At 42.4% G+C, this 121,896-nt stretch overlaps 3 protein-coding genes across 13 annotated transcripts; 2 read left to right on the top strand and 1 right to left on the bottom strand.

The window, feature by feature from the left end:
- The first annotated feature begins 564 nt into the window (after positions 1-564).
- On the top strand, positions 565-53,742 carry LOC121582719 (alpha-adducin). 10 transcript variants are annotated; one of them, XM_045225217.1, is made up of 19 exons: positions 565-817; positions 22,393-22,488; positions 29,076-29,288; positions 32,039-32,201; positions 35,833-35,984; positions 36,386-36,466; positions 38,939-39,088; positions 39,518-39,661; positions 39,858-39,956; positions 40,247-40,414; positions 40,754-41,101; positions 43,709-43,804; positions 44,084-44,176; positions 48,554-48,710; positions 49,053-49,442; positions 50,392-50,475; positions 52,580-52,613; positions 52,915-52,979; positions 53,482-53,742. In XM_045225217.1, the coding sequence occupies exons 3-19, from the start codon at positions 29,094-29,096 to the stop codon at positions 53,640-53,642; spliced, it is 2,580 nt and encodes an 859-aa protein (XP_045081152.1). In that variant the 5' UTR covers positions 565-817; positions 22,393-22,488; positions 29,076-29,093; the 3' UTR covers positions 53,643-53,742. The 10 variants fall into 10 exon arrangements, with proteins under 10 accessions (XP_045081152.1, XP_045081153.1, XP_045081151.1 ...); XM_045225218.1 differs by lacking the exon at positions 22,393-22,488 and having other exon boundaries at positions 52,583-52,613; XM_045225216.1 differs by lacking the exon at positions 22,393-22,488 and having other exon boundaries at positions 566-817.
- A 7,410-nt stretch (positions 53,743-61,152) lies between these two features.
- nop14 (NOP14 nucleolar protein homolog (yeast)) lies at positions 61,153-101,777 on the top strand. The gene is made up of 19 exons (XM_045225215.1): positions 61,153-61,307; positions 61,496-61,678; positions 66,678-66,812; positions 67,468-67,609; positions 67,826-67,968; positions 68,275-68,409; positions 68,646-68,768; positions 69,016-69,147; positions 70,297-70,582; positions 70,874-71,004; positions 71,124-71,209; positions 71,322-71,457; positions 72,105-72,206; positions 82,935-83,088; positions 85,769-85,928; positions 92,442-92,589; positions 100,660-100,778; positions 101,155-101,310; positions 101,573-101,777. The coding sequence occupies exons 2-19, from the start codon at positions 61,496-61,498 to the stop codon at positions 101,673-101,675; spliced, it is 2,574 nt and encodes an 857-aa protein (XP_045081150.1). The 5' UTR covers positions 61,153-61,307; the 3' UTR covers positions 101,676-101,777.
- A 1,000-nt stretch (positions 101,778-102,777) lies between these two features.
- On the bottom strand, positions 102,778-105,316 carry LOC121582718 (vimentin). Of its 2 annotated transcripts, XM_041898758.2 has the most exons (4): positions 104,683-105,316; positions 103,642-104,313; positions 103,366-103,407; positions 102,778-103,251 (listed from the first exon to the last, which is right to left on the bottom strand). In XM_041898758.2, the coding sequence occupies exons 1-2, from the start codon at positions 105,170-105,172 to the stop codon at positions 103,643-103,645; spliced, it is 1,161 nt and encodes a 386-aa protein (XP_041754692.2). In that variant the 5' UTR covers positions 105,173-105,316; the 3' UTR covers positions 102,778-103,251; positions 103,366-103,407; position 103,642. The 2 variants fall into 2 exon arrangements, with proteins under 2 accessions (XP_041754692.2, XP_041754693.2); XM_041898759.2 differs by lacking the exon at positions 103,366-103,407.
- Between the last annotated feature and the right edge of the window lie 16,580 nt (positions 105,317-121,896).

Genomic DNA, 121,896 nt, shown 5'->3' with positions numbered 1-121,896 from the left:
GAAGGGAAAGACTTGTGTCAGCCTGTATTTCCATACAATGCCACAAGGTGGCGTGAGAGTGTATTCGACTACATGATTTCCATCTATTTTATGCAATGGACACATTAAAGGGGGGAGTTTCTCAACTAAATGTTATTGTCTATCAAAGAAGGCCTACTATTAATTAAATTAATTATCTATATACACAATGACCATTTATGCCTAAAGCACATATGCCCCAACTTAGAGGAATGTGAGGCATTCGGATACCTATAAATATAGGCTAATCTTCTGTGACTTATTATCAGGTTTGGCTTTTTATGCACATTCATGTTAAATAGGCTATACTGTTATATGTCTTTAAGGATAACAATAATAAAAAACATTGTGTGGCTCCGTACATTCCTATAAGTAGAAGGCCTATGCCTTTCAACCTCCAACCAGGTTCGTTGTTGCTTTCATGTGCAGCAATGGATTTTGACCACAACCAATGATACATACGCGCCAGCATTTACCGCACCGAAGTGAGAGGGTCCATGCTATCCGGAATCCTTGGGACGTCATAACTCTGACGTTACCCATTGAAGTTGAAATTTAAAATGTTTAAGGTAAGGGTTATGGTTAAGGTTGGGGTAAGGTTAGGGTTTAGGGTAGTGACGTCCCAAGGATTCCAGCTAGCACTAACCCAAGTGAGAGGGCGGTAGTGGGCGGAGCGTCGCAGTAACTACAAGCAGAAGCAGACCCCTTTGAAAGCGTAGCGGATAAAAATTGTGAAAATAGCAGGCTCGCTTTCAACCAGAAGGTGCTGTCTTTCCAACCATATTTCAAATAAACGAAGGTAAGTTGCATCCGATAATGTTATTTAAATAGTAGTACGATCCAGCCGGTGCGAGATCATGTAAATTATGGAAGCGTTTCTTTCATTTCTCTTTGTATAATATGTAGCGAACTTGCTAGCAGCGTCGCTACAACGTTGGCATAATTGATTAGGGGTCACCAATGGACTTAGCAGAGGGGCGTGTGCGACATTTTTTTTTTTTTTTGTAATCAACTGTAGCAATAGTGAATTATAGACTGAATAGTTGTGTTGGCCTACTAGTAGGTTTAGTAACAACAACGGCACTGTAGGCTACTACTAATCCCATCACCCACCTAGTCTTAATTCAAACGCAGGAGTGGGACAGGAAACTGAGTTTAGGTTAAACTAGTGCATTGGTGTGTTTATTATGATATATTTATCATAACATTATGCAATATCGAGTGCAGTATTATGCAATGTTGTTAGAGAACTGTATGGGGCCTCTAATAGGATAGTATCTTACGGTTTACAGTAGGCCTGAATAATGAATGGCACAGGAAAGGAAGTAGGAGACCTTCAAACCTTTGAGTCAGTCATTGCTAATAGCCAGATGTTATTGTAACGCTTAACTGTGCTGGTGTGTTGTTATTGTAGGCCTAATTCAACCATGCATAACTTTATGCACGTGTTTTTCCCTGTGCCCTGTAACAATTATGAAGTATTTCATGTTTGATTTTGAACATCCCATCTTTTTCATTGTCTATTTGAGCAATCATCCAATAAGCTTCCAATCTCCCAAGAGACTGTTTGATTATTCTTTTTCCTAATGATGACAATCCAGCCTTGCCAGGCTACAACAACCCAAAGGATAAGGAAGCATTATGGATTTCTATGAAAAATGCCTTGAGATGAATTCTTAGTCCTTCTCGGTACAGTGTTATCCCATCATGTGTAATAGTCAGTGAAAGGCTTGGTAAGAGCATTAAGGGTCGTTCAAAGGATGAACAGGGATGTCTGAGGCTCTGTGCTGACCTGGCGAATTAATGTGTGTCATCACACTGTCATTGACATGCCGATATAAGGGTATTATTAATTGGGCACCAAACGTAACCAAACTGACTGAAACATGGAGGGACTACATGAACTTGTCCAATAAGAAACACTTGTTTTCGTTTTCTGTTGCATAGAGTTTTGCTAAACCATGCCATCTCTGGAATGCAGATTGCTCTTGATTTTAGGGCAATACTGGAGATCAGAGCAGATTCCACTAAACTATTGCTTCTTTAGCCTGCTAGCTGTAGATATATATTTTCCAGTCAGTTAGTGAGCTGTAATTCCGCTCCCTCTCCTCCTTTCTCTCCCTGTATGAGGAGTGGTAAAGACAGACTAGGCTAGCAGCCTGTGGAGGGGTATCTCCCTGGATTTCGTTATTTTGTTGAAATGAGAGGAACACCCATTGGATTGGAGCTAGCTGCTACACACGCGCACACTTGTTTTTAAGATCAGTTTGTTTTAGTACACCAACCCACACCCTTGACCCCAGTGTGGATGATGATTAAAATGTGTTCCTCGTTTTAAGTTTGTTTCCCCCTCTCTCGCTCGCTCTCTTTCCTTCCTTTCTCCATGTGCAAACGTTTGGCAGTGTTTCAGTGTGTAGCGTGCAAGATTTGTCAGTGTACTGCAGCAAGGGGGGGTTCTTGTGTTAGACTCAAGAAACAATGTTTTCTGATCTCATGAAAGAGGATGTTTTAAAAACGGATTTGAATAACTAGGTTAATATTTACAATGTTTCAAGGAAAACAGGTTAATCCAGCCCAGTGGCACTCAGTGGTGTAGTGGACGCTATATGCAGATATACGCCGTATACCCACATTTTCTTCAGTGGGCATTGCGTATACTCACTTAATCCCCACTTGATGCTTATCAAAGTGGTGTGGTGGAGGTATACACCCTATCAATTATGAAGTTGTAGTACAATAGAGAAATCATGCAAAAAGTAGCCCACACAAATGCAAAGCATGTGAAATACTGTATGTTAACATGCGCGCCACACACAGCGTAGTTTCAGCGGGCAGCAAGAGATTGCAGCTCTCAACTGGTTGTTGCATGGAGCAACTCACAGAAAAACATTGGTAGCCAGTAAGGGTAGGTAGAAAATAAGTTTCAACTTCTATCTACCAGTATAACCTAAGGCAACAATGGATATGTAAACCATGTATAAAAAAATATTTGGTCCGAAGTCTTGGTTGAATCTTTGCGATACTCAATTCAGTCATCATGCACTTTTAGAATATAAATTTCTAAAGGCTTTCCCCAAAAATCTTCCCAGTTAAATGTTGACTGCTAAGTAGGCCTACCTGGGAGAATGATATCGTGATGGTTTGTATCAATCGGGAGGGCATTTGTTTTGTGAACTCTGCCATCACATGTAGGACATGTACAGAAACACAGCTACCCAAACAGTATCTTGCTAGGTGTGCAATTTAATTAAAGGGCTACTACACCCTCACAAAAATATTGTATTTTGAAAAATATTTTTTCAGAGGGGGTCTTTCCTTCGCTGGGCAGGCCGGGGGGGTGACGACAATGTCCGAGTAGCCATTTGATTAGCTGTTCAGGAGTCTTATGGCTTGGGGGGACGTCATCGATGCACTTATTGACGAAGCCAGTGACTGATGTGGTGTACTCCTCAATGCCATCGGAAAAATCCCGGAACATATTCCAGCAAAACAATCCTGTAGCTTAGCATCTGCGTCATCTGACCACTTCTTTATTGACCGATTCACTGGTGCTTCCTGCTTTAGTTTTTTCTTGTAAGCAGGATTCAGAAGAATAGAGTTATGGTCATACCTTAGTCCCTGGCCCATACATAGACTCAGGATCACACCAATGATGGTGGTGCTATCTATGTATAAGACACAGGGTTTGTCCATGTAATAGAATAATAAAATAGATAATAGAATGAATAGAATGGGCTTGGAACCTCTAACTCTGGCAATTTGACTGGTAAAGTCATTGGTACACTCACAATGGCTGCCTGGTATTGTGATGCAATAATTTCCTGCTTTTGGAATGTTCTATCAACTGATGCTGGATTGTCATGGTAATTTAGAATGTTCTTTCAAATTATGCTAACTGATGTGACTCATGCAATGTAAATTTTTTTGTAATGTAATTTTTGAAGGGCAACGTTACATTTCCTGCTTTTACTTCCTGGCATGCGTCTAGGTTCAAAATATACAACTTAAGACGAGGATTCTAATATCCCATAACTCTTTGTGCCACTATTCAACAAGGGACCAGCTTCTGCATTTGGATTGACTGGGAGTGAATGGTAGCAGCACAAAGTTTGCCATCAAAGTGAAAAATTAACACAATCGTAGTGAACTTCAGCTAACAACTCAGAGAAAACATAGCATAACTGCTTTACTGTCATTCTATTAATTTAGACGTTTTTTAAATAATCTACAGGCACTTTATTACTGGATTCCCCGACCGCTGGTCATGTTTTCAATGCGGATCCTATAGAATCAAGCAACGGCACTGGTAACATGATAAAAAAGAAACAATTACATATATTTTCGAATGCTTCCGCATGGAATTATTACATTGTCTTAACCTTCCCATCTTCAACCCAGGCATGGGTACACTCAAAATTGCTGCCAGTCCACCCATTATGGCATTCATTATATTTCTATGGAATAGATCCTGTATGTAGAAACCCGCTTGGACAGTTATGTGTGCCTGTGTTCTGACATCCTGTTGTTGTGTGGTTATCATGGCACGTTTACCAGTTACTCAGGCTTTCGCGGGGTCCAGCAGGCCAGTCCCCCTGCTGTCTGCCAATCAAAGGAATGTCTGGAATGTTTCGGTGCCAGGCCTAATTGTGGTTGGTAGAACAGCCGGGGGCTGGGCACAGCAGGTTCTGTTATATTTCCATGCTTAATTGTTCTCTCTCTTACGTCCTGGATCAGTGAGATAGCCATCAGAGTTAGTGATTTGGTGTATAACAATTTATTTGGCGTAGTTATACTATTCTAATTGTATAATAAACAGTTTGATACGAGAATGCGATCCACTGTACTGGATGTTATTTTATTCATGATATATCGAGGTCATTACAATACTTTATTGTCCATTTGGTTAAAATGGAAATTCATAGTGTGCCTTTTTCCAAACCAATCTCCCTTCAGACAGCGATCTCCCACCACTCTCTCTTACATGTGACATCTGACGGATAAAGCCTTGAGAGAACCCTCCCCAAGCACCGTCACTGCCCCCTCAACACAACACTCTACACTCTGCAGCATGGAGCAGATAACAGTTCCATGTTAACAGGGTTGGCTTCAGCGTAGATGTTACTAAAAAGAGATTATGATTGTGGGAGTTCAATGCTTACATGTGGGTACTGTGAAATAAGATATTTTCTTAAACTTGAATCAAACCCTAATTTCTCCTTTGAGGCAGAAAACAACATGTCCATGCTAACAGGCTCGACTTTAGACTAGTTTTAAGGAGGACTGGGTAAGGGCAAAATCTCACAAATAGGCTACCACAACTTTAACTAATTATTTCTCAATAATCATTTTCTGTGCAAATGCCAAATATATGCCAAACATCTTTCCACCCCTCAAAGCACCTTTTTATGGATTAGATTTCAGGAATTAAACTTTAGGAAAAATGTGGGGCCAAATTCACCCAGAAAGTCTTCATGCTAATTTAGCCATCCTACACAGCTACACACAGTCACTGTCCCTCCTGCTTTTGCTTTCTTGCATAATAATAACACAGCACCATCTGTTTAACCCAGGCACCACCCTCACATTTGCGTAGCAATCAGCAGCAGGTCCTATTTGAAGACACTAGTAGCCTTTTCACACTACTGGGCCACCCTGAATCAGGCAAAGTTGGAATGGACAAGATTTTTAAGTCTCCTTCTATAGTGAACTTACTGTTTGAATGCTTTTCACTAGAAACTACTTTGTAGTAACAAATCGCATAGTAGCGTCGCCAACAATCCAACTCCTCGCCTCCTATTGAAAATGACTGTTTTCCATTAGTTTGGTTGCTCAAAGTATTATCCAGTGAAAACACAGGGTAATTCATTAGGAGAAATGCTGCTTACTCTTTCAGGTAACAGTCATGTAATCCCTCAGGTCAAGGACAAATTCATCCACCTGATTTACAGTGCATTCGGAAAGTATTCAGACCCCTACACTGCTTCCACATTTTGTTACGTTACAGCCTTATTCTAAAAGTGATAACATTGTTTTTTCCCCTCATCAGTCTACACACACAATAACCCATAATGACAAAGCAAAAACAGGTTTTTATAAATTTTTGCAAATCTATTAAAAATACAATAACTGAAATACAGTGGGGAAAAAAGTATTTAGTCAGCCACCAATTGTGCAAGTTTTCCCACTTAAAAAGATGAGAGGCCTGTAATTTTCATCATAGGTACACGTCAACTATGACAGACAAATTGAGAAATTTTTTCTCCAGAAAATCACATTGTAGGATTTTTAATGAATTTATTTGCAAATTATGGTGGAAAATAAGTATTTGGTCACCTACAAACAAGCAAGATTTCTGGCTCTCACAGACCTGTAACTTCTTCTTTAAGAGGCTCCTCTGTCCTCCACTCGTTACCTGTATTAATGGCACCTGTTTGAACTTGTTATCAGTATAAAAGACACCTGTCCACAACCTCAAACAGTCACACTCCAAACTCCACTATGGCCAAGACCAAAGAGCTGTCAAAGGACACCAGAAACAAAATTGTAGACCTGCACCAGGCTGGGAAGACTGAATCTGCAATAGGTAAGCAGCTAGGTTTGAAGAAATCAACTGTGGGAGCAATTATTAGGAAATGGAAGACATACAAGACCACTGATAATCTCCCTCGATCTGGGGCTCCACGCAAGATCTCACCCCGTGGGGTCAAAATGATCACAAGAACGGTGAGCAAAAATCCCAGAACCACACGGGGGGACCTAGTGAATGACCTGCAGAGAGCTGGGACCAAAGTAACAAAGCCTACCATCAGTAACACACTACGCCGCCAGGGACTCAAATCCTGCAGTGCCAGACGTGTCCCCCTGCTTAAGCCAGTACATGTCCAGGCCCGTCTGAAGTTTGCTAGAGTGCATTTGGATGATCCAGAAGAGGATTGGGAGAATGTCAGATGAAACCAAAATAGAACTTTTTGGTAAAAACTCAACTCGTCGTGTTTGGAGGACAAAGAATGCTGAGTTGCATCCAAAGAACACCATACCTACTGTGAAGCATGGGGGTGGAAACCATCATGCTTTGGGGCTGTTTTTCTGCAAAGGGACCAGGACGACTGATCCGTGTAAAGGAAAGAATGAATGGGGCTGTGTATCGTGAGATTTTGAGTGAAAACCTCCTTCCATCAGCAAGGGCATTGAAGATGAAACGTGGCTGGGTCTTTCAGCATGACAATGATCCCAAACACACCGCCCGGGCAACGAAGGAGTGGCTTCGTAAGAAGCATTTCAAGGTCCTGGAGTGGCCTAGCCAGTCTCCAGATCTCAACCCCATAGAAAATCTTTGGAGGGAGTTGAAAGTCCGTGTTGCCCAGCGACAGCCCCAAAACATCACTGCTCTAGAGGAGATCTGCATGGAGGAATGGGCCAAAATACCAGCAACAGTGTGTGAAAACCTTGTGAAGACATACAGAAAACGTTTGACCTGTGTCATTGCCAACAAAGGGTATATAACAAAGTATTGAGAAACTTTTGTTATTGACCAAATACTTATTTTCCACCATAATTTGCAAATAAATTCATAAAAAATCCTACAATGTGATTTTCTGATTTTTCTCAATTTGTCTGTCATAGTTGACGTGTACCTATGATGAAAATTACAGGCCTCTCTCATCTTTTTAAGTGGGAGAACTTGCACAATTGGTGGATGACTAAATACTTTTTTCCCCCACTGTATCACATTTACATATGTATTCAGACCCTTTACTCAGTACTTTGTTGAAGCACCTTTGGCAGTGATTACAGCCTCGAGTCTTCTTGGGTATGATGCTACAAGCTTGGCACACCTGTATTTGGGGAGTTTCTCCCATTCTTCTCTGCAGATCCTCTCAAGCTCTGTCCGGTTGGATGGGGAGCGTTGCTGCACAGCTATCTTCAGGTCTCTCCAGAGATGTTAAATCGGGTTCAAGTCCGGGCTCTGGCTGAGCCACACAAGGACATTCAGAGACTTGTCCCGAAGCCACTCCTGCGTTGTCTTGGCTGTGTGCTTAGGGTCGTTGTCCTGTTGGAAGGTGAACCGTCGCCCCAGTCTGAGGTCCTGAGCACTCTGGAGCAGGTTTTCATCATGGATATCTGTACTTAGCTCCGTTCATCTTTCTTTCCCTGACTAGTCTCCCAGTCCCTGCTGCTGAAAAACACCCCCACAGCATGATGCTGCCACCACAATGCATCACCGTAGGGATGGTCCCAGGTTATCTCCAGACATGACGCTTGGCATTCAGGCCAAAGAGTTCAATCTTGGTTTCATCAGACCAGAGAATCTTGTTTCTCATGGTCTGAGAGTCCTTTAGGTGCTTTTTTGCAAAAACCAAGCTGTCGTGCCTTTTACTGAGGAGTGGCTTCTGTCTGGCCAATCTACCATAAAGGCCTGATTGGTGGAGTGCTGCAGAGATTGTTGTCCTTCCGGAAGGTTCTCCCATCTCCACATTGGAACTCTGGAGCTCTGTCAGTGACCATCGGGTTCTTTGTCACCACCCTGACCAAGGCCCTTCTCCCCCGATTGCTCAGTTCGGCCAGGCGACCAGCTCTAGGAAGAGTCTTGGTGGTTCCAAACTACTTCCATTTTAAGAATGATGGAGGCCACTGTGTTCTTGGGGATCTTCAATGCTGCGGAAATGTTTTGGTACCCTTCCCCAGATCTGTGCCTCGACGCAATCCTGTCTCGGAGCTCTACAGACAATTCCTTCGACCTCATGGCTTGGTTTTTGCTCTGCCATGCACTGTCAACTGTGGGACGTTATATAGACAGGTGTGTGCCTTTCCAAATCATGTCCAATCAATTGAATTTACCGCCGGTGGACTCCAATCAAGTTGTAGAAACATCTCAAGGATGATCAATGGAAACCGGTTGCACCAGAGCTCAATTTCGAGTCTCATAGCAAAGGGCCTGAATACTTATGTAAATACATTTTAGATTTGCACACAAATTAAACCTCTTTTCGCTTTGTCATTATGGGGAATTGTGTGTAGATTGATGAGAACAAATGTTTATTTAATCAATTTTAGGATAAGGCTGTAACGTAACAAAATGTGGAAAAAGTGATGGCCCTGAATACTTTCCGAATGCACTGTATGAGGATGAAAATCTTGTTATATGATGTATTGAATATGATGCCATTGAACATTGACATTTATGGCAGACTGATGGTGGTCCATCTTAGTATTGTTATCTCTGTTCAAAACAAATCAATGCTGGAATATAGACTTCTAACATGAAATGGCATCTAACTATTTCAAGTGGTTTATCAGGGCACAGAGGATTATAAATATTTGTAATTTTACGTTAGTTTATATAGCGTCACTTGAAGTCGTATTCAATAAAGACATTACGCAGTCGATAACCACTTGTCCGCCAGCTGTAAGAAAGCATTTAGTGAAATCAGAGTAGTATTTTAATAGCCAGAAACACATGGAAATAATTCCATCTTCAATATCCATGACTACAGACCTTGTATCATATATACAAATTGGATGCTTAAGGATGGTTATCAGGGCTTTGCCATATAAACACTGCAACAGACACACATAACACACTGCTCAATGCTCATGGCATCTCATTTAGATGAGTGAAAAGGGCCACAGCTATAATGCATTTTTCTGTTAGGAACACTAGTTATCTGAGGCACAGGCAACAGTTGTCAGGCAGTGGATTCCTACATCCCAAGGAAGGATTATTATGGATTCCAGCTATGACAGGCATTCACTCTGGAGTTAAAGAGACTGCACTCACTGTCTGGAAGCATAGTGGACTTCGCCTTGTATTACTGACCCATCCAGACATGGAGGCACACACACAAACACACACATGAAGTGAAAGAAAAATAGGGTGAGAGAGGGTGAGTTTGAGACCAAAACTTCAGTTTCCTCTCATAGCAAAATCCTTTCACTAAATATGACTTGACTGGCATCTTTTTGGAACTAACTCAAGTGATCTTTTATCCTGACGTGTTTTCTTTTTTTCTATTTCGGATATGAACTAGGATTGATGAAAATACATTTTCAACAGAACTTCCTGCTCTGATTGAAAGCGGTGTGATAAAATGATCTTATTTCTATTTCTCTTGTGTTTTTGTTCTACTTAGTTTTCTAGTGCTACTGATATTGATTACTTCATTTTTAGGAAAGAGCTTGCAAGAAAGGCATTTCACTGTACTTGTGTATGTGACAATAAAACTTTAAACTTAAAATGTATGCACAGTCAGACAAGCCAATAAAATAGGTTTTCCCTCCAACCTCATGACTAAAGGGGTGCAGCGTTGGGGTATATAACATTACACAGCCAAATGCAGTCTCAACTAATGAAATTGAAAAACATTAGAATGATCTATGATGTTGAAATAAAATAAGCTGAGAAGCTAACTGAAATGTTCTTTTTCATTACATTCTCTACTGTTATTGGAGATCTAACGTAGCAGGTGTAAAAAAAACTGGTCTTGACGAGAAGAGAAAAAGAAACGGTCGGGAGGTTCTCTTCTGCACTGTTCGACCTATCCAGTAAATGTGTAGGAGGAGTTAAGATGGAGTGTCGCCTCATTAACGTCCAAAAGCCAACAACCAGATGTTGCAGACTCGGCAGAGGCTATTGGAGATCTAAAGTCAAGAACACACTTGTTTATCTCAATGGACCCATCCCCTGCCCTCCCTACAGTAACTCAGGTCCATCTGCAGAGCAAAGCTGAAACCTAACCTCTATCTTCTCTCTTGCTCGCTAGCTAGCAGGTTTCTGACAGAAGTAGTTGTAGTACTAACAATTAGTCTCTCTCTCTCTCTCTCTCTGCCTCATGTCAGGATGCAGGCTGGGAGAGAACGAAAAAGTTATGGACAGCATCTGGACTGTTGCAGAATTTCTCCAGAGCCGTCTTACTGTATTCAATACTACTCTTTAGGCTAGTTTCCCCCAAGGCATTGTGTTGGAATGTGGCCCAGATTGATTCATTACTTTGATTCCATTGGAAGGTTCTAAATGATTTAGTCATTGCATCAGTGAGAGATTAGAGTGCATTTTGAATAAAATATTTTAGTCAGAAGAACATTAGGCCCATTTTGGGTTCATAGATGACACATATGGTGTAGAAACCTGTGTCCCTACTCTACCTAGTGCAATCAGTCATGAATTAGATTTCTATTCCCAGTTCTCTGTAACAAGTCTGGAACGTGTTAATAACACATTTCATTTGGAGTAGAGTTGGTGTGTACTGTAATTGATAGATTGCTATAGTATTACATAAGTGTAAAAGGCTATTCCCAGTTTCCATGGTAATGTGCTTTGTTTCCATAGTGAACACAGTCAATGCTACACCCCTGCACACTTCAGCTGTGCACCAGTTGTTGAGTAATAGTGGGAAGGGGGCACCTGTGTGATGTGGGGTTAGTACAATATGCAGATGAATCAGCATGATACTATGATTGCAGCTTTTATCAGTAGCTGCACAGTGCTACATCCCGGAAGTGTGACTTTAAATAGAAGATATGTATGTAAAACGGTGAGCTGATATTCCTTGTAGAAATGTACTGATGAATGGATGGATAAGGCCATGATGTTTCCACTGAGCTTGGGGATGGTTGGACACTTCAGTGTGGCAGAATGGGCACAGTAGATCTGTGGTGATGGTACCATGTAGTCCGCAACAACGTCAGCATTGTGCGCTTGAATGGGGAGTGTTTTTGTGTTTGTTCAGCTTCATGATTTTACTGTACTGTACCAAATTACATGGGAAGCACTGAGCAGCATGCAGTCTTTTAACATCCTTAGGATCATTCCATCTCAAAAAGCACAAGAGGATTTCGACACCCACCATTTGAAATTGTGCTGAAATCATTTCTTTAGTTTAGAAACAGATAAAACATAATTTTGTTGAAATATAATTTGATCTCTACTTGATTCCACCCAAATTGGCCCTTTTTTAATTTCTAGGATTCATATAATCTTCAATAAATATAGTACTTAACATCCGATTTGGGCCATAAGTCTTCCTAACAATGAGTAAGACATGAGGAATCTAGGCTCGGACGGTATACCGTATATACCATATACCGGGGTATTTGGAAATAGCCACAGGATGGTTTTTCAATACTGTCAATACCGGTCCAAATCAGATGTTAGGTACTATATTTATTGAAGATTATATGAATTCTATAAATTAAAAAGGGCCAATTTTAGGTAATGGTTTGCTAGGTAGCTACAGATATTCATAGGCTATACTAGTACATTGCCTAATTTTCCTATTATTTGGCAGCTTAGCTGTCGTGTTAGGTTAGATGCCCACGCAGTGGAGCGCATATGATATTGAGTTGCAGTGATATTTGTTTACATAGTCAGCAAACAAGTGGATTGTTTTTTGTCCTGTTTCTACCAATGCAATTCATTTGGAAACTGGCCCAACTTCATAACTAATCACTAATCAGCTAACATTGGCGAACTCTGTAGTTGATCTGTCAGGCAAGAAAACGAGTTGGAGGCAACATTGTGATTTGCTCGCGACGCCGTCACTTACTTGATCGTCTCACTTCCTCTCTACAAAGACAACCAGCTAACCATTGAAATAGATTAAGAATTGGCTAAATTGCACAGTGTCATCTTTGTAATATTTTACTTTCAACATCCTAAATAAATAAATAATAGTTGACGTGTTGAATCTGTAAACCGTTGTGCCATATGCTTTGACTTCTTACCATCTATGAAAAGTCATCTGACGATGGGTCTTGAAGTGTGTGTACCCTATATAGTTTTTATGGATATACTCTGACCCATCTATGAACATATTCACGAACGTCTTTCTGTATACTCTATCCTGTCTGATTATCCAGCAGTCTGACATACATATGCACAACATGAACTGAGAAACAATCTGGCCACTAAGGGCTTCATAAAATAATTTTGATTGATTGAAAGTGCTGTATAGCATCATGATACTGTTTACTGGGGATTATTAGGAAGTGAGTATGTGTATGGTTGAGGAAGGAAGAGCGACTGGGTGGAGATGATGTTCCTGACCACAATTGTATCCTATTTGTTGCTCTGTTCCCCTCTCTCCCTCTGTTAGTCTGTTCCTCTAGGTCAGTGAAAGCGAGGGAAGTGATGTGGAAACTCAGGGCTCAGCAGCAGAAAGCAAGGAAGAAGAGGAGTTAGAGATGATAGGAGGGATAGAGATGTGAAGCGAGGAGGAGAGAGGAGAGTGGAGGGAGAGGAAAAGGGGGGAGGAAGAGGGAGAGCACACCTGAGAGGGGAGCCTACGTTTCCATGGCGTGCGTCTGCCCCAAGTCCCACCATTCACCCTTGTACCACACAGCCTGGGCCTAAAGTAACAGTGGAAGGGGTTTTGGAGTTGTTTTTAAAAGTTGTAGGAGTCTGTTTTATTTTATTTTATTATCTGCTGTTTAACACCAACCTGTCTGCCACCACATCCAATTTACTGAATAGTAGGCTACTATTTCTATATTGTGTCAAGCCTAGTCTGTACAAAATATTTTTGAGAGAGGTTATCTACAGTTTGAAATGGTCTCTGAATAGTTGTTTGCATTTTTACATTGACAATGATTCTAACTTCTGTAACAATCAAATTGCCTACTTGGTGTGGGTGCATTTAGATGTTTTTTCTGGCTTTTTTCTCTGAATCTTTCTCGATCTAAGTACCGTATTTTCCGCACTATAAGGCGCACCGGAGTATAAGCCGCAGCAGCTAAATTGAATGATATTGAATGATGTGTACATATATAAGCCGCACTGGACTATAAGCCGCAGGTGTTTTAATGTTTAATTACCATATGTAAGGGTTCGTGCACAGAGGGGATTGTCGGGAAAGAGACAAACTGTCTCGTTCTCGTAATGTCTGTCTGTCTTGCTCTCGTTCTGTCTCTCGTTCTGTATCTCGTACCACTCTCGGTTCCACTTTTACTTTTGCGCGCTACCTGACTCACTCTTTTCCGGCCTCCAGCTTTTCCTGCTGGAGCCCGCCGCTTAAAGGTGGGGGGCGCGGACCGGTCATAGAGCCCATAGAGTTAAAGTTGGTGGACTGTAACCTGTAAAATCCATAGATTTAGGAGGTCTTCTAGTGGCCGTTAGCTGTAAAAATCCATAGATTAGCCGCACCGTTATATAAGCCGCAGGGTCGAAAAATTGGAAAAAAGGTGCGGCTTATAGTCCGAAAATTACGGTACTATTTGTACATTTTGTGCCACTTTGTAGGATGGGTCCTTGCTTCAAGAAGTTTTATGGCATGTTGTAGGCTGAATGCAAACACTCAAGTGACAGTGTTACATGAATTTGTCCTACGAATCTTATAGGGAATTTGTGTACTTTTTAAAATAGTCTCTGAACAGTTATTGTGTTTTGTATCTTCTCTCTTTATCTGTCTCTATCTAATACTTGTTGTATTCACTGAATTGTTGTTAAAGTAAGCTACTACAGTGGGGGAAAAAAGTATTTAGTCAGCCACCAATTGTGCAAGTTCTCCCACTTAAAAAGATGAGAGAGGCCTGTAATTTTCATCATAGGTACACGTCAACTATGACAAACAAAATGAGAAAAAAAATCCAGAAAATCACATTGTAGGATTTTTAATGAATTTATTTGCAAATTATGGTGGAAAATAAGTATTTGGTCACCTACAAACAAGCAAGATTTCTGGCTCTCACAGACCTGTAACTTCTTCTTTAAGAGGCTCCTCTGTCCTCCACTCGTTACCTGTATTAATGGCACCTGTTTGAACTTGTTATCAGTATAAAAGACACCTGTCCACAACCTCAAACAGTCACACTCCAAACTCCACTATGGCCAAGACCAAAGAGCTGTCAAAGGACACCAGAAACAAAATTGTAGACCTGCACCAGGCTGGGAAGACTGAATCTGCAATAGGTAAGCAGCTTGGTTTGAAGAAATCAACTGTGGGAGCAATTATTAGGAAATGGAAGACATACAAGACCACTGATAATCTCCCTCGATCTGGGGCTCCACGCAAGATCTCACCCTGTGGGGTCAAAATGATCACAAGAACGGTGAGCAAAAATCCCAGAACCACACGGGGGGACCTAGTGAATGACCTGCAGAGAGCTGGGACCAAAGTAACAAAGCCTACCATCAGTAACACACTACGCTGCCAGGGACTCAAATCCTGCAGTACCAGACGTGTCCCCCCTGCTTAAGCCAGTACATGTCCAGGCCCGTCTGAAGTTTGCTAGAGTGCATTTGGATGATCCAGAAGAGGATTGGGAGAATGTCAGATGAAACCAAAATATAACTTTTTGGTAAAAACTCAACTCGTCGTGTTTGGAGGACAAAGAATGCTGAGTTGCATCCAAAGAACACCATACCTACTGTGAAGCATGGGGGTGGAAACATCATGCTTTGGGGCTGTTTTTCTGCAAAGGGACCAGGACGACTGATCCGTGTAAAGGAAAGAATGAATGGGGCCATGTATCATGAGATTTTGAGTGAAAACCTCCTTCCATCAGCAAGGGCATTGAAGATGAAACGTGGCTGGGTCTTTCAGCATGACAATGATCCCAAACACACCGCCCGGGCAACGAAGGAGTGGCTTCGTAAGAAGCATTTCAAGGTCCTGGAGTGGCCTAGCCAGTCTCCAGATCTCAACCCCATAGAAAATCTTTGGAGGGGAGTTGAAAGTCCGTGTTGCCCAGCGACAGCCCCAAAACATCACTGCTCTAGAGGAGATCTGCATGGAGGAATGGGCCAAAATACCAGCAACAGTGTGTGAAAACCTTGTGAAGACTTACAGAAAACGTTTGACCTGTGTCATTGCCAACAAAGGGTATATAACAAAGTATTGAGAAACTTTTGTTATTGACCAAATACTTATTTTCCACCATAATTTGCAAATAAATTCATTAAAAATCCTACAATGTGATTTTCTGGATTTTTTTTCTCTCATTTTCTCTGTCATAGTTGACGTGTACCTATGATGAAAATTACAGGCCTCTCTCATATTTTTAAGTGGGAGAACTTGCACAATTGGTGGCTGACTAAATACTTTTTTTCCCCACTGTATTTCTACATTTTGTCAGGCCTGGTCTGTACTAAATCTTATTGAGAGAGGTTTTCTACATTTTGAAATGGTCTCTGAGTAGCTGTTTGCATTTTTACATTGTTACAGAAGTAAGAATCGTTGTCAATCAAATTGCTTACTTGGTGTGGGTTTTGAAATACTTTCTGAATATTGTCCTCTGGTCACATTTTGTATTTCAAAAAAAATATATATGTAAATAATATTTATAAGTATAATATATTATACTTGGTACATTTTTGGTGAGTAATTTAGTCAAATTTACCATTTTAAATACTGTAGGGTTTTTTGTGTTGTGTTAATCGTTTTTTCAAAGTGCGGGTCTTTACACAATGGAAGACAAAATGAGTGTTATTCCTATGGACACGAATGTGATGTCATATTAAAGAAGAGGTTGTGCTCCTTAAAACTAAGTTAACTTGTAATTGTTATTTGTTTTTGTCTGTTTGTTTGAAATGTGTGAGAAAATGAGCTTTATCTTGACATTTCTCAGTAATCTACAGGAACATTCTAGAATTCTATTGGGGTCTAAAGGGTTAAGTAAATACCTGCAGTCAACTTGTGCAATACCTTAGGAGATAAAGCAGATCGCATTAGAGGTCTTCACGGATCCATCTGTACGGGTCCGGATCCAGAATTCTAAATAATGTCACGGGTCTGGGTCGGCTCTGATACGATTGTCATGAGTCTCCGGTATCTGTAATTTTAACTGACTTGTCGAGAAGGGCCCGTACAGATCCGAACACGACTTCTGCAGTAGAGAGAGAATTTTACAATTTATGCTGCTGCTCTTGCTTTTCATGAGAATGGCCCATGTAGCTTGTTTTTGGCCAAAGCGGCAATAGGCTACAGTCATAGAGCCTCCTTCAGTGTGGCAAAAGTTAGGAGATACAGTGCATTCTGAAAATATTCAGACCCCTTCAATTTTTTTCCATTTTGTTATGTTACAGCCTTCTTCTAAAAATGATTAAATAAATATAAAATCCTCATCAATCCATAATGACAAAGTGAAAACAGGTTTTTAGAAATGTTTTCAGACCCATTGCTATGAGACTCGAAATAGAGCTGGTCGCCTGGCCAAACTGAGCAATCGGGGGAGAAGGGCCTTGGTCAGGGAGGTGACCAAGAATCCGATGGTCACTCTGACAGAGCTCCAGAGTTCCTCTGTGGTGATGGGAGAACCTTCCAGAAGGACAACCATTTCTGCAGCACTCCACCACTCAGGCCTTTATGGTAGATTGGTCAAACAGAAGACACTCCTCAGTAAAATGCACATGACAGCCCACTTGGAGTTTGCCAAAAGGCAGCTAAAGGACTCTCGGACCAGGAGAAACAAGATTCTCTGGTCTGATGAAACCAAGATTAAACTCTTTGGCCTGAATGCCAAGCGTCACGTCTGGAGGAAACCTGGCACCATCCCTACGGTGAAGCATGATGGTGGCAGCATCATGCTGTGGGGATGTTTTTCAGCGGCAGGGACTGGGAGACTAGTCAGGATCGAGGGAAAGGTGAACGGAGCAAAGTACAGAGAGATCCTTGATGAAGCGACCCTAAGCATGCAGCCAAGACAACGCAGGAGTGGCTTCGGGACAAGTCTCTGAATATCCTTGAGTGGCCCAGCCAGAGCCCGGACTTGAACCCGATCGAGCATCTCAGGAGAGACCTGAAAATAGCTGTGCAGCGATGCTCCCCATCCAACCTGACAGAGCTTGAGAGGATCTGCAGAGAAGAATTGGAGAAACTCCCCAAATACAGGTGTGCCACGCTTGTAGCGTCATACCCAAGAAGACTCGAGGCTGTAATCGCTGCCAAAGGTGCTTCAACAAAGTACTGAGTAAAGAGTCTGAATACTTATGTAAATGTTATATTTCAGTTTTTTATTTTTAATACATTTTCTAAAATTAAAAAACATAACTGTTTTTGCTTTGTAGTTATGGGGTATTGTGTGTAGATTGATTGAGAGGGGGGGAAAAAACTATTTAATCCATTTTAGAATAAGGCTGTAATGTAACAAAAAGTGGAAAAAGTCAAGGGGTCTGAATCATATCCGAATGTACTCTATCTAATAAATGGAAGATGGAATTAAAATGACTGATAGGAATGATAGGCTACAACGACCAAGAGCCAACAGGTAGGCAGGCTGCTACTTAATACTAGCTTCTCGTCCTGGTTTGAAGCAGTCCATGACAGGTACTACGTAATCATAGTTTGATGATGAGAAATAACCTAGCTATGGCAGCTATTAGTCTACTATAGCACGAGTCCGCTTGGTTGCTGTCTTTCTTCTCTTCCTCCCTGCTCCCCATGTCAGGGCGGCAGGTAGCTTAGTGGGTAAGAGCGTTGTGCCAGTAACCGAAAGGTCGCTGGTTCTAAACCCCGAGCTGACTAGGTGAAAAATCTGTCTGTGCCCTTAAGCAAGGCACTTAACCCTAATTGCTCATGTAAGTCGCTCTGGATAAGAGCGTCTGCTAAATGACTAAAATGTAAATGTAAATGTCACCCACTGCTAGAGCAGCACCTTTCTCCCTCCTCACGCGCTGTATCAGCTCCTGTTAATAAAGTAGCTCAAAAAAGACTTTTCTGCTGCTTCCCTCACTCAGATCAGACTGGGTCTGGATCCAACCAGGTCTATATACGGAACGGGTCTCTATATAAAACATTTTTATTTATGCATATCGGTTCCGGGTGGGAAAGCCCAAGGTTCATTTCGGAACAGGTCACATTTCTGGACCCGTTAAGACCTCTACATCACGTTCTTCATTTCACCGGTCACATTTATTTTACATTATGAAGCTTACTGTAGTTCCCCAGAACAGTTGAGCCAGTCACGTGTTTGTTAATAGCACAATGGGAGAAAGTGGGAGCAGGTGAGTCCAGCTGTGTATTGACAGAGGTTGAGTTTTATATTAAAAGTTTTAATTTTGTATCTTGTGTGTGTGTGTGTATATATACAGTACCAGTCAAAAGTTTGGACACACCTACTCATTCAAGAGTTTTTCTTTATTTTTACTATTTTTTACATTGTAGAATAATAGTGAAGACATACAGTGCCTTGCAAAAGTATTCATCCCCCTTGGCATTTTACCTATTTTGTTGCATTACAACCTGTAATTTAAATGGATTTTTATTTGGATTTCATGTAATGGTCCAAATTGGTGAAGTGAAATAGAAAAAAATAACTTGTTTCAAAGAATTCTAAAAAATAAATAACGGAAAAGTGGTGCGTGCATATGTATTCACCCCCTTTGCTATGAAGCCCCTAAATAAGATCTGGTGCAACCAATTACCTTCAGAAGTCACATAATTAGTTAAATAAAGTCCACCTGTGTGAAATGTAAGTGTTACATACATACATATATACATACATACATACATACATACATACATACATATATACACCTGTTCTGAAAGGCCCCAGAGTCTGCAACACCACTAAGCAAGGGGCACCACCAAGCAAGCTGCACCATGAAGACCATAGAGCTCTCCAAACAGTTCAGGGACAAAGTTGTGGAGAAGTACAGATCAGGGTTGGGTTATAAAAAAATATCCAAAACTTTGAACATCCCACGGAGCACCATTAAATCCATTATTTAAAAATGGAAAGAATATGGCACCACAACAAACCTGCCAAGAGAGGACCTCCCACCAAAACTCACAGACAAGGGAAGGAGGGCATTAATCAGAGAGGCAACAAAGAGACCAACGATAACCCTGAAGGAGCTGCAAAGCTCCACAGCGGAGATTGGAGTATCTGTCCATAGGACCACTTGATTTAACACTTTTTTTTTTTTGGTTACTACATGATTCAATATGTGTTATTTCATAGTTTTGATGTCTTCACTATTATTCTACGGTGTAATTTTTTTTAATAATTAAGAAAACCCTTGAATGAGTAGGTGTCCAAACTTTTGACTGGTAGTGTATATTTTTTGCTTCAATAGAGTGATCAGGGACTTGCATCTATAGTGTTCCTTCACAGAAAATACATTAGTGCAACACATTCAGGAGAAAATAGCTTAATTTTCATCAGATGACAACAGAAATGCAACGCTATTTGGCTTGCAGCCAACACAAGTAAATTAGCTTATAATGAAAAAGCAAGCTCTTTTTTTTAGCAAAAACGATGCATGGCCATCATATGTATTTATATTCATGCATCATATCATATTTAGATTATTATATATTTATCATGTTTATCATTGAAAGAATGTAGCCAGCTACATTTCCTAATGTTTTGTTTAAAGTTAATCTAGCATTTTACCGGAGAAAGGTAGGTTGGCTACATGGAGAAAAGTACCGGAGAAAAGGTGCTACACATCAGTCAGAACGCTGTCTGCTGCCCATTCCTGAATTTTCATCCGAGTGGAGAAGTGCCACTGAAGCACAAAATTAGTCTGATGCCGAGCAGAAATTACAATAAGAAGCATTTTAGATCTGCATTTACAAAACACAGCAAGATATTTCTTATGCATTTTATATATTTTCCCTGCGTGAAAAATATACAATTCTGCGTTAACCCGACCCGTAAGTTTAACTTTCTAATTATCTAAGTAAGTGGCTGAATTAATAATATGGGACAGCCTATTGTGTTATCTTTCTGCCGTGGTTAGGGAGTCAAAGCCCTTTTTGATTAGGTATTTATACAGCTGCCACTATCTTGATTTCCTAGCATTTTCTTCTCCTCTCAGTTTTCGCCCGTCGTCTTCTGCGAGTGGAGCAGGCAGGCCTGTTGCCCTAGCATCTCCAGACTCGACACAGACACCGCGTGTACTCATGCTGCTCCAGAGCCAGTACTGTTCTTCCTTCAGACAACCGTGTCAAAATGTTGTTCATTTACACAATATTTCTCGTTCACATTCGCTGGTAAATGTCCAAACTCACCAAAAATGAGATTCGGTAGCTCCTACCTGTACATGTATAACTTTATGAGCTGGATTGCCTGTCTTAGCAATTTGTTTATTTTTGTTTGCGCTCGTTAGCATATTTAGCTTGCAGCCTCCATGGAAATTCGCTATTACGTGTTCTAATTTTGTTAGCATTGTGGTAATAGACACCCAATGGACTTTTATGTTTTTTGGCGCCCCCTTGTGTACTAAGCCGGTAATACCGTAAATCCCGGAATGAGAGAAGGATGGTATGACGATATTAAAATCTGGATACCGCCCAACCCTAGAGTAATCCAATAAAATGATCGCAAAGCCACCCATGGACCCCCCACACCCCACGCCAATCCCACCCTAACAACCAGTATACATGTATCAGTTCTCTGTCTGACAAGTAGTATGAAGCTGTGGCTTGGAGTATTGCTTCTTCATCTTATGTATTGTATTCCCTGTGAATCTGGTGATGTTAAAAAAATATATATATATATATATATAGCCACTGAAGTGGCTTACATTATTTACCATAAATCAGTGTGAAAGTACCAGGTTTGCCCACTAGATGCCGCTGTTCCTGCTACTGCCACACCCTTATCAATTTTGCTGGTCTTTAGGGAAATTCCACGGTTACAGATGATGAGGCTGAGACTCATTTTTCAATTTAACATGCATGCCAAACAAAACCAATGATTGCAAAGACGAACCATACAAAAACAAACCATACAACTCTGTGCAGGACAACTTCTAACAATTTCCATTGAACATTTTACAAAAACACATTTACTTGAAGAACTGTGCAGATGCAAAGTTTGATAACAGAATGCACAAACAGCATAAACCGTCATTCTGTTACCAAACTTTGCATCTGCACTGTTCTTCAAGTAAATGTGTATTTGTAACATTTTCAGTGGAAATTGGTAGAAGTAGTGCTTGTGCACAGAGTTGTATGGTTTGTTTAAATATATGAGTCTTAGCATCATTCTGTTACCGTGAATTGCCCTTTTAGTAAATGGATCACAACTTTGGGTAGAAAACCAATAGCGTATGATCATGATGAAAATAAATGGGGTGGTCATCGTCACAATTCAGGCCTCCATGAAAGCAATTATGTTTGTCATTCTCTTAGGCTTCTCTGTGTGTGGTTTATTCCCTTGAAACATTCCTGGGGAACAATCAAACCATTACAGCAGTTCTAACCATGGGTGAATTGTGACAATTTTATTGGATTCCTCATGTCTTACTCAATGGTAGGAAGAAGTTTGGTCCGAATCGGATATTGGGTACAATATTTATTGAATGTTATGTGAATCCTATAAATTAATAGGGCCAATTTGGGTGCAATCAATTAGCTTAATTTCTCAGATCAAATTTAAATTAAATAAAAAAACAATGTTGCTGGAATGCTAATGTTATGTTTCTAACTACAGAAACGATTTCAGAACAATCTGAGATGGTGGGTGTCATGGCTTGCTGAAAGGACATGGAACGACTCCTTAGTCAGACGACTTGGAGAGTTAAATGGCGTAAGTATGTGGCCACTTCACAGTTGCTGGCTTGCTGTCAGAAGAAAGGGTGTAAGAGAAAAACTGATTGACAGTGAATGTTATGAATGTCAGCCATGTCTGCTTGGTTTACTGGCAGTAATATGAGTACTACTGTACCATTCAGAACAGTAAACTGATATGGAGCCCTGCCTGTAACATACATACTGCCTGGATCCGAGTGAGGGAAGCAGCTGAAAATTCTTTTTTTTACCTACTTTATTAATCTGAGCTGATAGGGAGAGAGGTGCCACTCTAGCAGGTGGGGGAGCGAGTACTGTGAGCGAGTGACATGGGGAGGAGGGAGGGAGAGAGAGCAACGAACCAAGCCGACTCGCGCTATAGTAGACTAATAGCTGCCATAGCTAGGTTATTTATCGTCAAATATGATTACGTAGTACCTGTCTTGGACTGCATCAAACGGGAGGAGAAGCTAGCTAATATTAGCTAGCTAGGCTAACTGAGTCTGCAGTGCATAAGCTTTCTCATCCTACAGTTACAAATAACAACCATTCAGACATTTAAGTAGCAGCCTGCCTACCTGTTCGCTCTTGGTCGTTGTAGCCTAATGCACTGCATCGCAGTGCTAGCTGTGCCACTAGAGATCCTGGCTCGAGTCCAGGCTCTGTCGCAGCCGGCCGCGACCGGGAGACCCATGGGCAGCGCACAATTGGTCCAGCGTCGTCCAAGGTAGGGGAGGGTTTGGCCGGAGGGATGTGGGTTCGTTTCCCACTGGAGGCCAGTATGAAAAAGACAAACACGTATGCATTCACTAACTGTAAGTCGCTCTGGATAAGAGCGTCTGCTAAGTGACTAAAATGTACATGTAAATTAGATACAGTTGAAGTTGTCTTCAAAAATTCCCTGTCTTACGTCTGTTAGGATCACCACTTTTATTTTAAGAATGTGAAATGTCAGAATAATAGTAGAGTGATTTATTTCAGCTTTTATTTCTTTCATCACATTCCCAGTGGGTCAGAAGTTTACATACACTCAATTAGTATTTGGTAGCATTGCCTTGAAATTGTTTAACTTGGGTCAAATGTTTCCCACAATAAGTTGGGAGAATTTTGGCCCATTCCTCCTGACAGAGCTGGTGTAACTGAGTCAGGTTTGTAGGCCTCCTTGCTCGCACACGCTTTTTCAGTTCTGCCCACACATTTTCTATAGGATTGAGGTCAGGGCTTTGTGATGGCCACTCCAATACCTTGACTTTGTTGTCCTTAAGCCATTATGCTTGGGATCATTGTCCATTTGGAAGACCCATTTGCGACCAAGCTTTAACTTCCTGACTGATGTCTTGAGATGTTGCTTCAATAGATCCACATCATTTTCCTTCCTCATGATGCCATCTATTTTGTGAAGTGCACCAGTCCCTCCTGCAGCAAAGCACCCCCACAGCATGATGCTGCCACCCCTGTTCTTCACGGTTGGGATGGTGTTCTTGCAAGCCTACCCCTTTTTCCTCCAAACATATCGATGGTCATTATGGCCAAACAGTTCTATTTTTGTTTCATCAGACCAGAGGACATTTCTCCAAAAAGTACAATCTTTGTCCCCATGTGCAAGTTGCAAACCGTAGTCTGGATTTTTTATGGCGGTTTTGGAGCAGTGGCTTCTTCCTTGCTGAGCGGCCTTTCAGGTTATGTCGATATAGGACTTGTTTTACTGTGGATATAGATACTTTTGTACCTGTTTCCTCCAGCATCTTCGCAAGGTCCTTTGCTGTTGTTCTGGGATTGATTTGCACTTTTCGCAGTAATATGGTATGTTAACCTTTTGAAATCAATGGTTTTTGTTTGGCATATATTTTAAAGTGAAAAACTGAGTCAAAGCGTAATTCCGTTACCGTGGAAATTGCCCTCAACCACAGTTGCTTTTAGAGATGTCTTGTTCTGAGTCGTTTCTCTTGTTCTAAATGGTATCAGGGCTGTATTGTACGAGGAGTCAGATTTTGTCTGCAATGTTCCCTTCCCACACTGGCACCACAACATTAACAAAAGATACTAAACAATCAATAGTGCAGTAGTGCAGACTGAGGTTGACTATGACCCAGAGAGGGCTAAGAGGGACCATTTAAGGGAGGATTCCATTCCTGGAAACAGAAGACCATGGTCTGCGTCCCAAATGGCACCCTATTCCCTATATAGTGCACTACTTTTGACGAGAGTCCTATGGTCTGGTCATAAGTACTGCACTAAATAGGGAATAGGGTGCCATTTGGGAGGCATACCCATCTACGTTCTCTCCACCAGACAGAGACAGTGCAGCATTATCCTCTGTTCTGTTGGACAATAAATAGCAATTCGTGATACAATCGGATTAATAACAGGCCAGAGGTTTGATGTCTTTTCTGGGCCTAATGAGTTTGACACAGGAAGACCTATGCCTAATTGCTATTTTTCTACCTGTTCGTGTTATTTGGTAGCCTGGATTTCAAGCTGTAAAACAGAGCATGTCATTTTGGATTCCAAGCTAGTTGTTCTGTATTCTGTGGGTGTAAGTTACTCCAATCACAAGAATCCCTCAGGTCAGAAAAGAGACCCTGGCTTCAAAACTCACACTAAAACAGTGTAGAACCATTGCATATACAATTTGAATTGATAAAGTATGTATCATGGTTTTTCTACTTTCTCAACAACAAAACAATCCTGATTTCCCCTTTTATTTGCCCCCAAACTCTTCCTAGCGTGTATCTGGCACTAAACCGATTGGGCCAATGTCTGCTGTGAGGGCTGGATAGTTTGGGCCTGGCAAGTAGTTGTCATAGCAGCCCTGTGTCCAGTTTTGGCTGCCTGAAAGCTCTAACTGCTGAGAACTGAGAAGGGCTAATGGTTTACAGTGGTGTCTGCCCAGAGAGGCCCACTAGCCTAACTCTAATGCTCTTATGCTGCCTATCTTTGTCCTCTGGGGGGAGGTCTCAGTCTACAGGCTGCTAATGTACTTTATCTGAGAGCACATTATCCCCTCAGACAGCCTTGACAGAAATGAGACAAGATCAATTGCAAATCATTTCTGTCCCTCTAGCCTAGACTCCAGCCGCTCTAGGTTGATTATTGAATGGAAATCGGTGTCATGTCTGGCAGAGTGAGACTACTGTCCCTCCATCTCTAATCCCTCCATCTATTTTCGCTCCATCTCTCCATGAGCAGTTCCACGGTAACGCAATTATGCTGAGACTCACTTTAAAATGTATGGCAAAAAAAACCATTCATTTCAACGTTTAACAAACCATACAACTCTATGCAATGACTACTTTGAACAATTGACACATTAAATAAATAAACACATTTACAGCGTAATTCCATTACCATTGAATTGCCCCCATCTCTCTATCTCTCCTTGATTATCAGTGATGTTCTGTCTAAATAGGAGGGGGCAGTGCAAGCTGTACTGTGGTATTCATGAACAACAACCTCTCATAGCTCTGCTATGCAACAGAATCAGAGTGGAGATGAGAATCGCTTTTACTCTGGACTGAAACTGACATTAGACACTCCCTCCTTCCTGTACTCACTGTGTTGCTAGCAAACAGTGTTTGGCGTGCTAGTGTTGGGTAAAACTGTTAACATTTTATTTTGTCCCATGTTATTGTTATTATTGGGTTTTGTTTTGAATGAGTGAGCCAGGGAAAATGGACAGGAAATCAATAAGCCATGGGGGGTGTGGTCAAATGACCAAACAGGAAGCAGCAGAGGTGATGGCATGAAGCCATGCAATGTGACAATGTTTGGGACAGCAAGCGTGACGTGCACATTTTAAATTCTGCTGCATTCCTCTGAGGCAGTGACATACACCCAGTAATCTAGTGTGACTGTGATATTAAACTGATAACTTCGATGAAACCAGCATTGTGTTCATTGGGGCGGCAGGTAGCTTAGTGGTTAAGAGCGTTGTGCCAGTAACCGAAAGGTCGCTGGTTCTAATCCCCGAGCCGACTAGGTGAAAAATCTGTCTGTGCTCTTGAGCAAGGCACTTAACCCTAATTGCTCCTGTAAGTCGCTCTGGATAAGTGCGTCTGCTAAATGACTAAAATGTACCAAACGTAAGACAACTAACTAACTAACAGGGAGAGACTACTACCTGGACTTGTCCAATAAGAAATGCTAATTTTCATCTTACTTTTTAAAATGTTTTTCTACAGCGTACCCTTATAAACATGACCAGTGGCGATTTTAGCATGTAAATCTTTGTGGGGCTAAAAAATATATATATATATATGTGTTTTAGATGCATGCCAGCAAAGCCACTACACAACACATGTTAGTTTTTCACTCTGTCAGTATCTAATGGACAACTAGTCAAAGCTCAAACCAAGTTTATTCACCCAATGGGTCAAACAGCTGCAAAGACCAAGACATGTTTACACAAGCACATATATTTATACCTTCCTCCTATGCTGAGTCCCCTCCTTGCACCCCTGGACAGCCAATACATCTCTGTTGCTAGGCAGGACTTTAGTGATGCCTGTTCTTTCTCACTTCATCTGACCTGACCCCAGCCCAAATTGCTCTCCTCCCCAACCCAGACCTGTCCTACCTTATCTGTTGAATGAAACCAGACTGTGGCCCTTCTCCTCTCCATAGGATACATGAGATTTTAACAATAAAATGTAAACTCCCTGCACTCCCCTTTCTCACTCAGTATATTTCCATACCATCAGTTCTAATATGGTAACATGAATAAGGATATTTCAAGTTTAAAAGTTAGTACCCAACAAACACAACACTAAACAATACATTAATTGCACTATAACGGTGACAACCAGTGCCCACAAACTGTTAGGGCCTACATAAAGCTGTCCCAACAGCAGAGTCCCAACAGCAGTCCCAATACCTTACCACTGCTACATCTGGCTATCAGCAGAGCCTTGTCTGGCAGCGATACAGTTCATTCAGCCTTTTAAAAAAACATTGCTGATATGGCTGACTTGCTTAAACAAATGTGGTTCCTACTGACAATTGAGATGTACAAACTATGGCATAAGGGGACGACAAGCGGTTAAGAGGCAGTCCGTAACTTCGATTAAGACATTAATGAGCGAGCTAGGATGGACGTAGTCAATATAACTATTTGTTCAGCACTTTTGAAATTGTACAGCAACAGAATTCAGAACATGGGCCGTTCTTACAGTATTTTCCCTGTACACCAAGTCAGAACCGTAGGATAGATAAAGGGCATATAAGCAGACAATGAAAACTCTTACAATATTAAATGATGACATTTCTCTAAAACAGGCTATAGGCTACATGTGCACCACCAAGTCAAAACAGTAGGCTGAATTATGAGGGGAAAGGGGACCAGATTATTAGGGTGAGGCACATGGGCTACTAACAGCTTACTACATAACATACACTTAGTATAACTTTCTTAGCTACAGTATACTTATCTCCCTGGCATATTACATCATTTATGCAGCAGAATACAATACAATTTTGGACTCACCTTGTTGTGCTGTGCTCACTTGAACAGGAAGGTGGCGCGGCGGTCCTTCGTGGGCAAACTTTGTCATCAAAGTCTGGCATTCTCCTGATTTTTATGGTGCTTTCAAGACAACTGGGAACTCTGAAAAAAACAAGGTTGAATCATGATGACGTCAGTGATCTTCAGGTCGGAGCTCTAGAAAGAGGCTCGAGATTCCGAGTTGGATGACCGTTGAAAACGTATTTTCCCAGTCGGAGCTGTTTTTTTTCCCCAGTTGTCTTGAACTCACTGAAGTCTGAGATTTCCCAGTTCCGAGTTTACAGTTATTTTGAGCACGGCAGAGGTCATGCTGGATTGACAGCATGGCCAATGTTGAATGTTTATCCCTAAACCCAGACTTGGACCACGCACCCACCCCACTGAATAGCAGGCTAGTGATTGCTTTGCAATTCCTTCCAAACCACTCATTGTTGAATTTGCGATTTCCAACTTGTTGTGTAATGTGTATGTCCAATGGCCGATGAGCACCGATACGTTTTATCTATAATTTATCTTCATATGACAAGGATTGAAAAGGTTTTGTCAGTAGATTGTCGACTTGATTCATGATGATGACTGCTAGCTTGCTAGCTAATATTTTGTAAGTATGATGTTGACATTATCAGTCCAATCAAAGCTACGGTAGATATGTGATTTGATGTCATTGTATCTGTGGCCAATGACCTTGAGCCTTCTTGGATGGGCACTTCTAATGTAACTCTATGGCAGCACCCAATGGGCTTGAATTTTAGAGCTCTACCCGTACATTTTGCATTGACGTAGTGTCCCCATGAGTGACAGAACACTGAGCCAATCACGGCGCAACTAGAGAACATTACCAACCCCTACGCTCCGTTTTTTTCCACTGGCTTCCCCACCACCACAGAAAGCACCTGCATTTTGGCGCTGCCTCACTCAAGAAAGCAAAAATGAGACCATGTTTGTATGCAGCTTTATTCATTCAAAGATGTATATTTATTTTTTTACATTGTTTGCAAACTGATATGTGACACTTATCACCCCACCTGCACTGAATGACAGGTCACCACTGAACATGACCCATGTTGTAACATCTCACCTCTGACCATTCACCCTGGCATCTACAGGAGCTGACAGACCCGGTGATGAATGGTGACTCAGGTGCTGGGGTGGTGACTGCCCCCCCTCCCACCACTGCCCCCCACAAGGAGCGCTACTTTGACCGTGTGGATGAGAGCAGCCCAGAGTACCAGCGTGAGAGAAACATGGCTCCAGACCTCAGACAGGATTTCAACATGATGGAGCAGAGGAAGAGGGTCTCCATGATCCTGCAGAGCCCGGTAGGACTGGCTATCATACACACACACTGCATGCAAATTCACACAAACACACACTCAATGTGCAGTGCTACTCCTCTTCTATCCTATGTCTTAATGTAATGTCACCAACATAAGAATATAAGAACACCTTTTGTCCAAAAACTTGTCCCACTGTTTTTTTTACTTCCAATTGAATAGCCTCTTTGTGTAGGGCTGTATCACCCTCTCCACTATCACATGCTATAACCACTTAACACTGATCAACAGTTTATCTGTCTCTCTCAAACACACTACTGTTCCCTAAGCACTCAGTTTAAGCCCAGTAATATACGTATAAAAACTAAATATTTATACACCAGCCCTTATAGTTAAGGAAGAAAGACAGTCTTTATTATGCTGTGCAGTGTGGATGGATCAGGGTCTAGGGATAGGCAGAGAGCCATAAGGCCTCAGTACTCTAGTCTGAATGAGTTTATATGGGTCAGAGAGGAGATGAGCTCTTTCCGGGCAGCAATGACACACACACGCACGCACAAAGTGCACACACACACACACACACCGACAGCAGCTGGGAGGGTAACAAAAGGGTAGAGTGCATGATATTCTCCCTTCAGTTCTCTTCATGTCAGGGACAGTATGAAACATACAGGACCAGTGTGAGAAGATTGTTTTTCAGTGATCTCTCATAGCTGCTGTTGGGAATGTTTGGGTTAGGACAGTAACTAATAGTCAGAGCTTCTGTAATATACTAGGCTATTCCTGCAAACATTGTTTATTATTGTGGAGCCTCTCTGTCTCCTCTTTGCAATGCGGCAGTCAACAGGCACTTCAGACTTACTTGTGACATTTTCAAGCAGCGACAGCGAGAGAACACAGGCAGACATAAAATAGAGGCCCTTTTATTTCAGATCACTCTTGATTTAAGAGTAACCATGGATCATGAAATAGAGGAACTAACAATAGCCAGCCAGTGACAGTGTTAGAATGCATTAGCGAAGACGACAGTGTATTGGCGCGTTCTGTCCTGACCTGAGCCTTCACCATCTGACTTTGTGAATGTCCCTGTCTGTCTGTCTGTGACTGTCAACTCTGCGACGGTGGTAGTGTATTGACGCATACAGTATCAGTCAAAAGTTTGGACACACCTACTAATTCCAGGGTTTTTCTTTATTTTTACTATTTTCTGCATTGTAGAATAATAATGAAGACGTCAAAACTATGAAATAACACATAGAATCATGTAGTAACCAAAAAAGTGTTAAACAAATCAAAATATATTTGAGATTCTTCAAATAGCCACCCTTTGCCTTGATGACAGCTTTGCACACTCTTGGCATTCTCTCAACCAGCTTCACCTGGAATGCTTTTCCAACAGTCTTGAAGGAGTTCCTACATACGCTGAGCACTTACTTGTTGGCTGCTTTTCCTTCACTCTGCGGTCCGACTCATCCTAAACCATCTCAATTGGGTTGAGGTCGGGGGACTGTGGAGGCAAGGTCATCTGATGCAGCACTCCATCACTCTCCTTCTTGGTCAAATAGCCCTTACACAGCCTGGAGGTGTGTTTTGGGTCATTGTCCTGTTGAAAAACAAATGATAGTCCCACTAAGCCCAAACTAGATGGGATGGCGTATCACTTCAGAATGCTGTGGTAGCCATGCTGGTTAAGTGTGCCTTGAATTCTAAATAAATCACTGACAGTGTCACCAGCAAAGCACCCCCACACTATAACACCACCTCCTCCATGCTTTACAGTGGGAAATACACATGCGGAGATCATCCGTTCACCCACACCGCGTCTCACAAAGACACAGCGGTTGGGACTCCAATTTGGACTCCAGACCAAAGGACAGATTTCCACCGGTCTAATGTCCATTGCTCGTGTTTCTTGGTCCAAGCAAGTCTCTTCTTCTTATTGATGTCCTTTAGTAGTGGTTTCTTTGCAGCAATTCAACCATGAAGGCCTGATTCACAGTCTCCTCTGAACAGTTGAGATGTGTCTGTTACTTGAACTCTGAAGCATTTATTTGGGCTGCAATTTCTGAGGCTGGTAACTCTAATGAACTTATCCTCTGCAGCAGAGGTAACTCTGGGTCTTCCATTCCTGTGGCGGTCCTCATGAGAGCCAGTTTCATCATAGCGCTTGATGGTTTTTGCGACTGCACTTGAAAAAAACTTTCAAAGTTCTTGAAATGTTCCGTATTGACTGACCTTCATGTCTTAAAGTAATGATGATGGACTGTTGTTTCTCTTTGCTTATTTGAGCTGTTCTTGCCATAATTTGGACTTGGTCTTTTACCAAATAAGGCTATCTTCTGTATACCCCCCCTACCTTGTCACAACACAACTGATTGGCTCAAATGCATTAAGAAGGAAATAAATTCCACAAATTAACTTTTAAGAAGGCACACCTGTTAATTGAAATGCATTCCAGATGACTACCTCTTGAAGCTGGTTGTGAGAATGCCAGGAGTGTGCAAAGCTGTGTGAAGAATCTCAAATATAAAATGTATTTTGATTTGTTTAACACTTTTTTGGTTACTACATGATTCCATGTGTTATTTCATAGTTTTGATGTCTTCACTATTATTCTACAATGTAAAAAAATTGTAAAAATAAAGAAAAACCCTTGAATGAGTAGGTGTGTCCAAACCTTTGACTGGTAGCGTATGTGTGCAGTGACACGTACTGACCCTTCAATGTCTGTCTCTGACTATGTGTCTCTCTGTCTGTCTGTTACTGACTGTGTTACTGTCTACTTTACTCCCCAGGCGTTTTGTGACGAGCTGGATACGATGATCCAGGACCAGATGAAGAGGGGAAAGACCCCCACCAGCCTGTTGGCCCTGCAGCAGATAGCTGACTTCATGACCACGAATATCCCCACCATGTACCCCGCAGCGCCACAGGGAGGCATGGCTGCACTCAACATGAGTGAGTAATATACAGGATAATCCTGTCATGTGTCTTCAGTTCTTACCACTCTGATTCCTTTTTAAATACTTTTTAAGTAAGTGGACTGTCTGTTGGTACTCGAGGAGAGGTTTGGGAAACACTGATGTAATGTATACTTTTAATCTAATGTATATGGCACTATATATGAGCTATATGTGATGTACAGTGGGGGAAAAATGTATTTAGTCAGCCACCAATTGTGCAAGTTCTCCCACTTAAAAAGATGAGAGAGGCCTGTAATTTTCATCATAGGTACACGTCAACTATGACAGACAAAATGAGAGAGAAAAAAATCCAGAAAATCACATTGTAGGATTTTTTATGAATTTATTAGCAAATTATGGTGGAAAATAAGTATTTGGTCAATAACAAAAGTTTCTCAATACTTTGTTATATACCCTTTGTTGGCAATGACACAGGTCAAACGTTTTCTGTAAGTCTTCACAAGGTTTTCACACACTGTTGCTGGTATTTTGGCCCATTCCTCCATGCAGATCTCCTCTAGAGCAGTGATGTTTTGGGGCTGTCGCTGGGCAACACGGACTTTCAACTCCCTCCAAAGACTTTCTATGGGGTTGAGATCTGGAGACTGGCTAGGCCATCCAGGACCTTGAAATGCTTCTTACGAAGCCACTCCTTCGTTGCCCGGGCGGTGTGTTTGGGATCATTGTCATGCTGAAAGACCCAGCCACGTTTCATCTTCAATGCCCTTGCTGATGGAAGGAGGTTTTCACTCAAAATCTCACGATACATGGCCCCATTCATTCTTTCCTTTACACGATCAGTCGTCCTGGTCCCTTTGCAGAAAAACAGCCCCAAAGCATGATGTTTCCACCCCCATGCTTCACAGTAGGTATGGTGTTCTTTGGATGCAACTCAGCATTCTTTGTCCTCAAAACACGACGAGTTGAGTTTTTACCAAAAAGTTATATTTTGGTTTCATCTGACCATATGACATTCTCCCAATCCTCTTCTGGATCATCCAAATGCACTCTAGCAAACTTCAGACGGGCCTGGACATGTACTGGCTTAAGCAGGGGGACACGTCTGGCACTGCAGGATTTGAGTCCCTGGCGGCGTAGTGTGTTACTGATGGTAGGCTTTGTTACTTTGGTCCCAGCTCTCTGCAGGTCATTCACTAGGTCCCCCCGTGTGGTTCTGGGATTTTTGCTCACCGTTCTTGTCATCATTTTGACCCCACGGGGTGAGATCTTGCGTGGAGCCCCAGATCGAGGGAGATTATCAGTGGTCTTGTATGTCTTCTATTTCCTAATAATTGCTCCCACAGTTGATTTCTTCAAACCAAGCTGCTTACCTATTGCAGATTCAGTCTTCCCAGCCTGGTGCAGGTCTACAATTTTGTTTCTGGTGTCCTTTGACAGCTCTTTGGTCTTGGCCATAGTGGAGTTTGGAGTGTGACTGTTTGAGGTTGTGGACAGGTGTCTTTTATACTGATAACAAGTTCAAACAGGTGCCATTTAATACAGGTAACGAGTGGAGGACAGAGGAACCTCTTAAAGAAGAAGTTACAGGTCTGTGAGAGCCAGAAATCTTGCTTGTTTGTAGGTGACCAAATACTTATTTTCCACCATAATTTGCAAATAAATTTATTAAAAATCCTACAATGTGATTTTCTGGAAAAATGTTTCTCAATTTGTCTGTGATAGTTGACGTGTACCTATGATGAAAATTACAGGCCTGTCTCATCTTTTTAAGTGGGAGAACTTGCACAATTGGTGGCTGACTAAATACTTTTTTCCCCCACTGTATGTTACCAGATTAGTAGGTCCCCTCAGTCCAAGATGGCCTCCGCTAAGATCAGAGGTTGTTAGTAGTGTTGTAGTAGAGGGAAACTACAGGCTTTGTAATGATAGACAGATAAATGCTATGTTTAGACCTAAATAAACATATTATTCTTTGTTAACTGAGGTAAAGGAAATTGTTCCTCTGTCTCTCTCTCAATTCAATTTGTTTGATTGGCATGATGTAACAATGTACACTACCGGTCAAAAGGTTTAGAACACCTACTCATTCAAGGGATTTTCTTTATTTGTAGTATTTTCTACATTGTAGAATAATAGTGAAGACATCAAAACTATGAAATAACACATATGGAATCATGTAGTATATTTTGTACAAAAGGACCAGTTGACAAAATATATTCTTCAAAGTAGCCACTCTTTGCCTTGATGACAGCTTTGCACACTCTTGGCATTCTCTCAACCAGCTTCATGAGGTTGTCACCTGGAATGCATTTCAATTAACAGGTGTGCCTTCTTAAAAGTTAATTTGTGGAATTTCTTTCCTTCTTAATGCGTTTCAGCCAATCAGTTTTGTTGTGACAAGGAGGGGGGGGGGGTATACAGAAGATAGCCCTATTTATTAAAAGACCAAGTCCAAGAACAGCTCAAATAAGTAAAGAGAAACGACAGTCCATCATTACTTTAAGACATGAAGGTCAGTCAATACGGAAAATTTCAAGAACTTTGAACGTTTCTTCAAATGCAATCGCAAAAACCATCAAGCGCTATGATGAAACTGGCTCTCATGAGAACTTCCACAGGAATGGAAGACCCAGAGTTACCTCTGCTGCAGAGGATAAGTTCATTAGAGTTACCAGCCTCAGAAATTGCAGCCCAAATAAATGCTTCACAGAGTTCAAGTAACAGACACATTTCAACATCAACTGTTCAGAGGAGACGGTGTGAATCAGGCCTTCATGGTCAAATTGCTGCAAAGAAACCACTACTAAAGGACATCAATAAGAAGAAGAGACTTGCTTGGACCAAGAAACACGAGCAATGGACATTAGACCGGTGGAAATCTGTCCTTTGGTCTGGAGTCCAAATTGGAGATTTTTGGTTCCAACTGCCGTGTCTTTGTGAGACGCGGTGTGGGTGAACGGATGATCTCCGCATGTGTATTTCCCACCGTAAAGCATGGAGGAGGAGGTGTTATGGTGTGGGGGTGCTTTGCTGGTGACACTGTCTGTGATTTATTTAGAATTCAAGGCACACTTAACCAGCATGGCTACCACAGCATTCTGCAGCGATACGCCATCCCATCTGGTTTGGGCTTAGTGGGACTATAACTTTTTTTTCAACAGGACAATGACCCAACACACCTCCAGGCTGTGTAAGGGCTATTTGACCAAGAAGGAGAGTGATGGAGTGCTGCATCAGATGACCTTGCCTCCACAATCCCCCGACCTCAACCAAATTGAGATGGTTTGGGATGAGTCGGACCTCAGAGTGAAGGAAAAGCAGCCAACAAGTGCTCAGCATATCTGGGAACTCCTTCAAGACTGTTGGAAAAGCATTCCAGGTGAAGCTGTTTGAGAGAATGCCAAGAGTGTGCAAAGCTGTCATCAAGGCAAAGGGTGGCTACACTGAAGAATCTCAAATATAAAATATATTTTTATTTGTTTAACATTTCTTTGGTTACTACATGATTCCATATGTGTTATTTCATAGTTTTGATGTCTTCACTATTATTTTACAATGTAGAAAATAGTAAAAAATAAAGATAAACCCTTGAATGAGTAGGTGTTCGAAAACTTTTGACCGGTAGTGTACATATTGCCAAAGCAAATCCCTCTCTCCCTATCTAGGTCTGGGTATGGTAACCCCAGTGAATGACCTGCGTGGATCTGACTCCATCTCCTATGAGAAAGGAGAGAAACTGCTTCGTTGTAAGCTAGCTGCCTTCTACCGCCTGACAGACCTCTTTGGCTGGTCCCAGCTCATCTACAACCACTTAACTGTAAGAAAACCTTATACTGTAGGCATCTTACCCCTCTAGTGATACTGTATATCACTGAAGCTGACTCGTAGTCAGTACGAAACACCTGAAGTGGTATGTAGGACAGGATCTTTTTTCCCCCACTGCAGTATAATGTAGTGCTTGCTTCGCACATTTTACCAGCGGACTATATTTTCAGAAAGCTCAATAAGGAAATGTGGGGTTGGCTAGGTTAGTAAAATTAGTTGAGTAAGCATAATATTCTATACATATGAATCATCAAAATAATGTGAAAATACTAACTACTGCATTATAGTGTATGTATGTCAGCCATTTTGTGTAATTCCTTAGGCTTGTTTGTTTGTTTGTTTGTTTGTTTGGTACTGAGTAACTTGATAAGAACACCATCTGTACTCTTCCAGGTCAGGATGAATTCAGATCAGGAGAGGTTCATTGTTGTCCCTTTTGGGCTTCTGTACAGTGAAGTCTCCGCCTCCAGTCTGGTAAGGTTCTCCCCCAGTGTCTCTCACTCTTAACAGAGCTGCCTGCATAATGTATGATAAAGCTGTGAACTAATTAAAAATGTACATCTTATGTTGTGCTAAATGCATTTAAATGAGTGATTGTCATTTTGCCTGCCTAACTACTGGTATTTTAATATATCTGGCTTTGGGATTCTGAATGCATTAGGTTTATCAACATCCAACCGTACTTGAGACATTAAGGTTGTTCAAGTTCCTTCTCTGTCTAGTGTACAGTCGTGGTCAAAAGTTTTGAGAATGACACAAATATACATTTTCACAAAGTCTGCTGCCTCAGTTTTTATGATGGTAATTTGCATATACTCCAGAATGTTATGAAGAGTGATCAGATGAATTGCAATTAATTGCAAAGTCCCTCTTTGCCATGAAAAATGAACTTAATCCCAAAAAAACTTTTCCACTGCATTTCAGCCCTGCCACAAAAGGACCAGTTGACATCATGTCAGTGATTCCCTTGTTAACACAGGTGAGAGTGTTGACGAGGACAAGGCTGGAGATCACTCTGTCATGCTGATTGAGTTAGAATAACAGACTGGAAGCTTTAAAAGGAGGGTGGTGCTTGAAATCATTGTTCTTCCTCTGGTTACCTGCAAGGAAATACGTGCCATCATCATTGCTTTGCATAAAAAGGGCTTCACAGGCAAGGATATTGCTGCTAGTAAGATTGCACCTAAATCAACCATTTATCGGATCATCAAGAACTTAAAGGAGAGAGGTTCAATTGTTGTGAAGAAGGCTTCAGGGCGCCCAAGAAAGTTCAGCAAGCGCCAGGACCGTTTCCTAAAGTTGATTCAGCTGCGGGATCGGGGCACCACCAGTGCAGAGCTTGCTCAGGAATGGCAGCAGGCAAGTGTGAGTGCATCTGCACGCACAGTGAGGCGAAGACTTTTGGAGGATGGCCTGGTGTCAAGAAGGGCATCGAGGAAGCCACTTCTCTCCAGGAAAAACTTCAGGGACAGACTGATATTCTGCAAAAGGTACAGGGATTGGACTGCTGAGGACTGGGGTAAAGTCATTTTCTCTGATGAATCCCCTTTCCGATTGTTTGGGTTATCCGGAAAAAAGCTTGTCCGGAGAAGACAAGGTGAGCGCTACCATCAGTCCTGTGTCATGCCAACAGTAAAGCATCCTGAGACCATTCATGTGTGGGGTTGCTTCTCAGCCAAGGGAGTGGGCTCACTCACAATTTTACCTAAGAACACATCCATTAATAAAGAATGGTACCAACACATCCTCCGAGAGCAACTTCTCCCAACCATCCAAGAACAGTTTGGTGATGAACAATGCCTTTTCCAGCATGATGGAGCACCTTGCCATAAGGCAAAAGTGATAACTAAGTGGTTCGGGGAACAAAACATCGACATTTTGGGTCCATGGCCAGGAAACTCCCCAGACCTTAATCCCATTGAGAACTTGTGGTCAATCCTCAAGAGGCGGGTGGACAAACAAAAACCCACAAATTCTGCCAAACTCCAAGCATTGATTATGCAAGAATGGGCTGCCATCAGTCAGGATGTGGCCCAGAAGATAATTGACAGCATGCCAGGGCAGATTGCAGAGGTCTTGAAAAAGAAGGGTCAACACTGCAAATATTGACTCTTTGCATAAACTTAATGTAATTGTCAATAAAAGCCTTTGACACTTATGGAATGCTTGTAATTATACTTCAGTATACCATAGTAACATCTGACAAAAATATCTAAAAACACTGAAGCAGCAAACTTTGTAAAGACCAATACTTGTGTCATTCTCAAAACTTTTGACCACGACTGTGTACTGTAATCTGGAGATGTAACACTTGTCTTGTTATATGCTGACTCATAGATCCTTCAAGGCCGAAGCTGCCGTCAATTCCCTCTGCCTGTATCATATTTTTACATTGTTAATTTCACTGACAGGCCTGAGTCCCAGATCTGTTTGTGCTGTCTTGCCAACTCCTATGTCATTTTTACATTTACATTTTACATTTACATTTTAGTCATTTAGCAGACGCTCTTATCCAGAGCGACTTACAGGAGCAATTAGGGTTAAGTGCCTTGCTTAAGGGCACATCGACAGATTTTTCACCTAGTCGGCTCGGGGATTAGAACCAGCGACCTTTCGGTTACTGGCACAACGCTCTTACCCACTAAGCTACCTGCCGCAGCCAAACTTGCAAACTCAAGTTTGGCTAGAGTTTGCAAGACAGAACAAATAGATCTGGGACATAGGCTAGCATGGTAAGATAAGTCACAGGGCATTGACTCACTGTTTAACTGTATGATCCCAGATGTATCACCTTTTTTTTTTTTTTTTTATTGTTAACTTTTAGATAGTTAATTTCACTGTAGTCTTTCAGTCATAAGGCATTGACTCACCGCTGCCTGTCTGGTCCTATCCCATAGAGCTATGTTATAATGTATCCTTTCTATTTAATTCTGTGTCCCATCCTAGGTGAAGATTAATATACAAGGGGAGATCGTGGACCGGGGGAGCACCAATCTAGGGGTCAACCTGGCTGGCTTCACTCTCCACTCAGCAATCTACGCAGCCCGGCCAGACGTCAAGTGCATTGTACACGTCCACACACCGGCCGGAGCTGCAGTAAGAAATAAGCCACCCCACCCCACCAACCACACACACCTGACCCATTCCTAACTTCCTTTCTCTGCCTGGTTGCTACAGATCTATAGAACTTTAACATTTTTATGCTCTTGTAAACTTTGTAATATTAGGCGCATTCATTTTAGCTCACCCAGGGCACCATTCCATTGGTGAAAATTCTGCCCATCAAGGGCACCAAGCGAGCTAGAACGAATGTGAAAAATCGTGAAATACTGCTGCTACCAAAATAAACATTCTAGTCAGCTGTTGTGGTGTAGTTCTACAGCGCCCCATATCTGTAGTGGTAGATAATTACATCTGTCTGTGTGTTGTGTTTCAGGTGTCGGCCTTGAAATGATGCCTGCTGCCCATCTCCAGAGGCCCTGTCCCTATTGGTGGATAACTTGTGTTCTGTGTGTTGTATTTCAGGTGTCGGCCATGAAGTGTGGCCTGTTGCCCATCTCTCCAGAGGCCATGACCCTGGGGGAAGTGGCCTACCATGACTACCACGGCATCCTCGTAGATGAGGAGGAGAGCGTCCTTATACAGAAGAACCTGGGGCCAACCAGCAAGGTAACAGAAGAAGGGTTCAAAATGATGGGGCCAGGCTAGGGAGGGTTTGGGAATAAATTGGGACTGGCTGCAAGTGTGCGTGCGCACATGGCTTAATCTGTGTCTGGGGAAACTGGCCCTAAGTGTCTATATGTGTGAGAGAGTATCTTTTTGTGTGTGGGTACACTGAGTTGTTTTGATGTTATTTGTCCTCTAGGTTCTGATCCTTAGAAACCATGGTCTGGTGTCTGTTGGGGAGACTGTGGAGGAAGCCTTCTACTATATCCACAACCTGGTCACTGCATGTGAGGTCCAGGTAGGACACTTTCCTGACAGTTTTCAGGCCAAATGTTGATTTCAGTGAGAATCTGCTCCAGGGCCGCTGCACTGCGGCTGATCTTATGCTGCACCCAGCCTTCAATCAATGATACATCGTATTGTATACTGTTACTCTCAGACAAGATGCCAACTCTCTGAGCATTTGCCAAGTATAATACAATCGAAACACAACATATACCCAACACAATACTTCATTCTGCATGTGACATGATCGTGTCTGTGACTGAATGACTTTGTGTGGGACTATGTGTTTGTGTGTGTTTCCAGGTGCGCACCCTAGCCAATGCTGGAGGGCCTGATAACCTGGTGATGCTGGACCCTGCTAAGTACAAATCCCGGCCGCGGTGCTCTGAGCATGTCGAGGGCTCCACACACCCAAAGTGGCTGGTCGGGGAGCAGGAGTTTGAGGCTTACATGAGGATGCTGGATAACCTGGTAGGAATTCGCCTATTAGTCTTGAGAGTAATGTTACCTTTTCCTAGACTGGCCCCAGATCTGTTTGTGTTGTTTTGCCAACTCCTATGGTCATGGTCATTGTCATTGCCAAATGTTGTTTGACCATAGGAGTTGGTAAGACAGTACAAACAGATATGAGACTACCAGGATAACCTTTCCTGCCAAGCTGGAAAAATTACATTTCATTACAGTTGACAGATTTTCATGTAAAATTATATTAGTAATACTGTAGGTTACTATCAATAATATTTGATATGCCTTGCTTTAACTCCTTTCTTGATACACCCTCTAACTGACCCTGTCTCTCTCTTTCTCTAGGGTTACAGGACAGGCTACCCCTACAGGTGCCCTGCCCTGCGAGACAAAGCAAAAAAGTTCAGCAGCGACGTAGAGATCGCTCCCTCTGCCACGGGCTATTCCTATGCCGAGGACAGTGACTCGGGCGCTCGCTCCCCTCTCAAGCACAGCTTTCAGAGGCAGCAGCGTGACAAGACCCGCTGGCTCAACTCGGGCCGGCCGGACGATGCCAACGAGGAAGGGCCTGACGGTGGCAGCCCCAAGTCGAAGACTAAGGTGTGGACGAACATTACACACGATCACGTCAAACCCTTGCTGCAGTCTCTCTCGTCCGGTGTCTGCGTGCCAAGCTGTATTACCAACTGCTTGGTCTGTGTCTACCTTATTGTTCATAGTTAGTCGTACAGTTCAGCTAGTTGTTGACAGGGCAGCTGGTTGGCACTCTAAGGTTGGGGTGAAATGGATCCTGTGATCTATTTAGATCGTGTGCTTCTCCAGATAACTCCAGACATCTCCAGTGTTTGGATGTATCTAACCACTCTCTCTGTCCAGTAGTTAACTAATTCCCATTGTGGTAGTTTTGCTCTATTTTCCTCTCTAGCCAGTCCAAAGACCAGACTTTAATAACTGATTAAGACAGATTTTATATATTCTGATTCCCCCTTTTCATTCCCTTGAAAATGCACTTCTTTGTTCCTAAATCTTACTCTGTCTAAAGAAGTTGTTTTCCCTATGAACCACTCTGTTAAGCAGGTGGTCCCTCCCTCTCTTCCTCCTCTTAGTCCCACTCCTCCCCTTTCCATCCCTTGTTCCCTCAGGCTTTAGGGTGCCAGCCCAGCAGCCCAGCGCATGCGGTGTTGCATGAGTAGTCAGATGCATTGCGGGAGGAGGAGCGACAGGGGTGTGGCATGAGCCCAGAGTGGGCGTGGCTCGATGATGTTGCTTACGAACCACTACTGCTGCTTTACAGATTTGTTCTCGTTCCTTTCTGTCTGGTGTTGTGTGTCTGATCTGTAGCTTTTCTAACTGTGCACCCAGGGAAGTTAGTGCAGTGTTAAACTGAAGCATAATGTAGGATGCATTTTACTAAAGCAAACCTCACACCTTTCTAAGGTGAGGTGTGTTGCACACAGTTTTGTACCACAGTTAATGATATGAGAGTATGACAATGTATTACTAATTACTAGCTAATCTAATAGAACAATACACTAAATTATAGATAGACAATGTCCCCCTTTGTAGACGCACTTCAAAGCTAGCATGCCTCTTTTATTTTGAGCATTGTTTGACCTTTGAAACCGAGGAAGTTACCTCTATCTCTTGCAGCTGGTCCTTCGGCCAGACAGCTAATTACATCACAGTTAAAGCCATAGACAGTGAATAAGGCGCAAGACCGCCCTGCTTTTGGTATGGCATTGGAATCGGAATCTCATGAGTCATAGCCTGCTTTTTTATGACTCAGACCCGAACCGCCTCCCAAATGCCCAGAGCTGATATGAAACTTCATTTGTGTTCCCATGCATGAGCAAATATGTTTAATAAAAAAAAAAAGAAGAAAAATACATTTAACCCATTTTAACTTTTGAACCGATTATCTCCTCTGGGAAAGTAGGAGAAAGTGTTGTTGTGAAACTCTGTACATAATCAGTGAGTATATCATGTTTACATGTCCATCCCATGTTTCCTAACTACATCCCAGATGCCCTTTGCCTCTTCCTCATCTAGTTTTTGGTTTGGCACCTAACAGCTTTAACAACCCAGCTGAAACATCTCTTAAACAGAAAAGAACCCATAGCTCATGCTACTCCAAGGCAAATTGCATAATAACATGCTTTCCAGAAAGTGCATTAAAAAAGGTGGAAAAATAAAAAATATTAGCATGAAGGGTAAAAGTACTGTAGATTCAGCGGCTGCTCATTTAATCATATCTGTGTTTAAAAAAAATAAAGCTCAATCATTTTCTTTCTATCCTGGCCTGAGCATTCCCATTGTTTCGGTTTAAACAGCTCTGTCAAGAACTTCCAGAACAGTCCAGTTCATTACCTTCCAAAAAATGACAGCTCCAGAGATTCTTTCTACTGCTGTCGTACAAGAACGGTATTCAGTAGTAGATCAAAATACCATTGCATAGAGACCATGACAGCCCCTTTTAACTAAACATAAACTAAGGACATTTTAACTTGTATAAAATTCAATTCTTGGGGGTAACACTAAGTTGGAGTTTTTTCCCCAATTAGTTATTCTGTCAGTCAGTAAATGGTGGACGAGTGTCTCGTCTGTCGGTGTGTGTTTTTCTCTTTATCCCTGTTGTTCTGTTACTGTACTGTATGTTAGCCTGGGAAATGACTTGGTAATGCCCACTCTCACGCCTCACCCCATTGCCACTAGCTCGCTGGTCCACATACAGTACATAGCTTCTACTGTACTGTAAGCCAGCGTCATCATCGCCTCACCCCCTCCCGTTTTCACCCCCTCCCCGGTCTCTCATCATCTTGTGATGTCTTCAGTTGCTCTTTTTTGTGTTTTATAGTTGTTTACTCCGTTTTTTAAGTCTACCAGTAACAGCCAGAGTATGAATGATGATGATGATGATGATAATTGTGCATCTTTTTGGAGGAAACATTGTACTATTTTGGTATTGTATGTTCAATAACAGATGCCTGTTAGGGGGTTAGATAATGACATAGAATACCAGTAACTTAATACAGTGTGTACTGTCTAGAACTATGAAATACAGAGCCATCCTGCCAAAATATGCATCATCACTGCTTCTACGTGTATTTTATATTTTTTATAATTCCGTTAGTCATACCTTCTCAATTTTTTCAGTTTGAAAAGCATGACCTATTATTATAATTATTGTCCTGTAAAGCCTGCGTAGTCTGTATATTTAAATATTTTGCACCTGTTTTTTCATGTTATTTTGGCGGCGTCATTTTAGGCAGTTTATTTTAATTGTTGCTATGGTGATTACAGTGGATGAATGAGGAAGGGATGCGACAGGCTGCAGTGGCCAATCAGTTTGTCCCGCTCAACACAAACCCCAAAGAGGTGCTGGAGATGAGGAACAAGGTAGGATATCATTTTAACATGGACTCTCTGTCGATTATTTCAACATGGGTTGGTTTGGGTCCCAACTCTTTGCCCTACTCCTGTAGTGTGCACTTGTACACTGTTCATCATGGATTTAAAAGCATTAGGTTTTTTTCAACAACAACAAAAATGAATCCATGAGTGGTAGTGCACACTTCGGAAGAAGGTTAGAGAATCGGGATTTCTGTCTTTGTGTTATTCAATGCATGTCTGTGGCTCCGTATCCAACCCCTCTTTCTGTCTGCTACCACCCTCTAGATCCGAGAGCAGAACCTTAAGGACATCAAGACTGCAGGGCCTGAGTCCCAGGTGCTGTGTGCTGGAAGCATGGTGGACCGCTCCTTTGTCCAGGTGAGTCCATCCTGTGCCCTGCCCCACACCACAGCCAGCCAAACCCTGGAAAAATAGCAATATGTGTGCTGCCCCATATGCTTACCCTCGAGACCTAATTTCAAATTCTTAAGCTTGGCTTGATTGAGCCAATATAATAGTTGCAAAACTGCAAACCCTGCACTCTAAGCAGACTAAAGCAAAGGCTAAAAGTATTTGAATGATTTCTAATAGTATTTGAACCCAGGTCTGACTTGATCGCCCCCACTGACATTTAAGTTAACTTGGTTATTCTTTGACCACAGAGAAGTTCAGTCTGGCAGGTAAGTAACATGAAGGTCAGAGGTAAACTCATGCTGTGTCACAGGCCGGGTTGTGTCCATCTCCTTTGGTTGATTTTAGATTTTCATCCTTTTGATGACTAACCCCAACATGCTGTTAGCCTTCAGCACTGTTAGCCTTCAGCACTGTTAGCCTTCAGCACTGTTAGCCTTCAGCACTGTTAGCCTTCAGCACTGTTCGCTACAGGTCTGTTGGATTGCTTTCATATGACTTCAGAGTTGAGTTTGCATGTTGTTGGTTTGCCCTCCTCCTGAGTTCCTTTCCATTATTTGACCTCTGGTGGATCCCATTCATAATTAGTTATTAAGGTTTTGCTAGTTTAATTTGAATGAGTTTTGGGAGGACTGCTGAGGCCATTGTTGAAGTGTTTGTCTGCTAACCAATATAATGTGCATTATGCGATCAGATTTGACTAATGAAGGTCTTTAGAAGGACTGATTTGAGAAAGAGCAGTTGGTTTTCTCTGAACCTTTCTTCACTGTTAGTTATAACGTTTTGGTTTTGCGTGATTTGATGGCGTTAAATCTAGAGGTAAATGTCTTATGGTTTTGTGTCTCCGTAGTTTGACTTGCACACACTCCTGTGGTGTGTTGCAATGCATGATCCAGAGCCATTTTTATTATCATGATCACGCTTGAGACTGCCCCATTCGCCTCCCTTAAACAAACGCTGCGTGGGTGTGACTATGCGTACTGTATGAATGTGTGTGTGTTCTCGGACTGAGTTCTGCCCCCCTCACTCAGTTTACTATTGCAGGACGCCCCTCTGTCTGACTGTACGGACACTATTGCCAGCCTCGATCTGTCAGAGGCCAATAGTCCTGCTAAGTCTTTTAGAAAGGTACTTCCTGACCTTCCATGACATCTCACATTACCTCTCACCTCTCTTCTGTGTGATATCTGGGGCAGGTTCAGTAGGCAACCATTGTGGAACATTGCAGATAGAAATAGAGTTGATGTGATTCCTTCAAGTCACATGTCAGAAAAGGCCAGTTTGTTCAACATTATATATTTCTATCTCAATGTTCCACAATGTTGTGCCTTGTTGAACGTGACCCTGTTCTTCATCGCCCCATATATCGGACTCCAAGGTGAGGTATAAACATTTAAGACAACTTGAATAGGCCCTATTGTCCAGACTGCTTTGAAATGCTCCATACTAGTAGTGACGTCAAACTTTCAGGCACCGGGGTTAAATTGTGTTGTAGAGCATTTTTTTACTCTCTAAATGGTTAAATGAGTGAGAAATAGATGTCATTGTTGCAATAGTTTGTGAGTGGGCAACATATATCCTGTTAAATTGACATGTTTAATTATTTTGCCATATTAAATGCTTTTCTCTTTCCTGTTTTGGCGACCCCCAAATAAAAATGCATCACTCCAAAATGTAGCTGACTGTCTTCTGCAGGTTGTTCTCTAAACAGTGATGTAAAAAATATCTCCAGTTTCCATGTGTTTTTTTGTGTGTTAATTTCCACAGCGGGTACAACATGATAGTCCCCCCTAATTTATATTAGTGATTTATTGCCAAAACAGGGTTTTTGGTGCGTGTGCAGTTTATATGGTGCTCATATACAAGTACATAATAATAATAATAATAATAATATGCCATTTAGCAGACGCTTTTATCCAAAGCGACTTAGTCATGTGTGCATACATTTTTACGCATGGGTGGTCCCGGGGATTGAACCCACTACCCTGGCGTTACAAGCGCCATGCTCTACCAATTGAGCTACAGAGGACCACGATATGATTACTATTGTTGCATATGTACAGTACCAGTCAAAAGTTTGGACACCCCTATCATTCAAGGGTTTTTCTTTATTTGTACTATTTTCTACATTGTAGAATAATAGTGAAGACATCAAAACTATTAAATAGCACATATGAAATCATGTAGTAACCAAAAAAGTGTTAAACAAATCATAATGTATTTTAGATTCTTCTAAGTAGCCACCCTTTGCCTTGATGACAACTTTGCACACTCTTGGCATTCTCTCAACCAACTTCAAGAGGAATGCTTTTCCAACATTCTTGAAGGAGCTCTGACATATGCTGAGCACTTGTTGGCTGCTTTTCCTTCACGCGGTCCAACTCATCCCAAACCATCTCAATTGGTTGAGGTCGGGAGATTGTGGAGGCCAGGTCATCTGATGCAGCACTTAATCACTCTCCTTCTTGGTCAAATAACCTGAAGGTGTTTTGGGTCATTGTCCTGTTGAAAAACAAATTATCGTCCCACTAAGCGCAAACCAGATGGGGTGGCGTATTGCTGCAGAATGCTGTGGTAGCCATGCTGGTTAAGTGTGCCTTGAATTCTAAATAGATCACAGACACTGTCACCAGCAAAGCACCCCCACACCATAACACCTCCTCCTCCATGCTTCACGGTGGGAACCACACATGCAGAGATCATCCGTTCACCTACTCTGCGCCTCACAAAGACACGGCGGTTGGAACCAAAAATCTCAAATTTGGACTCGTCAGACCAAAGGACAGATTTCCACCGGTCTAATATCCATTGCTCGTGTTTCTTGGCCCAAGCAAGTCTCTTCTTATTATTGGTGTCCTTTAGTAGTGGTTTCTTCGCAGCAATTCGACCATGAAGGCCTGATTTCACGCAGTCTCCTCTGTATAGTTGATGTTGAGATGTGTCTGTTACTTGAACTCTGTGAAGCATTTATTTGGGCTGCAATTTCTGAGGCTGTTAACTCCAATGAACTTATCCTCTGCAGCAGAGGTAACTCTGGGTCTTCCTTTCCTGTGACGGTCCTCATGAGAGCCAGTTTCATCATAGCGCCTTATGGTTTTTGCGACTTTCAAAGTTCTTGAAATGTTCCAGATTAACTGACCTTCATGTCTTAAAGTAATGATGGACTGTCATTTCTTTTTGCTTATTTGAGCTGTTCTTGCCATAATATGGACTTGGTCTTTTACCAAATAGGGCTATTTTCTCTATACCACCCCTACCTTGTCACAACACAACTGATTGGCTCAAACGCATTAAGAAGGAAAGGAATTCCACAAATTAACTTTTAACAAGGCACACCTGTTAATTGAAATGCATTCCAGATGACTACCTCATGAAGCTGGTTGAGAGAATGCCAAGAGTGTGCAAAGCTGTCATCAAGACAAACAGTGGCTACTTTGAAGAATCTCAAATATAAAATATATTTTGATTTGTTTAACACTTTTTTGGTTACTACATGATTCCATATGTGTTATTTAATAGTTTTGATGTCTTCACTATTATTCTACAATGTAGAAAATAGTAACAATAAAGAAAACCCTTGAATGAGTAGGTGTTTCCAAACTTTTGACTGGTACTGTATGTGTCGATAATACATTTAATGTTTAGGTTTTCAATATATCATGAACTGTTTCTGCATATTGGCAGGGCCGGCTCCAGACATACGCGGTCGCTTAGGGCCCCCGGCTGCTAGGAACTCAGTCGGGGTCTCAACTTACTGTTGAGAGTTAGAGTAGTAGAATACACAAGGTGCAAGTTCGAAATTTGTCAGTCATTGACAGTCACTCAATTAGCAGTGTCAGCTAACAATTTTTAGATTAGTAAATTAGTCTGCAAAAGTGTCTCTGCCCCATGGCATAATTAGTAGAATTGAATGACATTTATTATAAAATTGCAAAAATGTCTCTCCGCCCCACGGTAGAATGCGTAGAACTGCAGGAAATGTACTTTAAAATGTATATTTGTCTGTCCGCTGTCAAGAGGGGGGCCACAAAAGAAAAGGGGGAAGCAGAGACAGCATCATTTTCAATTTAAGTTTTAGGAATACAAATTTGAACTTTCAACATTAATTTCCAATGGTATTGTACTTAACCAGTACAAAAACATGCTGCAATTGATTTATTTTGATGATATACCAGAAATCCCCAAAATAGGTTTGACCTGCCTAATACTAGTATTAACATATTTAGAAATTCTCAGTGTTGGCATTGATTTAAAAAATTGTCTAACAATATACATTTTGTGACGCACAACAGGCCTGTTTTTAGCAACAATGTGTCCTGTGTCCCTTCCTGTCTGAATCACTAGGGAGAGCTGGTGACAGCGTCTAAGGCCATCATAGAGAAGGAGTACCAGCCCAGAGTCATCATCAACCAGAAAGGCCCCAACCCCTTCAACAAGCAGTTCGACCAGGAGCTGGAGGAATACCGCAAGGAGGTGGAACTCAAACAGAAAGGACCCGATGGTAAGACCTGTCAACTGTCTCCTAGATCACCTCTTGGGTTACGTTTGACCAACTCTGAGAAACTGCACTGTTTGTTCACCATTAAACCCTCTTTTCTCCATTATCTTCTAGTAGCAGTAGCAGTAGTAGTTGTAGTAGCAGTAGTAGTAGTAGCAGTAGCAGTAGCTTTATTGTTCCAGATGGGAAATTGGTTTGCAGTATACAGTTTTAAGAAAGAAATGACAACCGCACAAAGATACAGAATCACAATATATGTGAGGTATGAGGTAGTTCTTCACAAAGCTCCTGGAGCCAACGACCCGTCACAGAGATCCAAATTGTTGTGTTGCATCATTCATCCAGTACAGGGTGAAGAGTCCTCCACAGCCAGCACACAGCTCCCTTCACCTGGGCCTGGGGAGGGAGGCCTGTCCCCCTCTACCTCCCCACAGAAGCCTGCACTGAAACCAAAGCCCCTCTGTGTCCCAGAGAAGTGTCTAGAGGTCTCTGAGTCCCACCCCACAGCCTCCACGGCCACCCCTACCACCACCTCCTCTCTCCCCAGCCGAGACACCCTGACCGAGTCGGGGGAAGGTCAGGAGAGCCCTGGGACGTCTGCAGGGTCGGGGCCCAGGGGCTACGGGGGAGATTCCCACCCAGAGTCTCCTCACAAGGAGTTTCACTGTGCCGTGCTGAAGGCCCTCAGCACCACCAACACAGAGCTGGCAGCCCTCACCCTCCCTGAGGCTCCAGGTACTGACTGACTGCCCTCACCCTCCCTGAGGCTCCAGGTACTGACTGACTGCAGAGTGATTCTGTCCTGCCCTCCTGCTCTCCGTCCTGCATTCTTACATTTGACTGGAGTCCCTTTTCTGTCTCTCCGGGGTTGATCCTGCTCCCGTCCTACTCACTACTTAGCCCTCTCCAATCCTCAAACCTTGTCTGTCCTCTGCCTATGCCACCCTCCTCATGGTTAAGGTTACAAAATATCCAGGTGTTCCAGAAATCCCGGTTGGAGGATTCCAGGAATCAGCAGGGAGGAAATCCTTGAAATGTGAAACATCCCACCAGGATTTCTGGAAAACCTGGGAATTTGGGTAAAGTTTCCAGAATTTTGCAACCCTCCCCCTACCATCTGATCTGACTCATCTCTGTTTAACCAATGGAATCCTATTGCTCATTGTTGCTCTCCGAGGAAGCCTTCCCCAAATGAACATGAATGATCTCTCTCGTCAATAATCAGTCCTGGGCAAGAGACTCTTCCTCATCCTCCTGCTCCTCCTCCTAACATGGACCTGTTTTCCTTTTGGGGTGTGTAAAAGTTTACTACTAATCATCTGATTGGCGTCTCCAAGGGAAGAGGTTCCTTATCTGGGGTGAAGGTGGACTTACATGGGTCTTGTTACCATTGTGGGCTATATTACTTATGCAGTGTCGTGTGCAATATCCTCTAATAATAATCAATACCTGTGTTCTTCTCTTCTGTGTGCTATTGTTATATACTGTATGTGGTTGTGTAAGAGTAGTATGTATTACACAACTTTCTCTGGGTTGATGATGTGTTGTTTTGTATGAACCCTGTAACTGGCAATCCTCAATCAAAATCAATGAATGCATTGCTCTAATCTGACCAGTTGACAACCTTCGTCTTTTCGTTTGTGAAATGGACTTTAAATAAAGTTTGATTTGATTTCCTCCCCAGACGCGTTACCGGAGCCTAAGGAAGAGGTAAAGGGTCAGAGTCAGACCTGCACGCCCCCCAGCACCCCTGTCAGAGCAGAGGAAGGTTAGTTGGCCTAGTGGCTTCTCCTGGGCTACTACTGGGTGTGAGGCACCATGGTTAAGGGTCAAAAACAAGGAATGCTGGGGTCCCTGGCTGTTTGTCTTTGATGTGGTCTTTAACATAATAACTGTAGTTGCTTTTGAATGTGATGTTTAATGTGTAATAACAGGCCAAGAGGTTTGAGGCTAATTGAGGTGAATTGGTTTATATGGGAAACAAACAAACCATAAGATCAGAAGGGTATACTACAAAGTAGGATCAATGAGTTAGCCAGCTATCTTGGCTAAATGTTCTGAAATAACATTTTATTTTTTAGAAAGATGCACTTAGAATGGGCATGGTCTCATTGAAACAACAACAAAAACACATATCTATGTTTAGCTTTCTTAATGAACCAGAAAATCTATTGTTATTTCTGGTTGTTCATCTAACTCGGGCTCCCGAGTGGCGCAGCGGTCTAAGGCACTGCATCTCAGTGCTTGAGGCGTCACTACAGACCCCCTGGTTCGATTCCAGGCTGTATCACAACCGGCCGTGATTGGGAGTCCCATAGGGCGGCGCACAATTGGCCCAGCGTCGTCCGGGTTTGGCCGGTGTAGGCCGTCATTGTAAATAAGAATTTATTCTTAACTGACTTGCCTAGTTAAATAAAGGTAAAATAAAAAATAAAAGAAATACCCCTCATGTAATGGAAAGTTCAGTGTAATTCAGGATTGACATTTTCGTCCAAAGAATATCCTTTAGATTATGATTCCTCAAGATCAACAGAGCGCTACAAATGGGTAATATACCAAAGATAGCCAAAACTTTTAGAGAGCTTGGCGTTTATTTTTATTTTTATATATATTTAAAAGAATTACCCCTTTTTGTGATATCCAATTGGTAGTTACAGTCTTGTCCCATTGCTGCAACTCCCGTACGGACTCGGGAGAGATGAAGGTCGAGAGCCATGCGTCCTCCAAAACACGACCACGCCAAGCCACACCGCTTCTTGACATACTGCTCGCTTAACCCGGAAGCCAGCCACACCAATAATATGCCATTTAGCAGACGCTTTTATCCAAAGCGACTTACAGTCATGTGTGCATAAATTTTTACGTATGGGTGGTCCCGGGGATCGAACCCACTACCCTGGCGTTACAAGCGCCATGCTCTACCAATTGAGCTAAAGAGGACCACCCATACGGAGGAAACACCGTACAGCTGGCGACTGGCCCGCCACAAGGAGTCGCTAGAGCGCGATGGGACAAGGATATCCCGGCCGGCCAAACCCTCCCCTAACCCGGATGACGCTGGGCCAATTGTGCACCGCCTCATGGGTCTCCTGGTCGCGGCCGGCTGCGACACAGCCCGGGATCGAACCAGGGTCTGTAGTGACGCCTCTAGCACTGTGATGCAGTGCCCCTGTGCCACTTGGGAGGCCTCGGGTGAAGTTTTCTTAAATGAGAGTAACATTGAAGTGCATTATGATCATTTAAGAAAGTACTTAGTTTAATTTTATTTCTCCCTCTTGGTCTTTATTACTTTTGGATTACATCTTTTAAAGACAGCAGGAGAATGTCCAATACAGTATAATGACACTACTGGTTGTAAAACCATAAAGTACAGTATTTCTCAGACACTTCTTGCCATGGCTTATACAGTAATAAAGAATTAATGCATCAAGATCTATGGAGGCCTGAGAGGGACATAGTTATCCTTCCTCTGATATTCTGAAGTAAATACTGTGCTTCTTCCAGCATCTCCCAGTATAAACCATGACAAGCTGTGTTCTGTAGGTAGTAAAGTATAGAAGGGAAGGAGAATGTGATTGTCTACAAGACCAATCACTGGTGTAATCTAATCAAAGATGGTCTTATAACACTTGTCTTACGTTACGTTAAATATCTTCCAATCCCCATTCTCTTCTCCATTCTCCTTCTTTTGGAGTCTTGCTAAGAATGGCTTTTTGCCATTCTTTTTTATTTAATTTATCCTGGTGTTTTTCCTATATTCATTTGTATTTTTCTTTTATAATTTTAACACTGTGGTGGCTGTGATTGACTTGCATCTATAGACGTTTGTTTCTACCTGTGCTTCTTCTTCTTTGTGGCTGCGTTACTATCAGGAGATGGAAATGCTAAAGAGTACCTGTTGCCATAGTAAGTACGTACTGTTCCAACCACCAACTCACCTCCGCCCCCATGGCTTGTGTTCAAACTATTAACCCCTCCGTTCCTTGCATGGCTTCACTCTTCTGACTCTTCCTCCTCTTTCTTGTTCTCTCTCTCTCTCTGGCCCGCTGGGGTTGAGTATCTATTCCTCCTCACTTTGGTCCTTGAATTCCTGTTCTTTCCCTCTTATTTCCTTTTGTTGCCAGGTGCTATTTCAGAGGTCCTCCCTGTCTGAAATGACAGTATCTTTTAAATTATGAGATTGATGTTAACACCACTTCCTATACAGTCTATGGTCCAAGCCAACGACAGTGGAGAGATCTGAGATAGACCCAGCAACAAATCTCTTTTTAGGTAATCTCTTCCTTCCCAGAGTTGACCTATTGTGAAGACCTTTGAGTCTTACATGGGAACATCTTATTTTAAAACAAATGAAATCATAAGTTCCTGCATTAGAATTCCCATGAATACAATACATGAAACAGTGCATTCGGAAAGTATTCAGACACCTTCACTTTTTCCACATTTTGTTACGTTACAGCCTTATTCTAAAATTGATTAAATCGTTTTTTCCCCTCATTAATCTACACACAATACCCCATTATGACAAAGCAAAAACAGGTTTTTAGAAATGTTAGCAAATGTATTAAATATAAAACTGAAATATCACATTTACATAAGTATTCAGAACCTTTACTCAGTACTTTGTTGAAGCACCTTTGGCAGCGATTACAGCTTAGAGTCTTCTTGGGTATGACGCTACAAGCTTGGCACACCTGTATTTGGGGAGCATGTTGTCTGATTGTCTAATTAGATCTTACCCTGCTCTCCCCCCTCTGCTCCCCCCCCCTCACAGAGTCCCAGCCGGAGCACACCTATAAGGATGAGAGTGACCAGCCTACACTGAGACAGACCCTCACTGACCTGACCCCAGATGACAAACCCTCCGACACCCCAGCCCCGCACCCTCCCCGCCGAAGACCCCGCTCCCGCCGCCACCGAACAGCCCGCCACTGAGGGGGAGGAGCTTGCTGATGCTTCCGCCGCCTGTGACCATGACGGTGAACAGGACGGCGACGAATCCCCCAGCAAATCACCTTCCAAGAAGAAGAAGAAGTTCCGCACTCCCTCCTTCCTCAAGAAAAACAAAAAGAAGACTGAAGAAAAGGAACATAAAGCAAAGGAACCCTAGATGAGACACCCGCCTGCCCACCCATCTCACGCTTTGTAACCCTTCGCTTCCCCTAGAGCGAGCCACAACCCACATCATTTGATTTTTATGCTTTTTATCATTTGTTTGTTTGGCATTATAACTTTGTGGGCTCCTCCTAGTGTGTGCCAATTTTATATAAAAAGGGTCAAAATCACTTATGAAGTTTTAATAAGTCTCTTTCAGTGGTGAATGACTGTGTGCATTCAGTCTGGTTCAGTGCAGCTGTGTGGCTTGCTATGCATTATGTCTATGTAGGCCCACTACTTGAAGTGAGCAGTGGATTTTTTTTTCTCCTTTTATTTGTTTAAAAAATAATAGTTACTGAAACCCGATTAACCACTAGAATGTTTTGGGATTGTATCAGTGTCTTTTTTTTTAAACAGGGAATGCAAAAAAAAAAGCTTTTCTCTGTCATTTAGCTGGTGGTAACCGATTCAAAATGTATAACTACAAACAAACTGCACGGTGCTAATTGGGTCCAAGTTAGGTTTTTCCTGGCCTATGGCCCGTGAGAACTCAAATCATGTCAAGAATAGCATAACTCTTAATCTGAATTTGACATTCTATGTCACTCACGTACCTCCTCTATCAACCAGAGTTTGGTGGCACCTGGTGAGAGGGAGGACTGCTGGTATTGCTCCTGTCTGTGTACAGGTAGCGCCTATGTGGCTGTATCGCTATGTGGCATGAAGGAATGTGTAGGGAGGAAGTTTTGTTTCATAATCCTGTATCATTGGCTGGCTTTGGCTCTTCCCTCCTAACCTAATCACTCCAATCACAAGAAGGACACAAACAAACGGGACATAAGAGGACAAAAGACAGCTACAGTACAAGACAGAGAATACAAATTGATTTTGTATAGTTAATGATATAGCTATAGTCAATTTATTTTGTTATTCAAAAACTTGCTGTGAGAGCACTGAACTTATGCACCCCAACCTCAATATACCACGGCCTGGACTGCTCTGTTTTTTTAACCATTGCTTTTAGAGGAAACAGTAGGTCAGCCTGGATCCAAACTGAAAGTCAAACAGAACAATTCAGTCTGGATTCAGGCTACTGATATGTATATACGGAATGTTGGAATACAGTTGTTTTGAAGCCACATCGCACAATTTTAACACTGCATGCATGATCTGTCACCACACTGCAATGGACTACTCTGTGAATCCCATCTGAAATGAAATAACTGTCTCAAGAAAACATATCGATTTCTAGTTGCACTCAAGACGCTATGGAGTTAATGTAATCGATCTAGTTGTTGGTGCGATCTTACAGCCTGGTCCCAGATCTATTTGTGCTGTCACACCAAACAATGACAATAGGAATTGGCGAAACGGCACAGATCTGGGACAAGGCTAGCGATCTTACACCTTCGCTTTTAAAAAGGTTGTCAGGCAGACGGGCATTGATACCGGACCAATGTCATAAATGAATCCCACTTGCCTGTGAATCTTGGTTTTAGACGACTATGAAAACCTAGCCTGGTCCCAGATCTGTTTGTGCTGTCTTACCAATGGTATAAAGGACCATATGAGTTGGCAAGATGGCACAAACAGATCTACGACCAGGCTACTATAAACCTGGTATATTACATGATTGATGCAAGCTGAGGACATTAGCCTGTTCCCTGAACCTGAAGGACCGCATGGCATTAAACTAAAGCTTTGAACTTGTATTGTTTGTTGTCGGTCTCTACATTATGACTGTAACTCCCGTTTACTTTGCTATTATTGTGCTAATAACAACACTAAGTCCTTAGTCATTTCTTCATCTGAAGTCACTTAGAATTGTTTTAAACTTGCAGCTTAGCTGATTTTGTATTCTTTGAACTATTCCCCTATTACACAAATGTCATTATACCATTTATAGACTACCATCTCTTTTTTCATGGTACTGTTTATTTTTGTTCAACCATTAATAAAAATCCTTCCTTCAAAACCATGATCTGAATTAATGCGCGAATCAATCAATTCCAAATTATCATCGCATTTTTGCTAAGACTAGTAAAACTTGAGATGACATTTAATCAGCAGAACAATACTTATTGGATTACTCAACGATATTAGTACTACACTGAACAAAAATATGAAAGCAACATGTTAAGTGTTGGTCCCATGTTTCAAGAGCTGCAATAAAAGATCCCAGAAATCTTCCATTTGCACAAAAATGCTTATTTCTACATTTCTCTCAAATGTTGTACATACCTGTTAGTGAGCATTTCTCCTTTGCCAAGATAATCCATCCAACTGACAGGTGTGTCATAACAAGAAGCTGATTAAACAGCATGATCATTACACAGGTGCACCTTGTGCTGGGGACAAAAGGCCACTAAAATGTGCAGTTTTGTCACAACACAATGCCACAGATGTCTCAAGTTTTGAGGGAGTATGCAATTGGCATGCTGACTGCAGGAATATCGACCAGAGCTGTTGCCAGATAATTTAATGTTAATTTCTCTACCACAAGCCGCCTCCAACGTCATTTTAGAGAATTTGGCAGTACATCCATACGGCCTCACAACCACAGACAACGTGTATGGCGTTGTATGGGCTAGCGGTTTGCTGATGTCAACGTTCTGAACAGTGTGCCCCATGGTGGGGTTATGGTATGGGCAGGCATAAGCTACGGAAAACGAACACAATTGCATTTTGTCGATGGCAATTTGAATGCACAGAGACACCGTGACGAGATCCTGAGGCCAATTGTTGTGACATTCAGCCGCCGCCATCACCTCATGTTTCAGTATGATAATGCACGGCACCATGTCGCAAGGATCTCTACACAATTCCTGGCAGCTAAAAGTGTCTAGTTCTTCCATGGCCTGCATACTCACCAGACATGTCACCCATTGAGCATGTTTGGGATGCTCTGGATCAACGTGTACGACAGCGTGTTCCAGTTCCCGCCAATATCCAGCAACTTCGCACAGCCATTGAAGAGGAGTGGGACAACATTCCACAGGCCACAATCAACAGCCTGACCAACTCTATGCGAAGGAGATGCTGCATGAGGCAAATGGTGGTCACACCAGATACTGACTGGTTTTCTGATCCATGCCCCTACCTTTCATTTAAGGTATCTATGATAAACAGATGCATCTCTGTATTCCCAGTCATGTTCAGTATAGATATACAGTGCCTTCAGAAATTATTCAGACCCCTTGACTTTTTCTACATTTTGTTACGTTACAGCCTTATTCTAAAATAAATTAAATTAAAAATTAAAAATGAGTAATCTACACACAATACCCCATAATGACAAAGCGAAAACAGGTTTCCCTGCCGCTGAAAAAAATCCCCACAGCATGATGCTGCCACCACCATGCATCACTGTAGGATTGGTGCCAGGTTTCCTCAAGACGTGACGCTTGGCATTCAGGCCAAAGAGTTCAATCTTGGTTTCATCAGACCAGAGAATCTTGTTTCTCATGGTCTGAGAGTCCTCCAAGCGGGCTGTCATATGCCTTTTACTGAGGAGTGGCTGCCGTCTGGCCACTCTACCATAAAGGCCTGATTGGTGGAGTGCTGCAGAGATGGTTGTCCTTCTGGAAGGTTCTCCCATCTCCACAGAGGAACTCTGGAGCTCTGTCAAGAGTGACCATCGGGTTCTTGGTCACCTCCCTGAACAAGGCCCTTCTCCCCCGATTGCTCAGTTTGGCCGGGCGGCCAGCTCTAGGAAGGGTTTTGGTGGTTCCAAACTTTTTCCATTTAAGAATGATGGAGGCCACTGTGTTCTTGGGGACATTCCATGCTGCAGAAATGTTTTGGTACCCTTCCCCAGATCTGTGCCTCGACACAATCCTGTCTCTGAGCTCTACGGACAATTCATTCGACCTCATGGCTTGGTTTTTGCTCTGACATGCACTGTCAACTATGTGACCTTATATAGACAGGTGTGTGCCTTTCCAAATAATGTCCAATCAATTGAATTTACCACAGGTGGACTCCAATCAAGTTGTAGAAACATCTCAATGGAAACAGGATGCACCTGAGCTCAATTTTGAGTCTCATAGCAAAGGGTCTGAATACTTATGTAAATATGGTCTAAAGACCTGTTTTCGCTTTGTCATTACGGGGTATTGTGTGTAGATTGCTGAGGACTTTTTATTTATTCAATCGATTTTAGAATAAGGCTGTGTTGTGTCTTTTCATAGTGTCGTGGGAACAAGGTTAAATCAATTAGATAGGTGACTCTTGGTGCTGCAGAGTCTGAATACCAAGGATTCCAGTATGTCGAGGGAGCTTACTGGGGTTTATCTTAGAATGATTGATAGATATAATATACTGACTTGGGGTACAAGGTAATAACATTAAAGAAGGGAGTGCCCACTGATGGTTAACAGATGTTGTTGAAGAAACGTGTAACATGAAGTATATAAACTGAGAGATTTCCTTTGTTCAGGAGGTCGGATCACAAGAGGCAAAGCGTGTGCCATTTGTTAAACGAACCCCGGTACCGTATCAGTTAAATACTTTGTATTAACTCTCCATATAATTGTTTAGGTATATTATTGCATCCTGATTTACTTGATACCAAAGGAACTCATCATAACAGGCTGTAACCTAACAAAAAATTGAATAAGTCAAGGGGTCAAAATACTTTCCGAAGGCACTGTATGCAGTGGCGATTTTAGCATGTAAATCTTGGTGTGGCAAACTCCCCCCAATTTTTTTTTTATGCATGCCAGCAATGCTACAACACAACACTAAACAATACATTAATTGCACTATAACGGTGACAAACAGTGCCCACAAACTGTTAGGGCCTACATAAAGCTGTCCCAACAGCAGTCCCAACACCTTACCACTGCTACACCTGGCTATCAGCGGAGCCTTGTCTGGCAGCGAAACAGTTCATTCAGCCTCATTTACTGCCTTTAAAAAAAACATAGCTGATATGGCTGACTTGTTTAAACAAATGTGGTTTCCACTGACAATTGAGATGTACAAACAATGGCATAAGGGGACGACGAGCGGTTAGGAGGCAGTCCGTAACTTCGATTAAGACATTAATGAGCGAGCTAGGACGGACATAGTCAATATAACTATTTGTTCAGCACTTTTGAAATGTACAGCAACAGAATTCAGAACATGGGCTATTCTTACAGTATTCTCCCTGTACACCAAGTCAGAACCGTAGGATAGATAAAGGGGGCATATAAGCAGACAATGAAAGCTCTTACAATATTAAATGATGATATTTCACTAAAACAGGCTATAGGCTACATGTGCACCACCAAGTCAGAACAGTAGGCTAAGGTATGAGGGGGAAAGGGACCAAATGATTAGGGTGAGGCACATGGGCTACTAACAGCTTACTACACAACATACTTATTACTTTCTTAGCTACAGTAGACATATTTCCCTGGCATATTACATCATTTATGCAGCAGCAAACAAGACATTTGCTGTGTTCACCTGAACAGGAAGATACCGCTGCGGTCCTTCGTGGGCAATTTTTGTCATCAAGGTCTGGCATTCTCCTGATTTATGGTGCTTTCAAGACAACTGGGAACTTGGAAAAAGCAAGGTCGAATCATGACGTCCGTGATCTTCAGGTCGGAGCTCTAGAAAGAGACCCTAGTTCCCGACCTGGAATTCTGAGTTGCATGACCGTTCAAAACGTATTTTCCTAGTCGGAGCTCGTTTTTTTCCTAGTTCCCAGTTGTCTTGAACTCACTGAAGTCTGAGATTTCCCAGTTCCGAGTTTCCAGTTGTTTTCAATGCGGCAGAAGTCATGCTGGATTGACAGCATGGCCAATGTTGAATGTTATCCTTTTAAGCTTGGAAAAGAGACCCTTAAACCCAAACTTGAACCACACACCCACTAAACTAAATAGCAGGCCATTGATTGCTTTGCAATGCTTGTAGTTAGCCACTGATTCCTTCCAACCCACTCATTGTTGAATTTAGGATTTCCAACTTGTTGTGTAATGTTTATGTCCAATGGCCGATGAGCACTGATACATTTTATCTATAGTTTCTCTATAAGAAAGGGCGGCAGGTAGCTTAGTGGTTAAGAGCGTTGTGCCAGTAACCGAAAGGTCGCTGGTTCTAATCCCCGAGCCGACTAGGTGAAAAATCTGTCGATGTGCCCTTGAGCAAGGCACTTAACCCTAATTGCTCTGGATAAGAGCGTCTGCTAAATGACTAAAATGTTCATAATTTATCTTCATATGACAAGGATTGAAAAGGATTTGCCAGTAGATTGTCGACTTGATTCATGATGATGACTGCTAGTTTGCTAACTAAGACTTTGAAAGTATAATGTTGACATGATCCGTCTAATCAACGCTACGGTAGAAATAACATGATTTGGCGTCATTTTACCTATGGCCAATGACTTTGAGCCTTCTTGGATGGGCTCTTCTAATGTAACTCTATGGCAGCACTGAAGCGGCTTGAATTTTCTAGCTCTCCCTGTAGATTTTGCGGTCATGTACACTACCGGTCAAAAGTATTAGAACACCTACTCATTCAAAGGTTTTTCTTTATTTTTACTGTTTTCTACATTGTCACAACACAACTGATTGGCTCAAATGCATTAAGAAGGAAAGAAATTCCACAAATTAAGTTTTAAGAAGGCACACCTGTTAATTGAAATGCATTCCAGGTGACTGAAGCTGGTTGAGAGAATGCCAAGAGTGTGCAAAGCTGTCATCATGGCAAAGGGTGGCTGTTTGAAGAATCTCAAATATAACATATATTTTGATTTGTTTAACACGTTTTTGTTTACTACATGATTCCATGTGTTATTGTATAGTTTTGATGTCTTCACTATTATTCTACAATGCAGAAAATAGTAAAAATAAAGAAAAACCCTTGAATGAGTAGGTGTTCTAAAACTTTTGACCGGTAGTGTAGTGTCCCCATGAGTGACAGAACACTGAGACAATCACGTCGCAACTAGAGAACATTACCAACCGCTACACTCCGTATTTTCCACTGGCTGCCCCACCACCAAAGAAAGCACTGAGCTAGGCTGAATCACCTGCATTTTGGAGCTGCCTTACTCAAGAAAGCAAAGAAGAGACCATGTTTGTATGTGTCTTTATTAACTCAAATATTTGTTTATCTGTTGTTGTTTTTTTACATTGCTTGCAAACTGATATGTGACACGTATTAAAGCCTAAATAACATGCAAAACAGACACAAGGTGGGGCTCTGACGGGTGGCCACTGGCTATATGTCTTTGCCAGAACCTATTTCAAATCTCATCCTTTTTTAGTTTTCCTGTAAGTGCATTGCTGAGGTTTTACCAGAGGGCGGCGCTGCAGAATATTACTTGCATGTCAACTGACGAGAAGTAGCCTCATGTGATGAACTTTGACCTCGTGCTGGCACGCTTTATGTCTGCAGTGGAACAACGTGGATATTGCAAAATAGATGATTTAACGTTATATTTTAACTTCAAAAGACCTGAACGCTTTAACAATATTGCTTCCAACACTATATCAAATCTATAAGGTAACGTTATGCCATTACAGTTTATGATGTTTGCCTTGAGAACGTGTCCAATGTTTGCTAGCTAGGCGACGTTATCTAGCTAGCCAGTTATCACACTAGCTATGCAATACTTTCTTTACATGGTTGTTATATTAGCGAGGAGGTTGTCATCCATATTTTACATTCACCTAGCTACGTATTTTGTCTAGATGGGGAAACCGCCAAAAAAGAAGAACCTTGCTGATAAGGTTCGCAAGACCAAAACTTCCACCGAGATAAAAAACAACCCGTTCGAGGTGAAAATCAACCGGAAGAAGTTTGACATTCTCGGGCGAAAGAGCAAGCACGACGTCGGTCTGCCAGGAGTATCCAGATCTAAAGCCATCAACAAGGTAAGTGGTTGTAATGAAGTAGTGTGTGTACATTGGGTTCTTTGAAGATAACAGATGCTGAGATGCATACACAGTATCTAGCCTGGTTTCAGATTTGTGCTGACTTACCAACTTCTATGGTCGTTGTCCATATAAGTTGACCATAGTTAACAAACCAGCACAAACAGATCTGGGACCAGGCTAGATGGATCCTAAAGACGCCCGCAGACTAGGTTCGGTTTGCTCCTAGCAGAACTCGGCTAGGCGAAGCGAGCGTCTTGCCAGCAATGTTTGCCGCAAAAATTTTTGATTGAAAATGATCAGAGGTGGGACCAAGGTCCGAGTCTCAAGTCGATCCCAAGTAGAACGTCTCGAGTCCAATTCGTACATTCTAATGCCGCTTTCAAAACGACTGGGAACTTGGAAAAATACGAGGTAAAATCATGACGACAGTGATCTTCAGGTCAGAAAGTCGGAGCTCTAGAAAGTGGACCGAGTTCCCCAGTTAGAATTCCGAGGTGGGTGACCAATCAGTTTTTACCTGTCCAAGCTCGTTTTTTCCCGGAGTTCCCAGTTGTTTTTAATGCAGCATTAGAGCAAGTACTGTCACAAGTTTTCAATTGACTCACGTCAGGTTTAAAAAAAAAAAAATCTACATGCAATGACTTCTTCAACTACAAATCAAGACCGTGGGACTATAAGGTTCTATCTGACAAGCCCTTAACCAACAATGCAGTTTAAAGAAAAATACGTGTTAAGTAAAAAATAGTTAAGTAAAAAATAAAAATTACAAATTATTAAAGAGCAACAGAAAAATACAGGTACAGAGTAAATGTGCGTGGGCACAGGTTAGTTGAGGTAATATGTACATGTAGGTATAGTAAAAGTGACTATGCATAAATAATAAACAGAGTAGCAGCAGGGTAAAAGAGGGGGAGGAACAATGCATATAGTCTGGGTAGCCATTTGATTAGCTGTTCAGGAGTCTTATGTCTTGGGGGGGGGGTAGAAGCTGTTAAGAAGCCTTTTGGACCTAGACTTGTCGCTCCGGTACTGCTTGCCGTGCAGTAGCAGAGAGAACAGTCTATGACTAGGGTGGTTGGAGTCCTTGACAATTTTTAGGGCCTTCCTCTGACACCGCCTGGTATAGAGGTCCTGGGTGGCAGGAAGCTTGGCCCCAGTGATGTACTGGGCCGTACGCACTGCCCTCTGTAGTGCCTTGCGATCGGAGGCCGAGCAGTTGCTATACCAAGCAGTGATGCAACCAGTCAGGATGCTCTCGATGGTGCAGCTGTAGAACCTGAGGACCCATGTCAAATCTTTTCAGTCTCCTGAGGGGGAATAGGCTTTGTCGTGCCCTCTACATGACTGTTTTGGTGTGTTTTGACCCACGACCCCCAAAAAGGAGTGGTTCAAAGCTTGCGACCCCCGCGCACGCACATACGCGTGCGCACAATCACTGTGCAAGTGTAGCCTGTCATTACAGCCATAAACAGTGATGCGTTTTGAAAACGCAAGAAACAGAAATAAACAGCGTTTTGAGCTGAAAGTAATTAATGTTAGCAGTCAATATCAACTAGGGATACCATGTCACATTCACTGGAGTCCAGAGAAAGAAGGATCATAGGCCTACCTGTATGCAGTGGGGGTTGCAGGATCGGATGGAAAGCATGATCTGTCTGTAGCCTTTTTCTTCCTCACAAATATCGTAATTAATTAGCCAGAATGTTACATCTTCATCCGATAAGATGTTACAGCTATCTTTAGACATATAATAATAATAAATAATAATAATATGCCATTTAGCAGACGCTTTTATCCAAAGCGACTTACAGTCATGCGTGCATAAATTTTTGTGTATGGGTGGTCCCGGGGATCGAACCCACTACCTTGGCGTTACAAGCGCCGTGCTCTACCATCTGAGCTACAGAGGACCACATATACCCCAGTACCAACACTGAGGTACATAATTATAAACCCACCCAAACTAGGCCTATCTGAAATATGAAAATGATCAATGAAATCACCTAGCAAAGGGAAAATTAAACAAGTGCTTGCTTTCTGGTCACTAATCTGGATATGTGAGCCCGCCTTTGCACGCCAATGCTGATGACTGGTCATTGGTCACAGTCAAGATGCCCAACTTTTTGGTTCTGAAGCACAGATGTTTTTGAAACAAGAATTTGGTGCAATACCCGACGCCTATGTTAGTGACCAGATCGAATAAGCAAAGGAATACATATAAAATACAAATGGTAGGCTATATGCCGCCTATTAAAATATTTATTTTTCAGTTTCACACTCGTGACCCCCCACAAAACCTTCTTACTGCGCTAGCTCACCCGACCTGTGTTCATTGACAGTTTGCTGGTCCAATCAGAGGGCCGAGTACGCGTTTCACTAGCCAATAAAAAAAATTTGTAAGTCCCATACTGTCTCTGGCTGCATGGAGAGTAGCCTAATCCACGGAGACGCTGTGCTTCAAAATGAGTGACAAAATGTTACAACCTGGCCAGATAATTTCAAGTCATCAGTCTCAAGTCAAAGTCGAGTGCCGAGTCTTGAGGCTCGAAGTCGAGTCTCAAGTTAAGTTATTTTATTTTCTATGAAGTCGACTGTCAAGTCATCAAATTTGTGACTCGAGTCCACACCTCTGAAAATGAGCAACTTTTTATTATCTGAGGAATTTTGATCGGCAGCGCCATAGAAATAAGAATCAATAAAACGGGCGTCCCCATTCAAGCAAATTATGGCATAATGGGTGGACTGGCAGACATTGCGAGTGTACCAATAGGAGCAAAGCAGGAAGTAAAAGCAGGATTTGTTTTGTTGAATCTACTCAAATAACATTACAAAAAAATGCATTCCATTGCATGAGCCACATGAGTTAGCATCATTTGAATGAACATTCTACATTATCATGGAAATTATTACATCACAATACCAGGCAGCCATTGTGAGTGGACCCATGAGTTTACCAATCAAATTGCCAGGGTTAGAGGTTCCAAGCCCGTTCTATTCATTCTTATTTCTATGGGCAGTGCCACCTATTGGGCCATTTTTAGAAATCGTTCAATCAGTGCACAGACATTGGTCATGTGATCAGTCTGCCATTCTAAAATATTTAGGAAAACATGGCAACCGTTTTTGAGTGAAATGTTGGACATTCACGTCTCAAATGTTTTTTCACTACAATATATGATCATGATATGTTAATACATACATACATACTGTGTAACTATCCATGGATGGGAGCATGCTAATCAGTTATCATGCTAACTGGAGCTCATACAAAGTCAGTGGGACAAACTGGATAAATTAGCTAGCTAGCCACGTCAATTTTTAGCTAGCTATAGCCATTTACATTAGCTAGCGTAAAACATTTTAAATCTTAGTTATTTAGCACACACTCTTATCCAGAGTGACTTACAGTTAGTGCATTCATCATAAGATACTGTAGCTAGTTGGGACAACCACATATCACAGTCATAGTAAGTACATTTTTCCTCAAAGTATCTATCAGCAAAGTCAGAGCTAGTAAGGGAGAAAAAAGTCAAGTGCGCATGTTGTTTCACAAAATGTGCGGTGAGGAGGGGGGTGCGGGATTATTTAAGATATTCTTTGAAGAGGTAGGGTTTCAGATGTTTTCGGAAGATGGGCAGGGACTCTGCTGTCCTAGCTTCAGGGGGAAGCATGTTCCACCGTTGGGGTGCCAGGACAGAGAAGAGCTTGGACTGGGCTGAGCCGGAGCTGACCTCCTGTAGGGGTGGGAGGGCCAAGAGACCAGAGGTGGCAGAACGGCGTGTTCGGGTTGGGGGTGTAGGGTTTGAGCATAGCCTGAAGGTAGGGAGGGGCAGTTTCTCTTGCTGCTCTTTAGGCAAGTACCATACACAGATGGCCTGGACCAAATCTGAACCTATCATAGACGTATGTTTCAAAAGTTTAGGGAGCACAGCAGAGTAGAGTACAGTACAATGCAGTACAGTAGAATACAGTACAGAAAAGTCGAGTACAGTACATTGTACTGCATTGTAGTCTACTCTGCTGTGCTATCCAAACTTGTGAAACATACGTTGTACTGTACTGCACTTTACTGAGCTCTACTCTATACTACTCTGTTGTGCTATACTGAACTGCGCTGTCCAAACCTGTGAAACATTTCTCTGTAGTACAGCTCAGGGACCAATGATGTCATTCCGTTACCGGGTGTAAATCCACTTCACTTACTGTAGTTCAATAAACAAAATATATTTGCCATGTCATAGCTCAGGGTTTCCCAAACTCGGTCCTGGGGCCCCTCCTGGGTGCACTTTTAGTTTTTTGCCCTAGCATTACATAGCTGATTCAAATAATCAAAGCTTGATAATGAGTTGGTTATTTGAATCAGCTGTGTAGTGCTAGGGCAAAAATCAAAACTTGCACCCAGGGGGGGGGGGCCCAGGACTGAGTTTGGGAAACCCTGTCATAGCTCACACCCCAATCTTTCTGCAGACATCTTTAAATCTTAATTTGGAGCAGATATTTAACAGCGTTTTTGGAAAATGTTGCCAAATTGTTCAAAGTAGTCCTTGTGCATAGAGTTGTATGGTTTGTTAAACTTAGAAATCAATGGTTTTTGTTTGGCATACATTCCGTAACCGCGGAATTACCCTGCAGTATTTCTCAAGGGAGAAATGCGCATGTAAACTTGTCTTCACTCGATGAATGACAACACTTGAAATCCGTCCATAGTTCCCACTCCTACTAGGAGTAGACTTTGGCTACCTTACTTCGACTTGCCTCAAGAAAAAATGTAGTGTACACGAACAGCCGGAAAAAAACCTGCAGAAGACCAAAACGAACAAAAACGTCACAAAATGTCATCATAATATATGCGTGAACTGTTTCGACTGTGAGCTTTGCAATATCGCAAATTACAGCTAGAGCAGTTTGCAACTTGTGTTACCATGTTTCTTTGATTCTATTTATTATTGTGCCAGTGTGGATCTTATGCTTACAAAATATTCCTTTCTTCCCCCAGCGAAAAGAGACCCTGCTGAAGGAATACAAGACAAAGGACAAGGCCAATAAGTTCATAGACAGACGGTTTGGTGAATATGACACCAAGATGGACCCAGAGGAGAAAATCCTTCAGAGGTTTTCGATGGAGAGACAGGTGAGATCCAATACTGACAGACATACAGTATCTCTGTTCTCTCCACTGTCACTGCATTAAACACCTTCTACAAGGTTGGGCACACTAAGGTCTGTGGGCCGCGTCTTCTTTTTTAAAGATATTATTTTGTTTTATAAAAAAAACCACTCCAGGCCACACTTGAATGTCTAAAACTAGATAAAGTATAAGGAGCCGGGCTCCCTTGCAAAAGAGACATTGGTCTCAATGGGACGCCCTGTTCAAAGAAAAGTAAAACCCCTAAAAATGTAGAAACTATAATGGACTTATATATGTTCAAATAACTGCCCTTTTTTCTGGCCCGCAAATTGGACACATTTAAAACAAAACTGTGCGTTATTTTTGTTGAATTTCGAAATCCCGATGTGGCCCTTGAGCCAAAAAGTTTGCCCACCCCAGCCCTGCAGTGCCCATTTCCACCATGTCCAATATAAAATGAATCATAAAACTAGCTCCTGGGGAGCTGCACTTCGTCTGACCCTGTGCTCCTCTCAAATCTGTGTGTTATGTGGGGGTTGAGAGCAGAGGAGAAGACTAATTTCCAATGTATCATTTGGACAAATACATGTGTATTGTATAAAGATGTACATCAGTCCATAACTTAACGTTGTCCTCTCTTGATGTTGTCCCCCTTTAGCGTACCCAAGACAAGAAGGACATGTATAACCTAAATGAGGAGGAGGAGTTGACCCACTATGGCCAGTCTCTGTCTGAGATGGAGAAGCTCAACGACATGGTAGACAGTGACGATGAGGCAGATGAGAAAGGAATGCTCTCAGGTAAGACAAAATGACTCCCAAGCTCCACAGAATTGGGGGAAGCTGTAGACCAGAGGGAGGGAAAGCGAGCGAAATGGGTGGTGGAGAAAAATAACAGAAACATGTACATTGGCTAAGTATTTGTGTCTGTAAAAAAATGAGGCATCACTATTGGTGACATCTGCTGAAGTAGGGACCATAACAATGACAATATCTTCTCATCCATCTTTCCTCCAGCTGAGCTGACTGCATCCCACTTCGGAGGAGGCGGCCTGCTGAGGAGGAAGACCCAAGGGGAGAAGGATAACGGGGGGAACCAGAGAGCCAAGTCCAGACAGGAACTCATAGAGGAGCTCATCCTCAAGTCTAAACAAGATAAGGTGAGCGTCAATCCCTCTCTTCTCATTCTAGGATGTGCCTTAATGTCTTAGACACTATTAGGAATGGTATTAAGGTTTATTCACTGAAACGTTGGTGTGAGGTCTATTCAATTGTTTGGGGAGCATCCAAGATAATCAGTGTGCTGCAGTTTCTTCCTTTTAGGAACGGTTTAATACCCTTTGTCTTGACTTGGTTGTATAGTGTGGTCCACCAGATATTTGACTCACTTTTCTAGTATTAGCAGAGCTCTACAGGTGTCTTTGAGGTGAGATCAGATGACTGACAGGTCTGTTGGTTGTCCTCAGAGGGAGAGGCAGAACCAGAAGGAGGAGTCCCAGGTGCTGACAGAGAAGCTGGACCAGGACTGGAAAAGCATCCAGGGGCTGCTGGCTCACAAGAATGCCCCCAAGGCTGACAGACAAGAGGAGGACAAACCCAAGGTGAAAGAACAGGAAATGCTTCCAATGGAACTTTTTAATGTTTATCCACTAAGTCAAACAGGTCCCTCATGCAAAATAGATTTTTATCTCATTGAGTCTAACCTGTATACATTAAGATTAAATTAAAAGGTTTCCAGAGACCTTATCTCAGTGAGAGAACCTGGATAAGTAAAATGATTGTGCCCCAAGGAAAATCCCCTTTATCTCATCTTTGTCTCTTCCCCTGTATGTTCCAGCTGGATGAGTATGACATGATGGTGCGAGAGCTGGGGTTTGAGATGAAGGCTCAACCGTCTGAGAAGATGAAGACTCCAGAGGAAGTGGCCAGGGAGGAAAGGGAACGCCTGCAGAAACTAGAGGTATGGATGTGTCTCAACACTCTAAAATGGCTCCATTTTCTTGTCATTTTTTCTTTATGACCATTGATGGGTAATGGGTCTGCTTTCACCTGACCTTTCAGGCAGTAATCATAGAGATAAGGACTTGAGAAAGGGAAGGAAGTGAAAACTATTGATACACAGGCAGAGTTTGTCCCTCTGTGTGTGTGGTTTGACCCGTCTACTGTACTGAAGCTTTTTCCTGTCTGTGGTTTGACACTTGCCCCAGGCTGACAGGCTGAGGAGGATGATGGGAGATGTAGTAGAAGACAGCACCAAGACCCAGGCTCACATGTCAGCTGACGACCTCAACGACGGCTTCATCCTGGACGGAGACGACAAACAGACTCTGGCCTATCAGGTAAGGGACCAAGCAGACTCTGGCCTGTAAGATAATGGACCAAGCAGACGCTGTCCTTTCAGGTGAGAGAGGCTATGTCTATGAATGTGTGTGGGTTATGATTTGACATTGTGTCTTGGAGTTACGACATCGCATCATCTCTACTCTCTCAATGGAAGGAAGTTGTAGGAAGGAGCACACACATTTATTTGGATAGTGATGCTAAAACGTTTAATTTAGATCTATACTCCAGCATTTTTTATTTCGGATCAAATGTTTCATATTAGGCGACAGTACAGAATGTCACCTTTTATTTGAGGGTATTTTCACATATCTGTTTTACTGTTTAGAAATGAAAGCACTTTATGTATCTAGTCCCCTCCATTTGAAGGTGTCATAGGTATTTGGACAAATTCACTTATGTGTATTAAAATAGTAAAAAGTATAGTATTTGGTCCAATGACTACAAACTTGTTGGATGCATTTGCAGTTTGTTTTGGTTGTTTCAGATTATGTTGTGTCCAATAGTTATGAATGGTAAATAGTGTTTTGTCATTTTGGAGTCACTTTTATTGTAAATAAGAATATATGTTTCTGAATACTTCTACATTAATGTGGATGCTACCATGATTACGGATAATCATGAATGAATCGTGAATAATGATGAGTGATAAAGTTAGAGGCATAAATGTGTTTTTGTTTTTTAGTATTCATTTCTATTGGACACAATATAATCTGAAACATGACCAAAACAAACTGCAAATGCATCCAACAAGTTTCTAGAGTCACAGGCTTGATGTAGTCATTGCGTGCTAGGAATATGGGACCAAATACTACACTTGTCTACTTTAGTACACATATAAGTGAATTTGTCCAAATACCTATGACACCTTCATATGGGGGGACTAGATGCATAGTGCTTTAATTTCTAAACGGTAAAACAGAAATATATGAAAATACCCTCAAATAAAAGGTGACATTCTTACTGTCGCCTCATATGACACATTTGATCTCAAATCCAAAATGCTGGAGTGTAGAGCCAAATTAAATATTTACGCTTCACTGTCCAAATAAATACATAGGGGAGTTTATGTGACAGTCAAATTTACAGGCATTCACTGAAAGATCAACCGATAACAAATTCCTATTTTTCCCATTCTCTCTCTATAGGATGGGAAATGGAACATAAACGAGGAAGGGGCAAAGATAGAGGGGGATGACGAGGAGGAGGGTGGTGAAGAAGGAGAGAGTGGTGAGGAGGAGGAATCTGATGGAGAGGAGGAAGAGGAGGGCAGTGACGAGGAGGATAGCCACTCAGACCTGGACTCTGAGCAGGAGAGTGAGGGAGGAGAGGAGGAGAAGGATGAAGCGCCTGCAATCAAATCTCAGCTGAGTGAGGAGGAGAGGAAGGCCGAAGCAGAGGCAGCTAAAGCAGAACTACCATATACTTTCAAAGGTAAGACCCCAGTTTTATATGATCTATCTATAATAAGATAACGAACTGGATATCATTTTCTGTAGTTGATAGCTTTGGAATATATTGGTATATATGAAAAATAATTGGAGGGTTGATCTAAAATGAGTTATGTTTCAGTTGAAAGCTAATATCGACTTCTCTCTTGAGTCATCTAGCAAAACAAAACACGACTCCCCTAGTGGTCATGCCCTGACACAACACCACTGTCTTGTCTGCCTTCTCCACATATGTTCAATGTTCTTCTCTCCCCCTTTCCTCTCCTCCTCCCAGCTCCAGAGAGCTACAGTGACCTGAAGGGCCTGCTGCAGGGTCATCCTGCTGACCACCAGTGTATCATCCTGGCCAGGACACAGAAGTGTAACCATCCCAGTCTGGCTGTGGGGAACAAACTCAAACTACAAGTCAGTAGAGTTCAGCCTGAATCACAAGATGGAATTGTTAACAGATATGCAAATGTTTTGCTAGGGATCAAAATAGTTATTTGGTTCAACTGCTGTGGATTTCTCACTTTCTCGTTCAGAAATTATTTGGCTTTCTGCTGGAGTATGTGGGCGAGTTGGCTACCAGGAGTCCACCGGAACTTTCCACAATAGACAAACTGATACCGTGAGTAACTCTCCTCAGCTCTCTAGTTTTGATATGCTATAGGATTTGACTGTGCCAGGTGTATTGATTGTGATAGTCCTGGTTTGTTCTGTCTCTCCCTACTGCTCCCCAGGCAGCTGTATGGTCTATGTCAGCTGTTCCCTGAAGCTGCTTCCAAGGCGATGCAGACGACCCTGGTTAACAACGCACACAGCATGGAGGAGGTACTGGAGGTCAAGGGTCGGGCCGCCTTCCCACAACTAGACATGGTACTTTTGACTTTCCTCTCAAATGGTTTTGCTTCCTACCTCTCTGTGTTACGTTATTGTCATGGACTGCTATCTTTTTCTGCATGAAACACTGCACTACATGTCAAGTCAGGAAAAAAGCCAGGGAAATACCCGTCTGACATCTGATTCTGTTCCATTTGTTCTCTGACAGTGACAAGTGATGTGGGGGAGAATCGATACAGTTACATATCGCTTTTTTTAAAATAAACGTTATTATATCGATACTTGACTCCAATTTTTATTTCATTATTTGCTAGTGCTATTCGGCTGTACCTGCGCCAAAACGCCTGTATTTTTCATCCTATAGCTTGTTCTCCATCCTTTTTAAATAGTGAGCCAACAAAACTAATTTTCTCATGCTCTCTCGTCTCTCTGCAGCAGACATATAGTGAGTACATATAGAATAGTGAGAATGGCAATACATATCATATCAGCACCTAAGTATCGGGATAATATCGTATTGTGAGGTCCCTGGCGATTCCTAGACCTAACAGTGAGCACCAGGCTTGTCTGTGTAAATTGGTTTGTTCTCTCTGACAGTGTTCTGTCAAGTTGACGTGTTGGTGACGTCTCTCTCTCGCCGTCTCTCTTTCTACCTCTCTCTACTTCTCTCTTTCCTTTCTCAGCTCATTTACCTGAAGATAACAGCATTGCTGTTCCCCACCTCAGACTTCCGCCACCCTGTCACCACCCCAGCCCTACTGTACATCAGCCAGGCCCTCACCAAGGTAATTATTCCACCGTGTGTGAGCCTGTGTCCATGCATGTCTGTGTGTGTGTATGACACAGATTGTGTCAAGTTGTCTGGATTAAAATGGTCTTCACTCACAATAGGGCTGACCGCAATTAGTCGATTGTTTGGTCGTTAGGCTGTTGGTCGACCGAGATTTGTTTTAGTAAAGCAGTAATATACAGTGCATTCGGAAAGTATTCAGACCCCTTGACTTTTTCCACATTTTGTTACGTTACAGCCTTATTCTAAAATTTATTAAATAATTTTTCCCCCTCATCAATCAACACACAATACCCCATAATGACAAAGTGAAAACAGGTTTTTAGACATTTTTGTAAAATTCAAAAAAAAAGAACAGATACCTTATTTACATAAGCATTCAGACCCTTTGTTATGAGACTTGAAATTGAGCTCAGTTGCATCCTGTTTCCATTGATCATCCTTGAGACGTTTCTACAATTTGATTGGAGTCCACCTGTGGTAAATTCAATTGATTGGACATGATTTGGAAAGGCACACACCTGTCTATATAAGGTCCCACAGTTGACAGTGCATGTCAGAGCAAAAGCCATGAGGTCGAAGGAATTGTCCGTAGAGCTCCGAGACAGGATTGTGTCGAGGCACAGATCTGGGGAAGTGTACCAAAACATTTCTGCACCAATACTCTTCCTAGAGCTGGCCGCCGGCCAAACTGAGCAATTGGGGGAGAAGGGCCTTGGTCAGGGTGGTAACCAAGAACCCAATGGTCACTGACAGAGATCGAGTTCCTCTGTGGAGATGGGAGAACCTTCCAGAAGGACAACCATCTCTGCAGCACTCCACTAATCAGGCCTTTATGGTAGAGTGGCCAGATGGAAGCCACTCCTCAGTAAAAGGCATATGACAGCCCGCTTGGAGTTTGCCAAAAGGCACCTAAAGGACTCTCAGACCATGAGAAGCAAGATTATCTGGTCTGATGAAGCCAAGAGTGTAATCTTTGGCCTGAATGCCAAATGTCACGTCTGGAGGAAACCTGGCACCATCCCTACGGTGAAGCATGGTGGTAGCCGCATCATGCTGTGGGTATGTTTTTCAGCGGCAGGGACTGGGAGACTAGTCAGGATCAAGGGAAAGATGTAACGGAGCAAAGTACAGAGAGATCCTTGATGAAAACCTGCTCCAGAGCGCTCAGGACCTCAGACTTCCAATAGGACAACGACCCTAAACACACAGCCAGGACAATGCAGGAGTGGCTTCGGGACAAGTCTCTGAATGTCCTTGAGTGGCCCAGCCAGAGCCCGGACTTTAACCTGATCGAACATCTCTGGAGAGACCTGAAAATAGCTGTGCAGCGACGCTTGGCATCGAACCTGACAGAGCTTGAGAGGATCTGCAGAGAAGAATGTGAAAAACTCCCCCAAATAAAGGTGTACCAAACTTGTAGTGTAATACCCAAGAAGCCTCAAGGCTGTAATCGCTGCCAAAGGTGCTTCAACAAAGTACTGAGTATAGGGTATGAATACTTATGTAAATGTAAATACTTATTTTATATTTAATACATTTGCAAACATTACAAAAAAAACTGTTTTTGCTTTGTAATTATGGGGTATTGTGTGTAGATTGAGGGAAAAAAACAATTTACCGTATTTTCCGCACTATAAGGCGCACCGGAGTATAAGCCGCAGCAGCTAAATTGAATGATATTGAATGATGTGTACATATATAAGCCGCACTGGACTATAAGCCGCAGGTGTTTTAATGTTTAATTACCATATGTAAGGGTTCGTGCACAGAGGGGATTGTCGGGAAAGAGATGGCTGCTTGAGGAAGCTCCCATTTATTAACATTTCAACAAACAAGTTGCATATTTGCATAACGTATTCCAGCAAAATTAGTTAATAGCGTCACAATCATTTAACCACTTAACTTTGGTTATTTTTGAAAAACCTTGAAAAAGTGTGCTCATCTTTGAATATTTATCTACATTATAGCCTACAGTAGTACCATAACAAAAAACTAAGCTTACAGCGCTTGACGAGGCAATATCAATGGCTAAATTAAATGTGTTTTTTTAAAGTGCAAAATAAAGTGCCTGTAACACGACAGTAAGCGCGTAAACCTAAAGTTGCAGCAACACGGCTGCTTAAAATATACGGTAATCAGCCTACCAGAAAAGTCATTAATCCTCGTCTTCATCTTTTAGGCTAAGGTGCAGTACACGGCTGTAACCAGAAAAGTCAAGTCATTAATCCTCATCTCCGTCTTCTTCCTGCGTACTAAAACCACCAAAGTCCTCATCTTCAGTGTCGGAAACGAACAGGCTCAGGGTGGCTTCGTCAGCCACTCTCCTCTCTCCTTCGTTGACGCTCTCAAAACCAACGAACTCCTCTTCGTCACTGTCGGAATCGAACAGACTCTGAAGGGCCTCAGCTGTGGCGGCGTCCTCCTCTTCATCACGCAGCAGTCCAGCCTTTCGGAACCCGTTAATGATCGTGGATGTTTTGACACTCCTCCACGCTATCAGGATCCACTCGCAAACTTGAGCGAAAGTTGCTTTTCGCATGCGACCAGTTTTGGTGAATGATTTATCGCCGCTAGTCATCCACGCCTCCCACTGAACGCGTAGTGCCACTTTGAACGCACGATTGACACTGATGTCGAGTGGCTGCAGATGCTTTGTTGTGCCCCCAGGAATCACAGCTGGAATCGAGTTTGTGCTCTTGATGGCTGCTTTCACATAATCCGTTATATGGGCCCTCATGCTGTCCAAAACGAGCAAAGCTTTTTTTTGGCGAAAGAATCCTCCAGGGCGCTTGACGTAGCACTCATTCAGCCACTCATTCATTACGCTTTCCATCATCCACCCTTTCTTGTTGACTTTAAAGGAGATGCCGTTCAGGATCTTTTCTTTTGGCATTGTAATCCGCTTAAAAATCACCATTGGCGGAAGCTTTAATCCAGATGCTGTGCAGCCAAGAACACAAGTCAAATTCGTTCTCTCGTGGCCAGTGGTTCTCAACGTGATGGACGATTCACCTTTCTTGTTAACAGTCCTAGTGAGAGGCAGGTCAAACGTCAAAGGCACTTCATCCATATTTATGATCTGGTCCGGTCCGATGGAATATTCCTCTATCATTCTTTGTGTGAATTCGCCGAAGTTTGTTATTTTTCCCTGGTAGTCGGGAGGGAGTTGCTGACACACAGTCGTCCGCGCCCTGATGGAGAGTCCCTTTCGTCTCATAAATCTGAAACACCAGGATGGTCCACCTCTAAAATTTTAATTTTTCATTTCGGTGGCGACTGTTTCAGCTTTCAGTCGGATCTGCACGGTGGAAACACCTCGGCCGTCTGCTCTCTGTGTGTTCACCCAATCTTCAAGAAAGTCTTCAAGTTCGGGCCATCTGCTTTTATTACCTCTGAAAGCTTTTTTTGACTTTTTGCATTGAGACAGTTTTTCCCGCTGGCGTCTCAACGTCTCACCATTGACTCATTGATGCCAAGGCTACGTGCAGCAGCTCTATTTCCTTCTTTTACAGCCAGATTGACTGCCTTTAACTTAAAAGCTGCATCATATGCATTTCTACGTTTGTTTTCCATAATGAGGGTTTGTGCATGAAAACTTCCTTTGCACAAACTGTCTCGCTCTCGTAATGTCTGTCTGTCTTGCTCTCGTTCTGTCTCTCGTACCACTCTCGGTTCCACTTTTACTTTTGCGCGCTACCTGTCTCACTCTTTTCCGGCCTCCAGCTTTTCCTGCTGGAGCCCGCCGCTTAAAGGTGGGGGGCGCGGACCTGTCATAGAGCCCATAGAGTTAAAGTTGGTGGACTGTAACCTGTAAAATCCATAGATTTAGGAGGTCTTCTAGTGGCCGTTAGCTGTAAAAATCCATAGATTAGCCGCACCGTTATATAAGCCGCAGGGGTCGAAAAATGGGGGAAAAAGGCGCGGCTTATAGTCCGAAAATTACGGTAATCATTTTTAGAATAAGGCATCTGAATACGTTGTGTGTGTATGCATGCATACATACATACATACATACATACATACATACAGTACCAGTCAAAAGTTTGGACACACCTACTCATTCCAGGGTTTTTCTTTATTTGTACTATTTTCTACATTGTAGAATAATAGTGAAGACATCAAAACTATGAAATAACACATATGGAATCATGTAGTAAGCAAAAAAGTGTTAAACAAATCAAAATATGTTTTATATTTGAGATTCTTCAAAGTAGCCACCCTTTGCCTTTGACAGCTTTGTACACTTGGCATTCTCTCAACCATCTTCATGAGTTAGTCACCTGGAATTTCAATTAACAGGTGTGCCTTGTTAAAAGTTAATTTGTGGAATTTCTTTCCATCTTAATGCGTTTGAGCCAATCAGTTGTGTTGTGACAAGGTAGGGGTGGTATACAGAAGATAGCCCTATTTGGTAAAAGACCAAGTCCATATTATGGCAAGAACAGCTCAAATAAGCAAAGAGAAACGACAGTCAGACAGGTCAATCTGGAAAATTTCAAGAACTTTGAATGTTTCTTCAAGTGCAGTCGCAAAAACAATCAAGCGCTATGATGAAACTGGCTCTCGTGAGGACCGCCACAGAAAAGGAAGACCCAGATTACCTCTGCTGCAGAGGATAAGTTCATTAGAGTTAACTGCACCCTTGAATGAGTAGGTGTGTCCATAACCTTTGACTGGTACTGTATATAGTCATGCCCATCTCAGTGAACTAATCCATTGCGGAGGCCTAGACTAAAAGCCCAATTTTATGCTTGATCCGAAAATGTGGTCGGAGGCTCTATGTGGAGGGTGTGACGCAATTGCGGAGCCTCCAGAGGCATGCAGAGGTCAAATCGAGCTCGGTACTGCATCGCAATGCGCCTCCCAAATGTTGAAACAATGCGGAGGGCTCTGTATAGCTCCGCATTGACATGATTGGTTGACGGTAGGTGGGACTTCTGCTGAGGCTATATCACCATAAATGCTGCATGGCCAATGTAGATATCAGATTGACCATGCACCCTGATGCACAATGCAATTCTCTTTCCAGAATGCGCTCTCTCCCGTGAATTTGTGCACATTCATTGTTTCATAACTTCATTGTGTGAATTGTTTGCGTTTGATTGTTAGTATATATCAATTCCCCATTACATATACAGTGAGGGGGAAAAAAGTATTTGATCCCCTGCTGATTTTGTATGTTTACCCACTGACAAAGAAATGATCCGTCTATCATTTTAATGGTAGGTTTATTTGAACAGTGAGAGACAGAATAACAACAAAAAAATCTAGAAAAACGCATGTCAAAAATGTTATAAATTGATTTGCATTTTAATGAGGGAAATAAGTATTTGACCCCTCTGCAAAACATGACTTAGTACTTGGTGTCAACCCTTGTTGGCAATCACAGAGGTCAGACGTTTCTTGTAGTTGGCCACCAGGTTTGCACACATCTCAGGAGGGATTTTGTCCCACTCCTCTTTGCAGATCTTCTTCAAGTCATTAAGGTTTCGAGGCTGACGTTTGGCAACTCGAACCTTCAGCTCCCTCCACAGATTTTCTATGGGATTAAGGTCTGGAGACTGGCTAGGCCACTCCAGGACCTTAATGTGCCTCTTCTTGATCCACTCCTTTGTTGCCTTGGCCATGTGTTTTGGGTCTTTGTCATGCTGGAATACCCATCCATGACCCATTTTCAATGCCCTGGCTGAGGGAAGGAGGTTCTCACCCAAGATTTGACGGTACATGGCCCCGTCCATCGTCCCTTTGATGCGGTGAAGTTGTCCTGTCCCCTTAGCAGAAAAACACCCCCGAAGCATAATGTTTCCACCTCCATGTTTGACAGTGGGAATGGTGTTCTTGGGGTCATAGGCAGCATTCCTCCTCCTCCAAACACGGCAAGTTGAGTTGATGCCAAAGCGCTCCATTTTGGTCTCATCTGACCACAACACTTTCAGCCAGTTCTCCTCTGAATCTTTCAGATGTTCATTGGCAAACTTCAGATGGCCCTGTATATGTGCTTTCTTGAGCAGGGGGACCTTGCGGGCGCTGTAGGATTTCAGTCCTCCACGGCGTAGTGTGTTACCAATTGTTTTCTTGGTGACTATGGTCCCAGCTGCCTTGAGATCATTAACAAGATCCTCCCGTGTAGTTCTGGGCTGATTCCTCACCGTTCTCATGATAATTGCAACTCCACGAGGTGAGATCTTGCATGGAGCCCTAGGCCGAGGGAGATTGACAGTCATTTTGTGTTTCTTCAATTTGCGAATAATCGCACCAACTGTTGTCACCTTCTCACCAAGCTGCTTGGCGATGGTCTTGTAGCCCATTCCAGCCTTGTGTAGGTCTACAATCTTGTCCCTGACATCCTTGGAGAGCTCTTTGGTCTTGGCCATGGTGGAGAGTTCGGAATCTGATTGATTGCTTCTGTGGACATGTCTTTTATACAGGTAACAAGCTGAGATTAGGAGCACTCCCTTTAAGAGTGTGCTCCTAATCTCAGCTCGTTACCTGTATAAAAGACACCTGGAAGCCAGAAATCTTTCTGATTGAGAGGGTCAAATACTTATTTCCCTCATTAAAATGCAAATCAATTTATAACATTTTTGACATGTGTTTGTTATGCTGTCTCTCACTGTTCAAATAAACCTACCATTAAAATTATAGACTGATCATTTCTTTGTCAGTGGGCAAACGTACAAAATCAGCAGGGGATCAAATACTTTTTTCCCTCACTGTATCACCGGTAGTACATTTACCGTTAATTCCTAATCTACAATGTTTGTTACTTTGGTTATGGTAATTTCTGTTAATGCGTTCAGTATTATTATTCCAGTCTTCCTGTTGTCGGAGTGGACACATTGTTTGCAGAGTGCACAACCTATGCTAAACTTGTGAGAAAGATGTTTTGCTTTATTTCATTCCATTTACGAGTTTTGTCAATTTAGTCATTGTCTATTGTTTGGCGCGCTCCTGTCAATGTTGAGTAAGGACGCGCACGCATAGAAGTAGGCCTATAGGCTACCTGGCCTGTGCGCAAATGTAGGCATATAAATGGATCCATTTAGGGATCTGATAGTATTTCTGATTGGCTTAACGCACCACCACTAATGACCTGTGGAGCTTCTCAAAGTAGCCTGTTTTCTTCACCTCAAACAGCAAGCAAACAAAGTTTGTTTTTACATCCATAGAGAATTACAATAGTTCCTCAATGTATTTGAAAAGTATTTCCCGCTCTCTCCCTTTCGATAACCACTCCGCGTGAAAGGGAAAAATGTAATGCTCTGATCCAGTGGAAACGTCATAAAATAAGCCTACCTGATTACTTCTTATCAGTGTTTGACTTGGACTGAAATAGGTTCTGTTACTCATTTTGGGTGCTGGTACTGTTTATATTTAGGTGCAGGAGCTCCACAATACTTTTGAGCTAATATTCTATAAGAGGAGCAGGAGCTCAATCAGTAGAACATTTGAGGTGCCGGTACTCAGCTCCGGTGAGCTCATAGTTGGCAATGGCAATAAAATTAACTTTTTAGGTTGATATCATTTTCATTTAGATTTGGATCAACATTTTATTTTGAGATATGAAGACGTTATTATAAGTTAAATGAAACTGTTTCACGAAAATGTGCTTATGAAAACCATAACGGTCACGCTGATCGGTAGAAATTGGAAGATAAATTAGCATTCCATATGAGAAAGGTTGGCGGCGACTCCAGGAGAGTAATGGCAGAATCTGGGAAAGCCAGCAGGAGCGGGAGGAGAATAGTTTGGCTAGGTCAAGGTTTTTTTTGTCTGGTTATCTAGATCTCTGCCGCCCTCTTGAGGCATTTGTCTTATTTCATCAAACGAAGCTTAAAGCATCAGCATATAGTTGATTTTATTGAAACACATAGGGTGTGTCTATATATGGAAAAATACACTTAACATTTTCTACCAAACGATTGGTCGAAAGAACAGACTACTTTTGGTCTACCAAGATTTCTTTGGGTCGGGTCCGCCCTACCTCACAACCATAGAAACACGCCTCCGGACCTGTCAGTCTTCTCTATAAAAGGACTTCACCATCTCTTTTCTATTATTCTTCTTCTCTTCTCTCTCTGTTGTCTACCTTCTGTAGGCTTGTCTTTTTTTCATAGGATTTCATCATCCCTTCATCTCCATCTCGTATACCTTTTGAATCAACTTATTTTTCCCTCAGTAGATTCCTTCCTTGGCCTCCAGTCTCGCTGTTGAAGTGGGTTGGAGCTCCTCTCGCTGAACCAGACCTGGGTTCAAATACTATTTGAAATCATTTCAAATACTTTAACTGTGCTGTATTTAGCTTGCCTGGCTTAACGGACCATTAGAATATTCCCAAAACAGCTCCCTGCCCATCTGGCACTCCAGGCAGGTTAGAGCAAACGCTGAAAGTATTTGAAAGATTTCAAATAGTAGTTGAACCCAGGTCTGCGGAAGAGGGGTGTATCCTTCCTTCCTGCCACCAACCCTTTGTTTAATCATGGTGTTTATGTAGATAGCTCAGCTCCAGATGTTGATCAACGGAAAGGAACAAGCGCACACACTCTTTCTGTTGCTACATGCCTGAATTTTCACTAAGCTTCTACTTTTGACCTGTGGAGTCATGTCCTTTCTTAGTGTTGAATATGGTGGTGTTGTCAAAGCAAACCTAGCCAGGGGAAAATATGATAAGTTGTATTATTATTATGTAACATCTACACGCCAACAGGTTAATGAGTTTTTAGCTATGTGAATGGTGAAAGCAGGCTAGAGAACCTCTGACTTTGTCAATGTGATTCATATATATATATATATATATATATATATATATATATATATATATATAATATATACACACACACATACACACACACAACACACACACACACAGTGGGGAGAACAAGTATTTGATACACTGCCGATTTTGCAGGTTTTCCTACTTACAAAGCATGTAGAGGTCTGTCATTTTTTTATCACAGGTACACTTCACGGAATCCAGAAAATCACATTGTATGATTTTTAAGTAATTAATTTGCATTTTATTGCATGACATAAGTATTTGATCACCTACCAACCAGTAAGAATTCCGGCTCTCACAGACCTGTTAGTTGTTCTTTAAGAAGCCCTCCTGTTCTCCACTCATTACCTGTAGTAACTGCACCTGTTTGAACTCGTTACCTGTATAAAAGACACCTGTCCACACACTCAATCCAACAGACTCCAACCTCTCCACAATGGCCAAGACCAGAGAGCTGTGTAAGTACATCAGGGATAAAATTGTAGACCTGCACAAGGCTGGGATGGGCTACAGGACAATAGGCAAGCAGCTTGGTGAGAAGGCAACAACTGTTGGCGCAATTATTAGAAAATGGAAGAAGTTCAAGATGACGGTCAATCACCCTCGGTCTGGGGCTCCATACAAGATCTCACCTCGTGGGGCATCAATGATCATGAGGAAGGTGAGGGATCAGCCCAGAACTACACGGCAGGACCTGGTCAATGACCTGAAGAGAGCTGGGACCACCGTCTCAAAGAAAACCATTAGTAACACACTACGTCGTCATGGATTAAAATCCTGCAGCGCACGCGAGGTCCCCCTGCTCAAGCCAGTGCATGTCCAGGCCCGTCTGAAGTTTGCCAATGACCATCTGGATGATACAGAGGAGGAATGGGAGAAGGTCATGTGGTCTGATGAGACAAAAATATAGCTTTTTGGTCTAAACTCCACTCGCCGTGTTTGGAGGAAGAAGAAGGATGAGTACAACCCCAAGAACACCATCCCAACCGTGAAGCATGGAGGTGGAAACATCATTCTTTGGGGAAGCTTTTCTGCAAAGGGGACAGGACAACTGCACCGTATTGAGGGGAGGATGGATGGGGCCATGTATCGCGAGATCTTGGCCAACAACCTCCTTCCCTCAGTAAGAGCATTGAAGATGGGTCGTGGCTGGGTCTTCCAGCATGACAACGACACGAAACACACAGCCAGGGCAACTAAGGAGTGGCTCCGTAAGAAGCATCTCAAGGTCCTGGAGTGGCCTAGCCAGTCTCCAGACCTGAACCCAATAGAAAATCTTTGGAGGGAGCTGAAAGTCCGTATTGCCCAGCGACAGCCCCGAAACCTGAAGGATCTGGAGAAGGTCTGTATGGAGGAGTGGGCCAAAATCCCTGCTGCAGTGTGTGCAAACCTGGTCAAGACCTACAGGAAACGTATGATCTCTGTAATTGCAAACAAAGGTTTCTGTACCAAATATTAAGTTCTGCTTTTCTGATGTATCAAATACTTATGTCATGCAATAAAATGCAAATAAATTACTTAAAAATCATACAATGTGATTTTCTGGATTTTTGTTTTAGATTCCGTCTCTCACAGTTGTAGTGTACCAATGATAAAAAATTACAGACCTCTACATGCTTTGTAAGTAGGAAAACCTGCAAAATTGCCAGTGTATCAAATACTTGTTCTTTCCACTGTACATACACACACACTAGAAAAAGATAGCAGACTGGCTAGCTAGATGAAGCTAATGGCTTTATTTGAGAAAAAATTGGCTGCACAGAAGTGTCACAAGGTCATAGAGAAGGAAAAGGGATTGAAAGCACATTAGAAACATTATTGTCCTTTTCTCAAGCTTGTTATTGTGTGTGTAAATGTTTAGTAGGCAAAGTAGTTTGAGGCTGTGATTTCTGCCTACATTTAAAAAACCTATTTTCCCTGTGTGTTTGTTTGATGTCATCGCAGTGTCCCGTGATGTCATTAGAGGATGTGACATCAGGCCTGGTGCTGTGCTGTCTGGCTGTGGAGTACGTCTCCTTCTCCAAGAGATTCTGTCCTGAGCTCATCAACTTCCTGTTGGGAGTACTACACCTGGCCGTGCCAGATAAGACCTCTACAGGTACGGTCTTTCTGTTAATGGGCTACTGTCATATCTGCTCATCAACTTGGTTATTAGATTAACCACTAAGGTTAGGGTTGATTCCATTTTAATTCAGTAAGTTCGGGACGTAAGCTGAGATTTCAATTTTTCTGATTAGTATAATTGGAATTCAAGGTTACTTCCTGAATTGAAATGAAATTGACCCCAATCCAGCGAAAACCCCGCCTTCTCAAGGTATTCAGCACAGTACCATAAGCAGCCACACCCGATGTCATGTTGGTTTATATGCCAGTTCACACTGCTATGTGTCTAGTATGTTCTGATATGCTGCTCAATCAGCCACATGTAGGCCTTCTCTCTCTTTCTTCCCCCCCATTGTTATGGTGTTATTTGATCTGTGACGTCAAAGCAATAGAACGCTGCTCGCTTACGTTAAGGATGGGCATTTGAAATAATTTCACTATTCAAATAATATCATGTAGTTTTTGGGGATATTCAAAATATATTGTTAAAAAAAAGTACTTAGCTATGTTTATAACCTGAGCACTTGCTGCGAGAGGGAGAGACTATGCAACCACTACAGGTGAGACTAAGTGAGCGAGAGGATCACTGGTCAGCGAGTGGGCGCCCGTCCACTGCAGTATAGAGCAGGGCTGCCCAATTCTGGTCCTAGAGGGCCGAAACACTTCTGGTTTTCATCCTCTCCTTCTATTAGGGACTAATTCAGACCCGGGACACCAGGTGAGTGCAATTAACTACCAGGTAGAAACAAAAACCAGAAGTGTTTCGGCCCTGGAAACAACGGAGTAGAGAGATGCTTTATTATTGCTTTATAAAATATGGTATGTCCTTGCATGTAACAATGTCGTATGGATATTTGAATTGAATTTAGACAATGCCTTTTCGTTGTTAAAATAGGCCTATCATTTGTTTTCTCAAAAATGAATACTCACACAAGTAACCAAAGCTTATTACAAAGATCAGGGCTCTGGGTCTGAGCCCCTCGCTGTGCAACTGGATCCTAGACTTCCTGATGGGCTGACCTCAGGTGGTGAAGGTAGGCAACAACACCTCCGCCATGCTGATCCTCAACACGTGGGCCCCACAGGGATGTGTGTTCAGCCACCTCCTGCACTCCCTGTTCACCCTTGACTGCGTGGCCATGCACGCCTCCAACTCGATCATCAAGTTTGCTGATTACCAACAACGACGAGACCACTTACATGGAGGAGGTGAGAGCCCTGGCAGAGTGATCACGCTCCTATCCACATCAACGGGGCCACAGTGGAGAGAGTCAAAAGCTTCAAGTTCCTCGTCGTGCATATCACTGAGGTCCTGTGTGTGGTGAAGAAGGCGCAACAGCGCCTCTTCAACCTCAGGAGGCTGAAGAAATTCTGCTTGGCTCCTAAGACCCTCACAAACTTCTACAAATGCACCATTGAGAGTATCCTGTCAGGCTTTATTACTGCCTGGTACGGCAGTTGCACCGCCAGCAACTGCAGGGCTCTCTAGAGCGTGGTGCGGTCAGCCCAACGTATTATCGGGGGCACACTGCCTGCCCTCCAGTACATCTACAGCACCCGGGGTCACAGGAAGGCCAAAAAGAGCTGCGGACACTCTGGTCCAGAAGCTAATTTCCTCTAATTCTATCAATTTTGCCATGGGGTTTGTACTGTGTATTTAAATACTGTATTCTCGACAGAGTTCATTTTACTACTTACTGTACATTGCATTTTAGTGACACTTTAAACCCATTTCTTTATATACTGGATTCTTGACTGCTCGCTCTAATATATCTACTGCTGTACATATCATTTTTAGTATATCTTGTGTAAATTCATCCAGTGTATATATGTATAGATTGCATTTTAAATACTGTGCTATTTGGGTTATTCATTGGATTTGTTCTGACATTTCTTTTTTTGGGGGGGGGCATTTCACTGCATCTTTAGGAGCTAACATCTTCTGAACTGTGTACACGACCAATAAACTTTGATTTGATTTTGAATACTGTCAGTTCGGATATTCTAATAACCGTGCCCATCCCTAGTGCATAGTGGGCAGAAGTCCTAATGAACACTTCTAAATAACCAAAAATGTTTGTCTGCCTGTCTGTCTGTACTGTGATTGCCTCGGTGTGTCTGTCAGCTACAGTATGATACTGCACACTGCTGTAGAGACAGTACAGCGGCGCCCGGTGAAATAGTTTCACTGCCATGCCAAACCATCATCGGCAGAATTAAAGCTAAGCTAAAGCTATGCTTGGTGTCAAGATCTCAACTCCTGTTGATGCTGATTGAATTAGTGGATTTAGTGGAATTTAAATGTTTTTAGATCATTCTGATGCTTTTCTCCAGAAATGAAGGAGTGTGTTACAGATATTGTTTGCCTCTTTCCACTAGTATATGTCTCCTCCATAGTTGTTCTAGTGGGTTTATTTGTCATGTAAAAGCCTGGAGCCCTGTCTGTATTTATTTTACATGTAGGCCACAGGAAGTTGGTGGCACCTTAATTGGGGAGGATGGGCTCGTGGTAATAACTGGAGTGGAATTGGTGGAATGGTATTCAATGTGTTTAATGCCATTCCATTGGCTCCATTCCAGCCATTATTATGAGCCGTTCAGCAGCCTCCACTGATGTAGACAGTGTGACACCTAGGGCCCTAACATGACTGGCTGCTGTGTTGTGTTCCTCCTAGGTTACTCAGTGGTGCCACCCTTCAGGCAGAGCAGTAAGGTCAGTGACCTGCTGGTGCTGTCAGACCCAGAGTCCAGCCAGACATGGAGTAAGAAGACCCTTCCACTGTCTGCCACCCGGACACTCACACTGACCACCGACCTGGAAACGGACCACTACAGGTAAGACAGAGAGCAGAGCACCAATTCTCTTCCTACCCTGTTACCCATGGCACCCTTTATTTTCAGATCTGTAAGGTGGAAGTAATATGGTGGAAGCTCCACCACTATACTCCTTATACCTATCTAGACCTGTTGGATCTGCAAACCTAGGAAGGGTTAGGCCCAAGGGTAAGGGGTAAGGAACAAATTGGGCACTGTAACACTCATTTCCCAGTAAACCCATGTGGCTGTGTGTCTTCAGAGATGAGGCAGTGAGTGAGTGTGGGCACTGGGCTAATTAGAAGCGATCAGAATTAGTCAGCAGTGTTCTTCCTCCTTCACACTGCATCTGGTGTGTAGGCAACACTCCACTCAACAGACCAGCCTAGCAGCCTGCTATTAGCTTCATCTGAGAAAGAGAGAAAGAGAGGGAGAGAAAGAGAATACCCCTGATTAGAGAGGTGTGTATGTGGGGGGCGCTAGCGTGTACCTCAGCGCATGCATGCACATTCATAATACTTGTCTGAAGCAGAGTAGCAAATAACCCATGTCGTATGTATGTGCCATTATTGTAGCCCTTATTCTGAATAATATGTTTAGTAATAAGGTGTCAGACTTGTAGGGACCCCTCTGAATAGGGATTGAGTGGGACGATGTAGGCTGTGGGATGGGCGTTTTGACTTTGAGTACTCACATGATTATTATTGTTTGAGTACTCGAGTACTTGAATGGAAAAAAAAATATATAGATTTTTTAGAACACAAGGCCTGCACTTGATTTTTTTCTCTCACTTATCTATATGCCATCAGTACCATTACAAATAACAAATCCTAATTGCTAAATTGCCCCATATATTTTCAGTCAGTAAAAAAACAAGTCCCATTTTTAAGATTAATTTATTGAAACCGTAATATCAACGGGTTATATTATATCGTGGAAGACAATCTTCAAAAAGGCAGTAACCTCAGCAGTGTCACTTGCTTGTAGAAGCCTATGGCAGTGCAATGGCATAGCCTTGTTTTGTAAATTCAGCCGACAAGACGCTCTTATTTCCCGAGCCCTTGTCACAGGCAAGACACATATTTTATATGTAATATAACCAGAGGTTGGAACCAACAATTATTTTCCAGTTTCATTCTGAACCGAACCAACCAATCGTATTTTTAAAACAACATTAGATTACTTCACTAATCATGCAGTGCGGAAAGAGCAGCTTGATATGGAGCGGGCAAGCTATAGCTCAGTGAGTTGTTTACATGCATGATGGAAAGACAAGTGTCCAGCACGAGATGCAACTGAAATTTTGCGTGTGGGGAGAGGGGGTCGAGGAGGAGGCTTGGCTTGAAGCGCTTGACATCTTTGATGACATGCATTATCTGAATTAAGCCCACATAATTATACCTACGGAGGAGCAGCTTCTATGGAGGAACTTTGAATGCCTTGAAACTTCAGAGTTGTCTTAACGTTGGACCAAAGAAGCTAGCTAGCTAACAAGCTTGTGTGTGCAGAATCACACTTGTAACATCAGTAGGCTACAGCTTTGCTGAGAAGGGGCATGTACGCACGCGCGCACGTCCAAAGATTTTCAGCTGGCAGGCAGACGCTAGAATAAGTTTCTGACTGACAGAGGGAGGGCTTTTCATAGGCCTGGAAATTGTTTTTAAAATAAAGGGTTCTGTTCCGGACTGTTTCGGTCCCTGAATATAAAATAATAAAATAGAACAGAATATTTTTCCAAATGAAAATAGTTGCCAGTGTGAAGCTTATCTCACGTCTGGAACAGTTATTCTAAAAGAGTGATCATTTGTAACGGGGCTCAATTTGGCGAGTTGAAAGTCAATTTATTCAGGGTTACAAACCAAATTCTGTTTTCTTTTCGATATACAGATGTTCGATTTAGTTTTTCGGCCTGTTCTTTGGAATTTTCTAAATGGATTAACAATTACACATTGAACACTACAGTGATGTGTTACGGCCACAACATCTGTTTGGTGAGTAGGCCGAGGCTTAATGATTCTAATGAAAATTGCTCTTTGTCTTTATCAAACAAATGTTTTTGCATTTTTTCAGTGTGGAACCTGTACGTTTAGGGGGGTTATAGCCTAGGCTAACCAATTCTAAATGGCACTAGCAGTTCGCAAAGTAGTCTAAAGGCGTCCGTATGCTTCCCAGCCAAAACAGTTCGGAAGAGTTTGCATGTATTATGACATTTTGTGACGTTTTTGTTCTTTTTGGACTTCGGTGAGGGTACACATTTTTTCTGGAGGCAAGCTGAAATCGGTAGCCGTAATCTACGCCCCTTCGTCGGTGAATGGTCAACAGTTGGGATTCTTCAATAAAGTGTTTGTCGTCATTCAACGAGAGACGACTCGTTTTCCATTGAGAAATTCTGCACCAAACAGTTAAATTAGTTAGATGTAAAATTGCGCAACTAAAAACGTCACAATTAGTGACCGGTTTCTTGAGTTATCGTAGATTAATTCTGACTATTTTGAGGAAATTTCTACTTGGCTCATCGCGCTCTAGCGACTCTTCCTCTAGCTTGTGTGTGTGTGTTGACGCAATTGAGTGAGAGACACGGAGGTGAAAGGGAATTTAGGGAGAGAAACTGATGCTTGGTTTGTTTTTTGTTGTGCCCCGCAAATGCACATGTACAAATGGAACACTAGAGGGACAACATTTTTCTTGCCCGTTCGGGGAACCACAAAGCACATTCCACCAAATAGTTTTACAGTATTCGATTTTTTAAAATCTCTGGTTAAAGATCGAGTTTTGACGTCCTTTCGTGGACTCGATTACTCATGCCTAGCCCTCCTAGTAGGCTGTGCACTACTTTTGACCAGAGCTCTATACGCACTGTAAAGGGAATAGGGTGCCATTTGGGATGCAGATGTAGTGTAGGAGGAGTGAAGAGGGTAATCATGGATTAAGTGTTGTAGAGGGCTGCATTCCCACGGGATGCCCATGGGCATAACCCGCAGTCCCTGCAGTTATATCCACAGGACGGCGGCTTTAGGGTCATGAAGTATTGTGTGGATGAAGGGCGGGTGTGTAGTGGCGGGTTGAATAATGAGAAAATGATACATAAAATATCCTTAAATGTAGAGTTGTTGCGCAATTCATATTTAGGCTACACTGAGGTTTTTCTTTCATAATTTTTTATCTGAAGTTAGGCCCTAAAGCTTAGGCGACGCACTAACTGCAGGGCGCCAAATACCCACCAAATGCTTTTTGGGAGCTTGGGCAGAAAAAGTTAACGTCCATCCACTGAGGCAAAAAGGACAATGTCTGAGTTTAATTCAATAAGAGAAAAGATGTGGAGAGTTGAAAATAAATAGAAGGGAGGGCCAGAACAGTAGTCTAATGTTTGGGAAAGATTTGGTAGTGGTAAAAGATGAAATGATATGTGTGATTTGTGAGGCGCTATACAAATTCACAGTCACAAGATGGGGGACTTCAAAATGGCACCTCAGGGGAACTATACTGTTCAGATGGGTTAAATGGAGTAGCCTAAATTACATTTAGGGTTAAATGAAGTAGCCTAACTGAAATTTTGGACACTGACTGTAGGTCTATAACATCTCACATACCCTAATATAATATTTAACCCCTGCAGAATTAAGCATTTTTCTTACAGTAAAATGATACACCAAATGTACATTTTTACTCTGGATAAAAAAAAAATCTGCAACTTAAAAGAATGAATGTGTGTCTGTAAAGGTGCTATCTTTCTCAGCATCATAAAAGCTGATAGTATTTCAACTACATAAAATATGCATCCAAGCCAAACTGAAATCTTATCAAATACATGTTGGGTCGTTTTAACAGTTTAATTTCCTTAACTGGTCAAACTGTCATTTTGAAAATGTTGCAAAGAAAATATTTCCTGTGTTTTTTTTGTTGCATTTTCTCCCCGGTCTCTAAATGTCTTTGCTGGGCGAGAGAAGCAGAGATGAAAGAAAAACTTGACCGATGTCAACAAGATTTGAAGCATTTATTCTGTCAATTTATGACATTCTGGTGAGCAAGGGTTTTGTCTTCTAGGGCAACAAGTAATGACAAGAGAAGCTGCATGTAGGGTATCTAATTATAGACAAGTTGACTAACAAATAGCCTACCTAAATGTCAGACATTATAAGCAAAAACATACAGTGAGGGGAAAAAAGTATTTGATCCCCTGCTGATTTTGTACGTTTGCCCACTGACAAAGACATGATCAGTCTATCATTTTAATTGTAGGTTTATTTGAACACTGAGAGACAGAATAACAACAAAAAAATCCTGAAAAACGCATGTCAAAAATGTTATAAATTGATTAGCATTTTAATGAGGGAAATAAGTATTTGACCCCTCTGCAAAACATGACTTAGTACTTGGTGGCAAAACCCTTGTTGGCAATCACAGAGGTCAGACGTTTCTTGTAGTTGGCCACTAGGTTTGCACACATCTCAGGAGGGATTTTGTCCCACTCCTCTTTGCAGATCTTCTCCAAGTCATTACGGTTTTGAGGCTGACGTTTGGCAACTCGAACCTTCAGATCCCTCCACATATTTTCTATGGGATTAAGGTCTGGAGACTGGCAAGGCCACTCCAGGACCTTAATGTGCTTCTTCTTGAGCCACTCCTTTGTTGCCTTGGCTGTGTGTTTTGGGTCATTGTCATGCTGGAATACCCATCCACGACCCATTTTCAATGCCCTGGCTGAGGGAAGGCGGTTCTCACCCAAGATTTGACGGTACATGGCCCCGTCCATCGTCCCTTTGATGCAGTGAAGTTGTCCTGTCCCCTTAGCAGAAAACCCCCCCCAAAACATAATGTTTCCACCTCCATGTTTGACGGTGGGGATGGTGTTCTTGGGGTCATTGGCAGCATTCATCCTCCTCCAAACACGGCGAGTTGAGTTGATGCCAAAGAGTTCGATTTTGGTCTCATCTGACCACAACACTTTCACCCAGTTCTCCTCTGAATCATTCAGATGTTCATTGGCAAACTTCAGACGGCCCTGTATATGTGCTTTCTTGAGCAGGGGGACCTTGCAGGCGCTGCATGATTTCAGTCCTTCACGGCGTAGTGTGTTACCAATTGTTTTCTTGGTGACTATGGTCCCAGCTGCCTTGAGATCATTGACAAGATCCTCCCGTGTAGTTCTGGGCTGATTCCTCACCGTTCTCATGATCATTGCAACTCCACGAGGTGAGATCTTGCATGGAGCCCCAGGCCGAGGGAGATTGACAGTTCTTTTGTGTTTATTCCATTTGCGAATAATCGCACCAACTGTTGTCACCTTCTCACCAAGCTGCTTGGCGATGGTCTTGTAGACCATTCCAGCCTTGTGTAGGTCTACAATCTTGTCCCTGACATCCTTGGAGAGCTCTTTGGTCTTGGCCATGGTGGAGAGTTTGGAATCTGATTGATTGATTGCTTCTGTGGACAGGTGTCTTTTATACAGGTAACAAACTGAGATTAGAAGCACTCCCTTTAAGAGTGTGCTCCTAATCTCAGCTCGTTACCTGTATAAAAGACACCTGGGAGCCAGAAATCTTTCTGATTGAGAGGGGGTCAAATACTTATTTCCCTCATTAAAATGCAAATCAATTTATAACATTTTTGACATGTGTTTTTTTGGATTTTTGTTGTTGTTATTCTGTCTCTCACTGTTCAAATAAACCTGCCATTAAAATTATAGACTTATCATTTCTTTGTCAGTGGGCAAATGTACAAAATCAGCAGGGGATTAAATACTTTTTTCCCTCACTGTGTGTATATATATATATATTATAGTTTTTCTTACGGATATATTACATTTACATAAGTATTCAGACCCTTTACTCAGTACTTTGTTGAAGCACCTTTGGCAGCAATTACAGCCTTGAGTGTTCTTGGGTATGACGCTACAAGCTTGGCACACCTGTATTTGGGGATTTTCTCACGTTCTTGGGGAGCGTCGCTGCACAGCTATTTTCAGGTCTCTCCAGAGATGTTCAAGTTTTGTTCGTTTATTTGAGCAGTAATTAGACTGGCACCCACTTTCCTTTTAAATCAGTTGATTGTTTCCTTTATAACATACGCATACCACCCCTCCCACAAACTACCTACACCCATCATAGCCACTGCCCAAATGAAGTCAGTGCTGAGAGAAAGCCTTCTGGTCTTCACAGGAAGACATTCTTGTGGGGCTTACAAAGACAGATGCAGGGTTGAGTGAGTGTGTGTGTGTGAAGAAACCAAGACAGAGTGGGGGCTGCGTGGTTGTGTGAAGAGTCTCAGTGCCATGGTAGTTGTCAACGCTGTGTTAGCTTCCAGGCCTCATGGGTGGAGACTAGAGCGAAACAGTATGACCCTGGTAGGGTAGTGGACGTCACACACACTTAGACTCCACCCCAGGTGACTAGGAGTGTGTGTGTGTCTGAAATCTCAACATTCCCTATGAATGGGTCATTGTATGTGGCTGTGTCCGTGTGTGTTTTTGCGCGTCTGTGGGTCCGGTCATTAAACTAGTGTGTCTTCTGTCCTAATGATGTCCCCCCCTCCCAGGCTGTCTGCTGTGGCCACCTGTCTGGACCTGCTGAAGCGCTGCTCCTCGCTCTACAGAGAACTCACTTCCTACTCGCACATCTTTCAGCCAATCACAACCCTGCTCTCCAAACATCTTCCAATCAAAACGTATCCCGCAGCCTTACAGGTGAGTAGAAATGTAGTGTCATCCAAAGACAACTTAGTTGGGCTGCCCTGGGTAAATGTTTCTGCAGTAAAACACTTCTCAAGAAAAGTTGAAGACCGTTACAAAGTGTTGTGGTTAACAAATCAGGGATTAGTTAGATTTGTCAATCAAGCACCGTTTTAATTAGTTTTTTTTTTTTTTGCAAGAGGTTAGAGTTGAGTATGTTCATTCTCTTCACCTGTCACTGAAACGCTTATCAGCCTTATTTAACAGTAAGGAGGTCAATGCCTTCCACGGGCGGTGACCCCTGGAGTTTTACATCTGATTACAAAAAAGAAAGAACTGTAATCAGTTATGTTAGCAGCAAAAATATTGTAATCAGATTACAGATACTTTTGAAAAACCAGATGATTACATCTTGGATAACTTTTAAATTCAGAAAGGGTGTTTGCAACAAACAAAAAACATTGAAACCTTTTGTTTTCTTAAAGACATTCAATTCAGCATTGAAAATAAATACAGTGCATTCGTAAAGTATTCATACCCCTTTACTTTTTCCATATTTTGTTATGTTACAGCCTTATTCTAAAATTGATTAAATTGTTTGTTTTTTCCCCTCATCAATCTACACACACTACCCCATAATGACAAAGCAAAAACTGGATTTTAGAAATGTTTGCAAATGTATTAAAAATAAGAAACTGATATACATAAGTATTCAGACCCTTTACTCAGTACTTTGTTGAAGCACTTTTGGCAGCGATTACAGCCTTGAGTCTTCTTAGGTATGACACTACAAGCTTGGCACACCTGTATTTGGGGAGTTTCTCCCATTCTTCTCTGCAGATCCTCTCAAGCTCTGTCAGGTTGGATGGGGACGTCGCTGCACAGCTATTTTTAGGTCTCTCCTGAGATGTTCGAACGGGTTCAAGTCCGGGCTCTGGCTGGGCCACTCCAGGGCATTCAGAGACTTATCCCGAAGCCACTCCTGCATTGTCTTGGGTGTGTGCTTAGGGTTGTCCTATTAGGTGAACCTTCACCCAAGTCTGAGGTCCTGAGCGCTCTGGAGTGAGTTTTCGTCAATGATCTCTCTGTTCTTTGCTCCGTTCATCTTTCCCTCGATCCTGACTACTCTCCCAGTCCCTGCTGCTGAAAAACATCCCCACTGCATGATGCAGCCACCACCATGCTTCACCGTAGGGATGGTGCCAGGTTTCCTCCAGACGTGACGCTTGGCATTCAGGCCAAAGAGTTCAATCTTGGTTTGATCAGACCAGAGAATCTTGTTTCTCATAGTCAGAGTCCTTTAGGTGCACCCCAAGCGGGCTGTCATGTGCCTTTTTACTGAGGAGTGGCTTCTGTCTGGCCACTCTACCATAAAGGCCTTATTGGTGGAGTGCTGCTTAGATGGTTGTCCTTCTGCAAAGTTCTCCCATCTCCACAGAGGAACTCTGGAGCTCTGTCAGAGTGACCATCGGGTTCTTGGTCACCTTCCTGACCAAAGCCCTTCTCCCCCAATTGCTCAGTTTGGCTGGGCGGCCAACTCTAGCAAGAGTCTTGGTGGTTCCAAACTACTTCCATTTAAGAATGATGGAGGCCACTGTGTTCTTGGGGACCTATAATGCTGCAGAAATGTTTTGGTACCATTCCCCAGATCTGTGCCTCGACACAATCCTGTCTCAGAGCTCTACGGACAATTCCTTCGACCTCATGGATTGGTTATTGCTCTGACATGCACTGTCAACTGTGGGACCTTTATATAGATAGGTGTGTGCCTTTCCAAATCATGTCCAATCAATTGAATTTGCCACAGGTAGACTCCAATCAAGTTGTAGAAACATCTCCAATGATGATCAATGGAAACAGGATGCACCTGAGCTCAATTTCGAGCCTCATAGCAAAGGGTCTGAATACTTATGTAAATAAGGTATTTCTGTTTTTCATCTTTAATACATTTCTAAACCTGTTTTCGCTTTATCATAATTGGGTATTGTGTGTAGAGTGAGGGGAAAAAATGAATTTAATCCATTTTAGAATAAGGCTGTAACGTAACAAAAAAGGAAGTGGTCTGTAAACTTTCTGAATGCACTGTGGGTGCAAGTTTTTAAGTTTCTTCCACCTAAGCAAGTCTGACCACAAGTCAGAGACCACTATGCGTTTGATGGATCCTTCTTGTCTAATTCTAATGCAGGGGGTCCAATCTGGCCCGCGGGTGGTTTTGAGTAGAAAAAAAGAAATGATAAACACACTGTAGTACACGTTTATCCAGAGCGTCCCAAACATGCTCAGTGGGTGACATGCCTTGGAAGAACTGGGACATGTGCTCGCCAGAGGTAGCCTGACTGCCATTAGGTACCGAGATGAGATCCTCAGACCCCTTGTGAGACCATATGCTGGTGCGGTTGGCCCTGGGTTCCTCCTAATGCAAGACAATGCTAGACCTCATGTGGCTGGAGTGTGTCAGCAGTTCCTGCAAGAGGAAGGCATTGATGCTATGGACTGGCACGCCCATTCCCCAGACCTGAATCCAATTGAGCACATCTGGGACATCATGACTCGCTCCATTCACCAACGCCACGTTGCACCACAGACTGTCCAGGAGTTGGCGGATGCTTTAGTCCAGGTCTGGGAGGAGATCCCTTAGGAGACCATCCGCCACCTCATCAGGAGCATGCCCAGGCGTTGTAGGGAGGTCATACAGGCACGTGGAGGCCACACACACTACTGAGCCTCATTTTGACTTGTTTTAAGGACATTACATCAAAGTTGGATCAGCCTGTAGTGTGGTTTTCCACTTTAATTTTGAGGGTGACTCCAAATCCAGACCTCCATGGGTTGATACATTTGATTTCCATTGATCATTTTTGTGTGATTTTGTTGTCAGCACATTCAACTATGTAAAGAAAATATTTAATAAGATTATTTCATTCATTCAGATCTAGGATGTTATTTTAGTGTTCCCTTAATTTTTTTGAGCAGTGTATGTGTGTGTGTATATGTATATATATATATCTTAGCCAAATACATTTAAACTGTGTTTCACAATTCCTGACATTTAATCCTAGTAAAAAATTCCCTGTCTTAGGTCAGTTAGGATCACCACTTTATTTTAAGAATGTGAAATATCAGAATAATAGTAGAGAATTATTTATTGAAGCTTTTATTTCATCAGATTCCCAGTGGGTCAGAAGTTTACATACACTCAATTAGTATTTGGTAGCATTGCCTTTAAATTGTTTAACTTGGGTAAAACGTTTCGGGTAGCCTTCCACAAGCTTCCAACAATAAGTTGGGTGAATTTTGGACCATTCCTCCTGACAGAGCTGGTGTAACTGAGTCAGGTTTGTAGGCCTCCTTGCTCGCACACACTTTTTCAGTTCTGCCCACAAATGTTATATAGGATTGAGGTCAGGGCTTTGTGATGGCCACTCCAATACTTTGACTTTGTTGTCCTTAAGCCATTTTGCCACAACTTTGGAAGTATGCTTGGGGTCATTGTCCATTTGGAAGACCCATTTGCGACCAAGCTTTAACTTCCTGACTGATGTCTTGAGATGTTGCTTCAATATATCCACATACTTTTCCTTCCTCATGATGCCATCTATTTTGTGAAGTGTACCAGTCCCTCCTGCAGCAAAGCACCCCCACAGCATGATGCCGTGCTTCACGGTTGGGATGGTGTTCTTCGGCTTGCAAGCTACCCACTTTTTCCTCCAAACATAACGATGGTCATTTTGGCCAGACAGTTCTATTTTTGTTTCATCAGACCAGAGGACATTCCTCCAAAAAGTACGATCTTTGTCCTCATGTGCAGTTGCAAACCGTAGTCTGGCTTTTTTATGGTGGTTTTGGAGCAGTGGCCTCTTCCTTGCTGAGCAGCCTTTCAGGTTCTGTCAATATAGGACTTGTTTTACTGTGGATATAGATACTTTTGTACCTGTTTCCTCCAGCATCGTCACAAGGTCCTTTGCTGTTGTTCTGGGATTGATTTGCACTTTTCACACCAAAGTATCTCTAGGATACAGAACGTGTCTCCTTCCTGAGCGGTATGATAGCTGCGTGGTCCCATGGTGTTTATACTTGCGTACTATTGTTTGTACAGATGAAAGTGGTACCTTCAGGCGTTTGGAAATTGCTCCCAAGGATGAACCAGACTTGTGGAGGTCTACAATTATTTTTCTGAGGTCTTGGCTGATTTTATTTTTATTTTCCCATGATGTCAAGCAAAGAGGCACTGTGTTTGAAGGTAGGCCTTGAAATACATCCACAGGTACAACTCTAATTGACTCAAATGATGTCAATTAGCCCATCAGAAGCTTCTAAAGCCATGACATCATTTTCTGGAATTGTCCAAGCTGTTTAAAGACACTAAGTTGACTGTGCATGTAAACTTCTGACCCACTGGAATTGTGATACAGTGAATTATAAGTGAAATAATCTGTCTGGAAACAATTGTTGGAAAAATTACTTGTCATGCACAAAGTAGATGTCCTAACCGTCTTGCCAAAACTATAGTTTGTTAACAAGAAATGTGTGGAGTCCAACCTAAGTGTATATAAACTTCCAACTTCAACTGTATGTATGTATGTGTGTATATATACAGTGGGGAGAACAAGTATTTGATACACTGCCGATTTTGCAGGTTTTCCTACTTACAAAGCATGTAGAGGTCTGTAATTTTTATCATAGGTACACTTGAACTGTGAGAGACGGAATCTAAAACAAAAATCCAGAAAATCACATTGTATGATTTTTAAGTAATTAATTTGAATTTTATTGCATGACAAGTATTTGATCACCTACCAACCAGTAAGAATTCCGGCTCTCACAGACCTGTTAGTTTTTCTTTAAGAAGCCCTCGTGTTCTCCACTCATTATCTGTATTAACTGCACCTGTTTGAACTCGTTACCTGTATAAAAGACACCTGTCCACACACTCAATCAAACAGACTCCAACCTCTCCACAATGGCCAAGATCAGACAGCTGTGTAAGGACATCAGGGATAAAATTGTAGACCTGCACAAGGCTGGGATGGGCTACAGGACAATAGGCAAGCAGCTTGGTGAGAAGGCAACAACTGTTGGCGCAATTATTAGAAAATGGAAGAAGTTCAAGATGACGGTCAATCACCCTCGGTCTGGGGCTCCATGCAAGATCTCACCTCGTGGGGCATCAATGATCATGAGGAAGGTGAGGGATCAGCCCAGAACTACTGGCAGGACCTGGTCAATGACCTGAAGAGAGCTGGGACCACAGTCTCAAAGAAAACCATTAGTAACACACTACGCCGTCATGGATTAAATTCCTGCAGCGCACGCAAGGTCCCCCTGCTCAAGCCAGCGCATGTCCAGGCCCGTCTGAAGTTTGCCAATGACCATCTGGATGATCCAGAGGAGGAATGGGAGAAGGTCATGTGGTCTGATGAGACAAAAATAGAGCTTTTTGGTCTAAACTCCACTCGCCGTGTTTGGAGGAAGAAGAAGGATGAGTACAACCCCAAGAACACCATCCGTGAAGCATGGAGGTGGAAACATCATTCTTTGGGGATGCTTTTCTGCAAAGGGGACAGGATGACTGCACCGTATTGAGGGGAGGATGGATGGGGCCATGTATCGCGAGATCTTGGCCAACAACCTCTTTCCCTCAGTAAGAGCATTGAAGATGGGTCGTGGCTGGGTCTTCCAGCATGACAACGACCCGAAACACACAGCCAGGGCAACTAAGGAGTGGCTCCGTAAGAAGCATCTCAAGGTCCTGGAGTGGCCTAGCCAGTCTCCAGACCTGAACCCAATAGAAAATCTTTGGAGGGAGCTGAAAGTCCGTATTGCCCAGCGACAGCCCCGAAACCTGAAGGATCTGGAGAAGGTCTGTATGGAGGAGTGGGCCAAAATCCCTGCTGCAGTGTGTGCAAACCTGGTCAAGACCTACAGGAAACGTATGATCTCTGTAATTGCAAACAGGTTTCTGTACCAAATATTAGGTTCTGCTTTTCTGATGTATCAAATACTTATGTCATGCAATAAAATGCAAATTAATTACTTAAAAATCATACAATGTGATTTTCTGGATTTTTGATTTAGATTCCGTCTCTCACAGTTGAAGTGTACCTATGATAAAAATTACAGACCTCTACATGCTTTGTAAGTAGGAAAACCTGCAAAATCGGCAGTGTATCAAATACCCCACTGTATATATATGAGTGTGTGTGTGTGTGTGTGTGTGTATATATACAGTGAGGGGAAAAAAGTATTTGATCCTCTGCTGATTTTGTACGTTTGCCCACTGACAAAGACATGATCAGTCTATAATTTTAATTGTAGGTTTATTTGAACAGTGAGAGACAGAAAAACGCATGTAAACATTTTTATAAATTGATTTGCATTTTAATGAGGGAAATAAGTATTTGACCCCTATGCAAAACATGACTTAGTACTTGGTGTCAGAACCCTTGTTGGCTATCACAGAGGTCAGACGTTTCTTGTAGTTGGCCACCAGGTTTGCACACAGTTTTGTCCCACTCCTCTTTGCAGATCTTCTCCAAGTCATTATGGCTTCGAGCCTGACGTTTGGCAACTCGAACCTTCAGCTCCCTCCACAGATTTTCTATGGGATTAAGGTCCATCGTCCCTTTGATGCGGTGAAGTTGTCCTGTCCCCTTAGCAGAAAAACACCCCCAAAGCATAATGTTTCCACCTCCATGTTTGACGGTGGGGATGGTGTTCTTGGGGTCATAGGCATTCCTCCTCCTCCAAACACGGCGAGTTGAGTTGATGCCAAAGAGCTCCATTTTGGTCTCATCTGACCACAACACTTTCACCCAGTTCTCCTCTGAATCATTCAGATGTTTATTGGCAAACTTCAGACGGGCCTGTATATGTGCTTTCTTGAGCAGGGGGACCTTGCGGGCGCTGCAGGATTTCAGTCCTTCACGGCAAAGTGTGTTACCAATTGTTTTCTTGGTGACTATGGTCCCAGCTGCCTTGAGATCATTGACAAGATCCTCCCGTGTAGTTCTGGGCTGATTCCTCACCGTTCTCATGATCATTGCAACTCCACGAGGTGAGATCTTGCATGGAGCCCCAGGCCGAGGGAGATTGACAGTTATTTTGTGTTTCTTCCATTTGCGAATAATCGCACCAACTGTTGTCACCTTCTCACCAAGCTGCTTGGCGATGGTCTTGTAGCCCATTCCAGCCTTGTGTAGGTCTACAATGTTATCCCTGACATCCTTGGAGAACTCTTTGGGCTTGGCCATGGTGGAGAGTTTGGAATCTGATTGATTGCTTCTGTGGACAGGTGTCTTTTATACAGGTAACAAGCTGAGATTAGGAGCACTCCCTTTAAGAGTGTGCTCCTAATCTCAGCTCGTTACCTGTATAAAAGACACCTGGGAGCCAGAAATGTTTCTGATTGAGAGGGGGTCAAATACTTATTTCCCTCATTAAAATGCAAATCAGTTTATAACATTTTTGACATGTGTTTTTCTGGATTTTTTGTTATTCTGTCTCACTGTTCAAATAAACCTACCATTAAAATTATAGACTGATCATTTCTTTGTCAGTGAGCAAATGTACAAAATCAGCAGGGGATCAAATACTTTTTTCCCTCACTGTATTGGTATGGGAATAGGGGTAAAGCAGTATATGAATGACCTTCACACAGGCTAGCAAGATGCTTATTGCAATAGAACATTGTCTCAGTTCAGCTGCTTACCCTCACAGAAATGCTCACTATTTCACCACTAGTTGCAATTGATGTAGGATTTGTTGACGTGCAAGTTGTCTAACACATGGTGTTTTTGTACAGGTGTTTTTTAATACATGTTGAAATGTATCTGAAAACGGTACAATCTTCTACGCCGGGTAGCTGTAAAGCCCGTTGTCACTGTTGGGTGTAAAAATGGCTTCATAAATGACATTTGATTTTAAATTTGCTTCAAGCTGATTCAGTGTGTATGATAACTGTTTTAGCGTAATATTTTCTTAACATTCAACCTTTCATCTGGTTCAGTATTGATGTTAATTGTATGCTTTAGCTTTTCTAATATATGTTCTAATATTGAACACTTTTCTTTTATCTTCTTGTCCCAGGAGCTTCATGGAGAAATCCTTGCGGCCATATCCGGTTCCCTGACGTCACATCCTCTCCTGGTGTTTGAGAAGAAGAAACCCATTCCCCTCAAACTATTCACACCAAAGATTGTAGAAGTGTGAGTTAAACCTCTAAATTCAGTTATTTGTGTGGAGAAAAAGAAAGGAAAAGAAAGTGATTGTATTCCCTTGTAATGTCATCTTCAATCCATTCCCCTCAAGTTGTTTACACCAAACATTGTAGCGTGAGTGAGACTCATCTTAATTCAGTTATTTGTGTAGCATTACCCCTCTGAAGATTAAGATAGAGAAGGATTGTATTCCCTTGTAGTGTCACATGCACCCATTTGGCTTACATCAAAGATTGAAGAAAGATTGTGAGACTGAATTAATTTATGTATAACAAACTCTTATGAAAATTAGAGTACAAAATAAATATGTTCCCCTGTAGTGTCACCTTCATAAGTCATTTTGTAAACCTTCTCTCAATTCCAGGCTGGACTATGGGAAGAAGCGAGGGAACACAAAGGAGGAGAGGGAGAAGGAAAGGTTGAACCACAAGTATAAGAAAGAGTTCAAGGGAGCTCTGAGAGAGATCCGTAAAGACACCCGCTTCCTGGCCCGAGAGAAACTCAATGAGGTCATGGGCAGGTCTGTATGACATCACATACATACACTTATCACTAAAACACATACCAGTCTGGTCTAGTGGTAGCACTGCCAACTCCTGACTACATACCCCTTGGCGAAGGGTATTTGAGCCCCACCTTGGCCACTTTCCCTTCTGTGCTCTTCACCTTTCTACAATCCCCCGCTTAACCACTGTTCTTTTATTAAAAAATACTTGAAAATATATGGACTTCTTACATGTGCAGATGACCTGATGTTTTTTTGCTTCCCTCTTTGTGTGTAGGGATGCGGAGAGGAAGAGGAAGGTGAAGGAACTGTTTGGCAGTCTGGCCACCCAGGAGGGAGAGTGGAAGGCTCTGAAGAGGAGGAAGAACAGCAGACACTGACCTATTCAGAACTGCTTTGTATTGTCAGTTACAAACTTTGTAGTATTTTCTATTATCCTTTTGTTTTCAACATTGTTGAATAAAATTGCTGAGAACAACATGCATGTTTTGTTGGTTGATATTTATTGAGCCACTTCATTCTAACCAGTGTGTATAGAATGCTCATGGTTTTGATGTTATTGACTCGCCACTCCGCCTATCATGAAAAATATGTTCTATACATTTTGAGGTGTCAACTTGTCACCACAATGGTTCAAGGATATGCAATATCAATTTGTTATACCTGAAATGGAATCCAATGCAAATGTTCTTCCTTTGTCCCAATAATCTTTGCGTTGACTCAACCTGGTCTCAGAGCATTTCGTATTATTCTGTACGTAAATCCAATACACTCCATTTAGTGTATGTTACATTTTGTATGTTATGAATTACAATTCGTATGATAAATTACGAATTGCAAAAAGTTAATTTGCTAAACCTACAATATGTTAAGAATTTACAAAACGTATGTTACAAATTCAAATTAGTTGTGGCTTACATTCGCTAGGCTTGGAGTTTGGTTAAAAGGGTTGGGGTTAGGGGAAGGGTTAAGTAGTTGCAAAGTAGTTGAAAGTTGCTGAAGTTGTCCGTGATGAGATTCGTACATGCAACCTTTGGGTTGCTAGATGTTTGCGTTATACGCACACCCAAGCACCCTACTTTAGTTTTGCTTTAAGTGACCCGTCTTATGTTATGTTTGGTATGGTTACACATATCATACTAATTTCAGTGTCCTGGATTTACGTTTACTATGTTAAGTCTAGTCTGAGACCAGCCTGGTTGACTTGGTGTAATCTTACCATGTACATAAAAATATATATATGCATTTGTTCAAAGTAATAAACATTATCATTGTATTTGTTGCTTTCATTTAGTCTGAGCGCAAATGTTTTAGCGTTTCACCACATTTCAGAGTGCAGTAACAATTTCTAGTCAGATTTTGGTTATTCTAATACAAGGTTGTTGAGAGATCCTACATCTCTGACAATAAACCCAGTCATCATTTTAGACGGAAACTATTAAGAGATTAAAAATTATTACCAGAAACAAACCACAGCAGTTGTATGAACTCAAGTCAAGCTTTATTTATTATGTAGTAGTTGGTGTACATTTATGTAAACGTCTTTAGTTATCTTACATAAAATGGGGGTGGGTCACGGGGTTTAAATTAAAATAAAGGGGATGTTTTTGTTTGAGGAGTTAACCATACAGGAGAAGGGTGCTTCGACGTTGGAGAGAGGTTGACAGGGTCAGGCAGGACTGGGGGGGATGGATGACAAGGGCCGGTTGGGGGAGCGGAAGGTGTGATGGGTAGGACTTGGGGAGAAGGTAGAGTGCTGAGGGCCTCAGTGGGGGGGGTTGAAAGGGGTGGGTGGGGGAGGTTGGACGGGAGGAGATGGGGTAGTGGAGGGAGAAGTTGGCAGGGACAGGTAAGTCTGGGAGGGCTGACGGGTGGGAGAGACTGTAGGGGGCTCAGGCGGTCAGTCTGGCAGCTGTGTGGGTCTCCACACTGAGGTGGTCCTCTCTGTGACCGCTCCTACATGGAGGAGAAACAGGTTTCATATGGAGGAATGAATCAGTGTACATAGAGACAGATAGTAAACGGCACAATTGAAAGTGACTATGGAAATTAAATATATATGGTGGGTACCTTTTTATTAGAAGTTCTCTGTCTGGAATGATATTTAGACACCTACAAATATAATAAATGTTTTAGTTCTGCTGTGTTGAAAGTGTGAACAGTGCTTTGGTGTTGCAAGTATATATTAGAATAATTTTCTGATCTCAACACATTTTCCTTTAAGGCTTAGCCTCGCAACAAGCCATAAAGCCAGTCAGTCAAACAACTTTCACTATAACTCATGCTCTACGTCAAAGCACCACTTAGAGGACACTAGTGTTACCCATCCATCGGTGACCAACCCACCTTAAGCTTCTTTCCCTGCCGATATCCCCAGCCTGCTCTCCTCTCCCTCCAGCAGCTTTCTGTAGACGGCGATCTCGGCGTCCAGCTTCAGCTTGATGTGCAGCAGCTCCTGGTAGTCGGCCAGGTACTTGCCCATCTCCAGCTTGGTCTCGCAGAGTTGGTTCTCCAGCTGGGCAATGATGCCCTCCAGGCTTCCGACCTTATCCATGTGGGCCATCTCCATGTCCTCCAGCTGCTGCTCCAGGGCCATGTTGCGTGACCTCAGCCCATCAATCTGGTTCTGGAGGTCTGTCACCTGGTTGTGGAAAGTGATGATCTCTTCTTTAATCGACTTCATCTGCTCCTCTTTCTTGCCAGCAACTTCTTTGAGAGTTTCGAACTTGCCCTTGTACCACTTCTCGGCTTCCTGTACGTTTTTGGCCGCCACAGACTCGATCTCGGCGCGCATGTTGCGCAGGTATGCAGCCAGGTCTGGTCGGTCGCCATCAATTTCCGCAGTCACCTTGGAGTCCTCGATCTGCTTCATGAGGTCAGCGACTTCCTCGTCGTGAAGCTTCTTGAGGAACTCTATCTCGGCCACCAGCTGTTCGACACGCTTTTCAAGCTCCGCCTTCTGCAGGGTGGCATTGTCTACGTCTTGACGGAACTCCCTCAAGATCATCTCTGCCTCCTCTGGAGATGGACAAACGGGGGAGATGAGTAGATGGGTTAAAACATTACAGCAACAATGTTATTATAGTATTGGGATCAGGTTCACTTGGTGTATGTAGACAAAACGTTGGCTGATCATACAACCCTACGAGTACAAGCGATCTCAATCAACCAAAGGTATGCCTAGAAACATTGTGTAGTCAAATTTGACAATTTTGATTCTTCAAGGAATAAAAGGAAAGCTAGAAATCCTGTGTTCTTCATGGAAACAATAGTACATTATATTATCTACAATTAGGTTTATATCATCATACAATAATGTCAATATAGGAGACGATCGAGATCAGCAGATCTCTCCAGCCAGTGGTCAGTGTGGGACTGGGACCATACCTTTCAGTGCCTGCTCCTCTTCCAGTTTCAGCCTCCACACCTCCTCCTCCTCCTCAATGTATCCCCTCTCGATATCAGCAGCTCCCTTCTCATTGGTCAAGGCTTCGATCAACTCCCTCATCTCCTTGAACTTGAGATCATACTCTTCTCCGATGCCGGTGGGGCCTCCCTTGAAGCGGCCCTGTAGCGCGGCGAGCTCGGCAGTCAGCTGGGCGTTCCTCTGTTCAAGGACCTGAACCTTCTCGATGTAGCCGGCAAACCTCACGTTCAGCTCCTGCATCTCCTCCTTCTCGTTGGCATGCTGCTGGTGTATCTCTGTGCCGACTTCCACGGCGGAGGACGCATTGCCACCCTGGTATCCGGACCGTCCTCTGTTGTTGTACGAGGAACCACGGCACCGGGAGGGAGAGGGGCTTTGGACCCGCATACTGCTTCGAGAGCCACTCACCTGCAGTGACTGGGATTTCTGGGAATAGGAAGCTCCTCTCATGTTTGGTTCTCAGTGTGTTACAAAGTGTGTTCTAGAATCAGATTTTGTTTGAGTATAGTTCCAGTTCCACCAAAAAGGATTGGAAGGCCTCTTGTGTTCTCTTTCTTTCCTGGCTGGCCCACCTTGCTACTGTACTGACGGTCTCTCAGATCGACCTGTGGCTTTTATAGGGCCACAAAGAATGTCTCAGACTCCCTTGAAACTCTCACAGGGTTTTGACATGCTTTAAATGTGGATCATCACTCTCTTCCAAAGACCTGCAACACCACAGTCTTCATTAGCTAGCTAGCATTGCATTGTTAGTAGCGGGGACGGGTGGAGTTTGTGCGGCCCACACGCCTCCGTGTGAAATAGTGATATGAGCATGTATGCCCACTATTTCTCACTATTACTTAGGGCACCGCTAGGGACTCGGGAGGGTATGGAGGGCATCGCGCACATTGGGAAACACTGACGAAGTGACTGTGCTTTGGCAACATATTTTCCTGTAAGTCTTTCCGGCACAGCTCCACGGTAGCCTCCCTCACACATTAATCAGGATGTCAGACACCATTGCAGTGATGACATTCTTTGAACAATTAACCATCTCCAAGAATACCAAGAGACTTCCTAATGCTGGGAACGGTATTAAGGAGAGCAGTAGGGTACTGCTTCATTTGAGTCTCCATGTAGTCTCAGGATAATGTATTATGCCAAATAGGGTTATAATGATAGTAAAGCCATTCCTTGATATTTTAGATTCAGGTGCGTCTATTTGTGTACAGTAAGAAAAGCCTATATTAGAACTATGGACAACCACTATGTCAGTAAAATGGTCTAAAGCACATGCAACTAAGCACTATTGAAATGTTTAAAAGTGGTAACCTGAACTGATTGATGAGACACTTGGTTTCTTTAGTTTGTACAGTTTGCTCACACACTCGAATCACATTGAAATCACTTTACAACCCCTCCTTTCATGACATTTTCACTCATCTCTACATTCATGGACATGAGATTACTTTAGTTGACCAAATGGTGAAGTAATACTCTTGTATTAGGTAACATTAGCTATGTATTACATAGCTAGATGTGTGCTGTGTCTATGTGGGTGTATCTGTATCTGTGTGATGCCTCCAGCCCAAGTTGTCAGTCCCCTGTGAGGGCTCTACATTCATGGATATAAGATGACGTCTTCACCAAATGAGGAATTAATACCTCAATATACCACATGTTTAGTAGTGAGTCATGATTAGCTTGCTGCTAGCATTAGTGTGATGTGGGTGTATCTGTATGCTGCCTCCATGCCTATAGCCCCATACTCATTCCATTGTGAGGGCCTCAATCTTTATTCTCCATTTATTGATATTCACCCTCTCTCTGGTCAAGAGAAGACATATCTCATGTTCAGTAGATAGCCATGATGATTAGCTATCTAGCTGTGTGTCAGTGTATCTATTTGTACGCCTCCAGCCCCAGTCAGACTCATTCCCCTGCTAGGCCTCTACATTCATGGATATAAGATTTAAGTAATGCCTCAATATACCACATGTTTAATAGTGATTTATGATTAGCTAGCTGCTAACAGTGTGCTGTGTGTGGGTCTTTCTCTGTACAATATCTGTTTTAATGCCTCCAGCCCCAGTCAGCCTCATTCCCCTGTGAGGGCATCGGCACTGAGCAGGTTCAATCTCTAGGGTGCTTGTTAATTGGCTTGGGCCTCTGCTGTGACACATTTACATTTACATCATTTAGCAGACGCTCTTATCCAGAGCGACTTACAAATTGGTCACAAACACGTCATGGAGACCAACCCTGCAGGCTCCAACCACACACTGTAGTGTGCATCCCAAATTTACATTTTAGTCATTTAGCAGACACTCTTATCCAGAGCGACTTACAGTAGTGGGTGCAAACTTTTTTATACTATTCTCTATGTAGTGCACTACTACATACTATTCCCTGTGTACACTACTTTTGTCCAGAGCCCTATGGGTTTCCCATTGCGGCCCTGGACAAAAGTGCACTATAAAGAGAATAGAGTGCCATTTGGGACGCAGACGACTGACTCTCCCCTCCTCCCCACCCAAGGCTATATGGGAGAGGCACTTGGATCTCCAGCAACAGTGTTAACTTTTGGTTTCTCTAGAGTATACTGCATGGAGTCCAGGGTCATGATGAAGTAGGGAGGAGGAGAACATGTTTTAAAACGAAACGGGCGGAAACTAGCGTTCTTATTGAAGAAGTTCAGGTAGTACCACCTTGCGGTTACTGATACATTTCGTGCCTACTTAACGCATTCCTGGTTTACAATAAGTCACTTAAGTTTGTGGTCTAACCTCGTCTGGAAACTGATTATTGTCTGACTGTGTTTTCTGTGACTTTAGAGGTAGTTGTTAGAGGTGGTTGAAGTGCTCTGTTTCCCTTTTGACTCCAGGAAAAAACATTTGTCTCTTGATATGTGCAGAATAACAACACAGTGTATTGCAATCTGTGTCAATATGATAATATACAGTGACAACAGTGCATTGCTATCTGTGGTCACAATAAGACTGCCATTTTAGGGAAAGTACTTTGACCTAGTAATGATGTTTCTATATTTAATTGTCAATAAATAAAAAATGTGGACAAGCAAGTCATGTTTATTTTTCTTTGTGTGAGTATCTCCTAGTTAAAAACCTAGAAAAAGCATATTGTCTAATCATATTTACCTTGCCTGTGTCTCTGGTGATTAAGATGCCTTTGGCATTGATCATCTACAAACAGAGAGCTGATATGACTACACACACCACACAGCTGACACACACACAGGTAGTGTCTATGGGGGCTGTCAATGCCTTCTGTCCTATTTCCAGTGCAGTCAAAAACTAGATGTTCCTGTGTTTCATATACACAGTTTATTAGGTACACCCATCTAGTACTGGGTCGACCCCACCCTCCCCCCCTTTGCCTCCAGAACAGCCTGAATTCTTCAGGGCATGGAAAGGTTGCTCAATTGGTATCAAGAGACCTAATGTGTGCCAGGAAAACATTCCCCACATCATTAAACCACCGCCACCAGCCTGTACTGTTGACACCAGGCAGGATGGGGCCATGAACTCATGCTGCTTACTCCAAATCCTGACTGCATTCAGCATGACGCAACAGGAACCGGGATTCGTCGGACCAGATTGCTTTTCCATTCCTCAATAGTCCAGTGTTGGTGATCGGGTGCTCACTTGAGCTGCCTCTTCTTGTTTTTAGCTGATAGGAGTGGAACCCTGTGTGGTCGGCCCATCCATGACAAGGACCAACGAGTTGTGCGTTCCGAGATGTCCTTCTGCACACCACTGTTGCAGTGGCGATTTTAGCATGTAAATCTTGGTGGGGCAAACAAAAACAACAGTGGTGTGCAGAACAGAACAGTGGGTGAAATTAAGAGGGAAAAATAGACCAAATTATTAGGGTGAGGCACATGGGCTACTAACAGCTTACTACACAACATACACTTAGTATTACTTTCTTAGCTACAGTTTACATATCTACCTGGCATATTGCATCATTTATGCAGCAGCGTACAATACATTTTTGGACTCACCTTGTTGTGCTGTGCTCACTTGAACAGGAAGATGGCGCAGCAGTCCTTCGTGGGCAAATTTTGTCATCAAACTTTGTCATTAAAGTCAGGCATTCTCTGGATTTATGGTGCTTTCAAGACAACTGGGTACTCTGAAAAAAACAAGGTCAAATCATGATGACGTCAGTGATCTTCAGGTCGTAGCTCTAGAAAGAGGCCCGAGTTCCCGACTGACAAATTCAGAGTTGGATGACCATTCAAAACGTATTTTCCCAGTCGGAGCTCGTTTTTTCCCTGAGTTCCCAGTTGTCTTGAACTTATTGAAGTCAGATTTCCCAGTTAAGTTGTTTTGAGCGCGCCACAAATCATGCTGGATTGACAGCATGGCCAATGTTGAATGTTTATAATTTTAAGCTTAGAAAAGAGACCCTTAAACCCAGACTTGGACCACACACCCACCCCACTGAATAGCAGGCTTGTGATTGTTTTGCAATGCTTGCAGTTAGACACTGATTCCTTCCAAATCTCTCATTGTTGAATTTGCGATTTCCAACTTGTTGTGTAATGTTTATGTCCAATGGCCGATAAGCACCGATACGTTTTATCAATAATGTATTTTTATTATTGCGGAAAGTGCAAATCAATCCCAGAAGAACCGCAAAGTACCTTGTGAAGATGCTGGAGGAAACAGGTACAAAAGTATCTATATCCACAGTAAAACGAGTCCTACAGTGAGGGAAAAAAGTATTTGATCCCCTGCTGATTTTGTACGTTTGCCCACTGACAAAGAAATTATCCGTCTATAATTTTAATGGTAGGTTTATTTGAAGAGTGAGAGACAGAATAACAACAAAACAATCCAGAAAAACGCATGTCAAAAATGTTATAAATTGATTTGCATTTTAATGAGGGAAATAAGTATTTGACCCCCTCTCAATCAGAAAGATTTCTGGTTCCCAGGTGTCTTTTATACAGGTGACGAGCTGAGATTAGGAGCACACTCTTAAAGGGAGTGCTCCTAATCTCAGCTTGTTACCTGTATAAAAGACACCTGTCCACACAAGCAATCAATCAATCAGATTCCGAACTCTCCACCATGGCCAAGACCAAAGAGCTCTCCAAGGATGTCAGGGACACGATTGTAGACTTACACAAGGCTGGAATGGGCTACAAGACCATCTCCAAGCAGCTTGGTGAGAAGGTGACAACAGTTGGTGCGATTATTCGCAAATGGAAGAAACACAAAAGAACTGTCAATCTCCCTCGGCCTGGGGCTCCATGCAAGATCTCACCTCGTGGAGTTGCAATGATCATGAGAACGGTGAGGGATCAGCCCGGAACTACACGGGAGGATCTTGTCAACGATCTCAAGGCAGCTGGAACCATAGTCACCAAGAAAACAATTGGTAACACACTACGCTGTGAAGGACTGAAATCCTGCAGCGCCCGCAAGGTCGCCCTGCTCAAGAAAGCACATATAAAGGGCCATCTGAAGTTTGCCAATGAACATCTGAATGATTCAGAGGAGAACTGGGTGAAAGTGTTGTGGTCAGATGAGACCAAAATGGAGCTCTTTGGTATCAACTCAACTCGCCGTGTTTGGAGGAGGAAAAATGCAGCCTATGACCCCAAGAACACCATCCCCACCGTCAAACATGGAGGTGGAAACATTATGCTTTGGGGGTGTATTTCTGCTAAGGGGACAGGACAACTTCACCGCATCAAAGGGACGATGGATGGGGCCATGTACCGTCAAATCTTGGTTGAGAACCTCCTTCCCTCAGCCAGGGCATTGAAAATGGGTCGTGGATGGGTATTCCAGCATGACAATGACCCTAAACACACGGCCAAGGCAACAAAGGACTGGCTCAAGAAGAAGCACATTAAGGTCCTGGAGTGGCCTAGCCAGTCTCCAGACCTTAATCCCATAGAAAATCTGTGGAGGGAGCTGAAGGTTCGAGTTGCCAAACGTCAGCCTCGAAACCTTAATGACTTGAAGAAGATCTGCAAAGAGGAGTGGGACAAAATCCCTTCTGAGATGTGTGCAAACCTGGTGGCCAACTACAAGAAACATCTGACCTCTGTGATTGCCAACAAGGGTTTTGCCACCAAGTACTAAGTCATGTTTTGCAGAGGGGTCAAATACTTATTTCCCTCATTAAAATACAAATCAATTTATAACATTTTTGACATGCGTTTTATTGATTTTTTTGTTGTTATTCTATCTCTCACTGTTCAAATAAACCTATCATTAAAATTATAGACTGATAATTTCTTTGTCAGTGGGCAAACGTACAAAATCAGCAGGGGATCAAATACTTTTTTCCCTCACTGTATATCGACCTGAAAGGCCGCTCAGCAAGGAAGAAGCCACTGCTCCAAAACCGCCATAAAAAAAGCCAGACTACGGTTTGCAACTGCACATGAGGACAAAGATCGTACTTTTTGGAGAAATGTCCTCTGGTCTGATGAAACAAAAATAGAACTGTTTGACCATAATGACCATCGTTATGTTTGGAGGAAAAAGGGGGACGCTTGCAAGCCGAAGAACACCATCCCAACCGTGATGGCAAGCACGGGGGTGGCAGCATCATGCTGTGGGGGTGCTTTGCTGCAGGAGGGACTGGTGCACTTCACAAAATAGATGGCATCATGAGGAAGGAAAATTATGTGGATATATTGAAGCAAAATCTCAAGACATGAGTCAGGAAGTTAAAGCTTGGTCGCAAATGGGTCTTCCAAATGGACAATGACCCCAAACATACTTCCAAAGTTGTGGCAAAATGGCTTAAGGAAAACAAAGTCAAGGTATTGGATTGGCCATCACAAAGCCCTGACCTCAATCCTATAGTAAATGTGTGGGCAGAACTGAAAAAGTGTGTACGAGCAAGGAGGCCTACAAACGTGACTCAGTTACACCAGCTCTGTCAGGAGGAATGGGCCAAAATTCACCCAACTTATTGTGGGAAGCTTGTGGAAGGCTACCCAAAATGTTTGACCCAAGTTAAACAATTTAAAAGCAATGCTACCAAATACTAATTGAGTGAATGTAAACTGTTTCACATTCTTAAAATAAAAGTGGTGATCCTAACTGACCTAAAACAGGGAATTTTTACTACGATTAAATGTCAGGAATTGTGAAAAACTGAGTTTAAATGTATTTGGCTAAGGTGTATGTAAACTTCCGACTTCAACTGTATGTGGCCAATGACCTTGACCCTTCTTGGATGGGCACCTCTAATGTAAATCTATGGCAGCACCAAAAGGGGCTAGAATTTTCGAGCTCTACCCTTAGACTTGGCGGTGACGTAGTGTTCCCACAACGCAAAAAAGCTAAGAAAAAAAACTTTTACGAGACTGAAATAGAGGTGCTAGTCTCAGAGATGGAGTACAACCTGAAGGTTTTATTTGGCACCCTCAGTTGTGGCTTGACCAGTAAAAATAAAACATAGCTACGAAGAGAGGACCATTGGGACAATTAAAGTTGCTTTCGCAATGGCAAATATAGCCTACTTCAAATGAGTAGACAACAATCACCAATAAGCCACCATCCTCAACAGCTCCCTCATGTACAGTGGGGAGAACAAGTATTTGATACACTGCCGATTTTGCAGGTTTTCCTACTTACAAAGCATGTAGAGGTCTGTCATTTTTATCATAGGTACACTTCAACTGTGAGAGACGGAATCTAAAACAAAAATCCAGAAAATCACATTGTATGATTTTTAAGTAATTAATTTGCATTTTATTGCATGACATTAGTATTAGTATAGTATTTGATCACCTACCAACCAGTAAGAATTCTGTCTCTCACAGACCTGTTAGTTTTTCTTTAAGAAGCCCTCCTGTTCTCCACTCATTACCTGTATTAACGGCACCTGTTTGAACTCGTTACCTGTATAAAAGACACCTGTCCACACACTAAATCAAACAGACTCCAACCTCTCCACAATGGCCAAGACCAGAGAGCTGTGTAAGGACTTCAGGGATAAAATTGTAGACCTGCACAAGGCTGGGCTGGGCTACAGGACAATAGGCAAGCAGCTTGGTGAGAAGGCAACAACTGTTGGCGCAATTATTAGAAAATGGAAGAAGTTCAAGATGATGGTCAATCACCCTTGGTCTGGGGCTCCATGCAAGATCTCACCTCGTGGGGCATCAATGATCATGAGGAAGGTGAGGGATCAGCCCAGAACTACACGGCAGGACCTGGTCAATGACCTGAAGAGAGCTGGGACCACAGTCTCAAAGAAAACCATTAGTAACACACTACGCCGTCATGGATTAAAATCCTGCAGCGCACGCAAGGTCCCCCTGCTCAAGCCAGCGCATGTCCAGGCCCGTCTGAAGTTTGCCAATGACCATCTGGATGATCCAGAGGAGGAATGGGAGAAGGTCATGTGGTCTGATGAGACAAAAATAGAGTTTTTTGGTCTAAACTCCACTCGCCGTGTTTGGAGGAAGAAGAAGGATGAGTACAACCGCAAGAACACCATCCCAACCGTGAAGCATGGAGATGGAAACATCATTATTTGGGGATGCTTTTCTGCAAAGGGGACAGGACGACTGCACCGTATTGAGGGGAGGATGGATGGGGCCATGTATCGCGAGATCTTGGCCAACAACCTCCTTCCCTCAGTAAGAGCATTGAAGATGGGTCGTGGCTGGGTCTTCCAGCATGACAATGACCCGAAACACACAGCCAGGGCAACTAAAGAGTGGCTCCGTAAGAAGCATCTCAAGGTCCTGGAGTGGCCTAGCCAGTCTCCAGACCTGAACCCAATAGAAAATCTTTGGAGGGAGCTGAAAGTCCGTATTGCCCAGCGACAGCCCCAAAACCTGAAGGATCTGGAGAAGGTCTGTATGGAGGAGTGGGCCAAAATCCCTGCTGCAGTGTGTGCAAACCTGGTCAAGACCTACAGGAAACGTATGATATCTGTAATTGCAAACAAAAGGTTTCTGTACCAAATATTAAGTTCTGCTTTTCTGATGTATCAAATACTTATGTCATGCAATAAAATGCAAATTAATTACTTAAAAATCATACAATGTGATTTTCTGGATTTTTGTTTTAGATTCAGTCTCTCACAGTTGAAGTGTACCTATGATAAAAATTACAGACCGCTACATGCTTTGTAAGTAGGAAAACCTGCAAAATCGGCAGTGTATCAAATACTTGTTCTCCCCACTGTAGGCCTAAAGGCCAACATTGCTGTTCTGTAGAATGAAGGAGTCGCGTGTTCCACCTGGCCACCACATTCAGCAGCGTCTTTTGCACATCACATACAGTGCATTCGGAAAGTATTCAGATCCCTTGACTTTTTCCACTTTGTTACGTTCCAGCCTTATTATTACATTTGAAAAAATCCTCAATCTACACACAATACCCCATAATGACAAAGCAAAAACAGGTTTTTAGAAAATGTTGCCAATTTATTCAAAATAAAAACATACATTATTTACATAAATATTTTGACCCTTTGCTATGAGGCTCGAAGTTGAGCTCAGGTGCATCCTGTTTCCATTGATCATCCTTGAAGTGTTTCTACAACTTGATTGGAGTCCACCTGTGGTAAATTCAATTGATTGGACATGATTTGGAAAGGCACACACCTGTCTATATAAGGTCCCACAGTTGACAGTGCATGTCAGAGCAAAAACCAAGCCATGAGGTCGAAGGAATTGTCCGTAGAGCTCTGAGACACCATTGTGTCGAGGCACAGATCTGGGGAAAGGTACCAAAAAACTTCTGCAGCATTGAAGAACACAGTGGCCTCCATCATTCTTAAATGGAAGAAGTTTGGAACCACCTAGACTCTTCCTAGAGCTGGCCGCCCGGCCAAACTGAGTAAGCGGGGGAGATGGGCCTTGGTCAGGGAGGTGACCAAGAAACTGATGCTCACTCTGGCAGAGATCCTGAGTTCCTCTGTGGAGATGGGAGGACATTCCAGAAGGACAACCATCTCTGCAGCACTCCACTAATCAGGCCTTTATGGTAGTGGCCAGACGGAAGCCACTCCTCAGTAAAAGGCACATGACAGCCCACTTGGAGTTTGCCAAAAAGCACCTAAAGGACTCTCAGACCATGATAAACAAGATTCTTTGGTCTGATGAAACCAAGATTGAACTCTTTGGCCTGAATGCCAAGTGTCACGTCTGGAGGAAACCTGGCACCATCCCTACGGTGAAGCATGGTGGTGGCAGCATCATGCTGTGGGGATGTTTTTCAGTGGCAGGGACTGGAAGACCAGTCAGGATCGAGGGAAAGATGTAACGGAGCAAAGTACAGAGAGATCCTTGATGAAAACCTGCTCCAGAGCGCTCAGGACTTCAGACTGGGGCGAAGGTTCACCTTCAAACAGGACAACGACCCTAAGCACACAGCCAAGACAACACAGGAGTGGCTTCAGGTCAAGTCTCTGAATGTCCTTGAGTGGCCCAGCCAGAGCCTGGATTGCCCCCGATCTAACATCTCGTGAGAGACCTGAAAATAGCTGTGCAGCGACACTCCCCATCTAACCTGACCAAGCTTGAGAGGATCTGCAGAGAAGAAGGGGAAACTCCCCAAATACAGTTGTGCCACGTTTGTAGTGTCAAACCCAAGAAGACTTGAGGCTGTAATTGCTGCCAAAGGTGCTTCAACAAAGTACTGAGTAAAGGGTCTGAATACTTATGTAAATGTGATATCCGTTTTTTTTATTTTATACATTTGCAAACATTTCTAAAAACCTCTTTTTGCTTTGTCATTATGGGGTATTGTGTGTAGATTGTTCAGAAAAAAAACTTTAATCCATTTTAGAATAAGGCCGTAACATAACATAATGTGGAAAAAGTCAAGGGATCTGAATACTTTCCGAATGCACTGTAACCTATCACCTGCACATAAAGAGTGGAAGCCGTTTCGTTTTGGGATGGTGATATTATGGCGATGTGGGTGCCGTCTATTGCTCCGTTCGTTTTTGGGAACCCATTGATGGCATCATGGCAAATAAACTCTTGACTTGAGCCTGTTGTGCGATCGTGTATGGAAATTGTATGTGTTACTGTTCATTTTGCTCATGATTGCATCCAAACCATTGGCTTATCGAGGGCTGTGAGTTGCCGATCCGCAAGCTCCCTCTGAAAAGTGCCCGTTGCTAAAACCCGAGGATGGATAGCACTTGGATCTGCAACTGAATGGCATGTTTTAGCCTTTTTGAACTAGGTCTTAAAATCCTCGCAAAAATCCTGTAAGATCGGTTTTAGGAAAAGACATGACGAGCCAATCTGTACTTTCTGCAGAAAAAATCCCACCTGTCTCTAAAAAGGCGCTCTGCGAAATGCAGCATGTGCCAAATCTTCCAACAGAGCAAGATCAGCCTTTCATTCGATTTCCCATTATCTCAGTCTTTTATAGTCTTTCAACAATGGTTTTACTTTCACACGTGCCCCTAAATTAACAAATTACTGTACTTTATATGGATTATTATCGTAACAAATGCACTGATGTTGTCAAATAATATGCCAGTCAAGATACTGTGGAAATGTAATTATTACTCTCACAATTTCACACATTTTCAACATATATTTCCCCATTCTACGCTTGACAAGCAAAGTGTGAGATTTATCAATATGAACGTTTGCTTGAGTGTGCATGAATATAAGCACAGCCATGACAATGCGTACGCACAGTGCTAAGTTGTGGAATAACGGAACTGCTTGTCAAGCATAGAATGGGCAAAATACTGTATATGTTGAAATTGTGAGAGTGGGCCTAATAATTAAATCATTTTTCGATGTAATTGTATTTCCATTGTGAATTCATGCAACATATCTTGACAGGCTTTAATTTGACCACATCAGGTCAGTGCATTTGTTATGATAATTCATATAAAAGTAGTAATTTGTTAAATTAGAGGCACATCTGAAAGTGAAACCATTTTTGAAATACTATAAAAGATTGAGCTAATGAGAAATTAAATGAGAGATGGCTGATCTTGATCTGCATTTCGCAGAGAGAGCATTTTTAAAGACAGGTTTTTGCAGAAAGTATGGTACTAGGAGGTAACTAGCCCCCCCTAAGAACAATGTCTAATTGCTGACACAAAAAAGAGCAATGTTTGGAGAAAAACAAAATGGTTGGTGGATGAAGGTCATGCTTAGGCGAATAAACTATAAAGGGAAATAAATGGCTACAGTTGAGACTTAGTTATTTCATGAAATGTTGTTTTTAGAAAAGGGGTGTTTTTTTACATTATGGCATAGGGTTTCACACAAGTGTGTTAAAATCCATTTAAGCCGTTTTATTTTGAAATTCTTTAGTAAGTAATACTTAAAAGCTAAGTCTAGTTGTCTTATTTTAATAAAATATGGGGGGAGGGGGTAATGGTGTTGCACAAGTCACCATTAATATCCGCACTATGAGGAGATTTGATGTAAAGTCCCTCTTTTTAACTCCCCTGCACATTCATTTTCTTTGTTCTTTCTTTGTTGTTCCTTTTCCATACAATCCATTATGTACAATTGCACTAAATATTATTTGAATAATGCAAGATTTTAAATCCCAGCAGTCTTTAAAATGACATTCAGGAGCAAAAGGCTTTCAATAGTAGTGGTTTTTAATTCATAACAAATCATATTAATTGGAATGGAATATTTTACATTTTAGTCATTTAGCAGACGCTCTTATCCAGAGCAACTAGGGTTAAGTGCATCGACAGATTTTTCACCTAGTTGGCTCGGGGATTAGAACCAGCGACCTTTCAGTTACTGGCACAACGCTCTTACCCACTAAGCTACCTGCCGCCCATAATATAACTAATAACATGAAATAGCATTTAATACCAATAACTTAACAAATTAACTCAGTGTAACATTGATGTGGCAACTCTTATGCTCCGTTATTGCACGATTCTAATTTGTACATAGGTCAAAAATAAAGCTATCCCCAGTAAAATTAGAGTACAACTCATGAAAAGCTATTAAAAACGTAGCTAGCTATCCAGCAATATGACACAAAATGCTGTGTAAAATAGCTAAAAGGCTATAAAGAAACATTAGCTTTAAAGCTATCAGTCACTAGTGGAAACATTTGCAACTGCAATTAAGTTACGTTATCTTTTTAATGCATTTTACCTCAGACGATCTGGTAGTAAGGTTGCTAGCTAGCACTCATAGCAGCTTATGCTAACTAGCTAGCTGGCTAGCATTTACTGCTAGTGAAGTTGCTAGCTAGCAAGTGTAGTGTCTGAAGGTCTATGATTTTGCTGACATTTGCAAATGGTGTAATAGATTAACTTTACTCTGCTTTGCTGAAGCATCTGGAAAGCATTGCTACATAGGCTTCTTGGAATAGAGGACATTTGGAGATGTGGGGAGGCCGGGGATTGGTCTGTCAAAAACCACCAATCTTATGTTACATAGGATATAAATACCATGTTTTAAACAAAGGACAGGGAGAAACAACATATTAACAGATTGGGCCGTTGTTCTCCAGATGTCTGCAGATGTCTGTAAATTGACGCTGAACTCTTTTGATACAATAAACCTTTATAATCAAATTACAGCGTCAGCGGATTTCTTATCATCACAGCATGATCAGCATCGTTGTCTCGGACACTACAGAATGGCGACGAGGATTTGGGACGTGTTGCGTCTTTTCTCAGCGTTCCATTCATGGGCTACGAAGTGACTCCCGCTCAAGAGGCATGCAGATACGGTGAGCTTTCTCACAAACTTTGGGTGCTGGTCAGTTCGTGTGCTTGTGTGTGCGTTGAGGAGATGTACCGTCAAAGGACTTGTGTGTGCGCTTTGCTGTTATTTGCTGTGTGATGAGAATCCGTTATAAATTTCTACATTTGTTTGCGTTGGGAACAACGCAAACGGGGGAGTGTCTATAGGAATTGTTAACACTGGGCACACGGATATTTGGCTTGAATAAAATTAAAAGGAGTGTCCAGGAATAGCATGAAGGCAAGGAAATAAGGAAAAAGTATACTTTTAGGACGTCGCTGATTTAAGGAAGCCCTCAAACGAGGCGATCATTAAGATGGGCCATAAATCCTAGGAGAGTCACTAGGTTGATTTTCGGGTCAGTTCTGGGAACTGGAGATTGTAGAATATACATTCAATTGTATGTTACCTCTCGGAATATAGTTGACGAACTATATGTTCGAAGTAACCTCTCATTGAATATCTGCAACTCGAGGTAGCAGAAATTTAGGAAGGAATATAAAGGAAATAGGAGCGACGGAAGCATGCGGTATGAATGGATGCATTCTTTTCATGTGTGTGTGTGAAAGAGAGCCTATGCGTGTGTGTACATGGGGAGGTCTCTGCTGTGTTCAGCTGTGTGTCGACTCATGCTATGATAAGATTTATGTTAGAGATATATACGTATATATGTTTTGGTTGAGAACAGGGGTTTTAGTTTTTTGTAAGGAAATATGTAAGTTAAAGTTAAAATCTTATGAGTCTCCGTTTGTGAGAACGTTAATAATTGTTAACTATATATGAGCCACCTGTAAGGACGTTAAGGTAAAAAATCTTAGGAGTCTCTATAAAAAGAGAATGTTTACTAACTATTAGAAAATCATGAGCCTACAGGGAGGAGTTTTTAAGAGTGTATAGAGATGTTTTGTAATGGATAAGAAAATAACTATAAATCTGCAGATTAGGATAAGTGAAGTTAAGAAACTTCAAAGTAGGATTTGTGTTCTATGTTTTGTGTTGGTTTGTGAGTTCTGTTAAGTGTTACTGTTTGTCTGTTGGGGGAAATAACGGAGGGGCAGCTGGTCTGTCTACTTTCTGTTGGTTAGCTTGGAGAGAGCTGCTTGGGAGCACCTTCCACTCTGAAATCGCACTGGTGAATGGACTACGCATGCGTGGGATTTTATGAGTTTAGAGTTACGTAGAGCAAATGTGCCACTCCCCTGCCTGCACTGAGCTGCTGGGAGACGCAGACTCAGAGCAGACAGAGAGGGAGGGGAAGATTTACACACGAATGGAGTATTCTGTTTGTTAAATCGGCTGTTGCTTAACTATTGAATTTATAAATGAGAAGATATGTTGACGGATTAAAAAATTAAAAATTAAAAATTAAAATTAAATAAATAAATAAAATGTTATTGCACTATTTATAATATTCCTGAGTTAAGCTGTTTGCTTATTTCTTAGCGCGAATGTGAACATAGGTATGCATAAAATACTAAATTGTTGTCTGTTTCCTTTGTTCTTCTGTCATGTGAGAGACGAGAAGGAGGAGACGGAGAGAGAGAGAGGAGGTGCTGACGAGTACATCAAGCGACAGTGTGTGCTGCGACGGATCCAGTCCAATTAAGGCCAGTACTGTCTATCCACAAAACCTACTTTCCCTTACAGGATATAATAGATACATTGTGTATGCATAGAATATTTCATGTTGTGACCATTTCACAGGAACTTGGCAACAGACTGATGAATTGATGTAATTGATAATTGCACATTAGGGTTTTTGTGAATGAGTTGTTTTGATTAGAGTTGTGTTGGAAATCCAGCACTGACATTATTCTGTAAAATTAAGGTAATTGGGTGATTATTAAGCAATTGGTTTGTGAGTGCTGTAGTGTTGCTGGATTACAGGTCTTTCTTTTTTGGATTGCTCTGAAGTTGACTACTTTCCTTTACTTTTCCTGATCGGATGTGGTAAGATTGCCACTAATCAATAATTTGGTAAAATAAAATAAATAAAATAAATTGATATATTGATTAATTAATTAATTAATTAATTGATAAATTTAAAATAAATAACACATTTCTAATAAAAATAAAATAACAAAAAAATAAAATACAAAAATATTAAAAGAAACATATAAAAGAGTTGTTACAATGGGGGAAAAGGACATCAAAACTACAAAAGTAATTACTCCTGTTGATGTAGTACAAAATAGTAATCCTCTAGTTAATGGTATTGCAAGGTTATCTGGAAAATGGAATAAACGTTGGCCTGACATTGAACAACCATGGCCAGTGGAAGGGAGTCTTAACCCAGACATCATCAAGATAATGCAAGTGCTTGTATCCACGTATAAGGCAGATCAAAAGAAGGGGAAAAAAGGGGAACAACGTAAAGAAAAGAGACAAAGAGAGCTGGGTGTTCTTAAGCTGTTTGAAAATGAAGGACAAAAACTGATAAAAGATACAAAAGATAAAAGAGACAGAGGTATAGAGAAAATGGCAAAAGAGGTGAAGGTAACAGAAAAACTAATGGCAGAAGTCAATACACCTTTCTCACATATGGATTCAGCAAAAAGACCCCCACCTTACGAGGAAGAAGTAGAGTTTAAGGACGTCTATCCTCAGCTTCCAGTGATCATTCAGGAGGGTGATTATTGCATCAGAGATGAAGATGAACGAATAATAGAGAGAGGACATGCAGAAACGACCATAAAGATGAATCCAAACTCCAAAAGTAAGAAGAATACGAGATGTCTGGAAACTAAGGGTGGAGTGAGGTTCAGGAGGATGGAACTTGAAGATGATGATGATGATGATCAGAGTGATTCAGAAGAGATCATGGGTGGATATGACCCTGTGATCAGACAGAGGTTGGCCAGAGCGGAAAGAAGGGATGATGGAAGTTGGAAGAAGGATACAAGAGATCTGATCTCTGATGAAAGTGAAGATGGAAACAGCGATGAAGATTTGGAGATTAAAGGTGCTTCATATTCAAGAGGATTTTATCCTACAATGACTAGCACAGAAGAAATAGAAAAAGATATAGATCGATGCATATCATGCCTGGATAAGGCCAATAATTTAGAAGAAGTAAGAGAACTGGAAGAACAACTCAAGAAGATGAAGATACAGAAGAAAAAACTGCTGAAAAAAGGATCCCAAGAATTGGAGAAGAAGTATACATTGAGGCCAAGACAAGGGAGCACAAGTAAGAAGATGATGCCAGTGATAATTTGAGGACAGAACCTGGAGTATAAGCCTTTGCAGAATACCGATATGTCAGATATACTTGAGAAGCTGCCTACTCTTCAAGATGGAGCATATCCTTGGATTTCAAAGTTGGAAGAAATTACGGTGGGAACACAGTCTGCCATAGGAGACATTAAGAGACTTTTGGCTAATCTCCTTGGGATTCCAGGTATGGAAGAAATTTTTCAGAGAGCTGGACTTCATCGATATGTGGGGACTGCGGTGAATGATCCTGAATTGTTAGCTG

The sequence above is a fragment of the Coregonus clupeaformis genome, chromosome 15 (genome assembly GCF_020615455.1).
Source record: "Coregonus clupeaformis isolate EN_2021a chromosome 15, ASM2061545v1, whole genome shotgun sequence".
NCBI classification, from domain to species: Eukaryota; Metazoa; Chordata; class Actinopteri; order Salmoniformes; family Salmonidae; genus Coregonus; species Coregonus clupeaformis.
Note: the sequence above shows the minus strand (reverse complement) of the source record. Positions and strands in the feature narration are given on the sequence as shown.

Bases quoted from the DNA above. Each gene is read 5' to 3' on its own strand.
- LOC121582718 (XM_041898758.2), bottom strand. From the start codon at position 105,172: ATGAGAGGAGCTTCCTATTCCCAGAAATCCCAGTCACTGCAGGTGAGT. The intron at 104,314-104,682 runs GTATGGTCCCAG...GTCCATCTCCAG, and splicing joins AGAGGAGCAGGCACTGAAAG to AGGAGGCAGAGATGATCTTG.
- LOC121582719 (XM_045225217.1), top strand. From the start codon at position 29,094: ATGAATGGTGACTCAGGTGCTGGGGTGGTGACTGCCCCCCCTCCCACC. The intron at 29,289-32,038 runs GTAGGACTGGCT...TTTACTCCCCAG, and splicing joins CCATGATCCTGCAGAGCCCG to GCGTTTTGTGACGAGCTGGA. The intron at 39,662-39,857 runs GTAACAGAAGAA...TTTGTCCTCTAG, and splicing joins ACCTGGGGCCAACCAGCAAG to GTTCTGATCCTTAGAAACCA.
- nop14 (XM_045225215.1), top strand. From the start codon at position 61,496: ATGGGGAAACCGCCAAAAAAGAAGAACCTTGCTGATAAGGTTCGCAAG. The intron at 67,610-67,825 runs GTAAGACAAAAT...TCTTTCCTCCAG, and splicing joins TGAGAAAGGAATGCTCTCAG to CTGAGCTGACTGCATCCCAC. The intron at 100,779-101,154 runs GTGAGTTAAACC...TCTCAATTCCAG, and splicing joins ACACCAAAGATTGTAGAAGT to GCTGGACTATGGGAAGAAGC.